The 144,179-nt window shown below is 34.8% G+C and overlaps 1 pseudogene; it reads left to right on the top strand.

Moving 5' to 3' along the window:
- Positions 1 to 102,001: 102,001 nt before the first annotated feature.
- Positions 102,002 to 102,984, top strand: LOC132477658 (AP-1 complex subunit sigma-1A-like; annotated as a pseudogene).
- Positions 102,985 to 144,179: the final 41,195 nt, after the last annotated feature.

Consider the following 144,179-nt stretch of genomic DNA (forward strand, 5'->3'; position numbering starts at 1 on the left):
ATTTTGTGTATTTTAACAAATTATAAATGATAATCTATTGTGATAATTTATTAGAGAAATTTATAGAATTCTGGGAAATCCTTTTACTGTCTTTGTTCTAAATTAAGGAAAGTTGGAGTTTGTACACTGAACTTTAATTAAGCTCTTCACCTTGATTGTTTTCACCCACAAAATTATAATGTATTACATGTATTAGTCAACTATTGCTACAACAATGCTTCATAACAAATCACCCCAGAATTCAGTGGCCTACAGTAAGCATTTATTTTTCTTGCTCAAGGGTTTACAAGTCAGCTGGAACAGTTCTGTTTCTGGCTACATATCAGCTGTCCTTCGCTCTAATCTTTGAGTTAGGTTCATGTCTGCTCTACATGTCTCCACATCCTTTTTGGTCCAGCTGTTATCCAGGTATATTTTCCTTGTGGCAAATCTCATGGGTAACAGAGAACAATATAAACCAAATAAGCCTGCTTTAGCCTCAGCTCTTAACATATCTGCCTACCCCCACCAGCTGAAACAAGTTACATGACCAAGTTTAAAGTCAGTGGGGCAGAGACATATACTGATTTAGATCACCTCTTCCAATGGTACCTATTGCACATTGTGAAACTATAAAACAGTGTTTTTTTAACAAAGTTTTATTTATGACAAACATTATCTTGTCTATGATTCTCAAAACTGTAATCTCAAACTTATTTTCTTACCTTAAATTCAGCAACCTTACAGATTGCTATTTTCAATTATACATATAATGACCAATTGTTTTATAATCTTTAAAACTTTATTATCCAGAAATTGTTTCTCATTGTTTTGATTCTGTGCTTTTATAGTTACCACCATTTTATGGTTCACATGGGCCCACATCCCATATCTCATATTGTACCTTTTTATTCACCCTACTTCTTCTTGTCATTTTAATATCCTTCCCATCATTCCAGGCTCTCTGCTCTCAGTAATTCTATTCACCCCTAAAAATCTACCAGATCAAATTTCCCATCAAGAAATGGTATCTATCTCTTCTGAATCTTCCTTATATATGTTTTTCTTTCTTTCCTATTTATTTTACTGATCATATTTTGCCTTAAAGTATAATACAGGAAGGTTAATTGGGTTTGGGTGTTATTCTTATAAAAATAAAAATAATAATGAATAAGAATTATATACATATGTAAAACACAAACCTTACAAATTAAAATATTGTTCACTAAATTCTTATTATAAGACATACAATATTGAAGTAATTCATGATATAGTGATGATAGAAATTTGTACTCATTAGTTTAACAGAGAGAATCTACTATAAAGGATTTTAGATATTGAAGAATTGAATAGGTAAAAAGGAATCAATGAAGTATAACAAAAGTAGCAACTGCAAGAAACAGCTATCAACCATAGGGATGGGGAACAGAGGGAAGAAGTTCTGATTTATTAACATGTAGAAACCTGGGAGGAGGGTTCTGTGGAAGGAAAATTCATATATTTGAGAATGTGATGTTGCTTGACTGTGCTAATGATTCTGAGTAAGAAGAGGGCCCTGTGGAGTTGAACCAAACCTCAGAGAAAGGAACATAAGTCACCTGGTGCTGATGTCTCTGAGGGAACACAATGAGACTAATTCTGTGAGAGGTGGGAATACTGTTACATGTAACAAACTGTTGGTTTTGTGGTGAAAAAATAAGACTGATGACACCGACAGGAATAGAAAAGACAAACAGGATAACAATTCCAACAGAAAGGAATCTCTCCTTCTCTCCTCCAGCCTTGCAGTCTTCTTTCCAGAACACCACATTGGAAAAGCCTACCAGGAAATAAGGTGACAAAGGAGAAATATAGTTTGCCAAGTTACAGCCTCTGCACCACAAAGTCAACTTTAGAAGAGAAGATTTGGAATTGGAAGATCACATTTTCCCATTCATAGAAATATTCAAATAAGGGGAAGAGTGCTTAAAATTTCTTTTGTATGATTATACAAACATTTTCCCAAAAGTATATAATCTTCATCACAGTAGATCTTTGAACAACATTACCAACATTTATTAATAGTAACATTATTGACAGTAACCAATCATTAACATTATTATTAAATAGTATAATACTTTAAGATGTTGAAACTGTTGGGATGTGAGCCCTCCAAGTTATTCTTAGTTTTCTAAGAAGGTATAAAAAATAAACATATAACATTTAAGAGAATTAAAAATATATGTAGTATTTTATGTAACTGTAATAAAAAAGAACTTAGTGAGAAAAGCAAGAAGCATTAAAAGTTTATATGTGACCTATTGGCTTTAATCTTAGTCACTGCTAAACACCAAATTCTATCAACATGACTTAAATATAACAAATGGACCTAAACTGACTTTGGAATGAAAAAAAACTCAATGAGATAAATAATACAAAATTTTGGTCTTGTTGATACTACATCTGAAGTGGGAAATCTTATGAAGTTAAATGCAAAGCTTTCTTGGAAGGAAACTTTCATACAGGCTGTCATGGATAAAGTTGCATTGAAAAGAATTACAAAATAAATGATTAAAATATACTGGGAAACAATCCACCATGAGTGAAAGTCACATGATGAAACCAAAAGTAACACTAGACCATCCAAGTCCTAAAAATAATATGTGTAAAATTAAGGACACAACAAAAGAAATAAAAGCACAAGAAAATAATATTTTATAAACAATGAAAGACAAATTTGAAAAATAAAAAAAAATAGAATTGAGATGTTGAAAAATATGCTCATGAAGTTAAAAACTCATGCAGAGGTTAGAAATGTAGGAAGAAAAAAAAAACAGATATAAATAGTACTTTGTATTGTTCAGATTTTGTTTTGTTTTATAGGTTTCAAAGTGGGTGGTAGAAATCTTTTAAAAATTACTTTTATTCACCACCTTTTATAAGAAAACTTCTTTTAGATAGTATTCATTCTGACAGGTGTGACGTGGTATCTCATTGCAGTTTGATTTGCATTTCCCTGATAATTAGTGCTGTTAAGCGTCTTTTCATGTGTCTTTTGTCCATCTGTATGTCTTCTTTGGAAAAAAGTGTCTAGTGAGATCTTCTGCCTATTGTCAATTCAGTTGCTTGTTTGTTTGTTTTTGATGTTGAATTATAGGAGTTCATTATATATTTTGGTTATCAACCCCTTATGAGATATATTGTTTGCAAATATCTTCTCCTATTCAGTAGGTGGACTTTTCATGTTGTTGATAGTTTCCTTCAATGTGCAAAAGCTTCTTAGTTTAAGGTAGTCCTGTTTGTTATTGTTTTTCTCTTCTCTGAGGAGACAAGTCTTAAAAAATATATCTAAGACCAATGTCAAAGAGCATACTGCCTATGTTTTCTTCTAGGAGTTAAATGGTTTAAGGTCTGAAATTTAAGTATTTGATTTATTTTGAGTTTATTTTTGTATATGATGAAAGAAAGTGGTCAAGGTTCATTCTTTTACATGTAGCTGTCTAGTTTTCCCAACACCATTGGGAAAAAGAGCTATACACTCTTCTCCCCATTTGTATATTTGACATCCTTCATTATAGATTATGTGAAGCATGAGTTAATTTTTGGACCCTATATTCTGCTCCATTGTTCTATGTGTCTGTTTCTGTTCAAGTACAATACTGTTTTGATTATTATGGCTTTGGAGTATAGTGTGAAATCTATACTGATACCTCCAGGTTTGTTCTTTTTATTCAAGTTTGCTTTGATCATTTGGGGTCATTTTTGGTTTCATACAAATTTTAGGATTATTATTTTAGTTATGTGAAAAATGACTTTGGTATTTTGATAGGAATTGCATCAGATATGTAGATTATTTTTGGTAGTATGGGCATTTTAATAATTTGATTCTTCCAATCCATGAGCACATTGTATCTTTGCATTTATTTGTGTTGTTTTCAATTTCTTTCATTAATGTCCCATAGTTTTCAGAGTATAGGTCTTTCACCTCCTTAGTTAAATTTATTCCTAGGTATTTTATTCTTTTGTTGCAATTGTAAATGGAATTGTTTCCTTAATTTCTCTTTCTGATAGTTTGTTATTAGTGTATAGAAATGCAACCAAATTCTGTATATTAATTTTATACCCTGAAAATTTACTGAATTCAATTTTTAGTCCCAATAGTTTTTTGGAGGGGTCTTTGAAGTTTTATATATAGTATCAAGATTTCTACAAAAATGATTTCTTTTCCAACTTGAATACCTTTCATTTCTTTTTCTTGCTTACTTGATGTGGCTTGATGAGAAAGACAAGTGTTAGTGAGGAGGTGGAGAAAATGGAAGGGTTGTGCATTGTTGGTGGGATTGTAAATTGATGCAGCCACTATGGAAAACATTATAGAGATTTCTCAAAAAACTAAAAATAGAATTGCCATATAATACAACAATTACACTTTTGGGTATCTATCTGAAGTAAACAAAAACACTAATTCAAAAAATATGTGTACCCTTATGTTCACTGCAGAACTATTAACAATAGCCACGATATGGAAGCAACCTAAGTGTCCATCTGTAGTCAAATGAATAAAGAACATGTGGTATATATGTTGCATTTTGAGACAACATGGACAAACCTAGAGGATATTATTCTACCTGAAATACATCAGACAGAGAATGACAAATACTGTATGATTTAACTTGTATGTGAAGTCTAAAACAAACAAAAGAGAAGCAGACTCATAGATTCAAAGAACAAACTGGTGGTTGCCAGAGGGAAGGGGGTTAGGGAATTGAGCAAAATGTGTAAAAGGGATTAAGAGGTACAAATTTTCAGCTATAAAATAGATAAACCACAGGGCTGTAATGTACAGCATAGGAAATACAGTCAATAATATTGTAATAACTCTGTATGGTGAAAGATGGTAACTAGACTTGTGATGATCTTTTCATAGTTTATTAAAAATTGAATCACTATATTCTACAACTGAAACTAATATAATATTTTATGACCATTATAATACAACTAAAAAACTTCTATTTTAGATGTATATATAATGTCACATTCATCCATACAACAGAGTTGCTAAGTTCCTTTTAGCTTGTGTAAACACACCTTAAATTTCAAAGAAAAATTTATTCAATTGTTTATTATTAGATATCATTTACTAATTGGGGAAAATTTTTTAAATAACTTATTTTTAATAACTAAAGCATACTCAGGTTTTTTTTCAGTGTATTATTCTTTTTCCTTCACTGTCAGATTAATTTAGGTTTCAAAAGGCAACTGAAAATATATTGACAGATTGTTTTTGAGCCCATAATGATTAAAAAAGTTGACAGTCATGTTTATCAGCATTGAGTTATATAGAAAATATGCAGCTACCTATCACGGTGAAACACTGGATGCTATGGAAACCACCATAGTACATTAAATTGCAAGGATTTATTTAGCTAACAAAATGTATAACTTATTTAAAATTGATATCTGAATATAAAATATATAAAGGATAACTAATGATAAAATTTTGGAAAAATTGAAGGAATACAAAAATCATAAGCATATTAACTACTAATGATGTGATGAAAAGTTAGACTGTGACTGGTTGGCATCATAAGACCTTTAGAGTTAAAAGAAAAAAAATTAATTCTACTTCAAGCTATATACCAAATATTAAATGTTACCCTAGTACAAGTAATAATTAATGGTTCAAATTATTAAATAAGTTCCCATAATTATCTCAATCCTTCAGGGCTAAGAAATAATACCAGTTTTAAAACTAGAATATTTACAAAACTAAAACAGTCTTGAATTCACTAAAACCCTCATAAATATATCCAATCAAACTCAAAGCCATAAAAAATTTATAAGAACAGGTACATTGCAACAAGAAGAAAATTGACTTCAAATTCAGTTGTAGTTCTCTATTTCTGATTAAGTCACAATGCTACTTTTGGTCCCATGAAATCATTCTTTCACACTAGTAAATTACTACCATGTTTTTGGACAAATATTTCGATTCTAATCCACTACCCAAAATTATTTAGTTCAAATAATAACCCAATACTATTTTTTTTTCTTTTAACACTTCAATTGTGAAAAATCAACAAAAAATATGAATGATCTAAAAGTTAGTTTATAAAATTTTACATTTTCTAAGGAGTTTTGAGAGTTCTTCTTTTCACAAAGTATTGCAAGGGCTTATGGAGAACGTGCACAATTAGTAAGAGAAGGAAGTATTTACAAACTTGGAAAACTTGGAAATGAAGCAAAGGGATTGTGACCATAGCCAGTAAAGGGATTTCACATTTTCTTACCAAAAATTGGAATGTATGGTTAGGCACTTGGAACTTTCCCTTCAATATCCATTTTCACATTTCTCTTTAGTAAAGGAACATAGATGTTAAACTTAGCACTCTGAAACCTGGCTAAATTCTTGCATCACTTAACTCCCTACAGCTAGGTATGGCCATGTACTCTAGTTATTACCAATGAGATGCTCTTATAATGGAGCAGGACCCTGTGGGTACTTCCCACCCCATGTCTCTCACCTGCCTCTTGTCTGTAAAACAACCTTTAATCGAAAAATAAATTTAATCAGAGAAATGAAAAAAAAACAGAAGCAAAGAAAAGCAGTCAAATAGGACAAAATGATAATAGTTTAGTTATTAAACAAAGCCAAAGACATTTAGTTCCTTTTCAAGGGCTATAGATAATATTCTAAGCCATATCTTTTGAGCTGTTTTGCAGATTCTGAAACTCCCACTAGGTAGAAGAAGTTAACTACATAGTAACCAGACTGCAGTCATGACATAGACTGCTCCATTTTACAAAATTCCGAGAACTGGCCTCAAGGAAATGGGAATTAACTGACCCTGGAAGTAAAGATTAACTTAAAACAATCAAGGTGATGCTGATCAGACCACCACATGACTAATTTCAAGATGACTCTCAGAGTAGCTGGGTTGTTCTGCATGTAGACCCTCTTTCCACATATAGAACCATGAAATTCCCCTTTAAAAGCTCTTGCCCCTGATAGGCAGTGGGGAGTTGGCTTTTGGACACAAGTCCACCTTCTTGCCAGGTTGCTGGTCTCCTGAATAACATAACCTTTCCTTTCCTACCAACACTTTTGAGTGATGAGCAGCCGAATCTGAATTCGATAACACCATTGAGTGACATTTGTGCCTCTGAGACATCTTTAAAAGATGGGAGTGACTTCTCTTCTTTTTTTTTTTCCATACTGCCTAGAACATGGATGAAATGTCTCAAACATGAGGACCTATTGTAAACATAATGTGACCTTGGGAAAAGAAGCTATGTACATCAGATCAAGAAGAAAGAAGGATCATGAGTTCTGGACATGTTGGAGCAGCTTCAACAGCCATGACTGCCTCATTACAAATTTCTCTAAGAATTTTTAGCTCATTTAATCTCTTTTTGGGGGCCTGTGTTATTTGCAGTAATTCTAATCCTAACAGGGATTGTATATTTTTAGACCAAACTAAATCAAGAGAGAGGGGAAGAGAGAGAGAGAATGAATTAGAAATGCAAACCGTACACCAAAAACAGGGTAATAAAAAAAAACAATAGCATCAAGAAGACAGATGGCATATCTTAGATGGAGAAAAAAAACTATTCAAAGAAATAGTTTAAAAATGGAAAAAGGAGAAACAGAAATAAAAGCCATTGGTTTAGAATCATCACTGTATTGAAGGTTCATTTGGGAAATTAACTGAAAGAATGGAAATCCCTGGAATAGTCAATGAGGGGGATTCAATACAGAGTGTTAACAGAGGATGCATAAATAGACAATGATGAAGCAGTGGGTTCTAAATTATACCTCTTTTGACTCTATTAACCTTGCCATACTTATGTGATCTTAATTATCTTTATATTTTATAAGTGCTTAAATACTATTTCTATTTAAAACTTGTTTCTGTAAAACAAAAGAAGATGCACAGTATATCTAGCTCCAATACCAGATGTTCATTATTTTATTACATATTACATTCTTTATTATACCGCACTGCCTTTGAAACTTCAAGTCTATCAACTAATTATTGTTTATTTCAATAGAATGTTTCATTTGTCTGATGCAGGAAAAATATATATATATATATATATATATATATATATTTGTTTTTTTGGGTTTTTTTGCAGAGTTTTAAAACTATCTATTTTGAAGTCAAATTGACTTTATTTAGAGTCACAGATAAGCCATTTCCAGGTCTGTAATTGCAGGTAAATTCTTAAAATAATGTATCCTCAATTTGCTTATCTGTAAAAAGTAGTATACTAATAATCAAATTGAACATGTATTTTTAATGAATATTGAATGAGTCAATTTGTGTGCATGTACACAGTCCATATGTGACATAATAGCTCATTTTTTTTAAGTATGTTGTCCATGGAACACCTGCATAACAGTCTGTGGCACTCATTAAAAATGAAGGTCCATTAAATCTTGGTTAGGTGCAAGAAATCTGGATTTTTTTACAGGCACTGCTGTTAGTTGTTTTTCACTGTTTATATGGTATTGCACATAACAGGTCCTCAGTAAATGTTTACTATTGTTTTTCTTTTTCTTTTTCTTACTTCAAAACTGATGTATTATGACACAACTGCTATATATTAAAAAATGTGTAGATTTATATAGCTATAGATATACATAGATAACTGTAGCTATAGATTTCAACATAGATATCAATATTTGGTCTATCAACATTAAGCAAAACTAGCATAACAGCTTAATTTTACATTAAACTTTCACCTTGACTATATATTTTTAATATTGATTTAAATCCTATTCCTTTCCAATAGCCAGCAATTAAATGATATTAATCATTCACAGTATTGTAATTAAATAATGTCAGCTTAAACAGTATTATCCAAAACCAGAAAATTGTCTACAGAGAAAAAAAAATGAAAAAAAAAAGTTAAATCATATTGACAATTCTGTTATATATTGCTTCTCAAATGCTTTCCATGGTAAATCAGATTAAAAAGAAGAATATATAGATAATTTTCATAGATACACAAATAACATCTGTTAAATTTAGTATGTATACCAAAAATAATGAGTGTAGAAAATTATATTGTATCAATAAGAATCAACTTTTATAAACACACACAAAAGACAGATGGTAGAGTTTAAATAACATTCAGCCAAATGGTTGGTTTCATTGCAGTTGTTACCACTATTATTTATAAATCTAAAATAAATTATAATGCCAAATAGAGAAAATATTTTAAATTATAATTGGGCAAGTTTTAAAAATGATACCATTTCTGTACTTTCTACACTGAGGGAAAGGATATAATTGAGGGAGTTTTGACAAAAATTAAGAGTAAGAAAAAACTTACTTAAATAACAACATACAAAAATGAGAAAACCGAAGGGAAGAAGTGTAGAAAGTAGTAATGAGAATGAGGAATTGTTACAAACACCTTGAGTCAAATTCACTGTGCCATTTTCTTTAATTTCATGAAGACAAAAATTTTATTCAGTTAATTAAGGATTCCATTGCCTCTCATTTTTTTTTCCTTTTCACTCTCTCTTTTCTTCTCAGTTCTGTAAGTGGCAATAGATGTTCACATTCCTATCTATTTAGTTTTAATCTCCCAAATTAGAGCCCTAAGAGTCATTATTTTTTAAATCATGCATTGTTTTGTACCATCCAGTACATATTTGTATAATGCTTTTGTTTTAATGTACTTGACTGCATACTTTAACATTTACTAAATAAAGATGAGAACTATGACCAAATTAGATCTAATGATGGACCAGAAGTAAAAATATATAAATGGACTCCTTCAAAGTCTGATGGCTAGTAGGTAGTAAATCAGAAAGGACTAAAGCATAAGTCTTTTCACTCAGACAATTTTTTTTCCACTGAAAATTAATTAACATTTTTTTTTTTGACAAACCTAGAGTTAGTAGGGCCATATAGTCTTGAGAAAAAAAAACTTTTTGGAAATGCTAGTAGATTCCATTAAAAAATGCATTTGGGAAATAAATCACTTATAAAGCTGATTTTAAGTTTGCTTTTTGAAACAATGTGCTATAAACTACGAGAGTAAAAAATTAATTGTTAAACTATACCTGGTTCTAAAAATTACTGAAGAGAATTTATAAGTAAAATATACTTCTCTCTCATTTCATATACATTTGATCTCTCACACTATATCATCTTCAAAAGCTACCCAATTATCCAATAGGTCAATCCCAGGGCTAAAACACACACACACAAATGCAAACACACACGTGTGCACACACACACAGTCTGCCAATGAAGCTTTCCTCTGAGGAAAAATTGTCAAACACCCTACTTTTCCACTTAGGAAGTACGTCCTATACTACTTTGTTTTTTAATTATTTTTATTGGAGTATAATTCCTTTACAATGTTGTGTTAGTTTGTGCTGTACAATTAAGTGAATCAGCTATACATATATCTATATACCCTCCCTCTTGGACCTCCTTCCCACCCCCACCCCCCATCAAACCAACCTAGGTCATCACAGGGCACAGAGATTAACTCCCTATGCTATACAGCAGCTATCTATTTTACACATGGTAGTGTATTTATGTCAAACCTAATCTCCCAATTGGTCCAACCTTCCCCTTCCACCACAGTGTCCACATGTTCCTTCCCTACATCTATGTCTCTATTCCTGCCCTGCAATTACGTTCATCTGTACCATTTTTCTAGATTCCACAAATACGTGTTAATATACAATATTTGTTTTTCTCTTTCTGACTTTCTTCACTCTGTATGATAGACTCTAGGTCCATCCATATCTCTACAAATGACCCAATTTTTTTCCTTTCTAAGGCTGACTAATATTCTATCATAGAAATGTAACACATTTTCTTTACCCATTCATCTCTTGTTGGACATTTAGGTTGTTTCCATATCCTGGCCAATGTAAATAGAGATGCAATGAACACTGTGGTACATGACTCTTTTTGAATTATAGTTTTCTCGGGGTATATGCTCAGTAGTGAGATTGCTGGCTCATATGGTAGTTCTATTTGTAGTTTTTTAAGGAACCTCCATACTGTTCTCCATAGTGGCTGTATCAATTTACATTCCCACCAATAGTGCAAGAGGGTTCTCTTTTCTCCACACCCTCTCCAGCATTTATTGTTTGTAGCCTTTTTTGATAGTGGCCATTCTGACTGGTGTGAGGTGATACCTCACTGTAGTTTTGATTTGCATTTCCCTAATGATTAGTAATGTTGAGCATCCTTTCATGTGTTTGTTGGCAATCTGTATATCATCTTTGGAGAAATGTTTATTTAGGTCTTCTGCCCATTTTTGGATTGGGTTGTTTGTTTTTTTGAAACTTAGCTCCATGAGCTGTTTGTATATTTTGAAAATAAATATTTTGTCAATTGCTTCATTTGCAAATATTTTCTCCCATTCTGAGGGCTGTCATTTCATCTTAATTATGGTTACCTTTGCTTTCAAAGGTTTTTAAATTTAGTTAGGTCCTATTTGTTTATATTTTTATTACTCCAGGAGGTGGTTCAAAAAAGATCTTGCAGTGTTTTATGTAAAAGAGTGTTCTTCCTATTTAGGTCTTTAACCCATTTTGAGTTTATATTTGTGTGTGGTGTTAGGGAGTGTTCTAATTTACTCTTTTACATGTAGCTGCCCAGTTTCCCATCACCACTTATTGAAGAGACTGTATTTTCTCCATTGCATATTCTTGCCTCCTTTGTCATAGTTTAGGTGACCACAGGGGTGTGGGTTTCTCCTTGGGCTTTCTATTCTGTTCCATTGATCTATATTTCTGGTTTTGTGCCAGTACTATACTGTCTTGATTACTGTAGCTTTGTAGTGTAGTCTGAAGTCTGGGAACCTGAATCCTTCAGCTCTATTTTTCTTTCTCAAGATTGTTTTCAGGGTCTTTTGTGTTTCCATACAAATTGCAAAATTTCTTGTTCTAATTCTGTGAAAAATGCATTGGTAATTTGATAGAGATTGCTTTGAATCTGTAGATTGCTTTGGGTAGTTTAGTCATATTCACAAAGTTGACTCTTCCAATCCTAGGACATGGTATATCTCTACATCTGTTTGTGTCATCATTGATTTCTTTCATCAGTGTCTTATGGTTTTGTGCATACAGGTCTTTTGCTGCCTTAGGTAGGTTTATTCCTAGATATTTTATTCTTTTTGTTATAGTGGTAAACAGGAATGTTTACTAAATTTATCTTTCTGATTTTTTGCTGTTAGTGTATAGGAATGCAAGTGATATCTGTGCATTAATATTGTATCCTGCAACCTTACTGAATTCATTGATTAGTTCTACTAGTTTTCTGGTGGCATCTTTAGGATTTTCTATGTATAGTATCTTGTCACTGCAAACAGTAACAGTTTTACTTCTTCTTTTCCAATACGTATTCCTTTTATTTCTTTTTCTTCTCTGATTGCTGTGGTTAGGACTTCCAAATCTATGTTGAATAAGAGTGCCGAGAGTGGATATCCTTGTCTTGCTCCTGATTTTAGTGGAAATGCTTTCAGTTTTTCACCATTGAGAATGATGTTGGCTGTGGGGGGGTCATTTATGGCCTTTATTATGTTAAGGTATGTCCCCACTATGCCAATTTTCTGGAGAGTTTTTATCATAAATGGGTGTTGAATTTTGTCAAAAGTTTTTTTCTGTATCTATTGAGATTATTACATTTTTTTCCTATAGTTTGTTAATATGGTGTATCACATTGATTGATTTGCATATATTGAAGAACACTTGAATTACTGGCATAAAACCCTCTTTATTGTGGTGTATGATCCTTTTAATGTGCTGTTAGATTTTGTGTGCTAGTATTTTGTTGAGGATATTTTCATCTATTTTCATCACTGATATTGGCCTGTAGTTTTCTTTTTTTGTGACATCTTTGTATGGTTTTGGTATAAGGGTGATAGTGGCCTCATAGAATGAGTTTTGGAGTGTTCCTCCCTCTGCTAAATTTTTCAAGAGTTTGAGAAGGATAGGTGTTAGCTCTTCTCTAAATGTTTGATAGAATTTGCCTGTGAATCCATCTGGTTCTGGACTTTTGCTTGTTGCACGATTTTTAATTACAGTTTCAATTTCATTACTCGTGATTAGTCTGTTTATATTTTCTCTTTCTTCCTGGTTCAGTCTTGAAAATTGTACCTTTTCAAGAATTTGTCCATTTCTTCCTGATTGTCCATTTTATTAGCATATAGTTGTTTGAAGTAGCCTCTTATAATATTTTGTATTTCAGAGGTGTCAGCTGTGGTTTCTCCTTTTTCATTTCGAATTTTATTGATTTGCATCCTCTCCCTTTTTTTCTTGATGAATCTGGCTAAAGGTTTCTCAATTTTGTTTAGCTTCTCAGAGAACCAACTTTTAGTTTCATTGATTTTTCCTATTGTTTTCTTCATTTCTATTTCATTTATTTCTTCTCTGATCTTTATGATTCCTTTCCTTCTACTGACTTTGGGTTTTTTTGTTCTTCTTTCTCTAGTTGCTTAGGTGTAAGCTTTAGGTGTATTTGAGATTTTTCCTGTTTCTTGAGGTGAGATTGAATTGCTATCAACTTCCCTCTTAGAACTGCTTTTGCTGCCTCCCATAAGTTTTGTGTCATCATTTTTTTCATTGTGATTTGTTTCTATGTATTATTTTTTATTTCTTCTTTGATTTCTTTAGTGATCTTGTGGTTATTTAGCAGCACACTGTTTTGGCTCCATTTTTTCAGTTATTTTTTTCATATTTTTCCTGTAATTGATTACTAATCTAATAGCATTGTGAGCAGAAAAGATGCTTGCTATGATTCCAATTTTCTTAAATTTACTGAGGCTTGATTTGTGACCCAATATGTTATCTATCCTGGAGAATATTGTGTGTACACTTGATAAGAAAATGCATTCTGTTGCTTTTGGATGGAATGTCCTAAAAATATCAATTAAGTCTATCTGGTCTAATGTGTCATTTAAAGCTGTGTTTCCTTATTTATTTTCTGTTTGGATGATCTGTTCATTGGTGTAAATGTGGTGTTAAAGTCTCTACTATTATTGTGTTATTGTTGACTTCCACTTTTATCGTTGTTAACATTTGCCTTATTTATTGAGGTGCTCCTATGTTGGGTGCATAAATGTTTATAATTGTTATATCTTCTTGGATTGATCCCTTGATCATTATGTAGTGTCCTTCCTTATCTCTTGTAACAGTCTTTACTTTAAAATGTATTTTATCTGATACAAGTATTGCTTCTCCAGCTTTCTTTTGATTTCCATTTGCATGGAATATCTTTTCCATCCCTTCATTTTCAGTCTGTATGTATCCCTACATCTGAAGTGGATGTCTTGTAGACAGAATATATATGGGTGTTCATTTTGTATCCATTTAGCAAGCTTGTGTCCTTTGGTCAGAGCATTTAATCCATTTACATTCAACATTATTATCGATATGTATGTTCCTATTACAATTTTCTTAATTGTTTTGCATTTGTTTTTCTGGGTCTTTTTCCTTATCTTGTGTTTCATGCCTATAGAAGTTTCTTTAACACTTGTTGTAAAGCTGGTTTGGTGGTACTGAATTCTCTTAGCTTTTGATTGTCTGTAAAGGTTTTAATTTCTCTGTCAAATCTGAATAAGATCATTGCTGGGTAGAGTAATCTTGGTCATAGGTTTTTCTCTTTCATAATTTTAATTATATCCTGATACTCCCTTCTATCCTATAGAGTTTCTGCTGAAAAATCCACTGATAACATTATGGGGGTTCCTTTGTATGCTTTTTTTTTTTTTTTTTTTTGCTTTTCCCTTGCTGCTTTTAATATTTTTTCTTTGAATTTATTTTTTGTTAGTTTGATTAATATGTGTCTCAGTGTGTTTCTCCTTGGGTTAATCCTGTATTTGACTCTCTGCACTTCCAGGACTTGGGTCACTCTTTCTTTCCCATGTTAGAAAAGTTTTCCACTATAATCTTTTTGAATATTTTCTCAGACCCTTTCTTCTTCTCTTCTTTTTCTAGGACTACTATAATTCGAATGTTGTTGTGTTTAGTGTTGTCCCAGTGATCTCTGAGATTGTTTTCAATTCTTTTCATTCTTTCTTCTTTATTCTGCTCCTCAGCAGTTATTTCCACCATTCTGTCCTCCAGCTCACTTATTCATTCTTTTGCCTCAGTTATTCTGTTATTGATTCCTTCCTGTGTATTTTTCATTTCAGTTACTGTGTTGTTCATCTTCATTTGTTTGTTCTTTAGTTCTTCTAGATCTTTGTTAACATTTTTTGGTATTTTCTCTATCTGTGCCTCCTTCCTATTTCTGAGATTCTGGATCATTTTCAGTATGATTACTCTGAATTCTTTATCAGGTAGGTTGCCTATTTTCTCTACATTTATTTGGTCTTGTAGGCTTTTACCTTGCTGCTACATCTGTGACATAATTTTTTGTCATCTCTTTTTTTTTTTTTTCTGATGGGTGTGATTTTGTTCCTGCCTTACTGGTTTTTTGGCCTGAGGCTTCCAACACTGGAGTTTGTAGGCTGTTGGGTAGAGCTGGGTCTTTGTGCCATGATGATGACCTCCAAGTGACCTCACTAAAATGAATATTCCCTGGGGTCTGAGATTCTCTGTTAGTCCAGTGGTTCAGACTTGGTGCTCCCACCACAGGAGCTCAGGCCTGACCCCCGGCTTGTGAACCATGATCCTTCAAGCTGTGTGTGGTGGCAAAAAATAATTATATAAACAAAAAGAAGAAAGGAAAAAGGAACAGAACAAAGAGTAAAAACAAATATAAGATTAGAAAACTAACACATATTTTAGAAGAAATTAAAAATATATATGAAACAACAATCAGAAGGTAAGATGGAGCCACAGCAGTGAAGAGGAGGAGGAAAAAAAAAAAAGCTAGAAAAGGCCTTGGTTGTGGGGGGCGGGGCTTAGGTAAAGGCAGGGTTTATGTGGTAGGTGGGGCCTATGCTTAGGACCCACAGGGCCAGAAAAGGCCCTGGTGGAGTAGGACTCATGCTCAATGCAGCAGGAGGGATGCAGGAGTGCCTCTGGTGTTGGAAGTGGAGGAGAAGGTCTGATAGCCAAGTAGGCTCCCTGGGCCTGAGGTGGTGGGGGAAACTCTATTGTGTTCCCCCATTCTCTGATTCCATAGAGTCCCTCCCCTTTGGCCTCTCTTCTTCTCCCCACCCCTCTCTCCTATGCCCAGAGGACCTACATGGCTGAAGTGGGCCCCAGAAGTCAGCGGACCAGACCCAGAAGAAGCCCAAGAGGCTTCCCGGGGCCGAGTGGGTAGGGCAAATTCCTGCTGAACTTCCCCTGATTCTCTGGCCCCAGAGAGCACCCCCTATCTGCCTCTCCTCCTCTTATCCCCTCTTCCCTCCCTCCTCCATCCCTAGGACCCTTGCAGCTAGAGGAGGCCCTGGAATACTGAGGACCAGATGCAGGAGCTCTGCAGGCTTCCCAGGCCTGAGTGTGGGGGGAGAAGCCCTCTACACCTCCCCTGATCCTCTGATTCCAGAGGGCCCCTCCAGGTGAGGAAACCACTCCCCTCTCTCAGCTACCCCTCAGGGGTGCCAGTCCTGTCCATCCTCCACTTCTCCTCCCCCCTCACTCCTCTCCACATCCTACCATGTCTCTCAGGGGTTCCTCTCATCTCCTTGGGAGTCAAGGTCCCCACCAGAATCCGACAGGTGCCCTACTTGTGGGGAGGTGCAAACTCTTGTCCTCCCATGCTGCCATCTTGACTCTACCCCAAGTTGAATCTAGCTGAACTTCATAGTCATCTCCAAGATTTGTAGTTACCTGAGGAAAAAATTACAATGGCTACCAAAACTAGCCAAGAGGGAAGGAGTGAGGGCCATTTGGAAAGCAGAATTTATTTTGACAAATTATAAAACCAAGTTACACACACACTCTAGCACACACAGAATTTTACAAGTCACCAGACTCTGGAATTGACATGTCTCTTAACCAGGAGAAACTGTGTTGGCCTTTGGAATCAATTAATATGACTAGCAGACATAGACTGTGAAGAATATTTCTTAAGTAGAAAAAAAATCAATGGTCATCAGGGTTTCCAATAAATCCTGTGTAATCTCCATGATAATATGTTTTAAAACAAAGGGATCACAATTAATTCTGCTTTTAAGGACAAAGGAGTGGTTCATTTTATCCTAGCGATGTTAAACAGAGGCATTGACATAGATTGCTCAGTAAGAATAAGTAATTTTTTAATAAACATCTTTGAATAGCCTACAAAGAAAGCTTATTTTTTTAAAAAGTAACTTTGCATCTTTCCTCCACAATGATATGATAAAGACTCCAACTCCTCTTCCATTTTTTCTTATTTTCCAAAACAACCTGGACTAGGAGATGTAATTCCCAATACTCAGACTACTGTCCATTACTTTCTGCTGGGGACCCACTTAAATGGATCTTGAAAATATAAAAGTAAATTTTGCATGCAAATTTAAGGTAACTACAAGAAACAGAAGGGATAATGGCTCAAAATTATAGCTACAAACCCTAATTACAATTATTATGTAACATTTAAGATACAAACTAGTTAGAAAATACTCAATACATCTGTATCCACCTCTTAGCTTAAAAAATTAAATGCTACAAGTAGAGGTGAAATTCTCTAATTCTTCACGAGATGGCTCATATGCTGATTGTTTGGCTCATCAATCTCATTTATGCTTCTATATTTTTATTACATACCTGTCTATACTTACTCAATGTACAGTGTTGTTTGCATATGGTAACATTGTATCAGTGTCATTCTACTTCATGCTCTTGCAACTTCCCTCTCCTTCTGCCAGAGAGAGGAATAGATTTTACTTAGGTCACCCACATTTGATAGCAAAAGTATCCAATCTTACATTTTATATTTCTGTTATGTATTTTGGTGGAATTTTTCTACAGAAATAAATACTTACTGCTTTACCATGAAAACTAAATGTATGGTATTGAAAATAAGGGAAACCTTTACATTCAATGTATAGAATGATAGAAAAAATATATAAATCATTTTTTAGGAATTCTGAAAAATGTTTTAATGAGGTATAGATGTGTATTTTAGGTTGATTCAGTGAAGACTAAATTGAACAATACGAAAGAAAGTTTATTGTAACATTGTAGGAGGCCTGTGGGGAAGATTTCAATGCATTGCTTCTCTGTGGAGAAGACCAAGATTTCGTACGTAGGGAGCAAGGCAACAGAGATTCCAAAAACTACATAGACTTTAATCAGTATTTTATTTATAGATTTTGAAAATGTGTTTCTGCACTAGGAACTCAAAGGGGTCCAGTATCTCAAGCAAATAAGTATCCACAGCTTTCTCCAATATAAATAAATGTAAAAAGTGTAAATGTTTGGTCATGGGCACAAGTATTGCTGATCTTAATCTGGAGTTCTGGGTACTAATTTGAGATTAAAAGTAATACAGCATGCTGGTTCTGAAATAAAAAGTCAGTAAGAGCTGGATCTAATAGTCCAAGTAAAGAAATGCATCATTCAGCTTTGTTAAATATATTCATCATTCAGCTTTGTTAAATATATGTAGGGCAACCACTGAACATATATTTGGTGGTAATATTAATGTTATTTTTCATCAGAACCTGTACAAAACAGACATACATTTTAGTAGTACCTATGGAAATTTACAAGTGTTACTGGTGGTACTCAAAACAAAAGAAAGGCCAATTCCTAGATTTTATGAATTGATTTTGGGAAAAGATTAATAATGATTAGTGATAAACTTCTCCTCATATCATGTCAGAGATTTATCAATTGCAGCCCTCTAGGTGGTACAATCAGTGCCCCATCTGGAATTGTTTTAATATATTTTAAAACTATCAAGTGGGGCAAAAATAAATGGTTTCACATCATAATAGAAATATATATGTATATATTTATACATAAACACAAATGTGTGCACATATGTGCATGTGTGTGTGTGTGTGAAAGAGAGACAGAGAGAGACCAAGGCAGAAAATGAATGTGTATACTAGCCCAATAGGTGCCCAGATAGGTGTATATATTGGGGTTATCTATCATGTAACAGGTTCTCAGTGATTAATAATCAATGTTAAAATTGCTCTTCTTTATACACCATTGTGTCAGTTTTAGATATGTTCTATATAGAGAATTAATGATATAAAAGATTTAAATTCAAATAAATTACTTTTCAAAAATAAAAACAAATCATTACAGATAAGACCAATAGAATTTATTAATAATACTCAGTGTCGGGCCTCCCTGGTGGCGCAGTGGTTAAGAGTCCGCCTGCCGATGCAGGGGATACGGGTTCGTGCCCCGGTCTGGGAGGATCCCATATGCCGCGGAGCGGCTGGGCCCGTGAGCCATGGCCGCTGGGCCTGCGCGTCCGGAGCCTGTGCTCCGCAACGGGAGAGGCCACAACAGTGAGAGGCCCGCATACCGCAAAAAGAAAAAATAAATAAATAAATAAATAAATAAAATAATAATACTCAGTGTCATTTTGGATATTTCAAGTTTTTAATCATTAATAAAAATTACTAATATTAATAATACTTTATATATGAAAATTAGGATAAAGTACATGCCTCATTTTTCCAACAAGTATTTTGCAAAATAAAATGATCTAATTATAGAAAGCATTAACTTTCTGAAAGTTAAACATATGGAAATTTAATCTTTTTTTTTTACAGATTTAAGTGTATATCTCAAAGTTCTTATAAACTTTTCTTACAAATATTATTACAAGATCTCCCTCTTCTGGCCACAATAGTTATTTCATTTCTTTTTATCAACAGTGGTTAAAATCTGCTGCAAAGATTGGGCAAAGCTAATTTATACTAATCTGGCATCAAAGAGATAAATGGACAGACACTACTAAATATGAAAAACAGGAAGCTCTCTTCTCAGTATCTCTAATACACATACTGTTCTATGAGCGTCTGTTTATCTAATTTCATTTAAGTTTTCTGCCTCACTGATAGTCTGAGGATTCATATGCCAAGCTTAGTAATAAGTTAATAAATGAATTGAATGCTTAAGGTGTTCCAGATGGACTTCTTAAATTACAAATGCTGTCATTCAAAAAAGAGACTGAGCTCAGACAGCAGGACTGCAAGTTTCCAAATGCAGACTCACCTATTACCTTAAAATTGAGGTAAGCGCCATTAATGCCCTTTCAGAACTTAATTTTTCCTCTCAAATTTGAAAACTGTTTTGAAAATAATAAAGAGGATTTGAGAAATAGTCATAAACAAAGGGCAATAAATGTTTACCATACAATTTACATAACAATATTCTTAAGGTATGTGCCTGTGTCACTATGACATATTTATTAGTCCACTTTAATCATTCTATTTAATTTTATAAAATTTCAGAAAAAAACATGCATGAAAAATTTGGTGGGAGCCATTTTTCCTATATAACATATCGAATTAGTATACTAAAAGTCCTAGAAGCCATTACTTGATAATTTCCTCCATTTCTTCAAGAAATATTCACTATGTAATGGCAATTCAAAACAAGTGGAACACTCTTAGTGCTCTCAAGAAGTACATGGAATGGTGCTAAACTTAGGTTACATTAATGTTTCAACAAATTTGGAATCCCTTGAGATTATACTCCACTTGATTTTGTACACATGTTCCATTTTCAGGAGAGAAGTTTGATAGCTTTCATCAGATGTTCAAAGATGTCAATGACCCATAATTTTAAGATCAAGTGAGATAAGCAAATAATTACAAATTACATAATATTTAGTATTTTAAAATACCGTTGTAAACAGAAGACTCTAATAACAACTACTACATGGGAGACTCAAAAGAAGGTTCTTGAGGATTGATATCATATGCTCCGAATTTTGAAGCTCAAGGAGAAGTGTGTCAGGAAGAGAAGAAAGAGATGAGGATTTCAGAACACTCTAGAATATATGCAATATTGACTGCTAAAACCTTGATATATTCATTGGAGAGAGTTCTTTGGTGGGACTGAACTAAAGGATGCATATGGTGACTATTTGTTTATTGCATGCATTGCTGTATTTCTTACATTGAAAAAAGTACTTGGTACGTAGTACAGAGATCTATGGATGTTTGCTAAATGAAAAATGACAATAGGTTTAAATAATAAGATAGGCATAGATAATGAATTTCTTCATGGCCTTGTTTAGAATTTTGGTGTCTATCCTTTTTGATTATATAATTAGTAGAGGATTATTTGAGGTTAGTTTTTTGTATTTAATTTCATTTGGTTATTGTTGCATTTTTAGTGAAAAAAAATCATCAGATTTGAGAACAGTGTTAATTTTGTACAGAACAGAGAAGATACTGGATCCTAGGGAAGTGATGATAGGACCTCAACTAAAACATCAACAGGGTTGGGAGAACTATTAAAAGAAAATTATTTTTTCAGGTATCTGGAAAAAGAATTAACTATTTAGATAATTAAGTGAATGAAGGAAATGGTAAAAGGAGAGATTGAAAGAAAAAAATGCTTTTTTTATCTTAGATGACTGTAGATGGTAGCTACTATTACTCAAGATTTTTTTTTTAATGAAAGCAAAAATTTAAAAATTAAAGTATGTTTGGGGTAGTAACAAGTTAAATATGATCAATTTTGTGATAGCATGGTCATGTAGGGGAATAAAGGGAAATAAATTGCTAAATTTGCAAACTTACAAAAAAATTCTTAGTAAATTGTTTAAGTTTGGAGAATATACATGCTACACTACACTCCTCAAAGGTCAGATTATTAACATGGCACAGCAAAGACATTGCATGTTGGTTGGTGAACACCACCAATATTTTCCAGCGTCAGATGTTATTAGAGAAGTTGAATTGAGTTTTAACTTCATATTGTGAACATGAGAAAGATGACAGGGGAGATCACATAGAGTTCACTCTATTTTCTGTTTTCTGATGTTTTAAGAAGATTTCTTTTCTTAGAATATCTCCAGCCAGTTATGAGATGTCAGAAATTTCATCATTAAAGAAATACTACTTTTCTCAAATACTTTGTAAATATGCAGATCATATTGGGTCATTTCTAATTGGAAACATGACATCATTTTAGATGTTTTTTTCTCATGGGGGGAATGCATCACTTTGGTAATTCTAAGCCACAAATTTCTCATCTAAACCTTTCCCTCCTAATAGAGTTAAGAGAAGATTTAAAGAGATAAAACAGAGTTACAACTTACCTTCTGGCATCTAATTTTAGGTATCATCTAGACAACTCCCCATACCTTTAATTATATATTGACATACATATTTCAATTTCATATACACAGGCTCATTTACTTAATGACTTATAAAATAGTTTCTCTCAGAAAAAAAATTTAAAAAAAAACTTGCAAATGTTTTTTCCCCTGTGAGGTACCTAAATTATTAGTTTACTGATAATCGTTTTAAAATTTATGTTACACTGACCTCAGCTGAAAAATAACGTAAATAATAGATGATAATTGAGCCTATTTTTGTTTCATTGTAAATACAATATTAAAATGTTCATTTAGCTTTCTATACAGTAACTAATATTTAGACATCATGCTAACATAACCAGATCAGCAACAATTTGGATTATTAGGATTTTAGATTCATGTTAACAATTTATTTTTTGGCAATTGATAAAATTAACTACATTACATTTCAAAGAGCCAAAAATAACTGATTGGTTCTTTTGATTAAGTAGCTTCCAACCAAAATTGATCATTCTGCTGAAGCAGCTGGACATAGTAAGGATGACTGACAAGAGCAGAACTACATTATTCTCAATAATAACTATTTAGAATCCTTGAACAAGGATTAATTAGGGGAATAGACAAATAAAAATAATGTTTCTGAAATATATAAAATTTCAGTCTATTCAAAATGCAGACAAATGCAGAGTATGACATACTAAAACATGCTGAAGTGCTATTCCTTGATGATTCACTAAACCAGTTGGACATGAACACCAAGCATAGCACATTTCTCCAATCCATTTTTTAAGTGTAGGAATCTTACCCACCTTGCCACCTTTCCTGAATTTATATCCCTCCCTATCACATAGCACACAAAACCAACTTGTTCACGACAACTTCCTTCTTTGGCAAAGCAATAGAAGTCTTAGGCATTAATTTTGGCCTCTCTATTGCATTCATTCACTATGACCATTGTTTGCACTTCACCTAATGTCTCCATTTACAACTTTAAGCAATAACAACTACACTTTGACTTTTATCTAACCTTAAGGGACCAAGAGAGTACAGATAGCTCTACAACAATGAGACATTATCAATATTGAAGCAGTCCTTGCCTATTGTTAAAAACGAGAAAACAGGCCATAAATGGAGTCAGTTATGCTAAGCCCCACATCATCAAACTGAGACTTACTTTAATTACAGCTTCAGCTCTCCCAGAAAAGGAATCCTAAACCAGTGAATCAGTAATCACCTAATCAATACTAGTTAGATAATCTGCCACATAGTCCCTTGCCATCCCCTAAAGGAAAGTAACTTTGCAATAACCAACCTCCTATTTGCCTAGTATAACTTCCTTCTTCCCACTCCCTCTGCCTATAAAAGTCTTTCACTTTGTACATCTCCTCAGAGTTCCTTCCTATCTGGTAGATTGGATGCTTCCTGAATCATGAATCACTGAATAAAACCAATAAGATCCTTAAAATTTACTCATTGAGTTTGTTTTTTTAACTTTATCAACTTTGAATTATGTAGTAAAACAACAAAAAAGAGTCCAAAAGTCTGTGCTTGCAGGGCAATAGACATGTCTAATATTCAATGTTAGGCTGCTGAAAAGGAACTAATCTTGAGGGTCTAAAACACATTTTCTTCATATGGTCACTTTAATAGTGTTGATAGAGAGGCTTCCCTGGTGGCGCAGTGGTTGAGAATCTGCTTGCTAATGCAGGGGACATGGGTTCCAGCCCTGGTCTGGGAAGATCCCACATGCCGTGGAGCAACTAGGCCCATGAGCCACAATTACTGAGCCTGCGCGTCTGAAGCCTGTGCTCCATAACAAAAGAGGCCATGATAGTGAGAGGCCCATGCACCGCGATGAAAAGTGGCCCCTGCTCACCACAACTAGAGAAAGCCCTCGCACAGAAACGAAGACCCAACACAGCCAAAAATAAATTTTAAAAAAATAGTGTTGATAGACAATTTAACTGAACTAAACACTAAACATCTTGAATACAAAATGATTACTTACAAGCAAAATATTGTCTTTGGTAAACTATATCTGGGAATGATTGCATTGATGCTGATATTAATCTTTAAATAACAGTCAACTGTTCTAAATACTACTGAAATATGAAGCTCATTAATATAGTTATTAAACCTGGAAGCTCCAAACTGTATGGATCTCTTGACAGTATCACTCCTCAGAAAAGAAAACATTATATCTATCTTTCCTTAAGTTATGTTGTACATATTTTCCCCTATGGCAAATGACATATGTTTTACAATCAATAATTATATTTTTACAAATATACATCATATTCAAAAAACTTTTTTTTTTATCCAGCCCTCCAGGGATTATGCCAAGCACCCATTCGAGAACCAACCCTAGTACCCTGATGACCAAGTGTAGCCTGCCACAGAGCAGCAGCATCACCTGGGAACTTTTCAGAATAACAGAGATTTCAGTCCCTGCTCCAGATCTATGGAATCAGAATCTCCATTTTTTAGAAAAAAAATAAATGTATTTATTTATTTTTTGAAGTTTTAATTTAGATTATTTCTGCATGTACTTAGATGGACATAAAAATCAATATCTCCATAATTTAAAGAATCCAGGGGAAGACTTAGAATAAATGTTGGTAGTTTTGTGTCTTTGTTTTTTTTTTTTTTTTTTTTATTGGTTTATGCTATGGGCAGTGATATTAGTCTGGATATAATCTACTTCTGATATCCATACAAGTAATATCAAATAACAGATAAATGCTAATAAAAGACTAATTTTTATCTATTACTTTATAACTGTTTATTTTCTTCTGTAAATCTATTGTTTAGGGATTCAACCTTTCCTTAAATCTCTATTGATACTCATTTTTAAAAAATATGCTATCTAGAGGATTACTGAAAATAATCTCTGAAGAAGGAATTGGAGGTATTACATAAAACCTAGTTTTTATGAAGGTAACTTAATGGCTCTAGTATGAATAATAATAACAAAAATGGGATATAATGGGATTAATCCAAATGTTCTATATGAGAGACATTGTATTCAGTGATTTTGTAATATATGTTCCAATTTTTTACCTAGCTTTGCTATTTATGAGCCATTGGGTCTTAATTAAATTTTCAAATATCTTTGAGTCTTGGTTTGATACTTAAAGTTAGATGAGTATAAAAAAACCTACATAGTAAGTATTATTTAAAAAATACTAATAAAGTATGTAAGTCCCAATTATGTGATAAATATTTAGTAAATATTAAATTTCTTCTGCCATCTATTTGTATACACATCCAGCCTCTCTGGTCATATTATAAGTCTAACATCTGCATGGATTATTTCCTATTCCACACACAAAACCTTCAGTAACTCTTAATTTTATTAATAGCTACAGTCTTATACTCAAAGTTCCACATAATCTTGTTATTCTTTAAGTAGATACAAATCTTATTTACAAGTTTAGAACATAGACAAAGTAATACAAATATTTTTAGGGATAACCATATCAGACCAGATATTTCAAAAAACTCTTCTCTAAATGTATATACCAAAATTTTAAATCCCAACATCAAGGTGAATTTATTGGGTTAAGACAGTTTCTTTAAAAACTTTTAAGAAATAATGTTTTTAAAAAAGATCAGGCAGAGAAACTAAACAAAGATGAATCACTTCTTTTATTTATTTATCATAATAAATCCAAAGTACTCTGGGTGGTATGAACTTAACAGTAGACAAAATACTTAAAATGCCAGTTTTTATGAAACTTATAGTCTGGTAAACTCAGGGTGACACACAAATAAATAAAATAAAATTATATATATATATACACATATATATATATATATATATATATATATATATATATATATATATATATATATATATATATCAGGCTGCATTGGGCTATGAAGAAAATAAAGGAGATGGAAAGAAGTAGAATGTGACCAATTTGGTAAAGACATTTTTGATAAGGTAAAATTTGAACAAAGGTCAGAAGGAAGTAAAGGAACAAGCCATGCAAATCTGAAATAGTAAGTAGAAAGAGTAAGTCTCTTAAAAATTTGGGAAAGGAGATTTGTAAGGCACACAAAATATAGTCAGGAGCTGGTGAAGAATTTTAAGCAGTTAAGTGGCATCATTAGATTGATATTTAAAATATACACATAATAAATATTTACAAGTATAATGTAATGTTATTATTTCAAAATTATAGTTGTAGAATAGTTGATAGCCTGTCATTCAGAAAGCACTATGCTTGTGTACTGGACATTCCCATCCTCTCAGATTTTTCAGTCTAATAACAATGCATACAGGGGAAAGAGGGCAAGAGGATGTAGATAAAAGCTGATTATGATGCATGATAGAAAATCAAAGAGAGTAATACACAGAGAGTATGGGGAAATCACAGAAGGGTAACCATAGCCAAACATGGAATATCAATTTAAAATTACTGGCGAATGTCTTAACTTATAAGCAGGAGTGAGACAAGTGAATTGAGGACACTTGAGGGCTTTTAGATAAGAACATGTGATGCAGGAGTGAGACAAGTGAATTGAGGACACTTGATGGCTTTTAGATAAGAACATGCGATGAAGATGATATGTATATGATACTGAAAACAATTTAACATTCTTGGAGTACAAAGTATAAGGCATTGGTTTATAAAATATTTTATATCTTATATATATGATTAAGGAGACTGAGATTTATCCAATAAAAAAGGGGAGGCCATTAAAGTATTTAGGGAATTACTTAAAATTTCATTTGATGTCACTGACATGTATGAGAAGGGTAGGTGAGAGGAGAAGAAGGAATGGGGCAAGAGTTATTAGGATTTTTAGTCATGAAAGAATTGGGGTCTGAAGGAGGACATAGGTAATAAGGATAGAGGAGATGGATGGTTGAAAAAATACATGGAGAATAAAATCACCAAAATCGATGGTTAGTCACAGGAGAAGATAAAGGGGGGAAAAGGTGGGGAATAACTTCTAGATCTTGGCTGTGTTAATAGATCCAAAACAGTGCTTCCAGCAGAAAAAGAAAATACAGAAGAAATAGGCCCTGAGAGGAAGAATATTTACTCAATTTTGACTTTTTGAAGCTCCTGTGTGTTGCCTACATTTGTAGAGCTAGGAAAAAGTTTGATTAATTAATGTGAGACTACTAAGAAAGGTTTAGGAGGACAAATAAATTTGGGAAAAAAGTGACATATAGTGAGTAGCTGAAACACTGAGAGTCAGTAAATTATCCAAAGGTAACATGTAGTAAAAGAAAAGTAGTGTTCCAGAAAACAAATTTTAAGATGAATAAAGAGAGATCCTTTAGATAGAGAGAGAGACAGGCAGAAAAAGAGAGACACTAGGAAACTTTCAATAATGGAAAGAATAATGAAGGGTTTTCTCCATTGGGAAAGCTGAGGGATTAGAAAATTTCCAGGGAGATATTCCAAATTTGACTGTGAGCTTCTTAAGTGTAAGGGTTGTTGCCTTTACTTTTGTTCTGCCAAGTCTTAGCACATAACCTGGTAAATAGTAAACTCTTAGTACAAAGTTGGTAGAATAAATGAGAAGAAAAGAAAGGACCACTGGATTCATTGACAAAGCAAGGTTGTTCAGTAGTCCTTCCTAACAAGGAAGCTAAGAAAATTATGAGTTTAATTATGGTTTCTTGACTCCATATACTTTACAACTTCCCTAACCCTCTAAATCTATTTTCAGATTTGCAAAACAGAGAAGGGAAATATTTTGGGGAAAAATATACAAAAAAAAAAGTTTAAAAAGATAAAATCCCATTCAAGTACTTAATCATTCCCACAGTTAGAAACAAGTTGATTTAAAGAGAGTGAAATTTAAAATCAAAGAAGCTAATAAGAAGAAGAGTTCAAATTGACCATCCTTAAAATAGATATCCATCATAACAAGCCTCACTTTGAATTGTGAATGATGAAAATGATTTTCTGAGGCATAAAAAAATGTTTAGATTATGGCTTTACTATGCTGGACAAACTAAGAAATAAAGGAGGAAAATGGGACAGGCTGCTGGACAAATAGTTCATAAATCTAGTTCTATGAACACATTTCCAAATGACCTAGGCACAAGTACTTTATATTTTTGCATATAATCATTCATAAAAGTATAAAAAAGAAAGAGCTACATAAACTTGATGGTGATTTACAGTGCTAAATAAATGATTTTAAAATTGCAGCTATGGCCAATATGTCAGATATCATTTTTCTTAATGCCACTCCCTGCCATATAGAGCAATACAGAAAAATGGAAGGGGAAGAGATGGTGTAAAATCTGAGATGGACAGAAATAAGTATAAAGAGGGAGAGGCAAAGAAAAGAAATAGAAAAAAACAGCAAAGAAGATATAATGGAAAGAAGGATAAGAAAATATGCTTTAAAAGACGTAAAATGTCAAGGATTAATTTGAACTGATAATTGGAAAATAGATATTAAGAATATACAAATTACTATATTGGCTCTACCCATCTTCCTAAATAAGATGAAATTGAAGCGTAATGTATAGGTAGGTTTACATACATTTTTCTTGAATTTGTCTATATTTTCAGACTAATAAATCTAGACATAGTCAATTTAATAAATTTAATACTCAGAATCAGATATGAGATACCAAAAAATAAAAAAAGAGAGGAACAAAAACCTACCCATCAGGACACAGACTACCTAAAGGCATACTAAGCTCACAGACACCCCAAAACACACCATCTGACATGGCACAGCTCATCAGAGGGAAAAGAATTAGCTACCCCAAAAGAACGCAGGCACCAGCCCCTCCCATCAGGAAGCCTAAGCAAGCCACTGGAACAACCTCACCACCAGAGGAAGAGAACAGAAGCAAGAGGAACTAGATCTCTGCAGCTTAGCAAAAGAAAACCTCAAATACTGTAAATTAGACAAAATGAGAAGACACAGAACTAACTTGCAGGCAAAGGAGCAAGATAAAAACCCACAAGACCAAATAAAAGAAGAGGAAATAGGCAAATTACCTGAAAAATAATTTAGAGAAATGATAGGAAAGATATCCAAAATCTCAGATACAGAAGAAAGAAAATACAAGAAATGTTTAACAAAGACATAAAAGAACTAAAAAGCAAACAAAGAGTAATGAACAACACAATAACTGAAATTAAACGTACTCTGGAAGGAATTAATAGCAGAATAACTAGGGCAGAAGAATGTATAAGTGAGTTAGAAGATAGAATGGTGGAAATAACTGCTGCAGAGCAGAATAAAGAGAAAAGAATAAGAAGAATGGAAGACAGTCTCAGAGACCTCTGGGACAATGTTAAGCACATCAACATTTGAATTATAGTCGTCCCAGAAGAAGGAGAAAAATGGAAAGGTTCTGATAAAATATTTGAAGAAATTGTAGTGGAAAATTTCTCCAACATGGAAAAGGAGATAGTCAAACAAGTCCAGGAAATGCAGAGAGTCCCATACAGGATAAACCAAAGGAGAAACACACCAAGGCACATATTAATCAAACTAGCACAAAGAAAAAAAAAAGCAGCAAGGGAAAAAGCAACAAATGACATACAAGGAAATCTGCATAAAGTTAACAGCTGATCTTTCAGCAGAAACTCTACAGGCCAGAAGGGAGTGGCAAGACATATTTAAAGTGATGAAAGGAAAGAACCCACAATGAAGATTATTATATCCAGCAAGGATCTCATTCAGATTTGACAGAGAAATCAAAAGCTTTATAGACAAGGAAAAGTTAACAGAATTCAGTACCACCAAACCAGCATTACAACAAATGCTAAAGGAACTTCTCTAGGCAGGAAACACAAGAGAAGGAAAAGATCTACCAAAACAATTAAGAAAATTGTAATAACAACATACATATCAGCAATTACCCTAAATGTAACTGGATTAAATGCTCCAACCAAAAGACATAGACTGGCTGAATGGATACAAAAACAAGACCCATATATATGCTGTCTATAAGAGACCACTTCAGACCTAGGGACACATACAGACTGAAAGTGAGGAGATGGAAAAAGAAATTCCATGCAAACGGAAATCAAAAGAAAGCTGGAGTAGCAATACTCTTATCAGAAATAAACAGACTTTAAAATAAAGACTATAATAAGAGAGAAGGAAGGACACTACATAATGATCAAGGGATCAATCCAAGAAGAAGATATAGCAATTATAAATATCCATGCACCCAACATAGGAGCACATCAGTACATAAGGCAAATGCTAACAGCCATAAAAGGGGAAATCAACAGTAACACAATAATAGTAGGGGACTTTAACACCCCACATACACCAATGGACAGATCATCCAAACAGAAAATAAATAAGGAAACACAAGCTTTAAATGACACATTAGACCAGATGGAATTTACTGATATTTATTTGATATTCCATCCAAAAACAACAGAATTCATTTTCTTCTCAAGTGCACATGGAACATTCTCTAGGATAGATCACATCTTTGGTCACAAATCAAGCCTTGATAAATTTAAGAAAATTAAAATCATATCAAACATCTTTTCCAAACACAATGTTATGAGACTAGATATCAATTACAGGAAAAAAAGTTGTAAAAAAAACAAGCACATGGAGGTTAAACAACATACTACTAAACAAGCAAGAGGTCACTGAAGAAATCAAAAAGGAAATAAAAACATAACTAGAAACAAATGACAATGAAGACATGATGACACAAAACTTATGGGATGCAGCAAAAGCAGTACTAAGAGAGAAGTTTATAGCAATACAGTCTTATGTAGAGAAACAAACAAAAAAAACCCTCAAACAACCTAACATTACACATGAAGCAATTAGAGAAAGAAAAACAAAACACCCCCGAAGTTAGCAGAAAGAAAGAAATCATGAAGATCAGATCAGAAATAAATGAAAAAGAAAAGATGGAAGCAATAGCAAAGAACAATAAAATTGAAAGCTGGTTCCTGAGAAGATAAACAAAATTGGTAAACCATTAGCGAGACTCACCAGGAAAAAAAAAAAAAAAGACTCAAATCAACAGAATTAGAAATGAAAAAGGAGAAGTAAAAACTGACACCAAGAAATACAAAGGATCATAAGAGACTACTACAAGCAACTATGTGCCAATAAAATGGACAACCAGGAAGAAATGGACAAATTCTTGGAATAGTACAACCTTCCAAGACTGAACTAGGAAGAATTAGAAAATATAAACAGACCAATCACAAGCACTGACCTTGAAACTGTGATTAAAAATCTTCCAACAAACAAAAGCCCAGGAGCAGATGGATTCACAAGTGAATTCTATCAAACATTTAGAGAAGAGCTAACATCTATCTTTCTCAAACTCTTCCAAAATAGAGCAGAGGGAGGAACCCTCCTAAACTGATTCTACGAGGCTACCATCACCCTGATACCAAAACCAGACAAAGATGTCACACACAAAAAAGAAAACTACAGGACAATATCACTGATTAACATAGATGCAAAAATCCTCAATAAAATACAAGCAAACAGAATCCAACAGCATATTAAAAGGATCATGCAACATGTTCAAGTGTGGTTTATCCCAGGAACGCAAGGATTCTTCAATATATGCAAATCAATCAATGTGATACACCATATTAACAAATTGAAGGCTAAAAACCATATGATAGTATCAATAGATGCAGAAAAAGCTTTTGATAAAATTCAACACCCATTTATGATAAAATATCTTCAGAAAGTGGTCATAGAGGGAACCTACCTCAACATAAGTAAAGTCATATATGACACACCCACAGGCAACATCATTCTCAGTGGTGAAAAACTGAAAGCATTTCCTCTAAGATAGGAACAAGACAAGGGTGCCCACTCTCACCACTATATTTCAACATAGTTTTGGAAGTTTTAGCCACTACCATCAGAGGAAAAAAAAAGAAATAAAAGGAATTCAAATTGGAAAAGAAAAGTAAAACTGTCACTCTTTGCAGATGACATGATACTGTACATGGAAAATCCTAAAGATGCCACCAGAAAACTACTAGAGCTAATCAATTAATTTGGTAAAGTGGCAGGATACAAAACTAATGCACAGAAATCTCTCACATTCCTATACGCTAAAAACAAAAAATCAGAAAGAGTAATTAAGGATACATTCACATTTACCACTGCAACAAAAAGAATAAAATACCTAGGAATAAACCTACGCAAGGAGACAAATGACCTCTCTGCAGAAAATTATAAGAAACTGATGACAGAAATCAAAGACAATACAAAAAGATGGAGAAATATACCGTATTCCTGGATTAGAAGAATCAACATTGTGAAAATGACTATACTACCCAAAGCAATCTACAGATTCAATGCAATCCCTATCATATTACCAATGACATTTTTCACAGAACTAGAACAAAAATTTTCACAATTTGTATTGAGACACAAAAGACCCTGAATAGTCAAAGCAATCTTGAGAATGAAAAATGGAGCTGGAGGAATCAGGTTCCCTGACTTCAGACCATACTACAGAGCTACAGTAATCAAGACAGTATGTTACTGGCACAAAAACAGAAAGATAGATCAATGGAACAGGATAGAAAGCCCAGAAATAAACCCACGCACATATGGTCACCTTATCTTTGATAAAGGAGTCAGGAATGTACAGTGGAGAAAGGACAGTCTCTTCAATAAGTGGTGCTGGGAAAACTGGACAGGGACATGTAAAAGTATGAGATTAGATCATTCCCTAACACCATACACAAAAATAAGCTCAAAATGGATTAAAGACGTAAAGGTAAGCCCAGAAACTATCAAACTCTTAGAGGAAAACATAGGCAGAACGCTCTATGACATAAATCACAGGAAGATCCTTTTGGACCCACCTCCTAGAGAAATGGAAATAAAAATGAAAATAAACAAATGGGACCTAATGAAACTTCAAAGCTTTTGCACAGCAAAGGAAACCATAAACAAGACCAAAAGACAACCCTCAGAATGGGAGAAGATATTTGCAAATGAAGCAACTGACAAAGGATTAATCTCCAAAATTTATAAGCAGCTCATGCAGCTCAATAGCAAAAAAACAAACAACCCAATCCAAAAATGGGGAGACCTAAATAGATATTTCTCCAAAGAAGATATACAGAGTGCCAACAAACACATGAAAGAATGCTCGACATCATTAATCATTAGAGAAATGCAAATCAAAACTACAATGAGATATCATCTCACACCTGTCAGAATGGTCATCATCAAAAAATCTAGAAACAATAAATGCTGGAGGGGGTGTGGAGAAAAGGGAACCCTCTTGCACTGCTGGTGGAAATGTGAATTGGTACAGCCACTATGTAGAACAGTATGGAGGTTCCTTAAAAAACTACAAATAGAACTACCATATGACCCAGCAATCCCACTACTGGGCACATACCCTGAGAAAACCATAATTCAAAAAGAGGCATGTCATATGGTAGTTCTATTTTTAGTTTTTTAAGGAACCTCCATACTGTTCTCCATAGTGGCTGTACCAATTCACATTCCCACCAGCAGTGCAAGAGTGTTCCCTTTCCTCCACACCCTCTCCAGCATTTTTTGTTTCTAGATTTCTTGATGATGGCCATTCTGACTGGTGTGAGATGATACCTCATTGTAGTTTTGATTTGCATTTCTCTAATGATTAATGATGTTGAGCATTCTTTCATGTGTTTGTTGGCAGTCTGTATATCTTCTTTGGAGAAATGCCTATTTAAGTCTTCTTCCCATTTTTGGATTGGGTTGTTTGCAATCCCACTACTAGGCATATACCCTGAGAAAACCATAATTAAAAACAAGACATGTACCAAAATGTTCATTGCAGCTGTATTCACAATAGCCCAGAGATGGAAACAACCTAAGTGTCCATCATCAGATGAATGGATAAAGAAGATGTGGCACATATATACAACGGAATATTACTCAGCCATAAAAAGAAACGAAATTGAGCTACTTGTAATGAGGTGGATAGACCTAGAGTCTGTCATACAGAGTGAAGTAAGTCCGAAAGAGAAATACCATATGCTAACACGTATATATGGAATTTAAGAAAAAAAAAAAGTCATGAAGAACCTAGGGGTAAAACAGGAATAAAGACACAGACCTACTTGAGAATGGACTTGAGGATATGGGGATGGGAAAAGGTAAGCTGTGACAAAGCGAGAGAGCCATGGACATATATACACTACCAAACATAAGGTAGAAAGCTAGTGGGAAGCAGCTGCATAGCACAGGGAGATCAGCTCCTGCTTTGTGACCACCTGGAGTGGTGGGATAGGGATGGTGGGATGGAGGGAGATGAAAGAGGGAAGGGAAAGGGGAACAGATGTATATGTATAACTGATTCACTTTGTTATAAAGCAGAAACTAATACACCATTGTGAAGCAATTACACTCTAATAAAGTTGTAAAAAATTAAATTAAAAAAATTAAATAAATAAAAAGAATGACCATCCTTAAAAAATCTAGAAACAATAAATGCTGGAGAGGGTGTAGAGAAAAGGGAACCCCCTTGAACTGTTGGTGGGAATGTAAATTGATACAACCACTATGGAGAACAGTATGGAAGTTCCTTAAAAAACTAAAATAGAACTACCATATGACCCAGCAATCCCACTACTGGGCATATACCCTGAAAAAGTCATAATTCAAAAAGAGTCATGTATAAAAATTTTCATTGCAGTACTATTTACAATAGCCAGGATTTGGAAGCAATCTTAATGTCCCTCAACCGATGAATGGATAAAGAAGTTGTGGCTCATATATACAATGGAATATATTGTCTATGGGGAATGTGAAATTTTAAGGTTGTAGGTGCCTAAAACCTCAGGATTATTCTTTCATAGGATGGGAGGGTCCTTTAGCATTTAAGGATATGGATTATTATAGTTAAAAGATACAATTAAACCCTGAGTTTATGATACCAGTCTTGGTCCTAATTAACACTTGCTATGCTACAGGGCCTGAATTGAGTTGTACAACAGTTTTAAGCTATTAATTTCAGCAGCTACTAGTTGGGCTTTTAGACCTACATGGGATCTTCATGCAACAGGTCTAGCCATCCACATATGAAGGGATTTGCTTTATATAGTCTACTTTTTCAACATTAAAAAAAATACCCTTGCTTCTGGAATATTGTACTTTAATAACACTCCATTGTGCATTTTCTTCCCACATCTCGAGATTTCCCTAATTTAATAAAATGGTGCTAAATGTGTAGCATCTCCATTTTTTTCAGACATTTCTTCTACATGAAGGTGTTTTAACCCAGTAACAATTTTAACTGTCTTGAGATACAGGATAATGTTTATGTAAATAACATAAGTGCAAAGTATCTGCAGCATGCAAAACAAGATATTAGACACTAGGATATGATGAGTTATAAATAATTTTCTATGTCTGCTACACCCTGAAAACACAATAGGAATAAGTATACTAAGAATCTAACAAAACCGTTTACATTTTTTCTTATATTTACATTCCTATAAATATAAAATTAAAATAAATTTTTATTCTCTTTATAAATTTAGCTAGAACTTTGTTCTTATGGTACATTTTATTTACTTCCTCTCACATTACATTAGAAGTACTACACTGAATAGCCACCAGATCATAAACTGAATATCCACCAGATGTCAGTGTATGGGTGCAAATGTTTTACTTTGAAACAAGTGCTAGTAAAAAAAGTTGGGAAATCTTTTATTGAAAGGTACTCATAAGAAATACAAAGTAAATGCCTTTTCTTTGAAAAATTAAAATTCTTTCATCATCTACACTCTATTCATAGATGATTGAAGGCCATCTTTGAAGCTTTCATTCTGACCAAATATAATACTTTATTTTGTCAATGTGAAATGTTTTTCTGGTACTTTGTGAAAGTATTTACTTAAAAAACATGTTATTTTCAGTTGAAATTATTATTCAACTGAAATTCTTTTTCAATTATTCAGTTAAAATTTTTTATATACATGAATGTAAAATTTTTAGTTAATAAAATTATACACCTGGAAAATTACAGAGAATAATTTGAAAATCCAGTCAATAAGATTATCTCTAAGATGATCAACTACAAAATTATGGGACAATAATGTATTAGTTTTCCCATATACTGGGGAAAAACAAAATGCAAGGAAGACAATATTTCATTACAAATAGAAATAAAAGCTATGCAAGAGAAAAAAGAGAAGTGTATGTACCTATCCCATAAATGAAAATTTTATTAGAAAATATTAAATGGCACTAAAAAATAATTCTAAGAAAAAAAGTCAGTGGAAAAAAAAGTGTTCTCCCAGGATTATTCTGTGTCTTTAGTGACATATCAATTAGGATACCAATTAGATATTATGAGCCTTGTTCACAATTTCACTAAAATTATGTAAAATTCTAATTTAAGAAAGATTTGACCATACAGTTATAAGAATTTCTTATAAGGCTACAATTATTTTTAGCTAATATTGAGGAAATATAGAGGAAAAGAGAAAGCCCCTGAACGGAAGTATGTAGAATCCACAAATTCACCCAAAATGAAAAGCCTGGTTTATTATATGATAAAAAGTGGTATCAAATCAGTGAAGAAAATATTTATTGTTCAATAAATATTTTTAAGATAATTGGCCTGCCATAAACATACATAAATAAACAAAACTAAGTTTCATAGGAGTAAATATAAATATATCGACTTGAAGTTATGTCTTGGAATTATTTTCAGGAAAATTACTGCAGTTCTGATTTTCTAGAGGCATACTGCTTTTGTCATTTTCCATTTTTATTCATATTGCTGTTTTATAAGCTTAAAATTGAAATAATAAAAAAACACTATGTAGTCCTGTTGAGTGAAAACAGGAGTTATCAAAAAAAAAGGGATAAATACAATTTTAAGATTATAAATTATAACTTAATAATTAATTATATGTATTAATAACATGCAACAGAATATAATATTGTGAACAAAGAAATTAACAAGATGAAAGAATGTGAAGGGATCAAGGAAATAAAGGCCGTAATCATGGTGAAATGAGAGTAGGTAATTGTATGAGGTGATAGCTTGTCATCATTATAGGAAAGAAAAATCGAATGATCCTTTCTGAATTTGGGTAGTCACAGTGTGTCTTCAGACTCCATTCCAAAAGCAGTAAGACTTTAGGGCACATTCTAATCAAAACTTTTACTTTTCAACATGCAGTAACACCTTAATTTACCTTTTGTGATTTAGTCAGTTTTTCATGCAAACTGAGTTCCCACTTTTGGTCAAGAACTGTGCCAGAAACTCAGCAAATATTTGTGCACAAAATAGGCATTTCTGCCTTGAGATTGATGGTATTTACAGATGATGGATTCAGATCGCAGAAATGGAACAGATAACCAATAACTAAAGTTTTACCATCAGAACTTCAGTTTTTTCAAACCTAAGTATTTACCATATTTAATGGAAATATTTTATTAAATGTTTTCCATAGTCTTCAATCTCCTGAAGACAGCACTGTAGTGTGAAATGTGTAATGCATGTATGATTTAACCTAGATATTTCCTCTGTGGTTTTTTACTACCACTTTCTTTCCACCCACTCCCTATCTTTATCTATTAATCTCTTTATCCTCCATGCCAGGAAGAACATGCTTTCTTTTTGCAAAAGCAGACATTTTTACATGTGTTATAAACTCTAAATTCTCTCAACACTTCTGGAAAACTGTTCAATATATTCAATCCTACTCCATTCATTTTCTGTATCTCTTGTCACAAGATATATCTTCTCAGGGGAGAAAAATATTCTAATCTAAACACCCGCAAGCAAGCACATATATATCACTATCCAAGATATGCTTTGGGATTATTATGTTTTCCTTCTTAATTTTATAATAACTCCTAATTGTTATTTTGTCACTCACTATTCATTTCGTAGTCTCTTTTTCCATTGTTTATGATAAACATTTTGCAGAAACATGTCTATTGAATATCATGATTTTATGTGTTATGATTTTTGCTGATTGAGTAGATGTTTCCATACTCATGCAGAAAATTTATTACCTAAAAAAAGGATAAAAACGTCACTCAGATCTTAATTAAGCAGAGAAAATCCTTTTAAAAAAAGTTAAGGTAAGATTGAATTTATCTTAATGTGCAGTTATTATTCAACCATCCCTATATTTACCAAAGGTTTTATGTGGCAAATTTTCTCCACTGTAAAATTACTTCTTATTCATTTAAAATTAATAAAGATTTGTTTGAGGGAAGATATTTTGAGACTGCAAATATCCTGTTGCTCCTTATATTTGCCCACTCATTTTAGAATCTATTAGGGGAACTTGCCTGTGGTAAGTGTTCTAATGGTGCTAATGGTGACTTTTAATTTCATTCATTCTTTTCATATTTATTCATCAGAATTACCTTGTAAGAAAGAGGCATTTCCTTCTCCCACATTTACTTTTCTACTGAGTTATTTATTGGTATGGAACCATAGATATTTATTTTATTAGTTAATTATAATTTAATACTATTATTATTTATTTGGTTGTTCAAATTTTTCCTGCTTTGGCTTTTGGGAGCACTTTTAATCTGTCTCCTGTGCCCTTTCAATATGAGCCAACTTTCAAATTTTTTGGCACTTTTTTGTGATCACAAGATGCTCTGGGCTTATCTTGCATATTCCCTACCTCTGCCAGGAATCATCCACCTCTCCAAGGAGTTCTTGTTCATTTTTTTGGACAATGATATTAAAAATCACTATCTGGATGCTAGATGTGCTCATTGTTACTGGGGTGACACTGCACTTAAGCCCTTTCAGTGGGTAGATCTGAGAAATTTATATGTATATATACTAACCTCATGTATACACATCTATATTTATTTCTGTATCTAACATGTATTAAAACTGCAACAGTATATTAAAACATAAGTTCACACTTATACCTACAGACTTCAATCCAACACTACAGAGCTCTTTCCACACTATCTGTCCACTCACTCATGCCAGTCCCCTCATTTCTTATTTGTAAATTGTTTATCCAATAATGAAAAACCTGGATTCCATTACCTACAATATATTTACTCATTTGTTCAACCTTCTATACTTACGGATTTTACAGAAGTAATCAGACAACAAAAAAGGACCTTTCATGAAGGATATTTGCACTGACAGTAGATGTCATTCTTTCCGGTGAGGGGGGAACATAATTTAAATTATTCAATATTATTTAGAAAATCTCCTGGGTGAGACAAATATTAATTGTACAACTCTAAGTGAACCTACTTTTGGAGGGAACAGTTTAGGTGCTTTGTTAGAAATTATTTTGGTAGCATTTCAATGTCATAAATAATTTAGTTTTTTATTAGAAAGAGCCAGAAATGAAGTCTTACGTGACTGAAGTTGGAGAGGGATTATTTGTTTTGTGGTTTCATTGGTTGGTTAAATTTTTAACTTGTTATAAGACAAAAAAAGTCCACACATATTATAGAGACATTAAAAGCAAATTTTCTGCTACAGATTAGGAGAAAAAGAATAGCTAAGAGCAGGGGCTTCCCTGGTGGTGCAGTGATTGAGAGTCCACCTGCCGATGCAGGGGACACAGGTTCATGCCCTGGTCCAGGAAGGTCCCACATGTCATGTAGCAGCTAGGCCCGTGAGCCATGGCCGCTGAGCCTGCGCATCCAGAGCCTGTGCTCTGCAACGGGAGAGGCCACAACAGTGAGAGGACCACGTACCACAAAAAAAAAAAAAAAAAAAAAGCTAAGAGCAGAGTGTGATCAAACTTTGCCTCTGGGCTGTAGACTCTTCAAATCAAACATAACCTAATTAGGTCTAAGTGAAATAAACTTTCTAGTCTCTCTTATGTCTTCTCAGTATTTTCTATAGTTATTTTTCTTACTCAGTATTTCCTATAGTTATTTTCCTTAAACTCTCAGTAAAACTAAACTTGATTGGCAATTTTGTAGGTAGCTTACATTTTCTGTTAGGCTATCTTTGTAATGAACTGCCTTACTTGAGAGTAAGGCCTTCAAATTGAGGGAGGCATACATTTAATTTCATTCTATGTTTTGATTTTCAGTTTTCTTATCTTTAAAAAATATGATTATATATAGATATATACATATCAGTATCAATGTCAGAATAGAATGAACAACACAGAGTGCACAGTACAAATGCAACCACGCAGTAACTGTTTAATCAGTAATTTTAAAATTGTTATAATAGTATTTTATAATACACAGTAATATATATTTATTTATATACCTTAAGCAGTGTGTGAAACAACTGTTTATTTCTTTTAAAAAGTGCTTATTGGGCCTCCCTGGTGGCGCAGTGGTTGAGAGTCCGCCTGCCGATGCAGGGGATACGGGTTCGTGCCCCGGTCTGGGAGGATCCCATATGCCGCGGAGCGGCTGGGCCCGTGAGCCATGGCCACTGGGCCTGCGCATCCGGAGCCTGTGCTCCGCAATGGGAGAGGCCACAACAGTGAGAGGCCCGCATACCGCAAAAAGAAAAAAAAAAAAAAGTGCTTATTTATATAAGCATTTTCACATATTTTGCATCAAAAAATTATCTATTTATATTTTTAGATATTGCTTTTCTATAAGTTTTCTGTGTTCCCTCACCTGCACTACCCACTCACATGTCTACACGTACACACAGGCTCTGGTATAAAAATTATTCATTAGTTTAATCTATATCTTCTTTTTTCTAGATTTATCATAATCTCCATCATAATCTTAACCTTTTTGTCATGTTTTCCTGAAACTGTAGAAGAACGGTTTACATTGTTCTTTAAGTCTCTGATACAATATTCCACATTGTCAAATCCGTTCTTTACAATTCAAATGAGAATGTTCATTCTTTTATTGCATTTTCATTCCTTTTACTCCATTTTTTGGACTATTTTAACATTTGTCCTTATCTATAATCAATTTTCTCCTTAAAATTTGCTGTTCACTTCATTTTTTGCATTAAAATATTACCTTATTTTATCCTATAGGGAATTCACAAAAATATTGCCCATATATATGTGCATATATATGATTATGTATCAATGCATTCATACTGGTATATATAGATACACATACACACATACACTTATGTATATAGTGCTAAGAGAAAGTCTTATAAGTATTAAAGAACAGTATTATGGCCTTGGTATTAGTAGTGCAGTTCTGCTCATCCAAAAAGGGAAACTTGTAATTACAATTTTGCACTCTGATACTATGAAATGATGTGGTACTTAAGTGACTACAATCCCTGGTACCCAGCTATGTCCTGTCTGCAGTCTTGCCTAGACTTCTTTGATTATAAATCTGTGTATATAGGATGCAGAATGCCTTGTGTACTGTTTTCTATTTCCTGCACAACTGCTTTCTGAGATCAATGTTTGCCACTTCAACATAAGGGATACTTTGAATTTAAGGCACTCGAAAAATAGCAGATGCAAGAACATTCTCATCTCCCCTTTCTTCCTAAGGAGAGGAGAAGAAATTCCATAAGAAAGCTGTCCTACTTATATCAGAAAGAAAGTAACATTTTAATCAAGGATGATTTGAGGCCAGGAGAATTCTGTACAAGCAGAACTTGTTAAAATAGTACTTACCTTCCTTTATTCTTCTCATTTTAATAGCTACTCTAGGTTTTGCCACTTTTTTGGGTTTTTATTTCCTTATGAGGGCTCCTACGTCATGTAAAACTTCAGTTTGTTTGCTTTTCTCGTGTTAATCTGTCTTTTGTTATGGAGACCTGAAAGAAGTAGAGGAAAAAATTTTCTTCCTCTATTCTTCAAATAGATGGAGAAAGATGCTTATTGTTTGAGAGACACACTATTCTGGTGTTGCACTGGGCTAAACAATGACGCCCTAAAGATATTCATGTCTTAATCCAGAGGAGCATTTTCCATGTTAAAGAAATATGTTGCTTTAACATGGAAAAAGGGATTTTGCCAATGTGATTAATAATTAAGTGTCATAAAATGGGGGGATTATCCTGGATTATATAAGTGGACCCAGTGTAATCACAGGTCCTTATAAAGAAAAGAGGGAGACAGGAGAGTTAATCAAAGAAGAAAATGTTACCATGAAAGCAGAGTTCTAAGTCATGTGTGAACACAAGCCAGGGAATGCTGGCACTGTCTATAAACTGGGAAAAGCAAAGAAATGGGCTATTCCAATGAGCTTCTAGAAGGAACACAGCCCTGCCTACCCATTATAGACTTCTGAGGTACAGAATTATAAGATAATAGTTTGATGTTTTAAGCTACTAAATTGGTTTCTAAAATGTTCCAGTAATAAGAAGAAATTAATACAGGTGTCTTGAAACACACCCTTCATAAAGAAGTTAAGAAGACTTTTTTCCTGTCTAGCCTGGTCTTACACTTCTAAAATATTACATTTTCCAAAACATTGGGAAAGATATGCAATATCTCGAGTAAATTTTTAGGTGTTGAAGATCACCATACTGCTTCTAAGCAAGATTAATTCATTTATTCTGTTTTGAAAGAGCTCCATTAGACTGATAGTTAATGAAAATTGTTCTGAGAGTTTAGCAACAATTTAATCATCAATACTTCAAAGTTGTTTTCCTTTGTTTTCTTTAGTAAAAGTTTCATCTTGGTCTTTATAGTACTCATTTGTTTTTCTCTGTATGTTTCTAAAGACATGTCAAGTTTTTCTAGTTTGATGATATTTTAAATCAAATATATAGAAATTATTTATCTCTTCACTTAGGTGCCAGTTCATTCATTAAATAGCAATTCAATTAAAACAATCATTGTATCTGTCCTCAGGGAGTTTACAGTCTTACTAGGAAGATGGTCATTAAACAAGTATCTATAATCAACACATTATTTCAAAAGCAGAAAATACTCTGCGATTGTATGATAGAGAGAAATTACCTAGTCTAGAAGTGTTCAGAGGAGATACTCTTAAGGAAGTGATATGGCTGTGATCTACTACATGAAATTAGAGGCAAAATATTCCATCAATAAGAAGAAAAGTATCTGAAAGTGAGAGAGTAACGCCTAGGAGCAATGGGAACTTACTGAAAGTTCTGAAACAGTTAAGTAGCATAATCAGTTTTCATCTTTGAAGAGATATTGTGGTTGAAATTTGAGAAACTAATGAATCAGAGTGCTCTCTTAATGTGTTGTTTTAGTAAACAGGAAATATTTAACACAATACAACTACTCTGTGCTTTAGGATTGTTAGAATTGATGCAATATCTGTGGTTTTCTTTACTACAACTTTGTTAGATTTTCAAAGTAAATGTTTCTTTTCAGACTGTTCACTTATCGCTACTGATGTATTTCATAGAACCAGCCCTTCTTTGCAATTGTTAACTTTTATCCAGAGGTTCACCCTGTGATGCAAATGGGAGCTAGAAAATCAAACTTATCCAGTCAGCTCTATAAATATTGCAGAAGCTGCTAGATGAAAAGGAAACACTGCTGTATAAAAAGGATATTGGTTTTGTGAGACCTTTTCCCTTTTTGCTCAAAGATTATATTATTGCTCTTTGTATTCTGTTTAATTTTCATTTGAAGTTTTGGAATATTCCATTACATATGAAATATTTCAAGTCAAGTATTGTTTAAATATACATGTTTGTATTTGAAATCATGTTTTCCCCCACCTACCTTGAAAGTATAAATTGCTTGCTCTTTTATCCTGACATTGTTAGTGTATAGATAATAATGAAATAATCATATTTTATATATTTAGTTTATTCCCAAGAAAATGGCATGTCAGCTTTTGGGGTTGGCTAGATATGCTAAACATTTAGAGTTTCATTACAGGATGCCAGATTCCCCCTGCAATGGTGATATTATAGACTAATACCAAGAAAAACTTTTCCCAATAAGTGGGCAACATTTGTAGCTAGAATGCATGAAATCTGAAATTGTTTTGAAAATACAGAGTATCTGATTTAAAAGGGTACAAAATTACAAGATTTTTCTCTCAGCCATAATGAAATTCACTGCTATTTGTGCATTCCTAAGAAAAAGTGAATAGATAAATTTTCATTTTCTGTTACTATGTAACATTTTAAATATTTTAAATTTGAAGTACAAATAAAGCCACTTTTCTATCTTATGCTGTTTTTCCTTCTGATATTAAAGAAATGTGAATTTCTTGGCAATACTTCCAGTTGTTCATTCTCTAAAAATATCTGTGAGGTAAAACATTTTTGTCTTTCAGAAATATGGCCTTCAGGTTTTTGATTATTTAAATTTTCTAGAGTCTTTGATTCCTACAATCTCCTACCAAGAAAATATTTCTTCCACATCAGTCTGTTCAGGAAAATCATTTTCTTTGTGACTCTATTCAAGTTATATTGTATTTATTTTAAAAGCCATTCCTGACACAATATTCTGAAATAGAAATTGTTCCTATCACTTTTTCTACCTCTAGGATATACTATACAGATTTATACCATAGCCTGTATAAAACTTTACCACATTTTTCTTCATGTCCTCCTCCCTCTATTTCTCAGTAAGCTTCTTCAAAACCATGTTTATACCTTTAATTGTCTTTGTAGCCCTTAAACATGTGAGGCACATTTAAGTCCTTAAATAATATTTAGAACTTGAGTCACAGCTCACACTGAGAGTAAATCATGCTGATCCCAATCTGGATTGGGCAAATCTTCTGTGCACATAAAATATTATAAAAGTATAGTTGATGAGCATAAGAACAACACACACCATGTTTCACAGAACAAAATAAGCATTGTTCTATATTTATAACTTTTATATGTTTATCCAGTAATATACAATAAACCAATGTATGTTAAAAACTAACAATTTAGGGAGTATCATTGTCAACCTCCTCCCACACATCTGCCCATAATTACATAAGAGTTTGTGTGTGCTTGTGTATAATTTTGCTACGAACACCTTCACATAATATAGGGAGTGTGCATGCTTAAGTTTATAAAATAATGGTAATTTTTTTTCAAAATGGTTCTGACAATTTATACTACCACCTATAAAATATAAGATTTTTCCTCCACATCTTTAACCACCCAATCCAAGGAAGAGTGCAATCCTTTGTAAAGCTGGTTGGAAAATTGCTAATCTCATTCAATGGGTCAAAAAGTTTAGGGTGGTGATGAAGGAAGTACTAAAAAGGCCATTTTGCTCTCAGACACAAGTGCAGTCTCCTATAATAACATAACATAACACAACACAACATAACACATTATGTATATTTTGATATCTATCCCATTCCATACTTCCTAATTGTTTCAAAACTTGGATTACAGGAGTATATGCAAAATTATTACCTAACACTCTAACATATGTGGCCTGGGCAAGGAAACCTTGAGAAATTGGCAAAAGTAGTAACATTTTGGAGACCAAAGTACCCCCTAGTGAGAACTACCTTCCTGATGCAGCTATCTTGGCAGGTGTGTGTAGGCAGGTGAAAGTTTGTAACAGTTGCATGTTTGAGAAATGCAAGCTGCACAGGTTGGGTGAACAGACTGTGCAGATCTCTGTGTCCAGTGAACCTTAGCACTTGGCCACAGTTGGCTGTGCAGGTATGGGGGATGGGCAAGGTGGCATTTTCATGATTAGAAAGAGTCTCTAATGTAAAACAAGGCTCACCACAAAAGTGACAGTTAGATGTATGCAAATTTTAGTTGTTGGTGGGTTGAATAATTTTAACTTATTTCATTTTCTTTCTCAGTCAGGACTGCAACCTTGGGTTAAAATCACAAAGGTGCTAAATTTGGTACAGGCAACAATTTATTCTTTTTTAAAAAATTTAATTTCATTTAAATTTTTTATAGAAAGGTTCTTATTAGTTATATATTTTACACATATTTATATCATGATTTGACCTTTAAATTATTAGCGCCAGACACAGGTAAGCAAGACTAGACCATTTCCTTCAAATTCTATTTCTTTTCATTGTATTTTAAATGATTTTCTATGGAGCAGTTCATTATGAAAAACATGGACAACAAAAAGAACACATGTATCATACATGTAAGTTATTACACATGATGATAAAATGAACACCTTTAAAGCCAGCACATACTTAAGTGTAAAGCATTTCCAAATAAAAAATTTACATATGTGCACTGCCTTAGTCTCATCTCTCTGCTTAAATTTTACATGAGTCATTTCCTTTTCTTATTTCAATATTTCATAGAGTGAGTAACCATGTACATATGTATGCATTTCTGATTAATACATCAAGCATTTTCCTTATTTAGAGTCATAAATAATAGCATCACACTGAAAGTACCATTCTGTCACTCATTTCCTATTAAATTTTGTTTCTAAAATTAATCCACGTCATCCTTTCAAGTCCAATTAATTTATTTTCAATTTTTATAGTGTTCTAATTTATGAATATATCACAATTTATTCATGTACTCTTCTATTGATGGACAACATTTCCAGATTTTTTTTACTATTATGAGTAATTTTGCTAACAACCATTCTTGAATATATCTCATGTCTATGTATGGGACTTTATGTAGGTGTTATACCTAAGAATGTACATTGCTTGATTGAAGGGTGAGTGTGTTGAAACTTATAAGATAATGCCAAATTATTTTTCAAAGTGTTTGTAACAAATTGCGCTTCAGCAACATATAAGAGGATTTCTTGTTCCATAATCTCACTAATTTATATTTTCAAACTTCTTAAATTTGCTACTCTCATTATATATAAAATCTAACACTACTGCTGTCTTAATCTATATTTTATTACTTACTAAGGGAACTGAGAATCTCTTTTGTTAATACTTTAAATTCAGGACTGGGTTTCATAGTGTCTGAAATATTTACACTATTTTAACAAAAATTTGCTTATTTTCATATGGAGGTTTATTTCCCATTCAGTAAGTTGTCTTTTTGTTTTATCAGTGGTTTCTTTGCTGTGCAAAAGCTTGTAATTTTAATTAGGTTCCATTTGTTTATTTTTGCTTTTATTTCCTTTACTTTAGGAGATGGATCCCAAAAAAATTATATATTGCTACGAGTTATGTCAAAGAGTATTCTGCCTAGGTTTTTCTCTATGAGGTTTATCGTATCTGGTCTTACATTTAAGTTTTTAATCCACTTTGAGTTTCTTTTTCTGTATGGTGTTAGAGACATATATAAACAGCTCATACAACTCAACATCAAAAAAGCAAACAACCCAATTAAAAATGGGGAAGAAGAACTGAATAGACATTTTTCCAAACAGGAAATACAAATGGCTGACAGGCACATGAAAAGATATGCAACATCACTAAACATGAGGGAAATGTAAATCAAAACCACAATGACGTATCACCTCACACCTGTCAAACAGTCATCAAAAAGAACACAAAGAACACATGTTGGTAAGGATGTGGAGAAAAGGGAACCCCCATACACTGTTGGTGGGAATGTAAATTGGTGCGACCACTTTGGAAAAGAGTATGGACGTTTCCCAAAAAACTAAAAATAGAACTACCATATGACCCAGCAATTCCACTCCTGAGTATATATCTGAAAAAAAAAAACAATTAATTTGAAAAGATATATGCACCTCAATGTTCATAGCAGCATTATTTACAATTGCTAAAATATGGAAGTAACCTAAGTGTCATCAACAGATGAATAGATAGAGAATATGTGGTATATATGAATAATGAAATACTACTCAGTCGTGAAAACAATGTTGCAATTTTCAACAACATGGACTGACATGGATGTCACTATGTTAAGTGAAATAAATCAAGCAGAGAAAGACAAATACTGTATGATATCATGTATGTGTGGAATCTAAAAAAATACAACAAACTAGTAAATATAACAAAAAAGAAGCAGATGCATAGATATAGAGAACAAACTAGTCATTACCATCAGGGGAGTCGGGGGTACAAAATATTGGGTGTAAGATAGGCTATAATGATGTATTGTACAATACAGGGAATATAGTGAATATTTTGTAATAACTGTAAATAGAGTGTAAACTTTAAAAACTGTATAAAATTTTTTAAAAATGTAATTAAAAATAAATAAATGTAGCTGTTCAGTTATCCCTGCACCATATATTGAAGACACTGTCTTTTCTCCATTGCATATTCTTATCTCCTCTGTCATAGATTAATTGACCATAGTGTGCTGTTTTTTTTCTGGGCTCTATATCCTGTTCCACTGATCTATGGGTCTGTTTTTGTTCCACTACCATGTTATTTTGATTACTGTAGCTTTGTTGGAGAGTCTGAAGTTAAGCAACAGAATACCTCCAGCTTTGTTCTCTCTTTTTTTCTCAAAATTGCTTTGGCTAGGGACTTCCCTGGTGGTGCAGTGGTTGAGAGTCCGCCTGCTGATGCAGCGGACATGGATTTGTGCCCCGGTCTGGGAGGATCCTGCATGCCGTGGAGCGGCTGGGCCTGTGAGCCATGGCTGCTGAGCCTGAGCGTCCGGAGCCTGTGCTCCTCAACGGGAGAGGCCACAACAGTGAGAGGCCCGTGAATCACCAAAAAAACAATTGGGGTCTTTTTGCTTCCATGTAAGTTTTAGGATTATTTGTTCTAGTTCTGTGAAAAATGTCCTGGGTATTTTGATAGGGATTGAATTAAATCTGTAGATTGCTTTGGGTAGTATGGACATTTTAACAATATTAATTCCAATCCATGAACATAGCATATCTTTCATTTCTTTGTATCATCTTCAATTTCCTTCATCAATACTTTATAGTTTTCAGAGTATAGGTTGTTCATCTCCTTGGTTAAGTTTATCCTTAGGCGATTTATACAGGATTTTTTTCTTCTTTTCTCTTTCTGGTAGTTGATAATTAATTAATAGAAAAGCAATAAAAAAAAAAAGAAAAGCAATAGATTTCTGTATATTATTCTTATATCTGATAACTTTACTGAATTCATTTATTAGTTCTAATAGATTTTTGCTGGAGAGATTTAGGGTTTTCTATATAAATTATCATGTCATCTGCAAATAGTTACAGTTTTACCTCTTCCCTTACAATGTGATGCATTTTATTTCTTTTTCTTGTCTGATTGCTGTGGCTGGAAATTCCAATACTATGCTAAATAGAATTGGGCAGCATGAGCATCCTTGTCTTCTTCCTGATTTTAGGAAAACAGGCTTTCAGCTGTTCTTTGTTGAGTATAATGTCAACTGGGTTAGTGGCTTTTTCATATATGGCACATTATTATGTTGAGATATTTCCCATGCTACTCACTTTTATGAGTGTTATTGTCATAAATGGATGATGAATTTTGTCAGATGCTTTTTCTGCACCTATTGAGATGATCATGTGATTTTTATCCTTCCTTTTGTTAATGTGGTTTATCACATTAATTAGGTTTGAGAATATAGAATGATCCTTGAATCTCTGGAATAAATCCCACTTGTTCCTTGTGTATGATTATTTTTTATATATTTTTGGATTTTTTGCTCATTCTTTTTTTTATATCTTTATTGGAGTATAATTGCTTTACATTGTTGTGTTAGTTTCTGCTGTATAAGAAAGTGATTCAGCTATACATATACTTAAATCACCATATCCTCTCCCTCTTGTGTCTCTCTACCACGCTTCATAACCCAACCCTCCAGCTGGACAGAAAGCACTGAGCTGATCACCCTGTGCTGTGCAGCTGCTTCTCACTAGCTATTTTACATTTGGTATGTTGTATATGTCCATGTCACTCTCTCACTTCGTCCCAGCTTAACTTTCCCACTTCCCGTGTCCTTAAGTCCATTATCTACATCTGTGTCTTCATTTCTGTCCTGCCCTTATGTTCTTCAGAAACATTTTTGTTTTTTAGATTATATATATATAGATTATATATATGTGTGTGTGTGTGTGTGTGTGTGTGTGTGTGTGTGTGTTAGCATATGGTATATGTTTTTCTCTTGCTTTACTCTGTGTGACAGATTCTAGATCCATCCACTTCACTACTAATAACGCAATTTTGTTTCTTTTTATAGCTGAGTAATATCCCATTGTATATATGTGTCACATCTTCTTTATCCATTCATCTGTCGATGGACACTTAGGTTGCTTCCATGTACTTGTTACTGTAAATAGAGCTGCAAAGAACATTGTGGTAGATGACTCTCTTTGAATTATGGTTTTCTCAGGGTATATGCCCAGTAGTGGGATTGCTGGGTCACATGGTATTTCTATTTTTAGTTTCTTAAGGAACCTCCATACTGTTCTCCACAGTGGTTATATCACCCTATATGTAAATTGTAAATTCCCACCAACAGTGCAAGAGGCTTCCCTTTCCTTCACACCCTCTTCAGCATTTATTTTTTGTAAATTTTTTGATAATGGACATTCTGACCACTGTGAGGTGAAACCTCATTGTAGTTTTGATTTGCATTCCTATAATGATTAGTGATGTTGAGCATCCTTTCATGTATTTGTTGGCAATCTGTATACCTTCTTTGGAGAAATGTCTATTTCGGTGTTCTGCCCATTTTTAGATTGGGTTGTTGGTTTTCTGATATTGAGCTGCATGAGCTGCTTGTTAATTTTAGAGGTTAATCCTTTGTCAGTTGCTTCATTTGCAAATATTTTCTCCCATTCTGAGGGTTGTCTTTTGGTCTTGTTTATGGTTTCCTTTGCTGTGCAAAAGCTTTGAAGTTTCATTAGGTCCCATTTGTTTGTTTTTGTTTTTGTTTCCCTTTCTCTAGGAGGTGGTTCAGAAAGGATCTTGCTGTGATTTATCTCATAAAGTGTACTGCTTATGTTTTCCTCTAAGAGTTTTATATCATCTGGCCTTACATCTAGGTATTTAATCCATTTTGAGTTTATTTTTGTGTATGGTTATAAGGAGTGTTCTAATATCATTCTTTTACATGTAGCTGCCCAGTTTACCCAGCACCACTTATTGAAGAGGCTGTTTTCCATTGTATATTCTTGCCTCCTTTATCAAACATAAGATGACCATATGTGCATGGGTTTATCTCTGGGCTTTCTATCCTGTTCCATTGATCTATATTTCAGTTTTTGTGCCAGTACCATACTGTCTTGATTCCTGCAGTTTTGTAGTATAGTCTGAAGTCAGGAAGTCAGACTCCTCCTGCTCCATTTTTCTTTCTCAAGATTGCTTTAGTTATTCTGGGTCTTTTTTGTGTTTCCATACAAACTGTGAATTTTTTTCTTCTAGTTCTGTGAAAAATGTTTGATAGGGATTGTACTGAATCTTTGGTAGTATAGTCATTTTCACAGTGTTGATTCTTCCAATCCAAGAACTTAGTGTATCTCTCCTACTGTTTGTATCAACTTTAACTTATTTCATCAGTGTCTTATAGTTTTCTGCATGCAGCTCTTTTGTCTCCTTAGGTAGGTTTATTCCTAAGCATTTTATTATTTTTGTTGCAATGGTAAATGGGAGTGTTTCCTTAATTTATCTTTCAGATTTTTTATCATTAGTGTATGGGAATGCAAAAGATTTCTGTACATTAATTTTGTACCCTGCTACTTTACCAAATTCACTGATTAGCTCTAGTAGTTTTCTGGTAACATCCTTAGTATACTCTATGTATAGTATCATGTTACCTGCAAACTGTGAAAGTTTATTTCTTTTTTTCCAGTTTGGATTCCTTTTATTTCTTTTCCTTCTCTGATTGCTGTGGCTAAAATTTCCAAACTATTTTGAATAACAGTAGTGAGAGTGGGCAACCTTGTCTTCTTCCTTACCTTAGTTGAAATGGTTTCAGATTTTCACCACTGAGAATGATGCAGGCTGTGGGTTTGTTATATATGGCCTTTATCATATTGAGGTATGTTCCTCTATGCCTACTTTCTGGAGAGTTTTTTTTTTTAATCATAAATGGGTGTTGAATTTTCTCAGAAGCTTTTTCTGCATCTATTGAGATTATCACATGGTTTTTATCCTTCAATTTGTTAATATGGTGTATCACAATGATTAAATTGGGTATACTGAAAAATCCTTGCTTTCCTGGGATAAACCCCACTTGATCATGCTGCATGATCCTTTTAATTTGCTGTTGGATTCTTTTTGCTAATATTTGGTTGAGAATTTGTGCATCTATGTTCATCAGTGATATTGACCTGTAGTTTTCTTTCTTTGTGACATCTTTGTCTGGTTTTGGTATCAGGGTGATGGTGGCCTTGTAGAACGAGTTTGGGAGTGTTCCCCCCTCTGTTATATTTTGGAAGAGTTTGAGAAGGATAAGTGTTAGCTCTTCTCTTAAAGTTTGATAGAATGTGCCTGTGAAACCATCTGGCCCTGGGCTTTTGTTTGTTGCAAGAGTTTTAATCATAATTTCAATTTCAGTGTTGTGACTGGTCTGTTTATATTTTCGATTTCTTCCTATTTCAGTCTCAGAAGGTTGTGCTTTTCTAAGAATTTGTCCATTTCTTCCAGGTTGTCCATTTTATTGGCATATAGTTGTTTTTAGTAATCTCTCATGATCATTTGTATTTCTGCAGTGTCACTTGATACTTCTCCTTTTTCATTTCTCATTCTGTTGATTTGAGTCTTCTCCTTTTTTTTTTTGATGAGTCTAGCTAATGGCTTATCAATTTTGTTTATGTTCTCAAAGAACCAGCTCTCAGTTTTATTTTTATTTGTTATTGTTTCCTTCATTTCTTTTTCATTTGTTTCTGATATTAAGATTAATTTCCTTCTGCTAACTTTGTTTTTTTTGTTGTTGTTGTTATTGTTCTTTCTCTAAATGCTTTAAGTGTAAGTTTAGGATGTTTATTTGAGATTTTTATTGTTTCCTGAGGTTGGATTTTATTACTATAAACTTACTTGTTAAAACTGCTTTTGCTGCATCCCATAGGTTTTGGGCATTCGTGTTTTCATTGTCATTTGTTTCTTGGTATTTTTTGGTTTCCTCTTTGATTTCTTCAGTGATCTTTTGGTTATTTAGTAGCATATTGTTTAGCCTCCATGTGTTTGTATTTTTTACTTTTTTGTCCCATAATTGATATCTAGTGTCATAGTCTTGTGATCAGAAAAGATGCGTAATATGAACTCAATTTTCGTACATTTACCAAGGCTTGATTTGTGACTCAAGTTATGAGCTATCTTGGCAAATGTTCCATGAGCCCTTGAGAAGAAAGTGTCTTCTGTTGTGTTTGGATGGAATGTCCTATAAATATCAATTAAGTCCATCTTGTTTAATATGTCATTTAAAGCTTGTTTTCCCTTAATTATTTTCATTTTGGATATCTGTCCATTGGTGAAAGTGTGTTGTTGAAATTCCCTACTATGATTGTGTTACTGTTGATTTCCCCTTTTATGGCTGTTAGCATTTGTCTTATGTATTGAGGTGCTCCTATATTGAGTGCATAAATATTTACAGTTGTTATATCTTCTTCTTGGAATTGATCCCTGATCATTGTGTAGTGTTCTTCTTTGTCTCTTGTAATAGAATTTATTTTAAAATCTACTTTGTCTGATATGAGAATTGCTTCTCCAGCTTTCTTTTGATTTCCATTTGCATGGCATATCATTTTCCATCCCCTCACTTTCAGTTTGTATGTCCCTAGGTCTGAAGTGGGTCTCCTGTAGACAGCACATATATGGGTCTTCTTTTTCTATCCATTCAGCCTGTCTATGTCATTTGGTTTGAGCATTTAATCCATTTGCATTTAAGGTAATTATTGATATGTATCCATTTACATTTAAGGTAATTATTGGTATGTATGTTCCTATTACCATTTTCTTCATTTTTTTTTCTTTTCTTTCTTTTTTTTTTTTTTTTTGTAGGTCTTTTCCTTCTCTTATGTTTCCTGCCTAGAAAATTTCCTTTACAATTTGTTGTAATGCTGGTTTGGTGGTGCTGAATTCTCTTAACTTTTTCTTGTCTGTAAAGTTTTTAATTTCTCTGTTGAATCATAATGAGATCCTTACTGGGTAGAGCAATCTTGGTTGTAGGTTTTTTCCTTTCATGACTTTAAATATGTCCTGCCACTCTCTTCTGGCTTGCAGAGTTTCTGCTGAAAGATCAGTTGTTAACCTTATGAGGATTCACTTGTATGTTGTTTGTTGCTTTTCCCTTGCTGCTTTTAATATTTTTTCTTTGTATTTAAGTTTTTGATAGTTTGATTAATATGTGTCTTGGCCTCTTTCTCCTTGGATTTATCCTGTATTTTGTCTCTCTGAGCTTCCTGGACTTGATTGACTGTTTCCTTACCCATATTAGGGAAGTTTTCAACTATAATCTCTTCAAATATTTTCTCATCCCTTTCTTTTTCTCTTCTTCTTCTGTTATCCCTATAATTTGAATCTTGGTGCATTTAATGTTGTCCCAGTTGTCTCTGAGACTGTCCTCAATTATTTTCATTCTTTTTTCTCTATTTTGCTCTGAGGTAGTTATTTCCACTATTTTATCTTCCAGGTCACTTATCTGTTCTTCTGCTTCAGTTATTCTGCTGTTGTTTCCTTCTAGAGAATTTTCAATTTCATTTATTGTGTTGTTCATCATTGTTTGTTTGCTCTTTTTTTCTTCTATGTCCTTGTTAAAAGTTTTCTGTATTTTCTTGATTCTATTTCCAAGATTTTGGATCATCTTTACTATCATTACTCTGAATTATTTTTCAGGTAGACTGCCTATTTCATCTTTGTTTGTTTGGTCTGGCGGTTTTTTTACCTTACTCCTTCATCTGTTGCATATTTATCTGTCTTCTCATTTTGTTTAACTTACTGTGTTTGGGGTCTCCTTTCATCAGGTTGCAGGTTCGTAGTCCCCACTGTTCTTGGTGTCTGCCCCCAGTGGGTAAGGTTGGTTCTGTGGCTTGTGTAGGCTTCCTGGTGGAAGTAACAGGTGTCTGTGCTCTGCTGGATGAGTCTGGATCTTGTCTTTTTGGTGGGTAGGACTGCATCTGGTGGTTTGTTTTAGGCTGTCTGTGAACTTATTATGATTTTAGACAGCCTCTCTCCTAATTGGTGGGGTTGTCTTCCTGTCTTGCTAGTTGTTTGGTATTGTGTGTCCAGCGCTGGAGCTTTCTGTTCATTGAATGAAGCTGGGTCTTAGCCTTGGCATGGAGATCTCAAGGAGTGTGCTCACCGATTGATTTTACATGGGGCTGGGAGGTCTCTGCTCATCCAATGTCATGAACTCATCTCTTCCACCTCACAGGCTTAGGCCTGACAACCAGCTGTAGTACCACCACCCTGTCAGCCATGCAGTTTTGGGAAGTCTGAGGTCTTCTGCCAGCATACAGTAGGTGTTCTATAAGAGTTGTTTGTCATGTAGATGCATTTTTGATGTACTTGTTAGGAGGAAGGTAATCATCATGTCTTACTCCTCTGTCATCTTGAAGGTCCTCTCTCTTCACACCTCCTGTTGCTAGAGGATCCACATTTCATCTGGGCAGGACATAAATCTGGCAATCTCACTTCAGACCTAACCCATCCACCTTTTTTTCCTTTGTGCTTAGTCTGTTTCACTTGCTCATAATGGGCCCCATACAGAGACCCTGCTCCCGGCTCTTCAGACCAGAGGTCCTTGTGAAACGGCTGAACTGACACCTCAGCTCGGAACATAAGCTAAAACTCCTCATAGGACACTCTGATGATTTGCTAATATTTTACTGAGGATTTTTGCATCTATGTCAGAGATACTGGTCTGTAATTTTTTTGTAATGTATTTGAGAAGTTCTTTATCTCTCCTTCATTTCTAAACAATAACCTTGTTGGGTAGAGCATCCTAGGCTGCAGATTTTTCCCTTTCACCCCTTTAAATATATCATGCCACTTCCTTCTGGCTGGCAAGATTTCTCCAGAAAAATCAGCCAGTAGCCTTTTGGGTGTTCCTTTTTTTCTCTTGCTGCCTTTAGAATTATCTCTTTATCTTTAACATTTGCCATTTTAATTACAATATATTTTGTGGTGGATTTGTTTAGATTCATCTTGCTTGGGACCCTCTGTGCTTCCTCTACCTGGATATATGTTTCCTTCTGCAGCTTTGGAAAATTTTCAGTCATAATCTCATCACATACATTTTCAACCCCTTCTTCTCTTCTCCTTCTTGGACCTCAATAATGCAAATGTTGCTTGATTTTATCACAGAGGTCCCTTAAACACTGTTCATTTTATTTGTTTTTCTTTTTGTTCTTCTGATGGATGATTTCTATTATTCTGTCTTCCAGATTACTTATGTGTTCTTCTGTATCACCTAGTCAGTTGTTAATTCCTTCTAAATATGTTTTCACTTCAGGTATTTTATTCTCTGGTTCTAACTACTTTTTTCAAATATTTTCTAGTTCCTTGTTAATATTGTCACTGTGTTCATCTATTCTTTTCCCTAATTCAGTTATTATTATTATTATTATTTTTTACTAATGCTTGGAACTCTTTATCTGGTAAATTATTTATTTCTGTTTTATTAGTTGTTTTGTGAGGTGTTCTCTTGTTCTTTCAATTGAAACAAATTCTTCTGTCTTCTCATTTTGCTTAACTTTCTCCATATCTATGAAATTAGGTTAAACAGTTACCTATTCTGGTCTTGAAATAGTGTCCTTATGTAGGAATGTCTGTATACAGTCTACATGAGCCCAGTGTTTCTGGTAGGAGAGCTGGATCTGATCTGATCATGAGTCACATCTTCCTACAAGTTGTGCTGGCAGCTATAACATTAGTAGTACATGGGTCTGAAGATTGAGGGACTAGACCCAGAGCCAGGGCTTCCCCTCTGCTCAGTGTTCAACACATCTAATTGGGGGCAAGGGCAGTTTCCAAGATGCTGAAGCAGAAGCCCTTAGGGTTTTTGTCTGAGCTGGCTCTGTTCCAAAGTGTATGTTTTCCCCCTCTTCCAGCATGGGCACCCTCATCCCAGAAGGTAGCAATGCTGGAACAAGAGAGGCTGGAGCAGGTGCTCACTGTGGGTCAGGGCTTGAGCTGTGGTGGTCCCAGTCCCAGAGTTCCAGACTGTTCCTGATGGGCTGCCTCCATAAATGCAGTAATGACTCCCCCCTCACTGTTCAGATGCCATTCCAAGTCTGGTCTGAGCTGCTCTATTCCTCACAATTGAGCACTCCCCTCACCCTTCACCTTGCCCTAGTGTGGAGCTGCATTGCACAGTAAGTGAGGCTGAAATGGGTGCCCAGCTAAGGCTGGGGCTCACACTTGGCAGTTGCAGGGAAACCAGCCAGAGTCACCTGCAGTTTCAACCTGTTTCCTCCAACTTTGATTAGAAAGTAAGAAAATGTATGCACACTCTTCATAAGTGGAGTTTAAGTATCTTACAACTCTGTTAGTCCACTGATTTTCAAACCAGCTAAGGGTATTCCTCTTCCTGGTGTCCAACCCCAGGGCTAGGGTGCCCAATATGGGGCTCAAACCACTGATTCACCAGGGAGGATCTCTGCCCATGTAATGCCCTTCATCTTCTGTGTCCCCTTCTAGGGGCACAGGTTCATACCTGATCACTTCTCTTCCTACCAAATTCCCTGTGGATTTTTCTTACAGCATTGGTTTTATAAGAGTCCTTCTGTAAGTCTCTAGTTTGTTTTCAGTGAGAACTGTCCCACATGTAAAGATATTTTTGATGTGTTCACAGGGGGAGGTGAGCTCCACATCCTTTTACTCCACCATCTTCATCTTCTCCCCTATACCTGAATTTTTAATCCAATCTGAAAAAGTCTTTATTTGGACTAATGGGTTTAATTAATTCATATTTGTTTTTATTTCTGTGATTTAATTTTTCTCATTACCTACATTTATTCTTTCTATTTATCTCTTGTATTATGCTTCTATATCTCTTTTTCCCCTATGGCTGAACACGTTGTTTTCTCGTAGCTCCCAAATTTTCTATTTTCTTTTCTAGTTTTTTTTTCTTCTTTCAATGGTTACCCTTGAAATTCTACTATTTTGACTTGACTCTAATGTTAATTAAATTTACTCTTTTCCTTACAAATGAAAATACCTTAGAGAACTTTAATACTAATCAACCTCAAGATGATTTACATGCTAATATTGTTCAGGGTTTTGGTCTGAAATTTTCTATTTCTTCCAATTATGCATTATTTTTAATCATACATTATTATTATGATCCTAATTTTTAAAAATTTTATATGTATAATTCTTATATTACATTTTTTTACTAATGTATATGCCTACCATTCTTTCTTGTATTTCACACCTTTCTACTGTGATATTTCCTTTCTTTCTGAAGTGAAATTCTATTGCTGATAAACTATCTACATTTGTTTTTATGAAAATGAACTCACATTTCCATTATTCTGAAAAGAGCCATATATAGAAGAAAAGTGATCAATTAAAAATAAAACTTAAATGTTAAAATATTCAGCTAAAATAATTCGAATGGAGAAGGAGAACTCAATGAAGTCCATGAAAGTAAAAAGTCTTATCTATTTTGGTCACTGATGAACTCCAGTCAGAACCCCAATCTTGTGATGGATGCCTGAACATACCATATGCTCAATAATTATTCAGTGATGTAATGTCTGATCATGTAGAATTAGGAACTTTTAATCACATCCTTTTAGAGCAGGAAAAGAATGATTAGAAGGGAACACATGTGCTACCATTGAAATAGTAAAGTTATACAAGGACAGAAAAATTGCAAAGCTGGGGAAAAGAACATCTGAAAGAATATTAAACAGTTATTGGCCCTCCCTAAGACTTGTGAGCATTGTCTCTGTAAATATGAATAATTGCTTCAGTGTAGAAATCAGTGGTAAGTGATTCTCTAATTGAAACAAAAGTGGGGATTTGAGAAAAGTTTTTATTTAAGCACATTTAATAAGTTGAAGAAATTTCAGAGCAACAAGCTCTGACAGCAGCCAATTCTACACAGGCTAAAGTGCCTCAGGGACATTTTGAGTATGAGATTAACACTGTGAAGAATGCAAGTTTTCTTGGAGCATAGCTTGTTGCAGATGTGTGGTGCACTGTTCCTAGAAGAGAAATGAAGTTTTCACCAGATAGAACTCATAATCAGTTCAAAACTTGGTGTCAAGGAAGGTTGAGGTATAGTGGAAATTACGTAATTTTAAATATGTTAGATGGGGAAGAAAACAGCTTCAAGACATGAGGATTTGGACCTATCAGAATAACTTTCTAAATAAAGTAAGTGTTGAAGGATATCTAAAATAAAACTTTCAGTACATAATATGAATAACACCCTTTCTCCTCTTCATGTCACAATCCCTTAACTGCCAGAAGATTACTTTTAATCCAGTTTAAGGTCTGAAAGAATTATATCCACTGTGATGGTTAATTTTATGTGCCAGCATGGCTGGGCCACAGAGCACAGATAATATGTTCAAATAGTATTATGAATGTTTCTGTGAGGATGCTTTTAGATGAGATTAATATTAAATCAGTGGAATGACCTTTTTAAGACTCAGTTATCGTGCCAGTTAGGTGTCAGTACCTTGAAGAACTGGTGCCAGGTTCTCCAAGAGGTACTGCTCTGAGTCAGTGTCCAGTGTACGGTGTTCTTTCTCAGATTGCCAAGATTCACAGATATAGAAATGAAAGGGGAGAAATGGGAGTTGCACTCCTTACTATTATCCCTAGTCACCCATTAGCAAACTGTTTGCTCCCTGTCCCTGTGACCTTATACTGCATTGGTTTAGAGGTCATAGTTCCAAAGGAAGAAATGCTTCCACCAGAAAACACGACAATGATTCTATTGAACTAGAGGTTGAGACTGCCACTCAGCCACTTTGCACTCTATACCTCTGAATCAATAGGCAAAATGTAAGTTATGGTGTTGGGTGGGGTGAATCATCCTGAGTACTAAGTGGAAACTGGACTCTACTCCACAACAGAGATGCCCTAAGAGATCTCCTATATTCTCCTGGAATATAGGAGATCTCTTAAGACATCTCTCAATATTACTATGACCTGTGATTAAAGTCAATGGAAAACTACAGTAATCCAGTCCAGACAGGTATACTACTAGACCAGACTATTAAAGAATGGAGAAGGTTTTGGTCATTGTACCAGGTAAAAGACCATGACCAGCTGAGGTGCTTGTTGAAAGCAAAGGGAATACAGGATGGGTAGTGGAAGAACATACTTATAAATACCAGTTATGATCATGGCACCAGTTACAGATATGAAGACTATAATTGTCATGAGTATTCCTTCTTTATTTCATTACAAATTTGTGTGATGTATATATACACAAATATGTACATTTATACACATGTTTATGTATTTGTATGGTATATATGTGATATGTATTTTATATATATTTATATATACATGTAGACGTAAATATTTTTGTTTTCTCCCTTCTCTTATTCCCCTATCATGTAACATAAGATATATTGACTTTATATCATAGTATTTAAGTATTCTTAACTTTGCATTATGGTATGTTAATTATGGAATATAAAGAATAATAAACATCAGTCAAGGAGTTTTCATCCTCTTCTGGGCAAAAAGTATGTTTTCTGCTGAACATAGGATAGTTACATTGTGTTAGATGGAAATATGACTTTGTTATTTTCTTTATTTGGGGATTAAATCCGATTTAAGGAGAAGCATTTGGGTGCCATGTTGACAGGGGGTGCTGGGTCATGGTTTTCAAGTAAGTAATCAAACATTATTCTTGATGTTTTTATGAAGGATTTTTGGATGTGAATACATTTAAATTGGTGGACTTTGAGTAAAACAGATTGTTCTCTGTAATGTGAGTAGGCTTCATGCAATCAGTTGAAGGTCTCAGTAGAACAAAAGACTGACTTCTCCCAAGCAAGATGAAATTCTACCAGCAGATGGCCTTTGGACTTTAATTCAACACCTGTTCTTCCCTGTGTCTTCAGCTTGACTGACTTTGGATTTTAGCTATTAATACAACATCAGTTCTGCCCTGATGTCCAGGCTTCCAGTCCACCCTGCAAATTTTGTACTTATCAGCCTTCACAATATCATGATCCAATTTCTTAAAGTAATCAACCCCTCTCTATATATTAGTGTGTGTATATATATATATATATATATATATATATATATACACACACTAATATATATAGTGACAGGAAAAACACTGACTATTATAGCCATTGTGGCAGAACCACAGTCTAGTTTGCATATACTGAATGAATCTCAATGCAACACACATAAGTTTATGACTGCTGACTTGTTTTTCCCACAAATAAATCCTATTATTAATGATTCAGTAACATTTATAAACCAGCAGCTCTTATGGTTGAATGAAGAGGCTGAGTTTAGGGAGACAAAGAGACAGAGAGAGAGAGAAAGAGAAAGAAACAGATAGAGAGAGAGATTAAGAAAAGTAGGTATACAAACATATGAGAATGTGACAATACTAGCTCAGCATCTGGATCAGAGTACAAATTCAATAAATGTAGCCTCTATTATCATAACCATCATCAACTGCAATTGTTATTGAATTCAGAAAATAATCATAGCAAAAGGAGAAAATTAGACACACTATGGCTATGTTGATTAAAAAAATGCTCAACCACGAGAGAGCTGAATTTGAGTTGCACCTTTCTTTCCTACTTTATAATTCATCATAAGAATGTGATAAAACACCTATTCTTTTAAAAAATGAATTGTCTCCGCTGATTATTATCCCATATATAGAAATAAACCAAAATTGAAATTCTTTCTACTTTGCAAAACAAAAGATGCTATAAGCATGCAGATGTTGAAAATCAACATCTTAATGCTATATTTTGATTTAAATTTTATTTTATTTCATGTGTGTTTAATCTTCAGTGACTCTACAAAATAACTTAGGACCACTTATACCATATTGCATTTTCTTATAATTCTTATAATTGTTTTCTTTATTCTCTTGGTCAAAATTAAAGTATGTAAACAATGCCAACCATCCACCAGTTACTGCCTATAGCTCAAAGCAGGCTCCCTGAATTCAGACTATACTACAAATCTACAGTAATCAAGATGGTTGGACAAAAACAGAAATATAGATCCATGGAACAGTATAGAAAGCCTAGAGATAAACTGACACATATATGGTCACCTTGTCTTTGATAAAGGAGGCAAGAATATACAATGGGGAAAAGATAGGCTCTGCAAAAATTTGTGCTGGGAAAACTGGACAGCTAAATGTAAAAGAAAGAAATTAGAACACTTACTAACACCATACACAAAAATAAAATCAAAATAGGTTAAAGACCTAAATGTAAGACTGGACACTATAAAACCCTTAGAGGAAAATAAAGGAAGAACACTCTTTGACATAAATTATGGCAAGATCCTTTTTGATCCACCTCCTAGAGTAATGGAAATAAAAACAAAAATAAACAAATGGGGCTAAAGAAATTTAAAAGATTTTGCACAGCAAAGGAAACCATAAACAAGACGAAAAGTCAACCCTCAGAATGGGAGAATATATTTGCCAATGAAATATCTGACAAAGGATTAATCTCCATAATATACAAGCAGCTCATGCAGCTCAATATCAAAAAAAAAAAAAAAAAAAACCCAATCCAAAAATGGGCAGAATACCTAAATAGACATTTCTCCAAAGGAGATATACAGATTGCCAACAAACACATGAAAGGATACTCAACATTACTAATTATTAGAGAAATGTAAATCAAAACTACAATAAGGTATCACTTCACACTGGTCAGAATGGCCATCATCAAGAAATCTACAAACAACAAATGCTACAGAGGGTGTGGAGAAAAGGGAACTCTCTTGCACTGTTGGTGAGATTGTAAATTGATACAGCCACTATGGAGAACAGTATGGTGGTTCCTGAAAAAAACTAAAAATAGAACTACCATATGACCCGGCAGTCACACTACTGGGCATATACCCTGAGAAAACCATAATTCAAAAAGAGACATGTACCACAATGTTCATTGCGGCCCTATTTACACTAGCCAGGACATGGACGCAAACTAAGTGTCCATCAACAGATGAATGGATAAAGAAGATGTGGCACATATATACAATGTAATATTACTCAGCCATAAAAAGAAATGAAATTGGGTTATTTGTAGTGAAGTGGATGGACCTAGAGTCTGTCATATAGAGTGAAATAAGTCATAGAGAGAAAAACAAATATCGTATGCTAACACATATATATTGAATCTAAGAAAAAAAAAATGTTCTGAAGAAGCTATGGGCAGTACAGGAATAAAGACACAGACAAAGAGAATGGATTTGAGGACATGGGATGGGTGAAGTGTAAGCTGGGACAAAGTGAGAGAGTGGCATGGACTTATATACACTACCAAATGTAAAATAGATAGCTAGTGGGAAGCAGTCACATTGCACAGGGAGATCAGCTCAGAGCTCTGTGACCAACTAGAGGGCTGGGATAGGGAGGGTGGGAGGGAAACACAAGAGGGAGGAGATATGGGGATGTTTGTACATGTATAGCTGAATCACTTTTTTATAAAGCAGAAACTAACACACCACTGTAAAGCAATTATATTCCAATAAAGATGTTTGAAAAAAAATGACCGTTCCCTGTCATTACTGAGGCAGAATATCTGTCTTAGAGTGCCACCTGTAGATTTATTTTTGCATGAGATAAAGAAATCCTTATTTGCTTGAGCTATTATAATTGTCTCACTTGTGTTTCACAAGCTCTAACTAATATACAGTAAAAAAGAGAACTTGAGGACAGTATAATCATGGATACCAAGGAAACAGGGTCTATTTTCTCTATTAAGTTCTAACAATATTAGAAACATAAATTTAAGCATGAGCATAAATTCATTTGGTAGGTAAACAGGGAATACAATTGGTAAAATAGGAAAATTCTTATATTTTTAATATTTTATACTATATATATTCTTTTTTTAGATGTACACGGGCCTCTCACTGTTGTGGCCTCTCCCGCTGTGGAGCACAGGCTCCAGACGTGCAGGCTTAGCGGCCATGGCTCTCGGCACAGCTGCTCCATGGCATGTGGGATCCTCCCAGACCGGGGCATGAACCCGTGTCCCCTGCATCAGCAGGCGGACTCCCAACCACTGCGACACCAGGGAAGCCCTACTTTTAATATTTTTGATGCATCCTCTGAAAAATATCAAAATTTTGAAAATATGAGATAGATCTATTAGTCATTTAGAAGTTCCCAGATTATTCTAAATACTAATTTATTACTATTTCTGCATTTAGTCCTTGTTGCCTCCCATGGTAAGTTCTACTAACCCAAGCTGTTAATTAATAATCATTGATGACAAAAAAACAAAGCTTGTGAGTTCTGACTCTCGTTGATGTATGTACAATTCTTGGGGGAAAATCATCTGCTCTGACAATTTCTCTTAAATCACTGAAACATCACTAAGTACACCTCTGCATATTTTAGGCACTTAAAAGGTCTGAGTGTGGGTGTGACTATAAACCAGGAATTAAAGAGCGTTCACATTCTTGAATTGAGAAAAATACCTGAAACTCCAAACTCATCCTGGAATATGAATCTCCTATTAGAGAAGGGCTTCTGGTACATGACCTTACCATCAATTCATAAATCTCATTGAGGATCTCTACTATATGCTAACAGCATTATAGCAGCAGTGCACAGAGAATCAAGCATCTATAAAACCTCTCATTTTTTTCCTCCTGAAAGAGTTGAAAAGAAGAGGAAATTTAGAAAAGCTTTATTAAGGAATAATAAAAATACCCCATTACCAAGTGAATGATGTAAATTATTTTAAAAGCTTGTTTTTAAAGTACAGCTTGTGCACCACAGCTAACATATGTTTTTTCTCACTTAAAAAAGTAAAAATGTCCTAGCCTGAATTATTCACTTCTTGCCTCCCATTCTGTTTTTTATATCCATCACTCATGGAGAGGTTAGACATTTAAAGCCTACCAAGAGAAGCAGCCTTTATTATAATCTATCTAGGATACATTTGTTCAGTTGTAGTTTCTAGTAATAAGGCACATTGTTTTCAATAGAAGTATTATATAATTTCAACATTTTGGCAAGACACTCAGCTCTAACACAAAACAAAAAAAAAATTCAAAAACCAAACCAACACTGTTTTCCACTATAGAATGAAATTATAATATCATAGATTAATGAAACAAACATATTTCATAAAACAAATGAAACATATCAAGCAATATGTTTCATATTGCTCAAGCCTACAAAGGTAATAAAACAGTTTAGAAAGTCTTTGCACTTCCAACATCTTGTGTGACATTCATTAAATTTAATTAATTAATTTATTTAGTTATATAATTCCCTTTTGTTAAGTTGTGAACTCCTAAAATGTAGTTTGTTAATGATTTGTCAATTTTTTATTTCTCTAGTGAGCTACTAATATATCATTAATTAACACAATATAACAGATAGATTTTTAAATTGATGTCAAGTTGATTTACAATATTATATTAATTTCAGATGTAGAAAATAGTGATTCAATACTTTTATAGATTATACTCCATTTAAAGTTATTATAAGATAATGGCTTTATTTCCCTGTGCCTTACAATATATCCTTGTAACTCATTTATTTTATACATAGTAGTTTGTACATTTTAATCTTCCACTCCTATTTTGTTCCTCCCCTCCTTTTCCCCACTCTTTACCACTAGTTTTTTCTCTGTATCTGTGAATAAGTTAGATGGATTTTAAAGGTGACCATATAATATAATAATAGCTCATTAGAGAGATGGTTACTTCCCTCAGGATGGTGGAGGAGATCAGTAGGATGCATGTAAGCTTTAGTATTGGATTTCTTTCTTAAAAGTTGAATGAAAGGGCCTCCCTGGTGGCGCAGGTGGTTGGGAGTCCGCCTGCCGATGCAGGGGATGTGGGTTCGTGCCCCGGTCTGGGGGGATCCCATATGCCGCGGAGCGGCTGGGCCCGTGAGCCATGGCCGCTGAGCCTGCGCGTCCGAAGCCTGCACGTCCGGAGCCTGTGCTCCGCAACGGGGGAGGCCACAACAGTGAGAGGCCCGCATACCGCAAAAAAAAAAAAAAAAAAAAAAAAAAAAAAGTTGAATGAGAATGTATTGTGTTACAAAGAACAGGAAGAGTATTCCAAGAAGAAAAGCAACAATGCCATGCTCTACTTTCCAGAGGTAAGCAGACCATCAGAACGAGATGAAACACTGAATATACTATTTTTAATTAATGTTTTGGCATGAAGCAAAATACGATTTTTGGTCAAGAATTAATTTCCTTGAGAATAATTGTCCATCTTTTAGATGTGTATTAATATCCATTTTTTACAAATGGATCAATTTGGGGCATTGTAGTGGATCAGGTGGGTCAAAAGAAGACAACACTCCATAAATTTATTCAAAAGATGATCATTTCTTTCTGAACAGAAACATTGCACTAGTGTTACAATATAAATTTCTCCAAGGGTTTAAGTCCAAAATGTACGTCAATCCCTATTAGAGTATCTCAATTTTTATTTGTTTTGATCAATTCTATATCCTCAGTGTTTAGGACAGCAGACTGGCCACATAGTAGTTGCCCAATAAGTGAATTGAATGAAAAAATGAACAAACAAGACAAGTAAATTTTCAATATTCATCCTAGTAATTCACCTGAGGCTGTTATACCTTAATTATAATTTTATTTTTAATAGATTTTTCAAAATGTGTAATATTTTCCAGCAATTATGGAATTGAAAAGTTATTTTTATTAAGGTCCCAGTTGATACAAAATAATAAACCGGAGTAAACAGGTATCCAGCTAATAAGGAGAAAGCTACACAAATGTTTCTAGAGGAACTCCAGTTATAACTGAGGAGTGCAGATATGCAAAACACAACTTAACTTTTAGTGAAAATTCATAAATTCCAAATTAATATGTTTAAGCAAACTATGGAAAGGTGAAAGATATGACATATGAAATATTAATATTAAAATTACATTGAGGTATAACATAAAATTTTTCCAAAAATAGTATTATCTTCATTGAAAATTCAAATGAAATCTAATCTAAAGAAGAATTTATACTTTTGATGGTGTAGACAAGATATTTCACCTCTTTGAAATATTCCTCTTTTGAACTAGAACAATTTGTGAGGCAAAAGATAAAATTGTAGAAGAGTACACATCACATTTCAATTTTTTTTTAATGTCTTAGTTAATTCTTTCACTTCTGGGGCTACAACTTTTTCATTATAGCTCTTTAACAAATGAAGATAGATGGTAGATGAGAGATAGGTAGATAAAAAGTTTATTATTAAGTTGTTTTCACTGAATGTACTCTGTAAGCAAACTTCCGCACACTCAGCTCTTAATTACCATTCTGAGAAAAGTTGAGTTACACAGGTATGCATAAATAATTATTTAATCTAAAATAAGATCTCTTTTTATAAAGAAATATATAAAGGACAAGATGGAGAGCTAAGAAAATCTAAAAAAAAAAGACTTCTAAAACACTTACAAAAGCTAAATAAAATAAAGTAATATTTTGGTTATTATACTTATAAACAATAAAGTAATGTACCCAAATAACAGAATTAAACAAGCAAGTGAAAAACTGAGCCAAAAGCTGGTGTGAGAAGTGATCAACATATCAGTTTTGGCTGCTTAGTCCTTGAATGTCTCTACAGTCACTTGGAACCCAGACTGACTAAACCCTGGAAACTACGATCTTGAGAATATTCTTATATTACTGATTGATGGTAGTTTTGTACATCTAGAACAATGAGATATGCTGTACCAGGTTTTCACGACCTGTGAGGATGACTTTGTGGAACCTTCAAGGCTAATAATGATGCACCTCTTTTACTGTAAGGATCCTAAGCTGCTATTTTCATGACTGGTTGTGTAGTAGAATGTGTCTATGTGACACATCATCCACAAATGACTTGGAACCTGAGATTCTAATGAGCTTCCTTGAGCTGAGGCATTTTGCATGTATCCTTATATTTGGTACAAGAGAGCAAGATGTAGCCTGTGAGAATTAGTAAGAGAATGACATGGACACTTGCACCTGATCCCTCTGGATTCCACCAGTGCATTTTTTTTCATATTAATCATGCTCTGTATCTTTTGATGTAGTAAATCTTAGTTATACTATCACATGCTACTGAGCTTTGTGAGTCATTTTAGCTAATCAATTAACTTGAGAGTGGTTTTGAGACACCAGATACAGCAAGTGATGCTGTGGTTACTAAGGGAGGTATGTGGTGTGGTTGCTATGGCAGAGATGTTGAGCATATAAAATTATGCCCAACAGGCATAAAAGTGGAATGAAGTGGAATGCCTTTTCAGGGACAAAAGTTGGATCCACATAAGTATTTCAAAAAGAGGCTTTCTCAAACTAGGTTGCAAAATCACACAGACCTTCTAAAATATGAGTAATTCAAAATTACAAAATATATGAGGACACAATCAATGATAATTTAGAATATGCAGATAAAACAAAAATGATAAAAGACTCTAAGACCTTGAACTAATAGTACTGTAATACTGCAGTAATACAGAGCTAATAGTACTGTATTACTCTTCGGAAAGAAAATATTTTAAAAATAGATTTATTTAAAATGATTAAAAGCTTATAAAATTAGAGATCTAAAAGAATGAGATAATATGAAAAAGTACAAGCAGATGTGAAAAAGAACCAAAATTTTATTTCTATTAAAGAAAAACATAGACTTTCAAATCTAAATCCCCTTAGGCAGTTTACTTTAGAGATATATACAGAGGGAAAGGGAATTGATATCTAGGAGACAAAACTGAGTACATTATAAAATGCAACATGAGAAATTGAAAAGATGGATGATAATTCAAGAGACCTTGAAGATAAGATAAATGTGTCAGTACATGTATAAAAAGAATTCTCAAAATAATAATAAATAAGATGGAGCAAATGCAATATTCAATTAATGTTTTGATAAGACATTTCTAGAGTTGGTAAAAGATATTAAATCAGAATGAAAGTAAGTGTATATTATATATTTAAAAAAATATATACCAGAATTTAAAGCAAGGAGCAAGACTATTGTCTCTGAGATCAATATTGGCAATGTTGAGATCAAGATACATCCTTATGCAAAGAAAGCTGAAAGATCTGAGATTTCACTGTGCTTGCAAGTTAAAAAATTAGCATTCCAGTTTCCTGAGTAGGAACAGAAGACACAAGAATCCTGGGTCAGAGACAAAGGACTGTATTACTGTAATAGCAGTAGCAGAGTATCAGCATTTGTGTAAGTTTCCCAAGCCTCAATTCACATAGGGTGACAAGAAGAAGTCCTGGTGACACCTGCTTTTTTGGCATGAAGGACACTATGTGGTGGAAAAAAAGAGATAAGAAAGTCAAAATCAAGATGAAATAGGAGGGAAGGGGACAGGGTACAACTTTTTAAAGAATGACATGGCCGTAGGACATGACAAAAACTGGTTAGAACTAAGTAGATCCAAGATAACAGAGACCTTGAGCCCTATTATATGATCATTGTAATACATTAGCATGCTAAATGACACACCCACCAGTGCCATGACAGTTCTGAGGCTAACCATAAATGGCCGAAAAGAGGATGGTGGCCCAATCCCTGGAAATCTCCACCCCTTCCACAAAATAATTGGAATAATCCTCTCACTTATTAGCCTAAGAAATTATCCAGCCCATAAAAACTAACCACGCCATATTTTGAGGCTCTTTCTATTGCCTTCTGAGATGGCCCACACTCTGTCTGTGCAGTGTGTTTCTCTCTAAATAAATCCACTTCTTACTATCACTTTTTCTCCAAATTCTTGCACAATGAAGCAAGAACCTTAAATTCACCGGGAACAAAGTCTCCACAGTTACCAGAATTGGCCAAATGAAACTGGCTCTTGACATCAGAAAGCTGGGAAGGGATACTTGAATAATGTAGTGTTAACTAACATTTCCCTCATCTTGCTTATTAGTAAAAGAAATCAAAATGAACAGGTAGATGATCTCTAGTTTACCTCTGTCTTACAAATCTCTCACAATTATATTGAATATTGAATCCTAAATTTCACGTAGAAGCTTTCAAAGATCCTTATATCTTTCCACATGCATGCGATGAGGGTGCGAGATTCTAGGAAGAGTAAGCCAACCCATCATGTCATGTTCAGCCATCAAGTCAATATTGATATTCAGATCACAGAGAATGAAATATCACACAAGGTTCTGATCTAGATAAACAAAAAATAAATCAGTTTCTAGACATACGGTAGTGAAACTGCACAATAGCAAAGATGAAGAGAAAAACTTAGAACCTACTAGAAAGAAAGATCCATTTCCCAAAATGGATCAACAAGTTGACTCAAAGTGAATATTTTTGTAGAAACAGAGACCAGATAAAAATCGACTAACATCTTCAATATCAAATTATATCAAATAAAGGATTCTATTACCTGCTAAATATTCTTTAAGATTAATAATTAAATATTGATAATCCAATCAAAAATTTTAAAAATCTTCTCTGAAAGAATTATTTAAAAATAGGCTTCCAAAATAAATTAAATTCAAAAGGAAAAATCACGCTGCAAGTGCAATGATGTCACATTATTTTTCTTTTAAAATATGCTTTTGTTAGTTTGAAAATTTTATAATTAAAAATTTATCTAAACATAATAGGTTGACCCCAAATTAAAAGTAGTATATCTTAAATTCATGTAAGTTAGTAACTGAGAAATGTGAGCTAGTTGCAAGTATTATACAAGGAAAGAAAATGGAATGTTATTTTATTTATACTATGCATCTTTCTACTTCTAAGAAATGTCTTAAAACAAAAAGAGAATTATTGATTTATACCAACTTCTCTGTCAGTCACATAAAGAATTTTAGCATTATTCTTCACTTTTAGGAGAAAAAAAACATTGTTTTTGTTTCTTTACAGAATAGATTGCAAAAATAGTTCCTTTTAAATATTTTTTTTAAAATTTTATTTGGCAGAATATTTGAAAAAGAAAAAAATAAAATATAAAACACATACTCTTCTTTTTCATTGTAGGTGAAAATACTTTCATGAATGAAACATTAAAGAAACAGAACAGGATTTATACCTAAATCATTAAAGGGAGAAAATAGGAAAACCTCAAGGGTGAAGTCTCAAGAATGATAAACTGAGTCTGTGGATTATATTTTTATTTATTATTTCTTTAAATTATTAAGATATTGCATTTTATGCTATTTAATTCTTGATATTATGTGAAAATACTCAATTTAGCTAAAATAATATAGTATTACATCAGTGGTTTTTTAAAGCTTACATAATTTAATTATAATTCTGCAGATGTGGCCTATTTTCAATAAAGTGTACTAGCAACACTCTAGTGGCAATAGGGCTGCATGTGAAATTAGTTCACACTAGATGGCAATATTTCCTTAACAGGAGGCTTATTTCATGCTTACATAAAGTAGTCCTATTTATATTATCAGCTAAATGTTTCTCCTTCTTTCTCCTCCTTTCTTATCTCTTCCAATACCCATTGTTACTGCTTGTTTGCCGAAATCCTATTGTTCCGTCTTTTGATGTCCAAACTCTAACTCTATAGATTCCCTGCTGCGTGATTTGTTCCTTCATGCTGAGGCTCCCTTGTACTCATCATAATAAATTGTGAAGTCTATGGAAAGAAATGTCAGGATATTAGAAAAGATGCTTGTGTGCTGAGCATAATGGTGGGCATGATAAGAATGAGATATGATATTGGGACATTGCTCAGATATTGAGGAGTCAGCAATCTAGTGTACAAGGTAAACTGAAGTTTGATTCCTTTGCCTACTGATAGCTTAAGTGAGCCATCTACTCAGATAGAAAATCATAAAAGCAGAAAAAAAACAAGCAAAGAATTGTAGATATCAGAGAATCCTGCTATGGTAGATGGTAACCCATGTGTTAAAAATAGGACTAAATTGAGGAGTTGGGGTATAAATATACTTTATTTATTTATTTATTTATTTTTGCAGTACGTGGGCCTCTCACTGTTGTTGCCTCTCCCATTGCGGAGCACAGGCTCCAGAGGCGCAGACTCAGCAGCCATGGCTCACGGGCTCAGCCGCTCCGTGGCATGTGGGATCCTCCCAGACCGGGGCATGAACCCATGTCCCCTGCATTGGCAGATGGACTCTCAATCACTGCACCACCAGAGAAGCCCTAAATATACTTTATTTTTGTTATAACTGTAATGAACTTACTGCTTACTATTGATCAGACACTGATAATAAATGCTATACATTTAGTCCTCATAGCAATCCTGTCACTTATCCATAGGAAAGCTGGTTAGTTAAAAGGGTCTAAGCCAAGTTGCCCCAAATTCAAAACAGCTTTCTTGTTCAATTGACTAAAAATGATGATACACAAAGAAACCAAGGCATATATCCAGTGGATAAATTTATCAAGCCCATTAAAACTATTCCAATACAAAGGAACACTTTTTTTAAAGGAGAGAAAGGGGAAATGGTTATATATACAAGTGGTAGAATATTCCCCAAAATAAGTATGCTTTAAAAATCCTCATTTGATATGTTATTTGATTAGCCAATTATTCTGCTGCAGCTCTGCTTTCAGGAGGACCTCCCTAGTCCACTGTCCTGCATGGCAGTGAAGAAAAGAATTAAAAAGATGTCTTGCTTTAGTCACTGCTCTTTTTGTTAATGCAAATTTGAGGTCCCAGTGATTGGCTAAGTAGTTGAACAATTATAGCTCTTTGTCTATTGTGTTTAGATTTCTCTGAAAACAAAGTTACTTTTGATCTATTTTGTAAACTTACTGAAGCCAAAAAATTCATTGCATAGTGATCCTTGGCCAGAACAAATGCTGGATATCGTGGACTCAGTTTAACAGACTTCCCACCCTTCTCTTGCTTTATTTCCTTTTAGCCACAATGACCTTCTTTCTTTATAAACATGTGTTAAGAGATGAGCAGGGATAATGGGGCATTCTGGAATGTGATCTAGTTGCTCATGCAAGTTAGTTTTCACTTCAGAGCTTGTTCCTGCCTTGTTTCCAAAATCACACTTCCAATCTGCAATGGAATGCTTCTAGGAACGCACTATAATGAATGCTTAGGTGATCAGATAATCCCAGGAAAGCTTTGCCTAATCAATTATTGTCCTTTGTATTTGGTCATTCTCTTCTAGAGCTCCTAGGAGACTTCTCTATGATTTTAAGAATGTGGCTTGTTACATCTTCCATAAAGAAGTCAATTTTGCCATACATATTTCCAACGCCTCTTAAGAGTTGCTTGCTTTGCATTTGGTTCAGGTGGAGCTGGTTTCTTGTCTTTGGAAATACACAGTGTTGATAGACTTTTGGATCACCAGGCAAACAAACTGGGGAGGCATACTTAAATTACATTACACTTTCCAAATCCAAAAAGGCCAAAAATAAAGGGGAGGAGTTCCCTAAATCCAAACATTTTCTATATTTTATTTATTAGATCTCCATTCTTTAATGATCAATTAATTTCACATAACAAAAACTGGCAAATTCAGTTAACATTTTAAATCATCATATGTGCTATGTGTCTACTCAACTATGGTCTCACACAGTTCCACATCCACCATTTTATGCTCTATTTTGTGGTACTTTGTGGTACTGGAAACTCAAAACTTTTTTTTTATTATTTTGCCTTGTTTTGCTTTATTGCAAACCGAGTCCATGTAGGTTTCACCAATAGTGGGCGCTAGTGAGAGAGTAGAAAAGAGAAGGCAGTAGTTGAAGAAATTATTCCTTCCCATCAGCTTCTTCCTCATAGTTTTACACCAGCCAGCTGTATTTTGTTCTAGTTTCTAGTTGTTTTCTACTCTCCCAGAATTAGCTTCATTTTGCCCCCTCAAAGACAATATTCCCAGCCAGACTTTTCAATAGTCTGAGTTTCAGCTTCAAGAGGCCTTCCTTCTGGCTTCCTGAGCACCAGCACTAACAAAGCACCAGTTCTTGTTCAGGTGTTAGAATCCCCCCTTTGTCAGGGTTCCTCTTGCAAAATTCTAGATTTTAATAACTCCAGTATCTTCCCTTTTTTCTTCTAGCCCTTGTGAGGATGGCTCCTTCCTGCACTTATGAGTTCTAGGTCTATTCAAGATTTCCTTTTCACTTTGTAATACTTATTTATTGATTCTTTATAATAAATGTTCTCTAGGAAAATAACCAAAGTGATTTCTTTTTTTTTTTCCAGACTGACCCAGGGATATAGCAACCCCTGGAATCACAAGTTGAGAGTTTGTGTTGCTGTGTTTTTCACCTTATTTATCTCTGACAGATAGTTGCAAGAGACTCACAATTATTTTAGCACAATCATAAAATTTTGAATTCAGATTTTATTACAACAACTCAGTTCTCCAAAAGTTTAATTTTATACCTAGTCACAAGTTATATTTTACTTATATAGTGTACTTTGCCATGGTCTACCATAACCCCAGCATATAATATTGGCTGGAATTCTTTTTACTTTCTTTATTCTTATGCAAACTAGAAAAGAAGTCCTTGATTCCTCAATTTTCTGAAGAATCTGTTGGTGCAGTGTCTGCATCAGTCAAGGTTCTTCCTTCATTAGCAGTGGTAATAAGTGTAGACCAATTTTTGAAGAAAATGAATTAATTAAAATAATGTTAGCATACAAAATATCAAAGTAGAGTAGAAAAACGTATTCAGATTATGGGCATGAAAAGGAGATTATGCAAGCAAAATCATAACTCCATTCACACAACAGAACCAACCAGTGAGTTACTATTACTGAAGGTTGTGTGCTGTCACTCCTATAGCTGATACTTCAGCCAAGAGTTCACAGCTGGTATGATATATATTACTTCCCCTAAATGCAAGGGTACTACCATTAGAAAAAAAAAAAAAATCTACATTCTCCTTGATTCCTCTGTCACTATCACCAAATTTAAACCTTTAGTTTCCTGTATTGGATTTCTCAAGCCAATACTATGAGCTCATGCCTTAGCTTCCAGGAGAGCAGACATTTTCAGCCTTAATAGTAAAAGTTTTTGTAACCAGCGAAGATTTAGAAAATGGAAATTTATTGATTTTAAGAAGTTTCAGTTGCTATGCAACCAAATGATAAATAAAACTTACAATCACTTCTAATCTTTTTTTTGGGGGGGTATGCGGGCCTCTCACTGTTGTGGCCTCTCCCGTTGTGGAGCACAGGCTCAGTGGCCATGGCTCATGGGCCCAGCTGCTCTGCAGCATGTGGGATCTTCCCGGACTGGGGCACGAACCCGTATCCCCTGAATCGGCAGGCGGACTCCAACCACTGTGCCACCAGGGAAGCCCACTTCTAATATTCTTACTGACCACTGACTTCCAAAACAAAGTCCATACTCTAACAAGAGCTCCATTGGACTATGAAAATGCCCTCTTGTGGTTATGTTGTTATAACAACTCATTCAATATTCTCTGAAAACATAGAGTCCTCTGATGTAATAATTTTGGAATGTATAGTTGAGAACTTCTGGAACTGTTCATTTCAGTTTTTCTTTGATCACTGGGAGCACTTATCTGAACTTTGCCTTGATCTTAGGGATATGGATGCTCAGATACTCCATCTGTTCCAGGATTCGATTAGATATATTTCAACTTTGTTAATAGCTTTGTGTGTCTCGCACATTCAAAATATTAACTGTGCTGTTTAATAAAAGAAACAGAACATTGTTTCTACTACCATCCTCAAATATTAAGTTCTGTAAATTTATTATGTGCTATACAAAGTACTATCATACTCAAGATTTTTAAAGAGTTTTTCCTGGGTCCAGGTTTTCCTGGACTGTTGTTTTCATAATTTTGTAATTCTTCCGTGTTCCTTCTTGAGCTTGTCCTTTTTGTATAAGAGTCCCAATAAATATCTCTTTATGACAAGAAAACCAAAGAAAACAAAACAAAAACACTGGGAGTTCTTATCTGACTTCTCCAAGTCATTGTCCTCCTGCTATGAATCTCCATTAAAGTTAATCTAGCTAGAACACTAAACTCTGTAAACTCTGACACCAAAGCTCTGTGTTTATGTTCACAGTGTGTGGAATCAGACTGCAGTAGTTTGATTTTCGTTGTCATCATTTATTAAAGGTTCATCTTTTTCCGATTTTCTTAACATTTTTGTTCTTCCACTTCCTCCCTTGATAATTGAAATATTCATTATGCCTCTGTGACATGGCTGTTCTAAGAAATAATTATTACCAAGCTTAGCTTGGAACAACTAAGCATTTAGTAAAATGTATCATCATCAGTATTATGTCACTTTAAAATAGATGGTTTTCTCAAAAAAAAAAAAATTGAAACTAGGACCCCCTCCAGTAGGACCCCTCCACATTTGGTTAAAATATAAATTAACTATCCTCATGCTAAATATAATCCCCTAGACAGATCCAGTCTTCTTTTCTGTGATTCAGGTTTTATGAAATAATTTAGTTCAATATATATATACATATATATATATATATATATATATATATATATGTATATATATATATTTAATTTTACATTGATTACATTACAGGCATGGTGAAATAGTAATGCTGAAATGATAAAAATAAAGCTGCTCTCCTCAGGTAGTTTATATCCTGGTGGAGGAGATAGAAACAAAATATCTCTGATTTCTGTGTAATAAATACTGTATACATAAGATGGCAAATATTCAGAGTGCTGTAGAGCACAGAAGAGGAACAGTTAAACCACCTGATATTCTTAGAAAGTATCAAGAGCAGAAATGAGCCGAGACCTGAAGAAAGAGAACATAAAGGTTAAAGAAAATATGGAGCCAGCATTTCTGTCAAAAGAATCTGTATGAATAAAAAAATAGAACTGTGAAATGATATATTGTGTGAAGCACTTTGTAAGAAGTTTGTGATGTAAAATAACAAGAAATGAAAAAGGAGCTATAAAAAGGGGCCAATTCATGGAAGGACTTATGTATTATGCTGAAGAATTTAGACTTAATCTTTAGGTGATAGGGAGCAACTGAAGAATTTAATCAGGGAAGTGAGTTACATGGGCACATTTTGATTTTAAAATAGATTTCCAATCTAAAGAAACTTGCATGAGTAAGCTAGCTCAGCCACTTATTAACTGAGGGATTTTGAGAAGTTTGCTTAAATTCTCTGTATTTCAGATTCCTCACTGCTGAGAGGCTTAAGCGAGATAAACACTACCTCAAAAGATAAATGGAATCAACAAATGCACATGATAATTTGCAAGATGCAATCAGAATTCAGAAATGTGAATGGTAGGTGTACACTCTACAAATGAGGAGGTGTGCTACTCTAAGTGTCATAACAGATGATCAAGAGATTGTTCTCAGATCGAAATTTGATTGTACAATGCTAAAGCTACTTTAAGAATGCTCAATGAAGAATTCCTTCCAGCAGTCATGGAAAGATGGAGTCAGACATAACATGCTCAGAGGAAAGAGAGAGAAATTTAAATTGCCAACAAGTATAATACTGTGATAACAGTTCAGGATACAAAGAAAATCCAGATAAAATTATTGCAATAGCTACTAAGCAAAGACGTGAGAATTAAAAAATGAAAATACAAACATTCCATTAATGGTGATTGGCGTCTGAGGGGCTTATGAATTTAATCACTACCATAATAATGACAGAGATCCCTAAGGAGTACTTATTTTAAAAAAAAGAGAAGAAGAACTGGACAAGAGGCTGGAATAAAAGAGGAACTTTCTTCCCCATTCATTAATTCATTCATTCCACATATATTTATAATAGTTCACACTGGTATCACAACGGTCTGTTATCAGACATGTCATTTTTCTCATAAAGTACAAACTTAGTTGTAGAAAATTCATCAAATAATCACATAAACACATTTATAAAGAGTTATATATGCAATGAAGATAAAGGAACATATTTAATAACAGAAAAACATCCTTAGAATTAAGAAAGAATCCCTTGAGTATGTGGTACAGTATTTGAAATATGATGGATAAGTAGGAATTAACTATGTAAAAACAGGAGGAAGAGCATTTTATACAGAGGTTGTTGTATGGGCTAAATCTTGTACCGGCAGAAACAAGGTGAGTGGTCCATCAGGGGCATATGGTTGGAAAAGAAAATTCAGTGTAAGGGAACATAAATATACTTAACCATCATTCTAAAAAAGAATGAAGTAGTTGATAGAGTGATTTCAGCTGTGAATTTGGAGACATATCCCAGAATATATTGAATGGACAAAAAGAAAGAAAAATCAAGAGAGAATCAAACCAGAAATTAAAATATATGACTTGAAAGTGAGAACAAAACCAGAAAAAAAAATTTTTTTTAATCAAGAATTTCTCCAAACTGAAGAAAGACACAAGTTTTTAATTTCAAATGGCATACAGAAAGCCAAGCAGGATGAGTGTAAACAACTCATTATTGAGAACCTTATTTTGGAATTTTGAGAGAGAAAAATAGAGGGAAATGGTGTCTAGATTTTTAAAAACAGGTCTTCTACACTGAAGTAACCATTAAGTTTGAATTAGACATCTCCCTGGATTTTCAGACCAAGTATAAATGTCTTTGAAATTTAGAAAGGACAGTTTTGATCAGAGGATGTTTCTAAATTCTCAATTCAGTCAAGGCAAAATTAAGATATTCCCTAAAACACAAAGATCAGATAGTAGAATTTCCGTGTATCCATTCTAGGAAAGTTTTTATACTAATTAAAAGAAAAGTCAGTCTACTTTGATTGAAAACTAAGGAAATATTTTATTTCACATAACTGCAAAGTCTAGATATTTCTGAATTCAGGTGTGGTTTTCCACGAGGCTCCAATAATCTCACCAGAAGTTTTAGTCCAACAATTCTCAGATCCACTTCCTTGAGTTAACTCTATTATTAGATAGGGTCATTGGTCTTGGTAACAATATGCTTGCAGAAATTCTCAAAACTCAAAATTCCAGGACTAATAATAATAACTATACCTCTTGTGGATGGACTATTGAATCCAACTCTTTCCATACCCCTGAATAAGTCACTTGGCTGAAGGAAAGTAAAGCTTTTTTTCTCTTAGTTTTATGTCCACCCTGGTCCTGGTGGTTGATTCAGTCCCTGAAGCCACATGGATAGAAAGTGGATAAGCGTTGATTCCCATAAGGAAAATAAGGATCTCATTTTTAAAACAAAGATAGAATGCTGTAATTTAGCTAAAAATAAAAAATCCTGGATCTACCTAATGATTATAAAATTAACTAAAACCTGGAAATAAAGACAAAAAAAAAAAAGGTAGCCTGTTTTTTCAACATCATACAGGGATCCCTACCTAAGTCTTAGGAGAATGTATACTTTTGTTTCCCCCCCTCCATTTATTGAGGTATAAATGGCAAATAAATTGTACAATATTAAAAGCTGGAAATGTACTCTTTCAACTCACTATTTACTATTGATCATAGGTCCCAGATTTAGTAAAATAGCCATGCTAAGTTGTAAATTTTGTCCAATAGAGATGTACATAACTTGTCTCATGGCAAAAGCAAAGATTATGGTTTATGACTGTAGAACATTGGCCAGTTTTATATTAAACTCAGCAATCTTGTGCTAATATTCCTATATTTAATTGCATATAAACATCTGAAATGCTCTTTGGACCTATATTAACGACTTACTGTTTCCTTAATTAATTGATGTGTGAAATATGTTTTTTGAAATATTTGTTTATATTTACAAGAGTTATGATTTAATATTTCTGAAAATATTTTAGAACTGACATCCATATATATCAACCTTCCCATACATATGTTTCCAAAAATATTCCTGACAATACAAAAATCATTAATTCCCTCCTCTTGTCACTGCATCCATCTCCCTCTCCAGGTAAGGAGTGGTCAAGCTGACTGAGGCTGTGTCTCCATGTAACCTGGATACTTTTGGATAAATGTTAATTACCTTCAATTAATACAACATAAAAAGGAAGGTAAAACAATAAAACAGTAAAAAATAATTGGGGAGAGGAAGTAATTGGAAACAAAGTAATGTGGTTATTGCTTCATAGTTCTTATCTTATTCCAAAGAAGAGTGTGAACTTTTCACCCTGATAGTGGGATGATTCCTAGTTTTGTTTTGTTTTGGGTTTTTTTTGTTTGCTTTGTTTTGTTTTTCTGGAAGGAGCTCCTTCGCCCATTACTTCTACCTCACTCCCCATGCTTCTTGGTCCTGGCTTCTGAAAGGAGTCCCTTATTCAGTGGTATCCATGCCCACATCTGAGATGGGAATTGGAAAGGATGTATATTCTGGGTGCTGACTTGACTCTCTTTATCATCTTAATTCCTGCAGGTTTGTTTACATGTGTCTTCATTGTGTGTGAGGATAGCAAATGTGAAAGTGGTGTTGGAATTGCTAAATGGGAAACCAACCATAATCTTTTAATCCTAGACACTAGAAGGTAACTACCTGGAAACAAGATAGCATGTTGAGCCACATTCCTTGATTCTAGAGCTGAACCTTGGAATATCTATTTCATAGCAACAATTCTCAGTTATATTCTCACTTCCCTAGCCCTCAGTTTAATGGCTTCCACTGAGGCAGCTGCTTTGGACAATTTGAGACAATGAATGGGAAGGTGTAGTTAGTCAGCGCTTGTCCATGCTATCTGCACTTATACCATAAAAATAACTGTCTCCTATGTCTGCCTGGTATTTTATAATAAGAGATTCATGGAAAGGGCCTGTGGGAATCAGTCTTCTCTCATATCTCAATCTTATTGCCAATTTTAGTTCTGGATTCCTTAACTCTGCTAACAATAACAAGCTTTTTGTTAAATAGTTTAGCTTTTTCATCCCAACAAGCCTCCAGGTTATTACACTCTCAGCCATCCTTAGAGACTGGTCAGAGGCAATAAGTATGCCTTTTCTTTCAGATGAGTCAGTTTCAAGCCCAGTCTGTGACTTTATTACAGGATATTACTGAAACTATAAGAAGGGGAAAAGCTAACAACCCACTGTAACAACATGAATTTTCTCTCTCAGATTTCAAAATGTACCATCATGTTAAATTTATATTGTAAAGTACAACAAAGAACATTTTGTCCATCTGTTTGATAACAAATAACAAGAATGGAACTTCCCTACTTAGGATTATTGTGATTCCCATTGTCTCTCAAACTACTTCTACTTGGGCAATTTCAGTTTTAGACTCTGCCACTTGTATGTTCACATCATGATACCAAATTTCAGCATCAGTTAGGTTAGGCTTTGACAGCTAATAATTAGCCTAAAATAGGATGGTGAAAACGTGTTTTTAAACCACCATACTACCTATTTCTTAGGCATACTGTTTTTTTTTTTCTTTTAATTTGTTGTGTGTATAACTATCATTTACTTCAGGTTGATTTCATTTTTCATCACAAATTTAACTCAACCTTCAATTATAAATTTATTAAAAGATGTTTTACTTTCTATTTTAAGTATGATAATAATATGCAACACTAAAGGCTTCAGCTTTTCACTTTCTTATAAAATATAACTTTTTGAACAAAAAGGGGTGGAAAGACAATTTCCAGAGAGAGAAGGACACACACGCATGCACACACACACACACATTTTGTTCTAGGCATTTTTGTACCAGGACAGCCAAAAATAATTCCATTGATCAAAACGCTGAAAATAAACTCTGTAGTCTCTATATTAAATTCAATTTAAGTATAAGAGATTGAAGTGATAATAGTGTCACTCTGTATTGTGGCCCAGATGAGTGCCATTCTTTCTCCAAATTTTATGTCCAAATATTGCTGGTTATTCCTTCTCAGAATGTGTTGGTCCTGGCTCAGCTGAAGAGGGGAGCACACCTCTCCAAAGCCCTATAAGCTAAAATGGAAGAGTATGAATTACTGAGAACATTGTCAATACTTTTAACTTTCATAAACCAAGAGGTGACTTAGTCCACAAATACTATGTCCATCATTCCATCCCATCATTAGGACAAAAAGTATTCCCTCTCATCCAAAAAAAAAAAAAAAAAGGATACTTCTGATGTTCAAGACTATTCAATCCTATGCTAAAATCACCAGATACTGCAGAAGGATGCTTTCTTTAATAGTATCTAGAGTAACTTTTAAAAACAATGCTTTCAGTGTCACAGCTGACATTGAGGTTCTTTCATTTAGCTCTCTCAGAGATTCAAAATCCCCTATTCCTTTTACTTCTGCTTTCCAATTTTTATCACAGTTTAATGTGACTGGTGTGATTATGAGTCAGGAGTGTATTTTTAAATATTGTTTAAGCTCTCTCCCGTATCTGTACTAGGGTGATTTTTATTTTTAAAATTTTGGAAAGTTTATATGTAGAGAATTGAAAAACATTTAGAAATAAATAAAAATGGAATAACTAAATATCAAGATATGCCAATGAAATAAATTATAATTTTAAAATAAAACACTAATAGAAAGTGTAATATAATATCAATCTTATGTTGAATATTTAATGTAATGATTCATTTAAATTTTTCTTAAATTATTATGAATTACAGACAATTCCCTAAGAGCTCCTCAGTTATAGACTGACCACACAGGTTCCTGGCCAATCATGATTACTCAGAGATTGTTTACTGAAATGATTTGACCCTGTGGCAGAGATAGCTAACCCTTCACCAAACCTACTTTCTTTACTTTCTGGGTATAAGATATGGATTAAAATTCTCCAGGGCCCTTACTGGATCCCCAGATGTAGCAATACAATCTGAGATCTGGCTATGGAATATAGTTACTAAAGATGTATATCACTTTCAGATCTGACCTGCTAAAACCTTCCCACACTATCACTCTTTCCTCTTCCATGGTGGTTTTGAAGCTATGTGTTGATGAAGATGGAGCAAAACAAGTGAAGGACCCTGGGTTTGGAGGACAATAGACTTTCAATTAGGACCAACTGCTTTGAACACTAAGACTTTTTTTTTCATAATTTTTAAGTCATTATAACATATCATTGGATACGTTACAACAACTATTTTTACCTTATATAAATCAGACTTTGTTAAACAACAGGAAAGCCTGTTCCCTTTTTTCATTTTATTTTTTTTTCATTTTTATACAATTTTGAAAAGTTACTTTCCATTTACAGTTATTGCAAAATATTGGTTGTATTCCCTGTGCTGTACAATGCATCCTTGAGCCTGTCTTACACCCAATAGTTTGTACCTCTCACTCCATGCACTCCTCTATTGCCTCTCCCTCCACTGGTAATCATTAGTTTGTTTTCTATATCTGTGAGTCTACTTCTTTTTTGTTATATTCACTAGTTTATTGTATTTTTTAGTTTCCACCATATAATTTATATCATGAAGCATTTATCTTTCTCTGTCTGACTTATTTTATCTAGCATAATGCCCTCGAAGTGCATCCATGGTGCTACAAATAGCAAAATTTTGTTATTTTTTATGACTGAGTAGTATTCCATTATATGTATGTATGTGTGTGTGTGTGTGTGTGTGTGTGTGTGTGTATATATATATCTATATATATATCTATCTATATATATATATATATATATATCACATCTTCTTTATCCATTCAACTGTTGATGGACACTTAGGTTGTTTCCATATCTTGGCTACTGTAAATAATGCAGTTATGAACATTGGGGTGTATGTATCTTTTCAAATTACTGTTTTTGTTACCTTCAGATATATACTCAAGAGTGGAATTGCTGGGTGATACAGTAGTTCTATTCCCTTTTAACAGAAGTAATCAATCAACAGAAGGTCATCTTTCACAGACAAAAAACACTCACTGTCAGCCCTTAGAAGCATATGACACTCTGTGAGTGATGAGAGTTCCTAGGGTTCTCTCGTTTTACTCATCTTTACAAAATCCCTTTCTTGAACACCCTACATAAGGGTTCTTTTCTGTATGTGTTATGTTAGTTTCCAATGGCTGCCATTGCAAAGTACGACAAACTGGGTGCCTTAAAACAACAGATATTTATTCCCTAGCAGTTCTGGAGACTAGAACTCCAGATCAAGGTGTCATGTACGCTCCTAAATCTCAAGAAAAGAATCCTTCCTTCTCTGTTCTAGCTTCTGGTGGTTGCTGGCAATGCTTGATTTTCCTGATGCATATCTGTGTTTCTATATCCAAATGTCCCTGTTCTTATAAAAACAACAGTCACATTAAACTTAGGGCTCACTCTAATTCAGTATGATCTCATGGAACTTGATTACTTATGCAAAGACCCTATTTCCTAACATTCTGAGGTTCCCAATGGAAATGAATTTTGAGGCAATGGTATCAACACAGTCCAGTGTGGGAGGGAATAAGAAGAGGGTTAGAGGGACAGGTCTTTTGTAGGATAAGTATGTGCATAATATTCATAATACATTTCCATAAATAAACAATATCATAAAAGTTGCCTACTTTTTATAATTTGGAAATGCAAATAAAGGGTACACATTGAGATGGGGAGGACACAAACAGTGGCCAGTGCTACAGATGACAATAAACTTGTCATCCTACATTTTGGGGGAATTTTTTAAGGGTCCAGATTGTGGTTCTCAACAAATTGATTTTGACTCTAATTTTGAAATTGTTACTCATATTGGATTGAACTTTTTAATCATTTACTAATTCACAAAACACCGTCATAACATCAGCTTATTCATTCATTAAATTATGCAATAACTTCAGTTTGTAAATTCAAAATAAAAATATAAATGACCGGGCTTCCCTGGTGGCGCAGTGGTTGAGAGTCCGCCTGCCGATGCAGGGGACACGGGTTCATGCCCCTATCCCGGAAGATCCCACATGCCGCGGAGCGGCTGGGCCCGCGAGCCATGGCCGCGGAGCCTGTGTGTCCGGAGCCTGTGCTCCACAACGGGAGAGGCCACAGCAGTGAGAGGCCCGCGTACAGCAAAAAAAAAAAATAAAAAAAAAATATAAATGACCAGAAAAATACATAATGTCATGTAAGACTTCATCTCAAGATGACCAAACATAAAATTTAGAGTTGTTTATTGAACTTGAAAATGAGTGATATAGACATACCTGTGATTTTCCCATTTCCCTAACATCCCTTTTCCTCTCTTCAGTAAATAAATATGCATGTTTTCCCTTTTGTCGATCTTATCCTAAGAAATGACATCAAGTTTTTTGAGTGAAGTAAAATAATAAATAAAGTATGCTTGTATCAAAGAGATATTACAAATTTATTCTGTAAATATTGAGTTAGTATACACTATGTGCCATGTTTTGGGTTAGGTACTTGGGATATAATATAATAAACTGTATACTTGATGGCTTCCTGTCTTCTTTCCTGACTTGTCACACCCTATACACAGATGGGCCTCTGATTACAGTTAAAGCTTTCCCTTCAAAAGCAGGTTAGCTTTCCCAATACACACATTTAAACCAGAATTCTACCCTAACATGCAAAATAAAGAGTTTGCTTCCTTTTCTACTTCAATTTTATGATACTGATCACTTTTTCATATAATTATAATAGTAAATTGGATATAATTGTGTGTTTTGAAACCTAGGTCAGAATTAAAATGAAGATTATATTATTCTGATTATCCTTCTTCCTAAAAATACCTAAGTTCAACTTTAAAAATTTGAGAGTGATTCTAATTCTATTTCTAAATTATGCAGATGGATTTGCATGAATTATTGTCTGTAACCATTTTTCTTAATGTTAATTCAAAACACAATCACAATTTAAGAAGGGGATTATCAATTAAAACCAAATCCAGACTTAGGTAAGGTAAAAAAGACTATTTAGTCCCGACTAAAAGGGGAAGGGGTCTATGACAATAGAAACACTATGAAATTTTGAGATCTATAAGCCTCTTAAAGATCAGGCAGAAATGAATTTTACTTATAAGGATGAGTAAACAAGACTAGAAAGAACCCATTGTGGGAGCATGAGACAAGCAAGGGTTGCGGTCAGACAGTTGATCAGGAAAGTGTTTTCGAAGTCAGCTGATTCTCAGGAGGGAATCACAGAGGAGGGATCAAAGTTCAGAGGCTTGGGGAAAACTGACAAAATTTGGGTCAATTCAGTTTACCAGGCATTTTGTCCATATTGGTCAGTGAGAGAGTAGCTACTCATTTATGAGCCAAAGAATAGGCATTTGAAAGGTCTGTGTCTAGCCTTGTCATATATGAACAGGAGAGTCATCCATGAACCTTATCTAAGTCACATTGGGGTAGTTTTTTGCAGTAAGCTATTTTCTAGAACACAAGATAGGTAGGGGCTGTGGAAGGGTGTTTCTTAACTGTTGCTATTTTGCAGGAATATTTGGCTCATTGGATGCTCAAACCAAGTCATATATTTCAGAAGGTGAATTGCATTCCATGAAATCAAGTAATTATTATATTAAATACTTACCATAAGTTTCAAATGGAAAAATTTTTCAGTTTAAAACTTTTCTTAGTTTTTGTTCTACAAACAATTTGCAAAAAAAAAAAAACATGCATCTTGTCTGCAAAATTAGCATGTAAATCAGATGATTAGTTATAATGCCTTCCTTAGGCAGCACAGCTATCTTAATAGAAAATTCATTAAGTAAAAATTATTTCTTCTACTTTAAATTCTAGATTCTTTGTCAGTTGGTTAAAGATAATTTTATATGCTCTGTGATTCAACTTGCTTACAAAAAAGCACATGAAATATAACACATAAATTATTGCAACTTAATCGTCTAATTTCATCTTTTAAATCTCACATTGCTTTTTCCATGAACATGATTTGCTGAAATTGAGTCACATCTAATGGAAAGTTGATATTTAAAATATATTAAAACAAATATTTCATATCACTTTTTCTGCATATTAGATTCAGGAAATGTTATATTTTGGAGTCTTAATGTGAAATATATAACAGTTCTCTTTCTGTGCAGTTCATTAGAATTTCACAAATCTTAATACATAACTTAACAGTTGAAAAAAAGGGATGATAAGTAAGTCTGAAGAAGAATTAAATCGGATTACACTAGAAGCTGAGTAAGTGTAAAAAAATAAGTGATGGGATGATGATACTTACTAATATGCCTCAGGAAAATTCTTGAGTTGATATTTCCAGGAATTTTTTCTATATGTTTATAGTTGTAGAAAGAATATAAGAAGCTATTTTTTAGATATAAGATTAATTAGAACAACTTGCTTACAAAAAATCACATGAAAGATGATTATTTCCTTACACCGTTTCATGTATAATAAATGCTCGTTAGAGATTTAACAACTATAAGAGAGAAGAGATGTTTTTTTTTTCTATTTTTTTATTAGTTTCTGCTTTATAACAAAGTGAATCAGTCATACATATACATCTGTTCCCACATCCCCTCCCTCATGCATCTCCCTCCCTCCCACCCTCCCCATCCCTCCCCTCCAGGCAGTCACAAAGCACCGAGCTGATCTCCCTGTGCTCTGCGGCTGCTTCCCACTATCTATCTACCCTACGTTTGGTAGTGTATATATGTCCATGCCTCTCTTTCGCTTTGTCACAGCTTACCCTTCCCCCTCCCCATATCCTCAAGTCCATTCTCAAGTAGGTCTGTGTCTTTATTCCCGTTTTACCCCTAGGTTCTTCATTTTTTTTCTTATATTCCATATATATGTGTTAGCATACGGTATTTGTCTTTCTCTTTCTGACTTACTTCACTCTGTATGACAGACTCTAGGTCTATCCACCTCATTACAAATAGCTCAGTTTCGTTTCTTTTTATGGCTGAGTAATATTCCATTGTATATATGTGCCACATCTTCTTTATCCATTCATCCGATGATGGACACTTAGGTTGTTTCCAACTCCGGGCTATTGTGAATAGAGCTGCAATGAACATTTTGGTACATGTCTCTTTTTGAATTATGGTTTTCTCAGGGTATATGCCTAGTAGTGGGATTGCTGGATCATATGGTAGTTCTATTTTTAGTTTTTTAAGGAACCTCCATACTGTTCTCCATAGTGGCTGTACCAATTCACATTCCCACCAGCAGTGCAAGAGTGCTCCCTTTTCTCCACACCCTCTCCAGCATTTATTGTTTCTAGATTTCTTGATGATGGCCATTCTGACTGGTGTGAGATGATATCTCATTGTAGTTTTGATTTGCATTTCTCTAATGATTAATGATGTTGAGCATTCTTTCATGTGTTTGTTGGCAGTCTGTATATCTTCTTTGGAGAAATGCCTATTTAAGTCTTCTGACCATTTTTGGATTGGGTTGTTTGTTTTTTTGCTATTGAGCTGCATGAGCTGCTTATAAATTTTGGAGATTAATCCTTTGTCAGTTGCTTCATTTGCAAATATTTTCTCCCATTCTGAGGGTTGTCTTTTGGTCTTGTTTATGGTTTCCTTTGCTGTGCAAAAGCTTTGAAGTTTCATTAGGTCCCATGTGTTTATCTTTGTTTTTATTTCCATTTCTCTAGGAGGTGGGTCCAAAAGGATCTTGCTGTGATTTATGTCATAGAGTGTTCTACCTATGTTTTCCTCTAAGAGTTTGATAGTTTCTGGCCTTACATTTAAGTCTTTAATCCATTTTGAGCTTATTTTTGTGTATGGTGTTAGGGAATGATCTAATCTCATACTTTTACATGTCCCTGTCCAGTTTTCCCAGCACCACTTATTGAAGAGGCTGTCCTTTCTCCACTGTACATTCCTGCCTCCTTTATCAAAGATAAGTTGGCCATATGTGCGTGGGTTTATCTCTGGGCTTTCTATCCTGATCCACTGATCTATCTTTCTGTTTTTATGCCAGTACCACACTGTCTTAATTACTGTAGCTTTGTAGTATAGTCTGAAGTCAGGGAGCCTGATTCCTCCAGCTCCTTTTTTCGTTCTCAAGATTGCTTTGACTATTCGGGGTCTTTTGTTTTTCCAAACAAATGAAATTTTTTGTTCTAGTTCTGTGAAAAATGCCAGTGGTAGTTTGATAGGGATTGCATTGAATCTGTAGATTGCTTTGGGTAGTAGAGTCATTTTCACAATATTGATTCTTCCAATCCAGGAGCATGGTATATCTCTCCATCTGTTTGTATCACCTTTAATTTCTTTCATCAGTGTCATATAATTTTCTGCATACAGGTCTTTTGTCTCCTTAGGTAGGTTTATTCCTAGATATTTTATTCTTTTTGTTGCAATGGTAAATGGGAGTGTTTTCTTGATTTCATTTTCAGATTTTTCATCATTAGTGTACAGGAATGCCAGAGATTTCTGTACATTAATTTTGTAACCTGCTACTTTACCAAATTCATTGATTAGCTCTAGTAGTTTTTCGGTAGCATCTTTAGGATTCTCTATGTATAGTATCATGTCATCTGCAAACAATGACAGCTTTACTTCTTCTTTTCCGATTTGGATTCCTTTTATTTCCTTTTCTTCTCTGATTGCTGTGGCTAAAACTTCCAAAACTGGGTTGAATAAGAGTGGTGAGAGTGGGCAGCCTTGTCTTGTTCCTGATCTTAGTGGTAATGGTTTCAGTTTTTCACCATTGAGGACAATGTTGGCTGTGGGTTTGTCATATATGGCCTTTATTATGTTGAGGAAAGTTCCCTCTATGCCTACTTTCTGCAGGGTTTTTATCATAAATGGGTGTTGAATTTTGTCGAAAGCTTTCTCTGCATCTATTGAGATGATCATATGGTTTTTCTCCTTCAACTTGTTAATATGGTGTATCACATTGATTGATTTGCGTATATTGAAGAATCCTTGCATTCCTGGAATAAACCCCACTTGATCATGGTGTATGATCCTTTTAATGTGCTGTTGGATTCTGTTTGCTAGTATTTTGTTGAGGATTTTTGCATCTATGTTCATCAGTGATATTGGCCTGTAGTTTTCTTTCTTTGTGACATCCTTGCCTGGTTTTGGTATCAAGGTGATGGTGGCCTCGTAGAATGAGTTTGGGAGTGTTCCTTCCTCTGAAATTGTTTGGAAGAGTTTGAGAAGGATGGGTGTTAGCTCTTCTCTAAATGTTTGATAGAATTCGCCTGTGAAGCCATCTCTTCCTGGGCTTTTGTTTGATGGAAGATTTTTAATAACAGTTTCAATTTCAGTGCTTGTGATTGGTCTATTCATATTTTCTATTTCTTCCTGAGTCAGTCTTGGCAGGTTGTGCATTTCTAAGAATTTCTCCATTTCTTCCAGGTTGTCCACTTTATTGGCATAGAGTTGCTTGTAGTAATCTCTCATGATCTTTTGTATTTCTGCAGTGTCAGTTGTCACTTCTCCTTTTTCATTTCTAATTCTATTGATTTGAGTCTTCTCCCTTCTTTTCTTGATGAGTCTGGCTAATGGTTTGTCAATTTTGTTTATCTTCTCAAAGAACCAGCTTTTAGTTTGGTTGATCTTTGCTATCGTTTCCTTCATTTCTTTTTCATTTATTTCTGATCTGATCTTTATGATTTCTTTCCTTCTGCTAGCTTTGGGGGTTTTTTGTTCTTCTTTCTCTAATTGCTTTAGGTGCAGGGTCAGGTTGTTTACTCGAAATGTTTCCTGTTTCTTAAGGTGGGATTGTATTGCTATAAACTTCCCCCTTAGAACTGCTTTTGCTGCATCCCATAGGTTTTGGGTTGTCGTGTCTCCATTGTCATTTGTTTCTAGGTATTTTTTAATTTCCTCTTTGATTTCTTCAGTGATCACTTCGTTATTGAGTAGTGTATGTTTAGCCTCCATGTGTTTGTATTTTTTACAGATCTTTTCCTGTAATTGATGTCTAGTCTCATAGCATTGTGGTCGGAAAAGATACTTGATACAATTTAAATTTTCTTAAATTTACCAAGGCTTGATTTGTGACCCAAGATATGATCTATCCTGGAGAATGTTCCATGAGCACTTGAGAAAAATGTGTATTCTGTTGTTTTTGGATGAAATGTCCTATAAATATCAACTAAGTCCATCTTGTTTAATATATCATTTAAAGCTTGTGTTTCCTTATTTATATTCATTTTGGACAGTCTGTCCATTGGTGAAAGTGGGGTGTTAAAGTCCCCTACTATGAGTGTGTTACTGTCGATTTCCCCTTTTATGGCTGTTAGTATTTGCCTTATGTATTGAGGTGCTCCTATGTTGGGTGCATAAATATTTACAATTGTTATATCTTCTTCTTGGATCGATCCCTTGATCATTATGTAGTGTCCTTCTTTGTCTCTTCTAATAGTCTTTATTTTAAAGTCTATTTTGTCTGATATAAGAATTGCTACTCCAGCTTTCTTTTGATTTCCATTTGCATGGAATATCTTTTTCCATCCCCTTACTTTCAATCTGTATGTGTCCCTAGGTCTGAAGTGGGTCTCTTGTAGACAGCATATATATGGGTCTTGTTTTTGTATCCATTCAGCCACTCTGTGTCTTTTGGTGGGAGCATTTAGTCCATTTACATTTAAGGTAATTATTGATATGTATGTTCCTATTCCCATTTCCTTAATTGCTTTGGGTTCGTTATTGTAGGTATATTCCTTCTGTTGTGTTTTTTGCCTAGAGAAGTTCCTTTAGCATTTGTTGTAAAGCTGGTTTGGTGGTGCTGAACTCTCTCAGCTTTTGCTTGTCTGTAAAGGTTTTAATTTCTCCATCAAATCTGAATGAGATCCTTGCTGGGTAGAGTAATCTTGGCTGCAGGTTTCTCTCCTTCATCACTTTAATTATGTCCTGCCACTCCCTTCTGGCTTGTAGAGTTTCTGCTGAGAGATCAGCTGTTAACCTGATGGGGATTCCCTTGTGTGTTATTTGTTGTTTTTCCCTTGCTGCTTTTAATATGATTTCTTTGTGTTTAATTTTTGACAGTTTGATTAATATGTGTCTTGGTGTATTTCTCCTTGGATTTATTCTGTATGGGACTCTCTGTGCCTCCTGGACTTGATTAACTATTTCCTTTCCCATATTGGGGAAGTTTTCAACTATAATCTCTTCAAATATTTTCTCAGTCCCTTTCTTTTTCTCTTCTTCTTCTGGAACCCCTATTATTCGAATGTTGGTGCGTTTAATGTTGTCCCAGAGGTCTCTGAGACTGTCCTCTGTTCTTTTCATTCTTTTTTCTTTATTTTGCTCTGCATCAGTTATTTCCACTATTTTATCTTCCACCTCACTTATCCGTTCTTCTGCCTCAGTTATTCTGCTATTGATCCCATCTAGAGTATTTTTTATTTCATGTATTGTGTTTTTAATCGATGCTTGATTCATCTTTCGTTCTTCTAGGTCCTTGTTAACTGTTTCTTGCATTTTGTCTATTCTATTTCCAAGATTTTGGATCATCTTTACCATCATTATTCTGAATTCTTCTTCATGTAGACTGCCTATTACCTCTTCATTTGTTAGGTTTGGTAGGTTTTTATCTTGCTCCTTCACCTGCTGTGTGTTTTTCTGTCTTCTCATTTTGCTTATGTTACTGTGTTTGGGGTCTCCTTTTTGCAGGCTGCAGATTCGTAGTTCCCGTTGTTTTTCGTGTCTGACCCCAGTGGCTAAGGTTGTTTCAGTAGGTTGTGTAGGCTTCCTGGTAGGGGGGACTAATGCCTGTGTTCTGGTGGTTGAGGCTCGATCTTGTCTTTCTGGTGGACAGGTCCACGTCTGGTGGTGTGTTTTGGGGTGCCTATGGCCTTATTATGTTTTTAGGTAGCTTCTCTGCTAATGGGTGGGGTTGTGTTCCTGCCTTGCTAGTTGCTTGGCATAGGGTGACCAGCACTGTAGCTTGCTGGTCGTTGACTGAAGCTGTGTGCTGGTGTTGGGATGGAGATCTCTGGGAGATTTTCGCTGCTTGATATTATGTGGAGCTGGGAGGTCTCTTGTGGACCCGTGTCCTGAAGTTGGCTCTCCCACTTCAGAGGCACAGCAGTGGCTCCTGGCTGCAGCACCAAGAGCCTTTCATCCACCCAGCTCAGAATAACAGGGAGAAAAAGCAGAAAGAAAGAATTAGTAGAAGAAAGAAAGAGAGAGGGAAAGAAAGGAAGAAGGGAAGAAAGGAAGGAAGGAAGGAAGAAAGAAAGAAAGGAGGGAGGGAGTGAGGAAGGATGGAAAGAAAGAAGGAAAGAAAGGAGGGAGGGAGGGAGCAATGAAAGCAAAAGGAAGAGTGAATGGAAGAAGGGAGGGAGGGAGGGAGGAATGAAAGAAAGAAAGAAAGACAGGAGGGAGGGAGGGAGGAAGGAAAGAAAAAGAAAGTGGAAAGAAGAAGGGTGGGAGGGAGGGAGGAAAGAAAAAGAAAGAAGGAAAGGAAGAGCGGAGGGAGGAAGGGAAGGTAGGAAAAAAAGAAAGAGCAGGTAAAGTAAAATAGAATAAAGTATGAAATATAGTAGCGTTATTAAAATTAGAAAGTATTTATTTAAAAAAAAAAAAACGGACCGATAGAACCCTGGGACATATGGTGGAAGCAAAGCTATACAGAGAGAATCTTACACAGAAGATTACACATACACATTCACAAAAAGAGAGCAGGGGAAAAAATCAAAAATCTTGCTCTCCAAGCCCACCTCCTCAATTTGGGATAATTCGTTGTAAAAAGAGGAAAAGGGCAAGAAGTCTTAAATCTTGCTCTCTAAGTCCACCTCCTTACTTTGGAATAATTCGTTGTAAAAAGAGGAAAAGGGGGGAAAGTCTTAAATCTTGTCCTCAAAGTCCACTTCCTCAATTTGGGATGATTCGCTGTCCATTCATGCACTCCACAGACGCAGGGCACATCAAATGGACCGTGGAGCTTTAATCCGCTGCCTCCGAGGCTGCACAGAGAGATTTCCCTGACTCTGCTCTCACAGCTCCCGGGTCTCAGCCTTGGACCTGGCCCCGTCTCTGTGCGTAGGTCGCCGGAGGGCGTCCGTTCTTCGCTCAGACAGGATGGGTTTAAAGGAGCGGCTGATTCAGGGGCTCTGGCTCACTCATGCAGAGGGGAGGGAGGGGCGCGCAGTGTGGGGCGGGCCTGCGGCGGCAGAGGCCGGCGTGACGTTGCAGCAGCCCGTGGCGCTCCGTGCGCTTTCCCGGGAAAGCCGTCCCCGGGTCTCGGGACCCCGGCAGTGGCGGGGTGCACAGGTCCCCCGGAAGGTGGGGCGGACAGTGACCCGCGCTCACACACAGGCCCCGCGGCTGCGGCGGCGGCGGGCGGCGGCAGGCGGCGGCGGTGGCGGGCCGCGGGGGCGGCGGGCGGCGGCGGCGGTGGGCGGCGGCGGGCGGCGGCGGGCGGCGGCGGCGGCCCAAGCCCGTCTCCGAGGTCCACGCCTTACCCGCGGCTCGCGCCTGTCTCCGGCGCTTCCCTAAGCAGCCCTTTTAATGCCCTCTCCTCGCACACCAGGAAACCAAAGTGAAAGTGAAAAAAGACTCTTGCCTCTTCAGCAACTCCAGACCCTTTCCCGGACTCCCTCCGGGCTAGCCGTGGTGCACTAACCCCTTCAGGCTCTCTTCCTGCCGCCAGCCCCAGTCCTCTCCCTGCGCTCCGACTGAAAGCCGATACCCAAGCCTCAGCTCCCAGACCCGCCCGCCACGGCGGCCGAGCAGACAAGCCTCTCGGGCTGGTGTGTGCCTGAGGGCACCGATCCTCTGTGCCGGAATCTCTGCTTTGCCCTCCACACCCCTGTTGCTGTGCTCTCCTCCGCTACTCCGAAGCTTTCCCCCTCCGCCACCTGCAGTCTCCGCCCGCGAAGGGGCTTGTAGTGTGTAGAAACCTTCCCTCCTTCACGGCTCCCTCCCACTGGTGCAGGTCCCGTCCCTATCCTATTGTCTCTGTTTATTCTTTTTTTCTTTTGCCCTACCCAGGTATGTGGGGAGTTTCTTGCCTTTTAGGGGGTCTGAGGTCTTCTGTCAGCGTTCAGTAGGTGTTCTGTAGGAGTTGTTCCACGTGTTGATGAATTTCTGATGTATCTGTGGGGAGGAAGGTGATCTCCGCGTCTTACTCTTCCGCCATCTTCCTCCGGGGGGTTCGAAAGAGATGTTTTGACAAATAGGATTTGAGAAAGTTTATAGGAATCAACTTTCCTGTGTCATGGAAGAAAAGCCTCCACAAATTCTTCACTCTTTGGGCATCTGAAGTAACCAGTGTGGAATTGTTGCAGTAATAATTTTCCCCAATGAACAATATACAGGGAGGAAAAAAATATTACAAGTGTAAGAATCAACACGTTAAACAAAACTCACAAACAAAACAGGTGGAGGGGAGAGTATAAAGAATATGTATAACTGCATTGTCCTCCTGGAAAAAGCCTATTGTCCTTCTGGTCACAACCCAGGTTCTCAGAAGTCTTCCCTAATTTTCCTACGCACTCTTTGCTTTGTCCTTTCATGTATGTTCACTTTATATAGTGCCTCCTATTTCCCTGTTATGCTCTAGGAGAGGAAACAGAATGAGATGTGGCAAAATAAGTCACTAAAATCAAGATATGTGGAATATATTTTTTTGAAACTGGCAAATAAATTTAAATCTTGCCATATAGTCTTTACTATTGTATTATTTGATAATATAAAGTTAATAATTGGTCTATGTTTCTGGTACAAATTCTTATTTCTAGTGTAACTATGACAACATTCTAACTAATTAATTTACACACTAGGCTATATGATATACCCTCCTCAAAATTAAGGTGGTTGCTGACATTCTTTCTTGATCTGGATGTGCAAAACTGGTTAAATATGGTGCTTCTGAAAATACTTTTAAAAATTGAGCATTTCACACTCAAAGGGTAAAAGATATAAAAACTGATACTTCCAGAGCCAAGAGTAAATTAAACAAGGTTATGTGGTATCTCTGGGCCATGTCTCAGAATATGAACATTCTGGGTACAATATAAGAGATTAAAAAACTTAATGATTTCAACCAGCTCACAAACAAAAATGTCATTTCAACAACTGCCTTTGCTTTCTCTAGTTTTATTGGGCATCACATAGAAGTTCTTGATCAAGGATAATCACTATTAATAATCCTAGCTTTGGGAAGCCTGAAATGGTTTATTGAACACATATAAGATCTTGAATCTGCTTAGATTTCTAAATACCCACACTTAGAAAGTTTTAATAAGTACCTGTAAAAAGCAATTATTACAGGTAAAGTGAAAAGAAAAAAAAATAAGATTCTGAATTTCAGGATCAAACAAAAACAGAAACCAAGGATCACACATCCCACTTGGGAGCCTTATGAGACAACTTCAGGCACATCAGTCATTACAGATTTTCATTTTGGGAAAAAAATAGTAGTTTAATAATCCTGACCTTGAGATGACAAATTCCTTGGTTGTTTTTCAGAAATCAGGGGCAGAACAATAAAGCATGATCATCCATCAGTGTTCTGTTTATTCATATATACTTTTAAATATAGTAAGCTTATATACAGTGTGTGGTTTATATATATTAAAAATACATATGATAAAAGAGTAAAAGAATGATATTTTGCTTTCAGAGGTTTGAATTTCAAGAAAGATAAGCATTTGGTCAAAGATTCTCTTTGGTTTGGGGGCACCAATTACTTTTTAAAAATCTTTTTACATCATCTGACCAGCAGATGAAAGTATTAAGATGTGTTAAAGAGCAATGCCACTTCCAATTAAGAATTCAAATGTTGTTTTACTTGTGTTACACAATTAAGCGCCACTTTGAAATTGTGGGATGTTTTCTTGTAAAATTGCTTTTGACTATACAGAACCAAATCTCTTTGGTTCTTAAGGGAAAAAAAAAAAAAACGGCATTGCCAAGAAGGTTTGTGCTTTCCTATTTTAGTATGAATTTAAATCCATCTGTAGTTACTCTATGTATTCTGCAAAACAGACATGAGTTTGTATTTGTATAATCATAGCCTTAAAATACTTTACAGATTAAAATTTCTGTAACTTTTAATTACATCATTAGCCTGTGAAGTTGAAAGAGTTTCCCAGCCAACCAAATGTGCATTTGGGGTTTTATATCCACATAAATTGCTTTGTATAAAATTTGCCTTAAAATGTAATATTTCTTCTCTCCTTTTCTGAGGGAAATATTTCAAATATAATGTCCTCCACAAAAAAGTAACCTACTAAAACATTGTGAAGGTGCTTTCGAATTTTAATAATCTTTTGGAGAAACCACACTTATTCAGCAACTTCTAGTAGAAAGGTGCTTTCATTGTTTATTTCAATTTGCTGTATCACATTCTTTGAATGAAAAGGTAGATGTGGACAATCATTGAGAAGTGAAAAATAATTAAGATGGCAAAATATTTCCCCCTGAAATCCAGGAGTTTAAGAAATACATCTTTGCTATGTAGATGAAGATTTATTAGACAAGTCACAAAAAGGACTGATATAAGGAAAACATAAAAATTGAACTTTACCTAATATAAAATTTCAGTTAATTAAAAAATACTGCTAAGAAAAGGAGGATACAAGCCACAGAAAAGAAAAATAGAAACAATTTGCCTTACATATGTCTGACAAATGTCTCATATTCTGAATATATATCCATAATATATAAAAGATTCTTACAAATCAACAGCAAAAATATGCAATAAATATGGGCATAAAGTTGAACTGAAACACCACCAAACAAGACATACAAATGACTGATAAATGCATGAAAAAGTGCTCAACATCTTTGATCATCGGGATAATGCTAACTGAAATCACAATGAACTACCATTTTCCACCCACTAGAATGCATAGAGTTAAAAAGTATAACAGAGGGTTGGTGAAGTTGTGGAGCAACTGGAACTCACATATTGCTGGTGGGAGTGGTAAGTGGTAAAAACATTTTGAAGAACTGTTCGACATTTCTTAACAGTATAACAAAATAACATGTGCTGTTACATAAACATACAGTTTTCTATCTATATATGGCTTATTTTATATATATATATATATATACATATATATATATATATATATATACACACACATATACATATGTACATAAATATGTATCTTATGAGCCAGAGATGCATATATATCTTATGAGCCAGAAATTCCACTCTTACACATTTACCCAAAAAAGCAATGAAAGCATATGTTCTCAAAAATACTCACACAAGCATTTTTAGACCATTCTTATTCATAATAGACAAAAACTTGAAACAACCCTCATGCTCATTAACAGAGAAATGGACAAATTGGATAACAACTTGTGATATACTCAAATGATGGATTACTACTTAGTCATAAAAAAGAATAAACTACCAGTACTCAAAGCAACATGGACAAGTATTTTATTAAAAATACAGCCTAAGAAATCAGACACAAAGGAATAAATATTATATATAGTTGAACTTTGAACAATAGGAGTTTGAACTGCATGGGTCCACTTATACATGGAATTTTTCCAATAAATATGTATTTCTGTACTACAGGATCCACAGTTGGTTGAATTCGCAGATGCAGAACAGGGGGTGGTGGATATGGAGGGCCGACTATAAAGTTATATGCAGATTTTCGACCTCCTGGTGTTTTGGCTTCCCTAAACCTCTCCCTTTGTTCAAGAGTCAAACGTGTAAGATATTTGAAACTCAAGTAACAGACAAAACTCACCTTTAGTGATAGAAGTCAGATCAGGGGCTGCAGGGAGTGAGGTATGGAGGGGAAGGATATAGGAAACATTAGGAGTTTTGGAGGGTGATAGAAAGTTTCTATATCTTATTGAATGTGATAGCTACAGGGTTGTATACAACAGTCAGTACATATAAAACTGACCATCTAAGAACAGTGCAATTGATCAATATGTTAACTTTACCTCTATAAAAATATGAATGTAAAATATAGTGGCAGCATTCATCATAATTCATGTTCCTCAAGGCACAAGGGATAAATTAGACTACATACTTAATTTAGGAAAACAGATGAAAAGAGATGATATTTAATAATATATGATACCTTCATTTAACCCTTCTAAATATCTATTTGTAATTATAAAAGTAATATGTAATCAGAGCAAAAAAGGTTTTTTTAGAAGTATAGATAAATATACAGTGAAATAAATTAACCCCCATCTCATCTTCATTGTTTACTACTAATGCTCAGTATAAAATGGTAAAAAATTTTTTTCCTAGAAAAGGAAAATATGTCAGAACTAAATTTCTGAATATTTGCAGTACTGTAAATTTTTATTCTATTCTTACATTGAAGTCAAGCTTTAAAATTATTTTCCATGTGCATTAGAAGGCACTGATCCATTGTTTTCTAGAATATACATTATTGCTGGTTAGAAGGAAGATGACAATCTGTCTCTCACCTATTCGAAAGCTATCATATCACTCTCCTTTTTTTTTTTGCATAATACTTCCTCTTTTTAATTGAAAATTAAAACTGCAGCAAGATTAATTAGGCTTGCTTCCTCTTTCTTATTTGACAGTTCCTGGATTGTTTTAATCAGAAGATTACAAGTATTCATCTCAAGGGAAATTTAATCTATTAGTTCATTTTACCTGCTCCATTCTTTCTGGCATTTTCATGAGATAGAGCTGGAAATTCAGGACATATATTCTTTGAGTTTTATATTTATATCTTAATAATAAAAACAGCTATAAAATAATTTATTAAGCATTTACTAAAAAACAAGCACCTTAAATTCTTTTGAGGAATTATTTCATTTAACAACAAACTACCTTATGAGGTAAATATTATAATTAAACCAATTTTAGAAGATTAGAAACCAGAATATTTATAGGGTTAAGTAAGTTACCCAAGATCATACAATTTAAAAAATTACTGTGACTGAAAGAAGGATTAGATGAATTGTACTCTTAATTGTTACCTTGTTATTTCTTTTTTCTATATATGTGCTATATATTCCTCCAAGCTTTATTTTATAATTGTCAAATTTGGTCATCACCCATTTCTATTGTTAATCAGTGTTTTTATTGAAATATATTGTTTTATTTTTCTTTATTAAGATAAAATTTATATAGAATAAAATGTACAAATGTACAGATCTTTTGTGTACATTTGATAACATATGATAAATGTGTGTATCCATGTAGCCAACAACCATTTTAAGATATAGAATGTTTCTATCATTCTCCTTATGCTCAATCACCACCACCACCACTACAACCCACCAAAAGCAAAAAGAGTTCTAATTTCTCTCATTATAGATTACTTTTGTCTGGTCTTAATCTTTATATAAATAAAGTCATATGCTACACATTTTTTTGTCTGGCTTCTTTCAATCAACTCTAATTCTGTTAGATTCTTTCACTTTGTTTTAAGCATCAGTGATTCATTTCTTTTTATTATTGTGTAGTATTCATTTGTATGAGTATAAAACAAAATTTTTAATATACTCTCCTTTTAAAAGAACTCTGTTTTTGGCAGAGTTCTTTTAAATGAATAATGAATAATGTTGCTAGGGAATTCTTGAACAATTCTTTTTGGGTACAGATGCCTTCATTTCTCTTGGATGAATAACTTGGAGTAAATGTCTGAGTCTTGTTATAGGTAAACAAACATTTAACAGTATAGAAAAGTGTTTCTATAAACTGAAGAAAACTGCCAAATTTCCAAATTCTTCTTTTTTTTTTTAATGAATGTAATATTTTCTATAACCAGTCTAAAGATCCTTTAGATCAGAGCAGGAGAAAACTACTGATTTGGATAACAAAGCTAACTTCAATATCATCCTGGTAAATGTTTAGCAACTGCCTTTTGGGAATGATTGGTTAAATACTCCTACCATAGCCAATTTTAAGCTACCAACATAACACCAACCAACTCCCCATATTCCTGAAAATTTCACAATCGGTTTTCCCAGTAGAAGTCAGCTCAGTACCCCACTGGACCTATCATCTTATTTTTGGTAATAGGAAAAATAAAGCTAGGCAACTCACAAATTATTTAGCCTAACCCCTCTCCAAACCTCTCTGTGGGAATGGAATAGATAAATAATAATGTTTAATGAATGCACACTACTTGCCAAGTAATATGTTAACTGCTTCAGATGCAATATAAAGTACATTTTGATGAATAAACTGAGGTACAATTAAATGAAATGTTTTCTCATAGCCCCACACCTAGTAAATTGTGGAGCAAGTACTTTTACTTTTGTTTTTTGTTGTTTTGTTTTTCTGTTTATTTTTTGCCTTTTTTTAAATTGAAGTATAGTTTATTTACAATGTTGTGTTAGTTTTCATGTGTACAGTAAAGTGATTCAGTTATACATACATATATATCTATTTTTTTCCAGATTATTTTCCCTCATAGGTTATTACAAAATATTGAGTATAGTCCCTTGTTCTAAACAGTAGGTCCTTGTTGATAATCCATTATATATATAGTATTGTGTATATGTTAATCCCAAACTCCTAATTTATCCCTCCCCCTCTCTTTCCCTTTTAGTAACCATATGTTTGTTTTCTATGTTTGTGGGTCTATTTCTGTTTTGTATATAAGTTCATTTGTATCTTTTTTTTTTAGATTTCACATAAAAGTGATATCATATAATATTTGTCTTTCTCTGTCTGGCTTACTTCTCTTAGTAGGATAAAACCCAAGCATTCTAGTACCAAAAGTCACATGCTGAACATTATTACATGGTTTCCATTCTTGTAGCAATAACACAAGGTTTTATTTTACCATTGAAATATTAGTCTTGTTCACTATTTAAAACCTTGATTAGCTGGAGAAATAGATACTTGATAGTGTAAATTATTCATCTGTATATAACACAGGCTTTACAGAATCCATCTGCTATTTCATTTGTGAAGGAAACCCGAGAGAATATAATTATACACAAAGACAAACTTGAAATCTAGAATCAAGCAATCATGAGAAAAGAATGACTTTGTATTGCTTTCAAAAGCAATTCAAGTTAAATTACTATTATTTTAAGTCAGCTCTAAAAATGTTTTGGAAAACTGGATAAAAGATGTATTTGCTTATTCACAAGACGTCTACATCATAAGACTGGCTGCTCTGAAATTTCCTTATATATACTTTACTGTAAAATAAAAATTATTTGCCAAGTTCACCAAAGTTCAGCTCATGGACAAAACAGAAATGTCAGCTGTGGCCGTAGGAGCTGATCCCTGAATGTGAAAGCCCCAAGCAAGTCTGACATGTGGTTTCCAGATAAAGGCATCAGGAGAGCAGTTAGCCTTGTCAAAAGACTGTTGGCCCCTAAGGCGCTCATAATAAGGAGATACGCTTCTGACCTTTTATTACTTTGAGTTAGACTTTTTAGAAGATTCCAAAGCAGGCTAGGCTTCAAGTGAGAGGGAGAAAACAAGATAAGTAAAGGTTAAGTAAGGGAGTGGAGCTGGCATCTACGGTGTTAAGAGGGACGTGCAGACCTGGAAGCTGTGAAATCATGTGATTTAGGCTGATGTTCAGCCTGCTGGGAAAGTTGTGGCTGCAAAAATGGTATCTGGCCATATCAGACATGAAGCAAAAGAAGATGGTTCAGGAGCATGTGTGGTTATTCTATGCAACTTCCTGGAGTGAAGAAACCTAAAAGTCGTCTATAAGAAATATGCCAGCCTCTATTTCTACTGTGCCATCAAGGGTCAAGACAATGAGCCCGTCATGCTGTTGCTGAAACCTGGCCTCTCTATATTGGCACCGAATTGAATCTTAGAGACAGAGTTTTGGGTGAAGCAGAAAAGAATAGCTTTATTGCTTTGCCAGACAAAGGGGGCCACAGCAGGCTATTGTCCTCAAGACTGTGGGTCCTGTCCTGGAGGGGGTAGTGAGGAGTCTTATAGTAATGGTTCAAGGAGCATGGTGTGATCAGCTCATGATCATTCTTCTGATTGCTTGGTAGTGAGGTAATGGGGAGTCAGCATCATCAATATTCTGGTTCCAACTAGTCTAGGTTCTATGTTCTTGCAGTCAGCAATTTTCATCTGGTGGGGGTCTGCTTCCTGTACAAACAACTTAGGAATGTGTGTCAAGCTTTTATCTATATCTTTCAGGGAACTGCTATGTGGCAGATTTATAGTCTAAATTGTTACCAGTTCCCCAGCCCAACAGCTATTGTTTGGTCCACATCTTTACATTTCCCCATCATTAACTCTTGGTTCAGCCTTTTATTTCAAAAGACAAGGACACAGGGGTTTGTATACGGTTTCAACTCTGGAACTGACTGACCAATATGTGGAGCCCCTGGACAAATACTTCAAGCTGGACATCATCTTCAACTTTGAGAAGGCCTGCTTCATCTCAGATGCATTTTTGATGAAGGGTGATGTCCAGGACAGCTCCAAGAAGAGTGTGATGAAGACTATGCAGGAGGATGACCAGCTGCAAGAGGAGGATGAGAAGCCCTGAAGTATGCTGGAGAAGATGGGTTAGGAAGAGCCCCTGCCTGGCTGGATGATGATGTGGGGAGTGGTGGAGAGACAGGGTATGAGTGTCTGCTTCTCATAAATCTTTGTCTTTTCATGGGGGTACCCAGCCGCCCTGCCTCTGCTGTCTCACCTTCTTTCAGAGTGAGCTGTGGGTTTAGATCCTCAAACATTCCCTTCCTTCCTCCACCCTCCACTTCCTGTTTCCCATTTTCCCACCAAAGGTTTTAGGAGTTAAGAGTTAGGAAAATGTGATCAAGACAGGGGTGCTATATGACTTTCATTTCCTGCCTTTGGGGGACTAATGCACATTATCACGTTCAGGGATCTAAGATATTCTGAACTAGGAAAACCTATTTTATTCTGTTTAACTCACAAATTCCCAAAATTAATTTTTCCTGAAATACACCTTTCCCCTTCATATCACCCAGTAACATCTCACAGAGCTCTTAACTATGGACTATACTTTAGAATTTGGTTGTAAACTTCCCTCCATATGACACTCTTTATGAATTGCATTCACCCGAAAGTTAATTACATCTTCCAAAAACTTGACTTCATAAGCCAGAATCTGGGTTTGGAGAACAACTGGATGACTCCTGTTTCCATCCTTCGTTGCAACGTTTGTAAGCAGCTTTTGACAGGAAAAAGCTCTTTGTAGGAAAGAACCCTTTGTAAGTGGCACCCTTTGGTCTTGTCACTGACCTTAAACCAGATACCCGCATGTTCTACTCATCTCCAGCCTTAGGACACCTTTCAAATCTTTTGATCACACAATACTTTGCCTAGCATGTTGGTTTTTTCCATAGATTGAAGAAGTATAGATGAAGAGTAAGTAATTAATTGATGAGCAGATCTCTTTCTTAGCTTCCCCTCAAGTAATCTTGCAATCAAGCTGTGTGAACAAGATAACCTTTAAAGAAAGATCATGAGGAGTCCACAAGCCTGCACACAAGCCTGCACACAGTGGGGGATGGGAATGACTCTGACCCCCTATCTCAATGATTAATTGAGATTACTTCCCTGTTTCCCTTTAAAAGCTTTCATGTCCAGGCAGAATCTTCGGAGGTGGTTTTTGGGGATGCTGAGTCCATTATCTCCCCAGATTACCAGCATCCTGATGAAAGGAACTGTTCCTTTCTACCAATAGTTGTCAGTATTGATTTTGTAAGCTGCAAGCAGTGGGATCTGATTTGATAACATGTTCATGATGTGTGCTCCATGGCTGCTTTCACATGGTTGTGTTCACTAGTTCATTGGGCACTAAGCCTACTTCAGGAGATTAGAGGAAGAATATGGGTCACAGAGGTAATATTATTTTCTCCAAATTTAGTATAGCATTTAACTTACTACCTTCTGAACAAGAAGGGGAGAATAAAAATTAATAATTGTTTTCTACCTCTATGCTTAGAATCTGTGTCACATGAAAGCCAGAGGCAGCACAACTAAAATAAGAGAGACAGATAACATGGGTAATTTTTACTACTCTAATTTAGTTTCTAAATGGAAAGCAAATAACACATTTTTAAGATGTATGAGCATTAGTGGATTATGAGAATATCATTACAGAAAAAAACTATATAAGTAAAATAAAATAACTGTATCAGGTTTCAAAATTGCTTTTAATCTCTATAGGCAAGTGTATATCAGACCCATAGAAAATGAACAAGGGATACACAAATAAAAATGCCTACACAAAGCAGGAAGACTTGAATTCTAAACAGTTTAACCAATATGTTATGCTCCAAATGGACTGCTGATTTGTGCATATTAGGCAAAGGATCTTTGTAAAATATGAGGGAGGTGTTTCGCTTTTTAAAAAATTAAATTACTATTGACTTAAAGAATCTTATTCCAGCTTTCCAGATGAATTGCTTCTTAACTCTCTGTGCCAAAAAAAACCATAAAATAAGGGTCTTTAGTGTTCTGTGAAGCTGCTTTCAGATTTATATTGTATATTCTATACTCTATATTAACTATACCCTCATAATTACAAAGGTTTAATTTTAGCTATTGGGAAAATATTTATAAATATTATCTAAATACTAGAAAATTAAAATATAGGATCATGAGTATAATGACTATTCATGATAAAAATTCCTCAAGAAAGTATTGATAAACTCCTACTTGTACAAAAATAATAACAAATTCACAAGTTCCCAAAACAAATGTTTTTTTAATTAAAATATTGGAGCATTCTGAGAAACTTCTTGGAGAGTAAAGTCCCAAAGACAAGGTCTAGAAAGATTTCTTGAAGATAAGTCTCCAGCTAGGAAATCTTAAAGTTAGTAAGTTATTTGTAGACAGAGAAGCGGAGGGAAATGAATACCAGATCATTGAAACAGTCTGTTCAAATTCCAAGCTTTCTACAGCTTTATATTCTCAGGGAGAATGAAATTTTCTTTTACCCTTCTAGGTTCTTCTGTCTGGTCTGAGAATTAAATTGGCATAAGACAGATTAACAGGAGAAAAACAAACAAAAATTTTATAATATGTATACCTGGGAAAGACCCAGGAAAATTGAGTAATTTAACTTAAATACTATTTCAACTGAAGACAAAAGGGGATGTTGGGAGAATCAGATATGGGAATTACCAGGAAAACACAGTAAACCAGGGTAAGGTTGTTATACAGATTTAAGTCATTGCCTTCTCCACTGATAAGAGTTTCTAGAGATTTGATCACTCTCCTCTTCCCAGTACATCTAGAGAGACACACTTACAAATGGAGATTCCCCTTATAAATGCAAATGTCTCTTACAAAACAATAATTCCTACTTGTTTTTCAGTTTTTCCCATGTCTGTTGTTTTTTAGAAAATAACCAGTTTAAGATTATTGATATGCCAAAGAGACATATTTTGGGGTAGCAAATTCTGCTCTTCTACAATACCCCTATGAAAAATAGGAACCATGGTCATCCTTCAGTATTTGCAGGGGACTGGTTCCAGGATCCCCCTCAGATACCAAAATCTGAAGATGCTCAAGTCTGTCATATAAAATGGTGTAGTATTTAAATGAAATGTATGCACATCCTTCTGTATATTTTAAATCATCTATACATTACATACAATATCTTTATAATGTAAATGCTATGTAAATTGTTATAAGTACAATGTAAATATTTGCCAGCTTGTGGCAAACTCAAGTTTTGTTTTTTGGAACTTTCTGCAAATTTTAAAAAATATTTTCAATTCACAGTCGGTTAAAACTGTGGATTGAGAAGGCTTAGATATGGAGGATCGACTAATCTAAAAGCAGTGCATGAACTATGACACAACCTGAAAATTTGAGTGCATGAGCACAAACACACACATATACATATGCACATAGATGTCTATATTCCCACAACTACCGAGCTCTTTCAGGCTTTATAGTTTTCTGCTTGGTTGTTTTTAGCTGTTCTCTGCTGCATGATTTCTACACATTATGGGTTGCATTGTGTTCTCTCCACCCTAAAGGTATGTGGAAGTCCTAATCCCTGATACTTGTGTATGTGACTTTATTTGGAGATAAGATCTCTGTAGATGTAATGAAAATGAGGTTACACAGGGATTGAGTGAAACTTTAATCCAATACAACCAGTATCCTCATAAGTGTTGGAGAAGAGACACACGGGGAAAACACCATGTGAATATTGAGGCAGACACTACAGTGATGCATCTGTAAGCCAGAGAATGGCAAGAATTGCCAGCTGTCACCAGATGCTAGAAAGAAGTCACGGGACAGATTCTCCATCAGAGCCCTTAGAAAGATGCAACACTGCCAATTTCTTGATTTCAGATTTCTATCCTCTAGAACTGTGAAACAGTACATTTCTGTTGTTTTTAGACACCAAATTGGTGGTAGCTATCATAGCAGCCCTGGAAACTATTACAATATGTGACACTGGACATATGAAAATTCCAGAAAATTCCATGGCTATTGCTATTAAATCTGATACAATAAAGAATCTGTTTTTTTAATATTATTTACTTGAAGATGTAGGTATTACATGTTTAACATAATGTAAAAATTCTTTAGAATTTCTTCTTTTTACCTAATCAGAAGAATATATTCTAAAACTTTCTCCTCATGATGAGAACATCAAGTAAATGATTCTGATAGTTTTAGAAACAGTAGGAGCTATAATATGTAAAGGATTCATCAGATTTTGAATCTGAATCTGAATCTATATTTGTCCTTTTCTTTTCTTCTGCTCATTTAGGTAAATCTTTCTGTGTTTCCAGTCCCTCATCTGACTCATGATATTGTTGATAGGATAAATCATATTGTTACTGAGTCCAAGCTCATTCTGCTTGCTTGCATGGCAGGCCAATAAATTGGGAGAGGAGCTGTTGGAACAAGGAATAATGACTTTATTTGGAAAGCCAGGAGTCCGAGAAGATGGCGGACTAATATACTAGAGAATTCTGACCCCAGTCAGAATTCAACCTTCTTTTATATTGAAAGGGGAGCGGTATTGGTTGGTTGTTGCAAACTTCTTGGTGTAGGAATCCTTTGTTCTTGCAACTGTCCTAGTAGGCCAGGTCACGATGTTCCTGTATACTTCCAACAAGATGCATGTTATTCTCTGTTCTGCAACTATTTATTTCTATATGAATGGAAAAGTGTTATAATACCTTTAAATGTCAGAGCCATGAGAATGGGTTATCCTGTATATCTCAGGCTATAGGAAACATTCTGAACTTGAAGCAAAAGCAAAAGAATACAAAGGTTAAAGTAAAAGAAACAGATGTAAAATGGAGTCAAATTTGTTCTTCCCTATTGCAATATCAGGTTAGTAAAATTCCTATAAAAGTATTACGATTTTTCTCTTTATTTTTTAAAATAAATTTGGGAAATTAAACACCTTTATTCTTCATGTTGAGGGGAAAAATGCTACTTTAAAATTTTCATTTGTCATAATTTATGTTAATTAATTGGTATATTTCACTCAAATGAGAAAAGATGCTTCATGCTCAGCAAGATTTTTTTCAACAACAAAGATTCTTGTTTACATAGGAAGTAGCGTTTGAATATTATTGATTTCTTTAGTCATTATAGCTAACGTTTCATAAAGCTGTGCCCTTCTAAAGACATGCCAGGGCACCAGTACTAATATTTTGTGGTGTTATTGTTTTACCTCAACTTTGCAGCTTTTACAATGATACTAAAGTGTAAAGAGGTCACTGAAACTCAATTCCCCTGTCTTTGTAACAATATTTCTAACCTTTGTCACAGAAATGGTTTTATTTTTTAACACTTGTGTTCACAATGTTAAAATGGTTGAAAGTTTCCAGAACCATAAGTATAACCAACTCTTCTTCACATCATCCATAGCAAATCATATTTACTTTAGAGTATCAAGAAACCATGATGGAGAAAGAAAAAAAAAAGAAAAACAAAGATTGTTTTTGCTTTTATAGGCTTTGCCTTCACAATTCAACAGTAAATCAACAGTGAACATTTGGTTTGCCTAAGGTCAGCATGATATCAGCTTGCCTGTTTGGAGCTTATATTGTGTTTTGTTCTTATCTGATAACTCTTCAAAATAAGCACAAGCTTTCCCATCTTGGAGACCCTCAGCACCAGTGGTAGTCCCCGCAGAGTTTATTTATTTCATCAAAATGATATGAAATTTGGCTGTTCAATTTTGTATTTGTGAAGAATATTGGTAATTTAGCTCAAAATAAAGCCATGTTGAAGAATTCTTTTCAGCACACGAATGATTTCCCCTACAGCTAATTCTGTTTTTATTCAGGCACAGAGACTTACCTCCACAAGGCCATTTCTCTCCCTTGGAAGAAGACAGGTTTGTTGAGGGAAAACCATCTCATGAAACAGATATTTAAGCACACAGACAAGAACGTTCCTATTTAGGGTGATTTTCTTGCCAGCTGAGTGTCCCCGTGGTCATACCTATGTTCAATGTCAGATTCAAGCTTTATTAGTGACAAAGGAAACTGTCAGGGAAGGGGAAGAGATCAGTCATGATTTGAAAACACAATAAGACAGGGCAAGCAAGGGAAAAAGAACAAGGCATGGAGAAATTCAAAGTGATAGGCCTGATTTAGCTGATAGCTGCATCGGGAAGCACTATTTTGATTTGTTAAAGTGGTATATTGAGAATTTAGTTTAAAGCTATTTCTATTTCTTTTATTTTTCCTGTAGATAATAGGATTCTGAGGATTATTGATTTCTTAAAACAATGAATCTAATGTAGGCAAAAATGATTCGTAAAGCATAAAACATACAAATAAAATTGAAAGTATTCTCAACACTGCTCATGAAATGGATCTGTCTTCTTTAAACTAGGGCAGATACATTTAAATGGTTGAAAACCAAGTGTTGGTTAGTGTTCTGATATGTCACACCACTGAGGACTAAGGGAGATTAGGCTCCCACCTTTCATTTTAAAAAGAGCACAAATAACTGAGCATTTACCCCAGGGCTTATTGCAGTATCAAGAGTCTCTCTCACTCCTCCCATAAAAAAAAGGAAGTTCTATGTCCCTTCTTCCAGAATATCCCAGAACTATGTTAATATTTTGACCAGTGGAATATGAAGGAAGTGATGTTGTGCCAGCCTAAGCTGCCATGATGTGAGGAAACTAGGCAGGTACATGGAAAGGCTCTTGTGCCAGGGAACTCATGCCAGTGCTTCAGTGGAGAACCTAGCTAGTGACCAGCACCAACCTTCTAGCCGCGTTGATTGAGCCTCTTTGGAAGTGTATCTTCCAGCCGCAGCCCAGGCACTCTAACTGATGAGACATAGAACAGAGACAGAATTCTCCACATAACCCTGATCAAATTGCAGATGCGTGAGCAAAAGAAATGACCCTTCTTGTTGTAAACCAATAATTTGGGGGGATGTACTGTTACCAATAATACAAAACCAGAACAGTTTGTTAGGAGGTAGCCTGACTCTGCTACCCCTACCATAACTTTATAACCTCCCTTCTCTGTATTTGAAAAAAAAAAAAGGCTAGGGAAAATGTGCTCTCAGGGTTGTAAATAACTGACCATAATTCTCTGGGTGTTAAGTAAAGGGTAGAGGATAAGGTAGAAGAATAGGTTTCTTTCCCTTTTATGTCTCATGGCTCAACTCCTCTACAAGTGTTACAGGATTGACCCTCAATAACTTACTTGCATTTAAACTACAGTTTTCCCTCAGTATCTGTGGGTGATTTGTTCCAGGACCCCTGGGGATACCCAAATCTGAGGAGGCTCAAGTCTTTATGTAAAATGGTGTAGTATTTGCATATAGCCTACACACATTATCTCATATATTTTAAACCATCTCTAGGTTTCTTATAATAACTAATACAATGTATATGCTATGCAAATAGTTGTAAATTTAGTGTAAATGCTATGCAAATAATGACAAATTCAATTTTTGCATTTTGAAACTTTCTGGAAATTTTTATTTTTAAAATATATTCCCAACCATGCTTGGCTGAATCCACAAATGTGTAACCTGGTTTAGGGAGGGCCAACTGTATTGTCCTGAGAGAATCCTAACAATGAAAACCTTTAAACAGTGATGCAGGTTATACTGGTTGGGTAAATATGTCTTGCTATTTTTACTTATAAAAATATGGATATAGTGTCTTCTGTGATCTATTTTACTTTCTTTTTGTTTTCAGATATGTGGCTGCTGATTGAACAATGCAAATTCAGTGGGTATAAATATGAGTAAGTTTGAACATGATTTATTTTTTTGTTTCTTCATTTTTTCATTTAGCCTCAACTGGATAATATATAATCTATCTTTTATAATGATTAGTATATTCCTTAATTATAAGATTATATGACACCTTCTATGTACTTTCTATGATTCATCTCCAGATAGCCCTGTGTTTAAACCTCCAATTAAAATTCAATTTGTTGTATATCAGTTTTCTACAACCAACATCTGAATGATTGTTTCAGTTGCAGTAATTTGGAGTAGAGAGGAAGCAGGATATGTTCTTTCACTCTTTCATCTCTTTACAATGGAGATGAGTGCTTTGGAGCTATGTCTTTTGGGCTATTTCTGTTCTTCTCTCTCCCTCTTCTGGGTCCACCTCCTCTGTTGTGGGCTGGCAAGGAGAAAAGGGCATGACAAAGGTCTAAAAAACTAGGCCATATCAGTGGCTGAATGGCCTGGGTATAGGTTTGATTTTCTCTGGCTGTTTTTGTCACTCATCACTACCACTGAAATGGTATTCTGAAGAAATGCAGGTCAATTTTAACCTCATCAACCTTCCATTGCTGCTGGTATTCTTAGAGAACTCCATTTTTTTGAAGACTCTGACAACTGTGGGAACATGGGAGCATATTTATCTGATCTTTTTATTTTTTCCTAGAATACACCATTCTGTAGTTTCTAATCATTGTGTGTTTGCAAGCTTCTCTAGCATGCCTTCTGCTTTCAGAAATATTCAAAGATTTAGCACAAGTTTCTGTATCTCCATGTGTTCCCAAACTCTAGTAGATAATGGCAAAAATATAATGAGTTTTCTCTCTTTACATCACATTAGCAGTAATTTCATACCTTAGGAAATGCACAAATAAAAAAAAAGAGAAATGCATCACCCATATCTATTTGTATACCAAGGTAAGTTTACTCTGTCTTCCTACAATTCTTCAAAGTCTTGACTGGTCAAATTTCTTAAAACAAAACAAAACAGAACACTTATAAGAGGGTTACTGGGATGTCCACAATACCCACTGCTTAACTTGGTCCAAAGGCAGCAATATCCATCACACCCTTCCTAGACTCCTCTTATCCACAACAAGCAGTTTTGCTGGTCTCAGTTACTTCCATCATAGGGTTGGAACCTCTGCCCAAGTCGACCATAACTGATATAATTATTAATTTGCAGTTGTCATGAGGCATGAGAACACAAATCCTAAATGAGTTCTAGACATTGTTTTCTCTATATTTTATATAGCAGAATGATCAATTCCTTCTGCTAGTATAGTGACACTTTATACTCTGGTTTTCTGGCATAAGGATCTCAAAGTGACCAGGAATGGCTCAGGTCTGGAAACTGGATTAATAATTGTTATTTGTATTGTGAGAATTGTCCTCAGTCTTCTGTTTCCCCACTCTTTAACTTTCTTTATTATAAGAGTCAAGAAATACACCCAATGGCTGCTCAGCTACCTTGTCCTTAAGACCATAGTTTTAGGGAAAAGGTCTTAAGGACATAGTTAGCCATACACAGATCCCTGGAGGTCATGAGTGTCATATAAGCCTTGCCACCATTAACACAATTATGTTATTCCAAAATTCATGTCCACCAGGAATTTCCATCTTTGGAAATTGGACCTTTGCATATTTAATCAGGATGAGGTCATACTGGATTAAAGTGAGCCCTCAATTCAATAACTGGTATCTTTATAAGAGAAAGGAAGGGAGAATTGGATATAGAGATATTGATACAAAGGGAACACAGGGGAGAAGGCCATGTGATGATGGAAACAGAGATTTGAGTGATGGAGCTGTAAGATAAAGGACACCAAGGATTTCTGGCAACCATCAGAAGCAAGGAAGAATCAAAGAAGGATTCTTCTATAGAGGCTTCAGAGAGAACACAGTTCTGCCTACACCTTGGCTTCAGATTTTTAGCATCTATAACTGTGAGAGAATAAATTTCTGTTGTTTTAAGTCACTCAGTTCCTTTGTTTGTTACAGTAGCCTTGGGAAATAATATAATCAGAGAAACGAAGGAAGTCAAGAAAGGGTATGTCATCAAGCTCTGAGCCACTGAAACTTAATTCCACCGAGGAAATCTGGGTGCCAGTATAGAATGCATTTCTCAGTTATTCTTCTTAAATGGGGCTGGAGTTGGAGTAATTAGCTACCAATTCCCACTGATTGAGTGCTATTTTCAGAGGGTTTCTTTAATTTTGCAACACTTCTGACCAGCTAAGCACTTGAGCAGAGCAGGCTCTGGTGGTCAGAGTACTCAGTCAAGAAGACACAAAGACTGGTAGTTGGAATTAGGGCCTATGTGTGTGGAAATGGTAAGGATCGGTGGGATATAGATGAGACACTAAGTGTCTCCTAGAGATATTAAAATAAACCCATGTTTTTTATTAACATTCAAACTACATGGACCATCCACATGTAGATTTTTCATCACCAAACTTCCCAGAACTTCTGGGCTCAGTTGGTGTGCTCTGGGTAATCCTTTAGTAGGCCAGACTTTTGGCTGTAGTTGCTTATGTTATGTGCCTTCTAGAAAACTAACCCTCTACAATTAAAGAGAGCCTTGCTCAATATTCTTTTGATTTTCTCACAGACCTCAGTGGTCTTTCAATAGAAGACAATACCATACCTCCTGGGTTATATACAGACAGTCTCCTCCAAACAGGTGGTGGCTCTTTAGTTTACACTTTTTGAACAACCATATTGCCAAAACATTCTCTCTATGCCAGGGCAGTGGTCTCATCAGAGTGCTCCAGAACAGCCACATATTGTGCCAGAGCCAGCCTTCTCTAATTTCCCTTTGGCCCTGGTGCTGAGCTGGATTACCGGCTCAGAGTCCCTGCTCCCTCATGGTCATCTCCATTATACAGTTCCAATGTCTCAATTGGAATACATAAATTTTTTTTCATCATGCATATCCTAAAGACATTAATACCTAAGGAGAGGAAGAATTTCTATTCCTTTGCTCTCAGGAAGTCCCTTGGGTTTGCACAAATTTGTCTATCTCTCCACAGTGACATTCTAGATCTTCTTACCAAGGGTTATTAGGAGGAATTATATTAATGACATAAATTTTGTTATTACATAAATTCCAAATGTGCTCATAAGTCTTAAAAGCCAAATTGATAATGAATGCTCTTAGTCACACGAGAGATAGGACATGAGGATATGAGTAGATTGCTCTCATATTCACCAAAGTTATTAGAGAAACAAAGTGACTTTTTTTCTACCAATAAAATATCAATTTTATAGTAAGTAGAAGATGTAAAAAAATATAATCATCCAGATGTTTCATATAAATGATTTATTTCCTAAAACATTTGCTGTTTACCTACTTTCCATCAACATTCTGCTGAGTGTTGCATAGATAAAGACAAACAAGTACAGCATTTGTCATTATGGAGTTGACAGTGTGGAAGGGAAGAGAGAAATACAATTAGCCAACCATGAAATAATAAACCGTATGACAAGTGCCACCAAAAAAGGAAGAAATTCCAGTGATTCAGATGATAGATATTTAACTAGACTAGAGATATTCAAGGCCAACCAATCCTAGAGAAATAATTCAGGGAGGGCCTTTTAGAAATTACATTTCTTCATAGACCTGATGGAATAGAAGGATGAAACAGCAAGAACGAAAGAGTTTCAGGCAGAAAGACAATGCTGTGCAAAGACTCCTATTGCAGGGAGCTTGGAATAACCATGAATCTAAAAGTAGCCATTGTACTAGAGATCAGGTTAGAGTGGCCTACAGGATCTAGAAGATACAGGGCCTTGTAGGTAAGAATTAGAAGTGTAAGCAAGTAGATAACATGACACAGTTTATGTTTTAGGAACCCCCTGCTTTGTTCACAGTGCACTGAAGAAAGCATATGAGAAAGTGGGGGCAGAGTTTGGAGCCTATGGCAATTGTCCAAGGGAGAGACCAAACATTTTAATTGGGAAGTATCATTGTTTATGGTTATTTTTCTTCTGAGTTCAACTTGAATTTTGACTCAGTAGATACAGCTTGGTGCACTCTGGCTGTGCAAGGTCAATGTAGTGATAGAACACTATATGGTCCACATTGATTAGGAAAGATGAATGAGTTTTCTCATTTCTGAATTCCATACCAGAAAGTTACTCCAGCATTGTGGGAAATGTGATTCAATAATTATAGAACTGCAGTTACGATGATTTGATTGGTGTTAAATGAATATATACTTTAATTCTTATCTAAAAACTTGGCATAAATAAATTTATCATATTTAGGACATGTATAGAGTGCATGGCAATTTCTTTTTACCTAGGGCTCAGATTGATGTTAATAAATATAAATTAAGTGTTAAAAGTTGCCATTAGAGGAGAATTTCCCGTTAAAACAAATACATCAAAGAAAAGGAAGGTAGTTAAATTTCTTAGCTTATAACTTCTTCTTAGCCATGACTGACTGTAATTTAATTGTTTTCAATAGTAACTTTAAAAATTTCATTTTCAAAATTATAAATTCATTCAATGAATAACTCTCTGATGACTTTATTTTGATTTCATAGTATATAGTTCAATATACAATGAATTTGTATTGATGTGCAAGTTTTACTACTGGATATATTTATTCAAAGGGAAATTAGCATAAGGTTTTGGAATTTCACTTATTGTATCATATATTGATTTAACAAAGCTCTTTAGCAACAACTGGCTTTTCTTTTTCAAAGCTCCACAACAGTTCTAGCAACTTCAACACTACATCATCTTGATTATGACATAGTCATTTTATACTTAAAAAGTTACACTTATTTTCAAGGTCAGTTTATTGATAGTTCAATTGGCTATACATAGATATAATTTGAAGTCTAAGGCATATTTGGCTATAAATATACCCAACAATTTACTTTCCTAGAATTCTCATCTGATATTTTTCCTTCTTTTTGCTGAAGATATGGAAGAATGCATTGTTCATAAAGGACACCCAGTTAGTCTTTATTGACAGGGAAGAGAACTCAAGGATCTGAAATTTTAAAAAACACATCCAGGATATGTAAGACTCAATCATATCTCTCTGCATATACCTGGAACTTTCTATCTCTCTCTAGAACTCTCTCCTCTCTGGAGCTCTTCCCTGTGGGTTCTAGCTGCTATGGTCTCCCCAAGTGCTAACCACTGTTCCTTCAACTCAACTGACCATGATGCTAGCTCTTTTTGTATTTCCCCTCCCTGTGCTGAAGAATGGAACCTCTCTTTCCTTAGGAATCATTGTCCTCTGTTGTCTTTTGTCTAGTATCTGAATACTGCTGCTTCATATATTTTCTAGTTCTTTATCTGCTTGACTCAAGAGGGTAAACCTATTCTGTGTTACCTCTTTGTGGCTGAAAGCAGAATTTAGCACACATTATTTTTATATTTAGAGAAAATGTAAAATATAAACCTATTACCTTCTTGATATGATTGTAAACCCTTGGGTTAGTATTTCTTTATTTTATTTTATTTTATTTTATTTTTTTGCAGTACGCGGCCCTCTTACTGTTGTGACCTCCCCCACTGTGGAGCACAGGCTTCGGACGTGCAGGCTCAGCGGCATGGCTCACTGGCCTAGCCACTCCGTGGCATGTGGGATCTTCTCAGACCAGGGCATGAACCTGTGTCCCCTGTACCGGCAGGCGGACTCTCAACCACTGCACCACCAGGGAAGCCCAGTACTTCCTTTTTGAAATATATGTCTTGGAGGTGATGGGTAACCTTCTCATGTTTGCAATTCAGTGACTGATATCCATATCTTCTGATTTATAGGGGATGTTTAACATCAAATCAAGGATTCACAATGTATGTTCAGAGAACATAGAGTTCAGACCATTATTAAGACCACCATAATTTTGATGTACTAAATGTAGATATGGGCATTGATGAATGTTGTGATTATATTTGTCAACAAAACTCCTAAAATAATTAAAAGGCTGTTTTTGGTTTGTTTTAATTTAATATGATTGGGGAAGAGAATAGGTCAACATGTAGATAAATCTAGTCAATGATTTTTCCCCAATATTATTATAATGTTGTAAATTTTAAAACAGAATAAAAGTGGAGAAATTAATGTAAATAAGAAAGTACTTATGGACTTCCATGCCTATATTTCAGTGGCAGATAATGAGAAAAAAAATTTTTTAAAGAAATAAGAGGAGAGAATTAAAGTTGAAGTCTGCAAATGCATTTTATATTATTCTATGTTCTAAGATCATAATCACTGAAGCTTTTTGTTCATTCAACTAAATTTACTTTAGTATTCAAAAGCAGATGAAGTTGCAACGTTTGCTAATGCAATGTTTGCTAATTTTAATAGAGGAAAACTCTGGACAAAATTGGCCAAAAATTTAAAGCAAGTGTTAATAAAAGGAAAGATAATAATTGTTTACTTCCAAGACTCTGATGAAAGTTATTTCTCAGTTTCCAGAAAATAACTGACAGTTTCCCTGTGCTCACATCTGCATGTTTCTACAGCTCTTTGAAATATGCTTAACCCAGAACTTTAGAAAAAAATAGAAATAATTTTGTCACACTTTTGTGGCTTTAATGTCTATATATTTTAGGGTCAAACAGAGTTGCTATGTCAAAGAGACCCTGAGATACAGTGGTTTACACAACATAAAATTTAATGTCTCCTCACATTACAGTTTTGGAGTCAATGATTCGTCTTTGTTCCTCAGGGACAAAAATGTCATCCAAGTAATTACGTCAGAGTCCCCTATAATGCTTTTGTTGTCTCAATGGTTCAAACTCATACATGGGTTCCAGTAACTGAGGAAAAGAAAAATTGCTTCGAGGAAGCATGTCTTATGTCTTAAGTCCTAGATCCATAATTAGCATACATTATTTCTGCTCAGAGTCCAATGTTGATCAGAACTTAACTCACTAGTGATGAGAAGGTTTGACAACAGGTAGTTAAATAGCCTTGTCCAAGCAAATTTTTATTATAATGGAAGAAGAAAAATTTTGGTTAGATGATTAGCAGTTTCTACTAGAATTCTCTATGTCATTAACTCTCAATTAATCTCTCTAGTTGTGAACTCTCTTCCCAATGATCGATTATTTTTTTCAAACTGTCCATTAAAATATTTCAACTTCTACATGTAGATAAATTATTATGCCCAGTTAATTTTCATCCTACTCTACTCATGGACTTTCCTATCTCTATTGATGAAAACTCTATCCCTCCAGTGCTCAAAAACTTTTCTTTACCTATTCACCATGATCAGACAAGATCTAGTCAAGGAACCAGAAAACACACTAGGTCTTTTAAATAGAGAGTTATTTTTATTTTTATCTTATTTTTATTTTTGTTACATATATATTGAAAGTAACCAAAGAGACTTTTGAAATTTTGGCCAGATCATATCAATCATCCACCCATAATTCAGATAAAACCTGAATTATCTCCCAAATTTACCCAAAGTAATGCCAGCATCTTTTTATATTCTAAAAGTACCTGTCTCTCTGTTATCATGACTTCATATTTATTTTCTTCCCATCACTTACTCTGCTATAACACATATTTTTCCTTCCCTTTTGATGTTTTTCTAACACTCCTTTTCCTCTCCCACTTTAGAGTTTTGACACCAGTGATCTATATCATCAAGAATGTTCTTCATCTATACAAATGAAAAAAAAATGTTTTATCATATTTTACCTTCCTAATGTCTAACTTAATCTCATATCTTAAATTACAATCTCCCCACTTTCTTTCAAGAATCTCTCAATTCTGTTTCACTTTATCTTTTATTTCATCTTATTTGTAATGTAAAATATAATTTAGTTACTATAAGACAATAATGTATTATTTATGGTCTATTTGTTGCCTATCACTAAAATGTAAGCCTCTTGTATGCAAGAAACTTTATCGCTATTGTTCACTAAGTTATCCTAGTGACAAGAACAATATTTGGCATATGATTAGTTCTCAATAAATATTAATTGAAGTAAAAAATGAATAAATGAATGAATTTCCTGTATTGGAATTTTCATATGTACTTCAAAATTACTTTATTTTTTTTCCTTTTTTCTTTATAATACAATCCTTATAGATCTAAGACAATCTTTGTGAACTTGAGTTTCAGTGAAAAACACAGGCATCCATAATAACTTTATTAACAATAGACTTAGTTTTTCCAAAATGTAATATACTCAGAATGGCTTGTATTTCCATGTTATTTTGTCAACAGTTTAAGTAAGTGATGGACATTGTAATAACCAGAATGTAAAGAAGCCTTTATGATGTGCATTCCACTTTGAGAAAGAAGATATTTTTGATTTAAAAAGTAGGTATAGCTGTGGAAACAAAATCAATTTTCATCAATAACTATCTAAGTAGGAATCCACTGCACTTTATATGTCAATTTTTAGTCATAATATTCTTCTGGCAGAAGTTAAATCATCCCAAAACACTAATTAACCTAACCTAAATAGAAATATCTCTAAAGATATTTCCAAAGTATTTCATTCATTCACTCAACAAATCTTCAGCAAACATTTATTTTGAAAAAAATGTATTTAAATTAATTAAAATTATTGTTACTATTACTCATCAACCAGCCATTAGACCTAAGACTTATGACTGGGAACTCTAGTTTTATTTATTTATTTTATTATTTATTTATTTTTTAACATCTTTATTGGAGTATAATTGCTTTACAATGTTGTAATAATTTCTTCTGTATAAGAAAGTGAATCAGCTATATGTATACATATATCCACATATACCCTACCTCTTGCGTCTCCCTCCCACCCTCCTTATCCCACCCCTCTAGGTGGTCACAAAGCACCGAACTGATCTTCTTGTGCTATGTGGCTGCTTCCCACTAGCTATCTATTTTACATTTGGTAGTGTACATATGTCCATGCCACTCTCACTTCAGCAAACATTTATTGATCTAATACAATGCTCTACTAGTTACTAGTCTAACCCATGAAGATATGTCACTTTTTAAAAAATGGATGCTCTTGGACACAGAATTGGATTTTGGTGTTAATGAAGAGTAATATTATACAGAAATTCAAGATGACTGGATAGGATGTTTCAGGAGGATGTGGTCCCTCTTTGCTACTGTAAAGATGTGGAGCAATTTACCAAACAAATAGATATCAAGGGGTGAAGGAGTTTTCAGAGAAATGATAAAAATTGATTTGGGGGTGTTAACCTTGTGTTTCCTGGGAGACATTTAGATAGCTGATTTCGAATGGAAATATAAGTTCAGAACTCAGGCAAGAGGTTTGAGATAGAAACATAATGTTGAAGTTATTATCATATCAGGGGGCTATTCAGTGAAGTTTAGGTAGGTCACCCAGCAGATGTGACCACTAGTTGAACTGAATGCTGAACCCAGGCAGTTGGAGACTCCCCATCCTCTCTCTTATCTTTTGAATGTGCATTCCACACTTGCGTTTCCCATCACCAGAAGTTGTCCCAAGGATACAGCCTTGAGATCGAAATGTGGTATTGAGACTATCTGGATGTTATGTGTGACTGAATCCAGTTAAATCCTCTAGATAAATTTTTAAGATTCAGGTGGTGAGTGTGGAAAACTACCCATCTTGTGGCCACCCCAGACAAATCTTGTAAGTAAGTTCCCTTGCTTATTAAACCTGCCACCTACCAATTTATAGTGGTTTGCCTCTTTCTTCCATTTCTCCCTGCCCTCTGCATAAGGGGCTCTTTTCAGATTATACCTGGGAAGCTCCCGAGGAGGTTTCAAACCAACAAATTATATATGCCAGAAAGAATCTATATAAAGAGAATACTCACTGAGCCTTAAGGAACACTAAATTTAAACTACAGGCTGAAGAAAAAATAATAAAGGAGAAAAATTCATGAGCAAAGAGTTAGGAGTAAATGAGGAGATACACACACCCCCTTAAGTTAATTGAAAATAAATACTGTGTTTGTCCATCTTTGCCACATGGAGCTTGGAAAAAAGAAAGGATGCAAAAAATATTTATTGAATTTAAATATCTCTATATGGCATTGTGTTAAGTATTTTTTTAATAATAATGAAATTATTTTTTTTGAATTTTATCAAAATGGATAAATATTTATTTAGTTTTCAGATTATACCTGATATATTCTAATAAATAAAATGCCAGAGTCAAAGGTATAAACAATTTTAAGGTTGATATATATTCCCAAAACGATTCCTAAAAATATTTTACCAATTTGTATCTCCACCATCTTTTAATATACAAGAGCATTACAAATATTGATTATTACATATTTTTGTTTTTAATTTAGCTAATTTTGGAGGTATGTCAACTCTTATTACCCCTGTAGTTAGAATTTAATTTATTTGACTTCTAAAGGTGATAGAACTTTTTTTTTTTCATCTGTTACTATCTCTAAGCATTTTATTTTTTACAGGATTGTCTATTCATATCCTTTGATACAGGTCATATATCTACTGTGAAGAAGATTAAGGAATGTAATAAAACTTTCAAATTAAGAAAAAGTTCAGCTAGCTATTTAGTTGAATAAATTATTAGAATTGTCTATAGTAAGCACTGATGTGGAAAATCACAAAATCTCGTGTGAATATTATGAAATTTTAAGAATAAAAATTAATATTTTATAATTTATATTTGGTGAGAATATATAAGTTTAGAGTGATTATGTATGTTTTTAGTGTGGCATGGCAATGATATCTCCTTGTTGATCATCCTTTCCAAATGTAAATTATTAATGTAAACAGAAATATTTAAAATGTAATCAGAAAATCAAGTTAAAATTAAATCTACTTAATCAATTCTGCCTGAAAGATATAATAATGTACAATGGCTTTACATTTTGCCTTTGACTTACCATGCTGTATCATAGTCATGTTTTCTGAAGATATTATGTGTCATTGATTCTATGTGCCACTAGTGGATTCACCATAGTATACTGAACCTACTTCATTCACAATATGTATTCCATTCTATTAGTTATGGTGTTTTCATGGGGATTTATTCCCATGTCAATATTATAATGAGGTTTTTCTTCTTTATTGTGGAATATTCAACAAAGGACAGTCACAACTACTTTTACTTCTCATATTTTGTGATATATCATATAGGTACATCCAAAAAATGAACAAAAAATAAATCACATTTTATTGGTGTTACCGTCTTCTTAATACAAATATTTTCCTTTTTCTTGTTGTTCTGATTTCTTGCCTTGCCAAGTCAAATTACACTCTAGAGGGGTTTATTCAATAAATCTAAATTCAAGTAATAGGAAATGTATTCTCCAGTCACTTCTATTTATTTGTTCTGCATTCTCACACTTATTTCCCTGAAAAACTGAATTTAAGGAAAGAGAATTACTTAAATGACTTGATAAAGCTCTGAGGAATCAGGTTGAAACTTTCAGTAATACAAAATGTATAGATGTATATATAAATGTAAGTATATATATCTATACGTATGTGCTGTGTGTATGTGTGTGCATATGTGTAGAGAGGTAGACTGATCAATAAATAGGTAGATTTTCCTTTTTACTGGAAGTTTACTCTTTGCTATTCCACCACTCTTTTGATTCATATTTAGACTTTGACCAGATTCTTTGTTATGTTTTACAATAAGTATAGCCAAAATAGTCAAACCGAAATTATAATTTAATTTTCAACTCTGTAATCTCTAAGACCAACATCTTTAACCATTTACTAATATTTGTCTTTAGTCATTCAAAGGATGGGAAAGTATAGAAAATAGCAGCGTTTATACTTCATGAGGGATGGTACCTTCTCTTTTCTTCACCACTATAATTTTAGTGTCCACTGCAGTACTAAACACAGTAACTATTTATTCAGTAAGCAAGATGAACTATTGTCCTCTGAATTGATGGGTTATATTGAGAAATTTAGCATCAATAAAAGCAGAAAAAACAAAGTCTAATTCTTCAAGGCATCCCATACGCCTGTGTCCTTCTATTCTTTCCCCTCCATCCATTTAGCCAAGTCTCTGACTGTTGCCAGATTTCCAAGATGGCAGTAAAAGTGTTATATTATAAGCATTCTGTTCAACAGTCTTAAATATATTTCAATAGAAAGAAACCACTGCTCATAACATTTAATCTTTTCATTTTCAAGATGATCATCTTGAAAACCTCATCTTAATGCATGTGTATTTCATTCTTATTGTGGATCTACTTTATAATCATAAGAGACTTTTTTATATCATAGACACTATTCTTTTTCTGCAAAACTCTGGCCTGTTCCACAGTTCATTCACAAACCTCATAGGAACAATGTCTGACTCAAGGAGAAGTAATTCAACTGCAAAAAATTTTCTTAGACTTCCTTTCTTCAGCATATTCTTCAACCAGCAAAATTGCTGGTAGGTATTTATTTATTTATATCATTCTCATTGTTGTTGGTTTAGAGCACTTATAAAAGCAGAGCAGTTGTAGGATCTATATTATATCAATAATTGATAGTGCCATATGGACACTGTGAAAGATTTTTGTCTGCAAATAGAAGTACCTGGGGAAAAGAAGCTCCAGATCAAAGTAGGCTCATTCAGATCTCTAACCATGTTAACAAAGGAAAGGGAGAGAAGAGACTAGAGAAAGGCTGATTTTAACAGAGCAGGTGTAAAAAACAATGGTAGTTCCAATTGAAGATTGTAAATTTCTAAATGATACCTTCAGAATTCCTTGAATACAGCTCTGTATTTATCAGATAGAAAAATGTTCTAGCTAAAAAGACATTTTTAGGACTAATTATTTCTGTATTTCAAAAATAAAGTACTGCTGCATGATATGTTACGTGTGAAGATACCACAGTTTATTTACCTAAATCTAAATTTTTTCAATTTTATAGGCATTTGATTTACTTCTAGTTTTTTTTGTTTGTTTGCTTTTTGCTGTTGTGTCCAATGCTGCAATAAACAATTCTGTATATGTCTACTAGTGAAAATGAACAAGTTTGTTTTTTTTGGCATATATCTAAGAGTAAAATTAATGGGACATAGGTGTTATATATATATGTATATATATATATATATATATATATATATATATATATATATTCAATTTTACAAGATGTGTACAAGAACTTGAGGGAACTACATGGGTTACTTGTAGAAATATAATATTTTGTGAAAAAGCAAATTGTAGAATAATACACACAAATCTTTAATATAAAGTTTAGTATAAAGTTTCAGAAAAGCACAACAGAGCCAAAATTTCCAATAGTGGTGACCTCTGGGGAGAAGAAAAGAGCAGAGTTGGGGAAGATTGCACAGTAAAGATATTGGCAAGGTTCTAGTTGTTAGATTAGGTGGTTGGATTAAGAGTATTCATTTCATTATGTTTTATAGCAAGCACATTGTACGTAATACATGTTTTATTTAAAAATTAAATTAATTATTATGAGTTACCAATGATTTTTCTAAAATAACATACGAAGAATTTAATTCCACTGCTGGTAGATTGAGGAGACCTATAAATGGTCAATCAGAGAAACTGTATGGATGGATGTATAAAATAATATTAATACTAGTGATGTATTTGAAATGGTAATTAATAAAACCTGGAAAGCTATAATGAGCACAGGAGTATTTGATAATGATAAATAGTATCTTGTTGCTCATATTTTTTTAACAATGGATGCTCGGTTTTGAGTATGGAAAGAAACAAAGCATAAAGCCCAGTTACAACTGCTTTTCTGTGGATCCACAGGAAGTAGAAGAGAGTGCTCAAAAGCAATGGTCTACAAAGTTCCTCTCCTTTAGAGGACCCATTGCTCCAAACACACAGCCACCAAGAATACCATAGGATAAATCTTAAGACCAACTAGACATCACTTTACTAGATGAGGTGGCCAAAAACTATAAATAGGAAAGATGAAGAGGGAGTCTAAACAAAATCTTTGAAGGACTATTCCAGAGCATTTCCTTTTTAAACAGTGTTTTCTTTTTTTTTTTTTTTTTTTTTTTTTTTTTTTTTTATGCGGTACGCGGGCCTCTCACTGTTGTGGCCTCTCCCGTTGCGGAGCACAGGCTCCGGACGTGCAGGCCCAGCAGCCATGGCCCACGGGCCCAGCCGCTCCGCAGCATGTGGGATCCTCCCGGACCGGGGCACGAACCCATGTCCCCTGCATCGGCAGGCGGACTCTCAACCACTGCGCCACCAGGGAAGCCCTAAACAGTGTTTTCTAAATGCTAAAATATTTTATCCAAGGTAAGCCCTGAGTAATATGTTTTATTGCATTCAGATTTCACTTTATAAACCTGAGGTTTTTATTGCCTCAGTAAGTTTTGAATATTTCATGTACTAAATAAATCTAAGAGAGTAGAGTTCCTTTTACTCTTGAGCTATAAATGCAATATTTAACTACACACTAATCTTGATCCCATAGTCTCTTTATTGTACATTAAGTATCTTAATCAAGGGATTATTTTGTAGTTATTTTATGTAAGAAATATTTTATAAAAGAAAGCCAAAACTTTACTGAGAATCTTGGAGGTCTATGATTCTCTCTCACTCTTTCATACACAAACACACACACACACACGAGGTTTTACCACTCAGAAGAATATAGTAATTGCAGGTTCAGTTTATAGAAAAGATAAAACCTCAGCCTTTGGGGCTAGAAATTGCCATATGTTCTATTAAGATTTTTCTCTGAGTTTATATTGCTTTGCTCAGATGGAAAAAAGGAGAATTACTGCCAAAGAGTGAAACTTGCCGAGTTTTTATGGTCCTCATTGTGTTGTCTGTTGTTTTAATATGTATAAAATTGCAAAATCTATCCACAAGAATGTAAAAGTAGGAAAAAATAAAACTGAGACCTTCTATACTGGGTGGTGGAGAATTACTGTTTTAAACAAATAGTATTTAAGAGCTCTATTAAGATATATAAGAAAAAACAGTTGCTTAAAGACTTTAGATATTATTGGCAAAACTATTGAGTGACCCTTTTGTTCCCTATGATTTGGACAATGAAAATAATAATTGAGTCTAGACAAGTTACATTTTTTTTCTCTTTATGACATTTTAAAGTATATTGGAATTGAAGAATGATAGTATACTATTTTATTTTTAGCATTTTACTTGTTCTCTTTGCCAACGATCTGGACAACAATCTAATTCCAACTATTAACTTCCTAAAACATATCTAGTATAAAACTGAGTTTAAAACAGTTACTTTTGGGCTTCCCTGATGGCTCAGTGGTTGAGAGTCCGCCTGCTAATGCAGGGGACACGGGTTTGTGTCCTGGTCCAGGAGGATCCCACATGCCGTAGAGTGGCTAGGCCCGTGATCCATGGTTGCTGGGCCTGCGTGTCCGGAGTCTGTGCTCTGCAACGGGAGAGGCCACAAGAGTAAGAGGCCCGTGTACTGCAAAAAAAAAAAAAAAAAAAAAAAAAAAAAAAAAGTTACATTCTGCAGGAGAAAGAAGGAGTATGGAAAACAATCTTTTTAGGAAAAAAATATATATATATTCATTTAATGTGCTGGACAAGCCTTCCTCAAAATTATTTTCTTCCAGTTTTATTGAGATATATTTGACAAACAGCATTGTATTTGTTGAGGTTTTCTCAAATATTTAACTGTATTTTTTTCAAAGTAATTACAGGCTGAAAAGTATAATATTAGTACAATGCTTATCTTTTTCTAGAAACTTGAAGATGTGAATAGTAAATAGTAAATTTTTGAAAATTAAGCAAATTTTCACATTGAAGGATGCATAGAAGAAGTTATTTTTTGGAGCTGCTAGTGTCAAGAAAAGTACAAGACACTATCAGTCTCTATGTTATTTCAAAATAATGGAATGTAGTAATGTATGATGTTGCCCTCAATTTTCTTTTTAGCACAGAACACAGATTTCATAGAAATTAGAGGAAAAATTTCCACCAGCTACCCACATTTTCTCCGAGAGCATACCCTAGGGGATTTCAAAGGAACTCTTATATTCACTCTTAGTTACAGCCAGCTGAGTCTTGACAGGAATAATCTACTTGAAGTGATTTTCTCTGCTAACATTTTATACTTACCACTGTCAAGTAGGTATTATCATTGATATCTGGCAGAATTTCAGAATTTATCATGTTGTCTAATGCCTGTAAAATTTATGTATAAGCCTCAGAAGTTTATTAGGAAATGTTCAAATTAATTAGTGATTATTAATGCTTTTATAGTAGTCTTATATCCTCATACTCTATTTTACCAGCCACATATCTTTATCTTAACACTTAAAATATTTTTCCATGAAATAAAAATAATATACACTATATTCACCATTGTCAAATATTAACATATTTATTAGTCCCATTTCTATGTAACCAGTTCAGATTTCTTATTTTCTTATATTTATTTTACTTCTATTAACAAAAGAGGTAGAGGAACAAAGTCATTAGGAAAATTACTCAGGCAGAATAAAATTTATGTATATCTAAATACTTTCTCACTAATTGGCCCTTATGGTATAAAATGTATTATTAAAAAGTTGAATGAAGAGTGTGGCTAAAATAAAATCTGTATTATGTACCAGTTGTTCTTAATATTTTATCTATATTGCAACCATTAATTTTATGTTGATAACTTTTCATTCTCCACTAAAACTGGGAATTCACACATCATTTCATCTTCTTCTCCAAATGAAAATTCAACATATGTGGAGTAGATATTTGGGGATTGCTGAAAATATATATCTTACTTAACTTCAACAATACTAGGGATTATTACAAAATTTGGATGGCCTTAGTTTTTGCCTATATTGAAAACCAAATTATCCCTCTATTCCCCTGTTACCTACATGATTATTATATCTCTAACAATCAGGAACATTTTTACTGAATTTATTTTAAATTTCATGATTTGACAATATTTTTTTCTATATTTCATTTCATTTGTTAATATTTGTTAAAAATTAGGAGAATGTTGCCTATTTGGAGTCTTTTGTACATGCATAAAAAGTTTAGCATTTTTTTTTAATGTGAAAAATGCCATTGGAATTTAGAAAAGGTTTGCATTGAATCTATAGATGGTTTTGGGTAATATGGACATTTTAACAACATTAATTCTTCCAGTCCATGAACACAGGGTATCTTTACATTTGCTTGTCTTCTTTAGTTTCTTTCATCAAAATTTGTATGTTTTTTTGTATGGACATTTCACTTCCTTGGTTAAATTTATTACTATATATTGTATTATTTTTGATGCTATTGTCAGTGGGATAGTTTTCTTTATTTCTTTTTCAGATATTTTGTTGTTAACATTTAGAAATGCAACTGATTCTGTATGTTGATTTTATATCTTGAATCTTTACTGAAATCTTTGATTAGTTCCAACAGTTATATGGCTGAGTCTTTATGAATTTTTATATATAAGATTATAACAGCTGAAAAAAATGACAATTTTACTTCTTCCCTTCCAATTTGGATGCCTTTTATTTATTTATCTTGCCTAATTACTCTAAATGATACTTCCAGTACTATGCTGAATAAGAGTAGTGAGAGTGGACAACTTTTTCTTTGTCTTGTTCCTGATGTTAGAAGAAAAGCTTCCAACCTTTCACTGTTGAGTATATGATATTTGCTGTTGGTTTGTTGTACAGGACCCTGACTAGTCAAAGCAGTACTGAGAAAGAGAAATGAATTTGAGACACCACTCTTCTTGATTTCAAGCTATACTACATAGCTATAGTAATTAAAACAGTGTGGTACTGACATAAAAACACAAATAGACCAATGGAACAGGATAGAGAGTCCCAAAATAACCTACACATATATGGTTAACAAATGTTTGACAAGGGAGCCAAGAATACTTAATGGAGAATGGATATTTCCTTCAATAAATGGTGTTGGAAAGCTGGATAACCACACAGAGAAAAATAAAATCAAATCCCTATCTAATACCACTCACAAAAGTTAACTTTAAATGAAGAAAAAACTTAAACATAATACCTGGTACCTTAAAACTCCTAGAAAAAAACATAGGAGAGAAGCACCTTGACATTGGTCTTGGCAATGATTTTTTTGGATATGACCCAAAAGCACAAGCAACAAAAGCAAAAATCAACAAGTAGGACTACATCAAACTAAAAAGCTTCTGCACAGTGAAAGAAACAAACAACAAAATGAAAATGCAAGCTCTAAAATGGGAGAAAATATTTGTGACCATATATCAGATAAGGGGGTAATATCAAAAATGTATTAATAATTCAAACAACTCAATAACACAAAATAATCCAATTAAAACATAGGCAGAAGAAATGAATAGACATTTTTCAAGGAAGGTATCCAATGGCTAACAGGTACCTGAAAAGATGCTGGACATCAGGAATCATCAGGGAAATGAAAATTAAAACCACAATAAGATATCACCTCACACCAGTTAAAATGGCTATCATCAAAAAGATAAGGAGTAGTGAGGTCAAAATGGAGAAAGATGAGGAACTAGAGTTCACTTCTTCCCACAAGTACATCAAGAATGTATCTACAAGTGGGACAATTCACACAGAGCACCTGCTGAACACTAACAGAAGACCTCAGAAACCTAAAAGGACAAGAAAAGAATCCGGTGTAGCCAGGTAGAACAAAGGAGAGAAAGGGAAGAAAAAGAAAAGAGGAAACGGGATGGAGCCCACATCCCTGGAGGGGAGCTGAGGGAGAGGAGAGGTTACCACACCTGGGGAGCCCCCCTCAAGGGCAGTGAAATACACTGAAATAGAGGTGGGGCTTTGGGGCCTAGCAGAAGAAAGTGCAGTTGCCGGTCTGTGGCAGGCAGGATAGAGAGAGACTTGAACAGATGGCCTGTGCCACAGCCCTGTGCACCCCTGCCTGAGACAGGTGTCCATCAATGCTGACAGGGACTGGGTGCTGAAGCATGGGGTTAGGAGTGCAGACCTGGGGAGAGGACTGCTGTTGGCTGTGTGGAGATGGCCTAAAGGGATAAGAGTGAGGATCTCAGCTGTTTGGAGACAGCCTGAGGGGACAGGAGTGAGGAGCTCTGTACCCAGGAATGCTCCTGGAGGAAGCGTGGACTGCCTTGGAAGTGAGGAGCCATTTTTAAGTAGTGTGCAAGTGGTGGGGCTGCCATCATGACCTCTGTCTTCACACACCAACCCCTGAATCTGTGAGCACTGGGAGGGACTCCCACCAGAGAGAGTGCACGAGCCCCAGTCTGTTGCCATCTACTGCCACCTCCTGCCACCCCCTGCCTCCATGAACACTAGAAGGGGATCACATTGGAGCAAGCATCTGTGCCCCATTTGTTGCCACCTTATCCCTCTCCCACCTGAGCGAGCACACATGCCCCAGTCAGTTGCCGCCTCTTGCTCCTCTCACCTAAGGGAGCAAGTGTGTTCCAGTCAGTTGCTGCCTTTGCCCCTTCTGTCCTGGGCAGGGAGCAGAGGCCTGAGGGGAGCCTAAATGCAAAGGTGGGTCCAAAACCAAAGCTGAGCAACAGTGGCTGTGTGGTTATGGAAGAGGAACTGAAATCTCTCTGTGCAGTTGCACAAGCTGTGGATTAAAGCCCTGTGATCAGCTTGGTAAAACCAGCAACTGCAGAACATCTGACTGATGAGTACTCCCCAAAATGAGACCGGTCTAGCAGCTGTGGACTTTGGGGGCATATACAAACAGGAGTTGGGCCAGTTCAGAGTAAGCTGCCCCCACAGTGTCCACAGCAGGTCCAGAAACCTAATTAGAGGTCTTAGAGGGCCTCTTGGGGAGGTAGGGTTTGTCTGTGGTTCACTGTGGTGGCAAGGACACTGATATTGGAGGCCCCAGGGAATTTTATTGCTTGTTTGTTTTGTTTCATTACTGTTTTATTTTTTAAATTGTTTCTTATCATTTACATTTGTAATGTATTTTTATTTTTATTTTTTTTATTTTTGTTTGTTTCTCTCTTCTTGTTTTATTGTCTTCTTTTTTCTTTGCTTTGTTTTTTTGTTTGTTTTTGTTTTCATTTTATTTTTTTGTTTTTGTTAGTTTTGTTTTTATTGTTTATTTTGCTTTGGGTTTTTTGTGTTTGGTTGGTTGTTTTCTTTGTTTTTTGTTTGTTTGTTTTGATTTTTGATTGATTTCGTTTTTATTGCTTGCCTTGGTTTCTGTTTGTCTTTTCTTTTGGCTGTGCCTTGGGCTTGTGGGGACTTGGTTTCCCGGCTAGGGTTTGAACCTGAGTCCCCATGGTGGGAGTGCCGAGTCCTGACCACTTGACTGCCAGAGAAGCCCCTGGCCCTAGGGAATATTAATCAGCATGAGCTCTCCCAGAGGTCTCCATCTTGGTACCAAAACCCAGCTCCAACCAACATCTTGCAATCTCCAGTGCTGGACTCCTCACGCCAAACAACCAGCAAGACAGGAACAGTCTCTTCCATCAGCAGACAGGTTATCTAATGTCATACTAAGCTCACAGACACCTCAAAACACACCCACTGACATGGCCCTGCCCACCAGAGGGACAAGACCCAGTTTCACCTACCAGAGTGCAAAGCACAAGTCTCTCCCACCAAGAAGCCTACACAATCACCTGGGCCAAATTCACCCACCAAGGGGCAGACACTAAAAGAAAGAGGAAATACGACCCTGCAACCTGAAGAGAGGAGACCACAAACCCAGTAAATTCAACAAAGTGAGACTACAGAGAAATATGATGCAAACAAAAGTGCAAGGTAAAAACGTACAAGACCAAATAAATGAAGAGGAAATAGGCAATCTACCTGAAAAAAAAATTCAGAGGAATGATAAAGATTATCCAGATCCTGAAATAGAATGGAGGCATAGATCAAGAGGATACAAGAAATGTTTAACAAGGCACATGAATAACTAAAGAACAAACAGTGATGAACAATACAATAACTGAAATGAAAAATACACTAGAAGGAATAAATAGCAGAATACCTGAGGCAGAAGAACGGATAAGTGAGCTGTAAGAATGGTGGAAATCACTCCCATGGAACAGAACAAAGGAAGAAGAAAGAAAAGAATTAAAGACAGTCTATAAGCCCTCTGGGACAATATTGAATGCACTGACATTCGAATTATAGGCGTCCCAGAAGAAGAAGAGAAAGAGAAAGGGTTGAAGGAAATATTTGAAGAGATTATAGTCAAAAAATTCCCTAAATGAGAAAAGAAACAGTCTTCAAATTCCTGGAAGCACAGAGAGTCCCATACAATATAAACCCAAGGAGAAACATGCCAAAGCACATATTAATCAAACTATCAAAAATTAAATACAAAGAAAAAAATTAAAAGCAGCAAGGGAAAAGCAACAAATAACATACAAGGGAATCCCCATAAGTTTATCAGCGGATTTTTCAGCAGAAACTCTGCAGGCCAGAAGAAAGTGGCAGGATATATTTCAAGTGATGAAAGGGAAAAACCTACAACCAGGAATACCCTACACAGCAAGGCTCTCATATAGATTTGACAGAGAAATTAAAAGCTTTACAGACAAGCAAAAGCTAAGAGAATTGAGCACCACTGAACCAGCTTTACAACAAATGCTAAAGGAACTTCTCTAGGTGGGAAACACAAGAGAAGAAAAAGACCTACAAAAACAAACACAAAACAATTCAGAAAATGTCAATAGGAACATACATATCTATAATTGCCTTAAATGTGAACGGATTAAGTGTTCCAACCAAAAGACACAGACTGGCTGAATTGATACAAACACAAGACCTATATATATATGTTGTCTACAAGAGGCCGACATGAGACCTAGGGACACATACAGACTAAAAATGAGGAGATAGGGCCTCCCTGGTGGCGCAGTGGTTGAGAGTCCGCCTGCCGATGCAGAGGATACGGGTTCGTGCCCCGGTCCGGGAGGATCCCATATGCCGCAGAGCGGCTGGGCCCATGAGCCATGGCCTCTGAGCCTGCGCATCCGGAGCCTGTGCTCCGCAATGGGAGAGGCCACAACAGTGAGAGGCCCGCGTACCACAAAAAAAAAATAATAATAAAAAAAATAAAATAAATAAAAATGAGGAGATAGAAAAAGATATTCCATGCAAATGGAAATTTAAAAAAAACCTGGAATAACAATACTCATATCAGACAAAATAGACTTTAAAATAAAGCCTATTACAAGAGACAAGGAAGGACACTACATAATGATCAAGGGATCAATCCAAGAAGAAGATATAACAGTTGCAAATATATATCCACCCAACGTAGGAGCACCTCAATATATAAGGAAAATGCTAACATCCATAAAAGGGGAAAATGACAGTAACACAATAATAATGGGGGACTTTAACATCCAACATATACAATTGGAAAGATCTTCCAAACAGAAAAATTAATAAGGAAACACAAGCCTTAAATGAACATTAGAGCAGATCATCTTAATTGACATTTATAGGACATTACATCTGAAATCAGCAGAATACAATTACTCATCAAGTGTGCATGGAACATTCTCCAGGATGGATAACATCTTGGACCACAAATCAAGCTTTGATAAATTTAAGAAAACTGAAATTATACCAAACATCATTTCCCACCACAATGCTATGAGATTAGAGATCAATTATAGGAAAAAAAAACTATAAAAATCACAGACACATGGAGGTTAAACAATATGCCACTAAACCAATGAATCACTAAAGAAATCAAAGCAGAAATCAAAAAAAAAAAAAAAAAAACAATCCTAGAGACAAATAAAAATGAAAGCACAAAGGTCCAAAACCTATGGGTTGCCCAAAGGCAGTTCTAAGAGGGAAGTTTATAGCAATACAGTCTTACCTCAAGAAACAAAAATATCTCAAATAAGCAACTTATCCTTATACCTAAAGCAACTAGAGAAAGAAGAACAAACAAAACTCAAAGTTAGTAGAAGGAAAGAAATCATAAAGATCAGAGCAGAAAAATAATGAAATAGAGATGAAGAAAACAATAGCAAAGATCAATGAAACTAAAATGTGGTTCTTTGAGAAGATAAACAAAGTTGATAAACTTAGGCCAGACTCATCAAGAAAAAAGAGGGATAATATTCAAATCAATACAATTAGAAATTTAAAAGAAGCTACAATGGACACCACAGAAATACAAAGGATCATATGAGATTACTACAAACAACTATATGCCAATAAAATGGACAACCTAGAAGAAATGGACAAATTCTTAGAAAGAAACAACCTTCCAAGACTGAACAAGGAAGAAATAGAAAATATGAATAGACCAATCATAAGTACTGAAATGGAAACTGTGTTTAAAAATCTTCCAACAAAACAAAGTCCAGGACCAGACAGCTTCAAAGACAAACTCCATGAAACATTTAGAGAAGAGTTAACACCTACCCTTCTGAAATTCTTCCAAAAACTTACAGAGGAAAGAACACTCCCAAGCTCATTCTATGAGGACAAAAACAGACAAATATTATTCTCAGTAGAGAAAAGCTGAAGTCATTTCCTCTAAGATCAGGAACAAGACAAGGATGTCCACTCTTACCACTTTTATTCAACATTGTTTTGGAAGTCCTAGCCACAGTGATCAGAGAATAAAAAGGAATAAAAAGAATCCAAATTGGAAAAGAAGAAGTAAAACTGTCACTGTTTGCAGATGACATAGTACTATACATAGAGAAACCTAAAGATGCTACCAGAAAACTACTAGAGCTAATCAGTGAATGTGTTAAAGTTTCAGGATACAAAGTTAATACACAGACATCTCTTGCATTCCTATACACTAACAAAGAAGGATCAGAAAGAGAGATTAAGGAAACAATCCCAATTACCATTGCATCAAAAAGAGTAAAATACCTAGAAATAAACCTACCTAATGAGGCAAAAGACCTGTACTCAGAAAATTTTAAGATACTTATGAAATAAATAAAAGATGACTCATACAGATGGAGAGATATACCATGTTCTTGGATTGGAAGAATTAACTTTGTGAAAATGACTATATTACTCAAAGCAATCACCAAATTCAATGTAATCTCTATCAAATTACCAATGGCAATTTTCACAGAATTAGCACAAAAAAATTTACAATATGTATGAAAACCAAAAAGACCATGGATAGGAAAAGCAATCTTGATAACGAAAAATGGAGCTGGAAGAATCAGGCTCCCTGACTTCAGACTATACTACAAAGTTATAGTCATCAAAACATTATAGTACTGACACAAAAACAGAAATCTAGATCAATGGAACAGGGTAGAATCCAGAGATAAACCCTTATGGTAATCTAATCTATGACAAAGGAAGCAAGAATACACAATGGAGAAAAGACAGTCTCTTCAATAAGTGCTAGGAAAACTTGACAGTTACTTGTAAAAGAATGAAATTAGAAAACGCTCTAATACCATACACTAAAATAAACTTTATGTTGATTAAATACCTAAATGTAAGGTCGAATATTATAAAAATTTTAGAGGAAAGCATTGGGAGATCAGTCTCTGACATAAATTGCAACAGTATTTTTTTCGATCCATCTCCTAGAGTAATGAAAATAAAAACAAAAATAAACAAATGGGACCTAATTAAACTTAAAAGCTTTTGTAGAGCAAAGGAAACTATAAACAAAATACTCAGAAAAGACAATACTCAGAATGGTAGAAAATATTTGCAAATGAAGAGACTGAGAAGGGATTAAACTCCAAATTATACAAACAGCTCATTCAGCTCAATATCAAAAAACAAACAATCCAGTCAGAAAATGGGTGGAAGACTAAATAAACATTTTTCAAAAGAAGACATAAGATGGCCAACAAATGCATGAAAAGATGTTCAACATCACTAATTATTAGAGAAATGCAAGTCAAAAGTACAATGTAGTATCACCTCACTCCAGTCAGAATGGCCATCATCAAAAAATCAACAAACCATAAATGCTGGAGAGGGTGTGGAGAGAAGGGAACCCTCCTACACTGTCAGTGGGAATGCAAACTCGTACAGTCACTATGGAGAACATTATGGAGGTTCCCTTAAAAACTGAAAATAGATCTACCATATGATCTAGCAATCCCACTCCTAGGCATATATCCAGAGAAAACCATAGTTCAAAAAATATATATGCACCCCAGTGTTCACTACAGCACCATTTACAATAGCCAGGACATGGAAGAAAACTAAATGTCCATCAACAGAGGAATGAAGAAGATATGGTACATATATACAATGGAATATTACTCGGCCTGAAAAAGAAGAAAATAATACCATTTGCAGCAACATGGATGGATCTAGAGGTTCTCATACTGAGTGAAATAAACCAATAGAGAATGACAAATATCATTTGATATCAGTTATTTGTGGAATCTAAAAAAGGTTACAAATCAATTTATCTACAAAACAGAAATAGAATTACAGATGAAGAAAATAAACTTATTATTCCTGGGTGGTAAAGGGGTAGGCATAAATTGGAAGATTGGGATTAACCTATATACACTTCTCTATATAAAATGGATAACTAATAAGTACCTACTGTATAGCACCGGGAACTCTATGCAATACTCTGTAGTGGCCTATATGGGTAAACAATCTAAAAAAAGTATATATATGTATATGTATAATTGATTCTCTTTGCTGTACACCTGAAACTAACACAACATTGTAAATCAATTATACACCAATATATGTTTTTAAAGGAGAAATAGAAGAAAAAAGGAAAAAAAATGATTTTCCTGTTTGTATTCAGTTTCAAGAGAGAACAGTGAAATTGAAATCAAATTATGTTCATCAAGAGAGGTCATCATCCCTGGAAATTTAGAGGTGAGTTCAACATGAACCCTAGGGAGATCCCAATATTTCCAGTGATGTGAAAATGTCTGGCAGTTTAGGCTTCAATTACTTAGTGCAAATTCTTGAATAATATAATGTATTTTTCTTTCATGTAACCACTTGAACTACTAGTATGCATCTCCACTTTTTTGGGAGTTGTCATGATGTAACTGGTGTCCATGAAGAAGTGGAGGAATGAACATATATAATGTGGAGGAGGGATCATTGATCAGGATGACATAACACATATTTAACAGGAGACAGAACAGAATACAAAACATCTCTTGCTAAGATCTGAATGTGTGTGCCTTACCCCACCCCCAAATTTGTATGTTGAAATCCTAACCTCCAAAGTTGATGGTATTAGAAGGTGGGGCCTTTGGGAAGTGATTAGGTCATGATGGTGGAGCCCTCATGAATGGGATTGGTGCTCCTATAAAAGAAAATCCTCCCCTTTCCCTGTGATGTTACAATGACACGTCTGTGACTCAGAAGAATGCTCTCACCCTATCATGCTGCACCCTAATTTACGATTTCCAGCCTGCAGAATTGTGTGCAAAAAATTTCTGCTGCATATAAGTTACCTATTCTGTGCTATTTTGTTATAGCAGCCTGAACAGAATTAGACACTTCTACTAAATTCAAACCTAAAGTTGCAAATACATTACAGATAACTCTGATTTTATTTTAACATCTTTATGGAGTATAATTGCTTTACAATGGCATGTTAGTTTCTGCTTTATAACAAAGTGAATCAGTTATACATATGTTCCCATCTCTCTTCCCTCTTGCATCCCCCTCCCTCCCACCCTCCCTATTCCACCCCTCTAGGTGGTCACAAACCACCAAGCTGATCTCCCTGTGGTTTGAGGCTACTTCCTGCTAGCTACCTATTTTACATTTGGTAGTGTATACATGTCCATGACACTCTCTTACTTTGTCACAGCTTAACCTTTCCCTGCCCCATATCCTCAAGTCCGTGCTCTAGTAGGTCTGTGTCTTTATTCCCATCTTACCCCTAGGTTATTCATGACCTTGTTTTTTTCTTCTTAGATTCCATATATATGTGTTAGCATACAGTATTTGTTTTTCTCTTTCTGACTTACTTCACTCTGTATGACAGTCTCTAGGTCCATCCACCTCACTACAAATAACTCAATTTTGTTTCTTTATATGGCTGAGTAGTATTCCAATGTATATATGTGTCACACATTCTTTATCCATTCATCTGTTGATGGACACTTAGGTTGCTTCCATGTCCTAGCTATTGTAAAAAGTGCTGCAAAGAGCATTTTGGTGCATGACTCTTTTTGAATTATGGTTTTCTCAGGGTATATGCCCAGTAGTGGGATTGCTAGGCCTTATAGTAGTTCTATTTGTAGTTTTTAAAGGAACCTCCAAACTGTTCTTCATAGTGGCTGTATCAATTTACATTCCCACTAAGAGTGCAAGAGTATTCCCTTTTCTCCACACCCTCTCCAGCATTTATTGTTTCTAGATTTTTTGATGATGACCATTCTGACCAGTGTGAGATGATATCTCATTGTAGTTTTGATTTGCATTGCTCTAATGATTAATGATGTTGAGCATTCATTCATGTGTTTGTTGGCAATCTGCATATCTTCTTTGGAGAAATGTCTATTTAGGTCTTCTGCCCATTTTTCGATTGGATTGTTTGTTGTTTTTTTATTGAGCTGCATGAGCTGCTTGTAAATTTTGGAGATTAATCCTATGTCAGTTGCTTCATTGGCAAATATTTTCTCCCATTCTGAGGGTTGTCTTTTGGTCTTGTTTATGGTTTCCTTTGCTGTGCAAAAACATTTAAGTTTCATTAGGTCCCATTTGTTTATTTTTGTTTTTATTTCTGTTTCTCTAGGAGGTAGGTCCAAAAGGATCTTGCTGTGATTTATGTCATAGAGTGTTCTGCCTATGTTTTCCTCTAAGAGTTTGATAGTGTCTGGCCTTATATTTAGGACTTTAAGCCATTTTGAGTTTATTTTTGTGTATGGGGTTAGGGAGTGCTCTAGTTTCATACTTTTGCATGTACCTGTCCAGTTTTCCCAGCATCACTTATTGAAGAGGCTGTCCTTTCTCCACTGTATATTCTGGCCTCCTTTATCAAAGATAAGGTGACCATATGTGCGTGGGTTTATCTCTGGGCTTTCTATCCTGTTCCATTGATCTATATTTCTGTTTTTGTGCCAGTACCATACTGTCTTGATTACTGTAGCTTTGTAGTATAGTCTGAAGTCAGGGAGCCTGATTCCTCCCACTCCATTTTTCATTCTCAAGATTGCTTTGGCTATTCAGCATCTTTTGTGTTTCCAAACAAATTGTGAAATGTTTTGCTCTAGTTCTGTGAAAAATGCCAGTGGTTTATTGATAGGGATGGCACTGGATTTGTAGATTGCTTTGGGTAGTAGAGTCATTTTCACAATGTTGATTCTTCCAATCCAAGAACATGGTATATCTCTCCATCTATTTGCATCATCTTTAATTTCTTTCATCAGTATCTTATAATTTTTGGCATACAGGTCTTTTTTTCTCCTTACGTAGGTTTATTCCTAGATATTTTATTCTTTCTGTTGCAATGGTAAATGGGAGTGTTTTCTTAATTTCACTTTAAGATTTTTCATCACTAGTGTATAAGGATGCCAGAGATTTCTGTGCATTAATTTTGCATCCTACTTTACCAAATTCATTGCTTAGCTCTAGTAGTTTTCTGGTAGCATCTTTAGTATTCTCTATATATAGTATCATGTCATCAGCAAACAGTGACAGCTTTACTTCTTGTTTTCCGACTTGGATTCCATGATTTCTTTTTCTTCTCTGGTTGCTGTGGCTAAAACTTCCAAATCTATATTGAATAAGAGTGGTGAGAGTGGGCAACTTTGTCTTCTTCCTGATCTTAGAGGAAATGGCTTCAGTTTTTCACCATTGTGGATGATATTGGCTGTGGGTTTGTCATATATGGCCTTTATTATGTTGAGGAAAGCTCCCTCTATGGCTACTTTCTTCAGGGTTTTTATCATAAATGGGTGTTGAATTTTGTCAAAAGATTTCTCTGCATCTATTGAGATGATTATATGTTTTTACTCCTTCAGTTTGTTAATATGGTGTATCACGTTGATTGATTTGTGTACATTGAAGAATGCTTGCATTCCTGGAATAAACCCCACTTGATCATGGTGTATGATTGATTTAATGTTCTGTTGGGTTCTGTTCTCTAGTATTTTGTTTAGGATTTTTGCATCTATGTTCATCAGTGATATTGGCCTGTAGTTTTCTTTCTTTGTGACATCCTTGTCTGGTTTCAGTATTAGGATGATGGTGGACTCATAGAATGAGTTTGGGAGTGTTCCTCTCTCTGCTATATTTTGGAAGAGTTTTAGAAGGTTAGGTGTTAGCACTTCTCTAAATGTTTGATATAATTTGTCTGTGAAGCCACCTGGTCCTGAGCTTTTGTTTGTTGGAAGATTTTTAATTACAACTTCAATTTCAGTACTTGTGATTAGTTTGTTCATATTTTCCATTTCTTCCTGGTACTTGGCAGGTTGTGCATTTCAAAGAATTTGTCTATTTCTTCCAGGTTGTCCATTTTATTGGCATAGAGTTGCTTCTGGTAATCTCATGATCCTTTCTGTTTCTGCAGTGTCAGTTGTTACTTTTCTTTTTTCATTTATAATTCTATTGATCTGAGTCTTCTCCCTTTTTTTCTTGATGAGTCTGGCTAATGGTTTATCAATTTTGTTTATCTTCTCAAAGAACCTGCTTTTAGTTTTATTGATCTTTGCTATTGTTTCCTTCATTTCTTTTTCATTTATTTCTGATCTGCTCTTTATGATTTCTTTCATTCTGGTCATTTTGGAGGGTTTTTGTTCTTCTTTCTCTGATTGCTTTAGGTGCAAGTTTAGTTTGTTTATTTGAAATGTTTCCTGTTTCTTAAGGTAGGATTGTATATTGTATTGCTATAAAATTCACTCTTAGAACTGCTTTTGCTACATCTCATAAGTTTTGGGTCATCATATCTCCATTGTCCTTTGTTTATAGGTATTTTTTGATTTCCTCTTTGATTTCTTCAGTGAGCACTTCGTTATTAAGTAGTGTATTGTTTAGCCTCGATGTGTTTGTATTTTTTACAGATCTTTTCCTGTAATTAATATCTAGTCTCATAGCATTGTGGTAGGAAAAGAAACTTGATACAGTTTCAATTTTCTAAAATTTACCAAGGCTTAAATTGTGACACAATATATGATCTATCCTGGACAATGTTCCATGAGCACTTGAGAAAAATGTATATTGTGTTGTTTTTGGGTGGAATGCCCTATAAATATCAATTAAGTCCATCTTGTTTTATGTATAATTTAATGCTTGTTTCTTTATTTATTTTCATTTTTGATGATCTGTCCATTGGTGAAGGTACAGTGTTAAAGTCCCCTATTATGATTGTGTTTCTGTCGATTTCCCCTTTTAGGGCTGTTAGTATTTGCCTTATGTATATGGTGCTCCTATGTTGGGTGCAAAAATATTTACAATTGTTATACCTTCTTCTTGGATCAATTCCTTGATAATTATGTAGCGTCCTTCTTTGTCTCTTGTAATAGTTTTTGTTTTAAAGTCTATTTTGTCTGATATGAGAATTGCTACTCCAACTTTCTTCTGATTTGTGTTTGCATGTAATATCTTTTTCCATCCCCTCACTTTCAGTCTGTATGTGTCCCTAGGTCTGAAGTGGGTCACTTGTAGACAGCATATATGCAGGTCATGTTGTTGTATCCATTCAAGCAGTCTGTGTCTTTTGGTGGGAGCATTTAATCCATTTACATTTAAGGTAATTATCGATATGCATGTTCCTATTCTCATTTTCTTAGTTGTTTTGGGTTTGTTATTGTAGGTCTTTTCCTTCTCTTGTGTTTCTTGCTTAGAGAAGTTCCCTTAGTATTTGTTATAAGATGGTTTGGGGGTGCTGAACTCTCTCAGCTTTTGCTTGTCCGTAAAGGTTTTAATTTCTCCATCAAATCTGAATGAGATCCTTGTTGGGTAGAGTAATCCTGGTTGTAGGTTTTCCTTCTTCATCACTTTAAATGTGTCCTGCCACTCCTTTCTGGCTTGCAGAGTTTCTTCTGAAAGATCAGTGGTTAACCTTATGGGGATTCCCTTGTGTGTTATTTGTTGATTTTCCCTTGCTGCTTTTAATATGTTTTCTTTGTATTTAATTTTTGATAGTTTATTAATATGTGTCTTGGCATGTTTCTCCTTGGATTTATCCTGTAATGGACTCTCTGTGCTTCCTGGACTTGACTAACTATTTCCTTACCCATATTAGGGAATTTTTCAACTATAATCTCTTCAAATATGTTCTCAGTCCCTTTCTTTTTCTCTTCTTCTGGGACCCCTATAATTCGAATGTTGGTGCATTTAATGTTGTCCCAGAGGTCTCTGAGACTGTCCTCAGTTCTTTTCATTCTTTATGCTTTATTCTGCTATGCAGTAATTATTTCCACTGTTTTATCTTCCAGGTCACTTATCCGTTCATCAGTTATTCTGCTATTGATCCCTTCTAGAGTATTTTTAATTTCATTTGTTGTGTTGTTCATCATTGCTTGTTTCCTCTTTAGTTCTTCTAGGCCCTTGTTAAATGTTTCTTGCATTTTCTCTCTTCTATTTCCAAGATTTTGGATCATCTTTACTATCATTATTCTGAATTCTTTTTCAGGTAGACTGCGTATTTCCTCTTCATTTGTTAGGTCTGTTGGGGTTTTACCTTGCCCTTTCATCTGCTGTGTGTTTTTCTGTCTTCTCATTTTGCTTATCTTACTGTGTTTAGGGTCCCCTTTTCACAGGTTGCAGCTTTGTGTTTCTTGTTGTTTTTGGCATCTGTCCCCAGTGGCTAAGGTTGGTTCAGTGGGTTGTGTAGGTTTCCTGGTGGAGGGGACTAGTGCTTGTGTTCTGGTGAATGGGGCTAGATTTTATCTTTCTGGTGGGCAAGTCCACATCTGGTGGTGTGTTTTGGGGTGTCTGTTGCCTTATTATGTTTTTAGGCAGCCTCTCTTCTAATGGGTGAAGCTGTGTTCCTGTCTTGTTAGTTGTTTAGCATAGGGTGTCCAGCACTGTAGCTTGCTGGTCATTGAGTGAAGCTGGTTGTTGGTGTTGAGGTGGAGATCTCTTGGAGATTTTCACTGTTTGATATTACGTGGAGATGGGCGGTCTTTTGTGGACCAGTGTCCTGAACTTTCCTCTCCCACCTCAGAGACACAGCCCTGATGCCTGGCTGGAGCACCAAGAGACTCTCCTCCACATGGCTCAGAGTGAAAGGGAGAAAAAATAGAAAGAAAGAAAGAAAGAAAGAGGATAAAATAAATAAAGATAAAATAAAATAATGTTATTATAATGAAAAATAATTACTAAGAAAAAAATTTAAAAAAGAAAAAAAAAAAGGGCGGATAGATTCCTAGGACAAATGGTGAAAGCAAAGCTATACAGACAAAATCTCACACAGAAGCATACACATACATGCTCAGAAATAGAGAAAAAGGGGAAAAAATAATCAATCTTTCTCCCAAAGTCCACCTCCTCAATTTGGGATGATTTGTTATCTATTCAGGTATTCCACAGATGCAGGCTACATCAAGTTGATTGTGTAGATTTAATCCACTCCTCCTGAGGCTTCTGGGAGGGATTTCCCTTTCTCTTCTTATTTTGCAAAGGTCCCAGGGTTCAGCTTTGGATTTGGCCCCACCTCTGCGTGTAGGTCACCTTAGGGCCTCTGTTCTTCACTCTGACAGGACAGGGTTAAAGCAGCAGCTGCTTTGGGGGCTCTGGCTCACTCAGGCCGTGGGGAGGGAGGGATACGGATGTGGGGCGAGCCTGCGTCACCAGAGGCAGGCGTGACATTGCACCAGCCTGAGGCACACCATGCATTCTCCTGGGGAAGTTGTCCCTGGGTCACGGTACCCTGGCAGTGGCGGGCTGCACAGGCTCCCAGGAGGGGAGGTGGGGATAATGACCTATGCTTACACACAAGCTTCTGGGTGGCAACAGCAGCAGCCTTAGCATCTCATGCCCGTTTCTGGGGTCCACGCTGGTAGTTGCAGCTCACACCCATCTCTGGAGCTCCTTTTTAAGCAGAGCTCTTAATCCCCTCTCCTTGCACATCAGGAAACAAAAAGGCAAGAAAAAGTTTCTTGTCTCTTCAGCAGGTCCAGATATTTTCCCGGACTCCCTCCCGACCAGCCGTGATGCACTAACCCCTTCAGGCTGTGTTCTCGCCCCCAACCCCAATGTTCTCCCTGGGATCAGCTCCGAAGCCCAAGCCTCAGCTCCCAGCCCCCTACCTGCCCCGGTAGTTGAGCAGACAAGACTCTCGGGCTGGTGAGTGCTTGTCGGCACCGATCCTCCATGCGGGAACCTCTCCGCTTTGTCCTCCACACCCTGTTGCTGCACTCTCCTCTGTGGCTCTGAAGCTTCACCCCTCCGCCACCTGCAGTCTCCTCCTGCGTAGGAGCTTCTAGTGTGTGGAAACCTTTCCTCCTTCACAGCTCTCTCCCACTGGTGCAGGTCCCGTCCCTATTCTTTTGTCTCTTTTTTTTCTTTTTTTCTTTTGCCCTACCCAGGTACATGGGAAGTTTCTTGCCTTTTGGGAGGTCTGAGATATTCTGCCAGCTCTCAGTGGGTGTTCTATAGGAGCTGTTCCACGTGTAGATGTATTTCTGATGTATGTGTGGGGAGGAAGTTGATCTCCGTGTCCTACTCTTCTGCCATCTTCTGCTGTCTCCTCAATAACTCTGATTTTTAATAGTAAAATTTTTAAAAGAAAATTCTGTTTATTTTGTATAAAAATACTGAAAGAATAAA

This window comes from Mesoplodon densirostris, chromosome 17 (genome assembly GCF_025265405.1).
Source record: "Mesoplodon densirostris isolate mMesDen1 chromosome 17, mMesDen1 primary haplotype, whole genome shotgun sequence".
Lineage (NCBI taxonomy): Eukaryota > Metazoa > Chordata > Mammalia > Artiodactyla > Ziphiidae > Mesoplodon > Mesoplodon densirostris.